This window comes from Phasianus colchicus, chromosome 19 (assembly GCF_987193195.1).
Source record: "Phasianus colchicus chromosome 19, bPhaCol1.hap1.1, whole genome shotgun sequence".
Taxonomy (NCBI): Eukaryota; Metazoa; Chordata; class Aves; order Galliformes; family Phasianidae; genus Phasianus; species Phasianus colchicus.
In genome coordinates this window covers 10,288,710-10,419,183 of record NC_143454.1, presented here as the reverse complement: position 1 = coordinate 10,419,183, position 130,474 = coordinate 10,288,710, and the positions used below count along the sequence as shown (strand labels likewise).

Below are 130,474 nucleotides of genomic sequence, written 5' to 3'. Positions count from 1 at the left end.
AAACGCCCTTAGGAGCCTGTTTTTCTATAAAGTATGCAGAGCTGAAAGGCCCCAGGGAACGCAGACACACGGGAGGGGGCTGCAACAGTCCCAGGTTTACTGGCACTGTGGTCTATGGCACTAACAGCTCCATCCTCTGAACAGGGACCACATCCTCACACCACATCACACGTGGCAGCACTACTGAGTATTCACACACCCATCCCCATTTTTACCCCTCTATCTGAACACGGCCTTTTTACTTCCTAAGGGGGAACTGCTCTCCAGGTCAGCTCTGCGTGGGCTCCATCAGCCACAGCCAACAGAAAATGCATCCTTCCCTCTCCAGGGCCTCATTTTGGGACATGTATTCTTGGGGTTCACTATAGACAGCCAACTGGAGATGTTTTTGTACGATTCCCGTGAAGATGTTTCACATTTCTGTAAAGAGAAATCGAAATAAAACAGCTGCATGCAGCAACAACAGAGACTGCTGTCTGCCTGGTGGCTGCAGTGTCCTGGGGTGGGCTCTGAGGGGGAGCACGGAGCTTCTGTCAGCTTCCAGTAAGGCTGGAGAAATTGCTTTGTTTTCCACGACAGCTTCACGCTGCGTTACACAGCCCCTGCTAACGCTGGTGCTCAGTGAGGGCTCAGGGCAGACTGCTCCCCATCACTGCACTGCTCCTGGGGCTGTGCTGCAAATTCAGTTTAAATAGTTAAATAAATAGTTAATACTGAATATTAGTTAATAGTTGAATAGTTAAATAAATCCCTCCTGCACTCTGGCAGCAGGAACGTGCGCTTGCTTTGCTCACAGGCATTGCACAAGGCAGGCAGCACAGAGGAAGGCAGGCACAGCCCCTGGGTTCACCATGGCATGGCATCTATTACTGGCATCGCTCATTTTTGCCACTGATTCTATTCAAACTTTGAGTCATTTCTGTCTGCACTCTGAATAACTGACGGTAACATTCGGAATGATGCATGAACTGAAAGAGCAGCATTTAAGTAAGAAATCCTTTCAGTTCATTTGACCTTCATCCAGGAGGGACACTCCATTTCCTTCATATGGAGAGCACACCTCCAAAAGCATCACTTCATTGGATGCCTTCATGCTATGGCCTGCAGATGACTATGTACAACAGAGCAGAAGACACATACATGCATTTGTTACTCCTTCACACCATCAGCTCAGTCACAGCCTTTCCTCTTTAAACTCCAATATACTGCCTGGAACAGAAGGGTGAAAGCACTCCTTGTGTGCCCAAACACACCTGCAAACAGGAAGCTCAGAACCACAACTGAGAGATTCCACTTGCACAGTTATCTGGTATCAGTAACACAGTCAAACCATAACCATTATTTTCTACTTTTTTTTCCATACTCTGAGTCACAGCCCAGTGTCTGCATGGTGACCTGGACTTCATCACAAACACTGAGCTATGGCACACCTGAGGTACTCACATTTCGTTCAGCTCTTCTTGCAGTCCACCAAAGCAGAGTCCCATTCTTCCCCAAGGTTCTGAGACCTCTTCTGGGCTTTGTCACATCTGTACTCCTTGGTTGCTGTGAGCGCAGAGCAACTGAAGCTGTGATCAGAACTGCCATCCACAGAAAATTTAGGGATGCTGTAATAAATGCGTAACAACAACTACAGAGGTCAACTGGACAGCCACACACCTCAAACTACTTCAAGCTGTCCTGAAGGACCTTATATAGCAGTTTTCACTATAGCACTTTACAGCTGGAAAGATGGTAACCCAGGGGAGGTGCTGCTGGCACGAAGCAGGATGGGTACAGGATCCCAATGGCACCAACTTCAGAGTGAAGACATAACTGAGTGTTGACACTGCTGTATCAACTTCGAAGACTTGTGGGGAAAACGACCAAAACCAAAGGAAAATTCAGGGTCTCGAGAACTCATTCATGTCTCTCTATCTTTCCTCTGTTCCCAAATCACTTGTCACAGTGACAGCTCCCAGAAGAGGCCTGTTTGCACACTGCTACCTCTCCCATGTAGCAAAGTCGCGTGGTTTTGTGCTCTCAGCCCTCCCACAAGTCCAACACACAGCTCTGAGCTGCACTCAGGTTTTCAGAATGCCTCAATGTGTTCAAACTCGGCTACTTCTTACCTGAACCACACAGCATGATGAAAATGAGACAAAGACACATTAACTACAAAAGCAAAACATTATGGGCAAACACACAACGTAGTGATGTATGAAAGCTTCAGAAACTGCACTTAAAAGCACTTTAAAGATGTACATTCTTGTATTTATTAAGAAACGAGTAAGAAATCGAGAGAGGTCAAAAGGGAGACCCACACCAATGCTGCCCTGTGTGCTAATAGCTGAGTGCAGCAGTGCAGCACACAACCTGCAGCCCATTGCCATCGGGCACCACCAGAGCCAATGCCTCCATGTGGCACAACAGGAACAGCTGCAGGCAGCCCTGGGGAAGGCTGAGCTCAACAGCCAGGCAGTACATTAATGGTACTGAACCTTTCAGTCCACTCCTTCCTGTGAGCAGCAAGATTTCAGCCTGTAGGAAATAATACGGAAAACTAAAAATAATGTTGAAAAGAGACATTAAAAAAAAACAACCAATCTCTACAAACAAGGACTATTTTGCACAACAAATCTATCAGTCAAAAATATTTCTAAGTTGGAAAAGTCTGCAGCTTTGAGATTTAAATGTTTTTGTGTTGCCAATAGAGGTGCATTATGAGGCCTCAACAGTCAATTTATATTTAAATTCCAGAGGTGGTTTGTCCTTACACATCACAAGCAAGCTAACACCCAGCAGTTCAGCAGAAAACATTCTATTGATGCTTCTGCCACTGTCTGAGCACTCAGATCCCAGAAAACTCACCAGCCAGATTCAGGAGTCTGAAGATTGATAAAATAAATCCTTTAGACAACTGTTAAATCACTTCCCAATTTTCTGAAAGCCTGCTGGTCAAATTCTAGCACATTTCAACCAAAGTCAGGAGAGTTAAGCTCTAGTCAAAGATATTACAGCTGCTGACAGATGAAGCTTTCTAGGAGCACAACTGAACAGAATAGCACATCTTTAAAGCATATTAGTTCTTTGACGGGATGAAGCATCACAACAACAAAAGGTACACATGAAATAAAAAGGAAATCAGTTAATGATTTTTATTAAATTTCAGTGCTTTCATAAAATAAATATGGTATATAATATCAAACAGTGAGAAATAAAGCACAAGCATGAAAAGCATGGTAACAAAAGTTACACTCATGACGGTGTTTAATACTTAGCACTTTAGAAACCATAAAGCCTTTAATTATTTACAAGCAGCAAACTATCTAACATCATTTACAAAGTTGCAGCAGCCTATCAAGAAGTACTGGAAGGGGAAAAAAAAGATGGAGAGATCACAATGGAAGACCTTCACTCCACTCTACCTAGTTAGCTCTTTATTACGTACCCTACTTTCCCCTTATGTACAAAACTTCTTGTGACTTCCATTATTCTCAGAGTTTAATAATTACACTGCATTCTATTGCAGAGCTCAGTTCATCTCTAGGATTGATGTAGTGCCTCCAGCACTTACAAGTGATGTTTTCAAGTAACACTCCAAAGAAAAAAGTAAACATGTGCAAACCAAAGTTACAAACCTAGGTGCCCCTTAGGCAGTCACCCCAGATGGAGCAGGTGCTGGTTAGCAGATGAAGTCATGTAAGGGCTACAGAAACCTACTGGGAGGTCCAGCCTGGGCAGGAATGGGAACACCTTAAAAACTGGAACGGAACTGCAAATACACCCTGTCACCACAGAGAAAAATGTAATCTGCTGAAACACAAAGATTTTTAAGGTCATGACTCAAGATTTAATATTTCAACATGAAAAGAAATCCAAGCCATTCGACTTATTTGGGCTTTTGAAACAAATGCAAACATCTCTGTTTAAAAATCGCTCTTAAATGAGAAAAACAAATCAATATATATTAATATATCACCCAAAATAAAAAACGTACACACTCTTCATTTTCGAGCATGCTGCTCATTCAGAAGAAAGACAGGACAGAGAAAGTAGAATTACATTTCATGATATAATAAAAACATTAAAATTTGTGATCGTTAAGTGCACCATCGTACAGAGTAGCGTGCTCAGAGTGGACATGTTCTATACCTACCAGGATCCATCTTTATTAAAGCAAACAAATCTTTAGGACACTACCTGAAACTGATAACAACTGTGCTCCATTCAGCCTGCTTGCCTCAAGTTTCAATCAGGCACATTCCAGCCAGCAGCACCTGTATGCCTCTTCATGATTGTATTCCAGAGATCTTTCAATTTGTGAACAATTTTTAGTCGTTTTTTGATGTTTTTAAAAAAGACTGGCTTTTGCAATGCTTATTCTAAACAGATACTGCAAGTAGAACTCTGTTCTGAGCAGCACAAGTTGGGACTTATTTCAGAAATCTGAGAGCTGGGCTCACGTTGGCAGTAGATACAGTACAGCTATTTGACGTATTAAACAGTTCCTCAAAAAAGTCTGAAAGGAAGATTTCCCTAAAGACTGTTTTAAAAAACCAAACCAAACCCAAAACACTTCACCCGAGATCTGTTCAATCTTCTACTGAAGTTCAGAGCTTGCCAGCTTTAAGAACGATAGGAAGGAGGCGGCAATGAGGCGGAGAGGAAACAAAACCAAATAATTCCCAATTTGTACCGATGGAAAGCTTCAAGTAAAAGGAAACCCACTTGTTAAAGATCTTGCTACATGCACAGTCCCTCGTCAGTTGAAAGCCACAGTAGTTAGCATTGGGTGTAACAGCAGATTTATCATTCATAAAAAACACTGATAATGTTCCTTCATTCTTAATAACTTGCATCCATGGTTTCTGTTTAGAAACTTCTTAAAAAATGTTTATGGTTCTGCACATTTCATACCAAACCAGAGGAAAACAGTAAACATGTCTTCATTTGATGCAATCCCGTTCAGCAATCTCCTCCCCAAGAACTCAGTGTCATTTACGAGTCTGAGTCTTCTTTGGCACTGCAGGTCGCTTGGCTTGCCACAAGTGGTTATGGATAGTAAGAGCATCCACACTAACAGACATGGTTTTGGCTGGAATCACATTGAACTGTTTTCTGTCTGAACTGTATTTGTAAAGTTTGTCAATCATTTTCTTGGTGATGCTCTTTGGCCCTGTTCCAGTCAGCTTGTAGATTTCTTCAGTGTCTGGATAGTAGCAGTAAAGTGCTCTGAACTGGCAGCCAGCATCACGGAACAAAATGATGTAGTGGTTGGCATCACATTTTTCAAGTTCCTGCATTAAAAATAAGCAAGTAAACATACATGGAGACTGCTCACAGTGAAAGCTCCCATATGATGTGCCCAGTTTTTAGCTTTCCCACATAGCTAAAACAGTGGATTCTTCTTGAATAGCATTCCTCATTTCACAGGTACATTTTAGGAAATGGTAATCACCACTATGGATGAGTAGGATTATGAAGCAAGCTCTACGAGTGAACTTGACTGTGAGTGCATTCATAATTTTATTGCTTACCTCTAATATTGAATTCTTATGTGGTTCATTCACTTTTCCAGCAAGACAGCAATGAGATATAGCATTGTGAATAATAGGTTTGTTTGATTTGCTGCTGGGCTCCTTAAATAATTTTGGACCTAAGGAAGAGAAGCAAGCAAACTTTAGTTGTCCAACGCTTAAGAACAGTAAGATTTTAATTCATCAGAAATGCTAGAAAAAAAAACAAACATTTTCTTCTATAACTTATTTGTAGATATTAAACAGAACAAAATAGGCTTGACGGGTCACACCAAATGTATCCGAGCTTTACATAGCCTGCTAATCACAGTAAATGCTCAAACTAAAATGAAAATGGTTACCTGTGTATTCTGCCACTGAAGCAATAGAAGATGCAGTTGAAGCATTCTCCCAGTCTCTTTCTGTGTTTCTGCTAGGATTTCTGCTCAGTATTGGTAATGACTCCATAGATTCAACTCTGTTGGGGAGGGACAGAGAAAATAAGCATTGTTTTCCCTTCAAATCTTCAATAAGTTCACCAGACACTAGCCCTGAAAAAAAAACTACTGACAGAATTACTGTCCCTCTTCCTCCTCAGAACTGTCAGATTCTTCCTACCACATTATTGAGGCAAACTTTCTATTGTTTTTCCCCAAACAAATAAAATTTCAAGTTTGTACAGATTAAACTTGGCACCCAAGTAAAACAGAAGATGAATTAGCTAATTATTGTTGTGCCTCTATTCCTGCAAACCAAAGCAAACAACACTGAATCCTAACGCTCTTGTAAGGTAAGATAAAAGTTTACTTATTTATTTTTAAATATCTCTACCTCTGAGATGGTGTGCCACCAGAGTGTACGCTTTCAGGTTCTGTTGTTGCTGCTGAGGCCAAAGAAAGACTGGAACCAGACTGAGCACTGCTCAAGTTATCAGCTACAAAAAAGAAGAGAAAACGTGAATATATTTATTAAAGCAGATTACCAGACTCATAGAGAACAAACAACTCAAAATTCTTACGAGTAGAAGAACACTTTGTCCCTGAATCACTGTAAGATTCCTCACGATGGACTGACTTGGGCCTGGGTTTCTTGGGCTTTGATTTGGGCTTTCCAAGCCCTTGCTCCTCCAAGATTTGTTGCTGTTTTTTCCTTAGATATTCTTGCTTGATAAGTTCCCTACGAGCCTTCTCCTCTTCTTTGCGTATTCTGTCCTCCTCAGCTTTGCGACTGAAAAGCAAATCACAACAACATTCAATATGTAACGATTTTCCTCATTTTAAAGATAAAAGGAGCCATCCTTTTCCACATGCTATTACCGAGCTTCATCTCTTTTTTGCTCAACTTCAGCCTCCAGCTGCTGTTTCCGAAGCCGAGCCTCCTCAGCTTTGCGCTGCTGTTTTAGAAGGAACGCCGCACGTTTTTTTGCCAACTCATCTTCTGCTTTCTGTTCATCCTGCAAGATTCACAGGGATAGAAAGTCGTAAAGACTACAGGAAAACACATCAAACTGAGTGTCAAGGATTGCTGAGGATTCCAGGAAGATTTTTAAGGAAAACATATGGCAGTACTTTTGGAAATCTTTAGATCATCAGAATTGAAGAGTGTAAGTCAGAGAACCATACTGAATTTTCTGGTGTTCTCCAAGAGAACTTTAACACCAAATTTTCCTTTAAGTCCATAAAAAGAAAACAATCCAGGGTCTCACCTTACTCCAATTTGTTTTAAGTAAACTTAAACAGCACAAAACCTTGTAAAACTGTAAAGTATCATGGAACTACAATGTTGTCTAGAGTGGAGAACACAGATAACCCCAGCATAATGATAGCCTTTACATCAATAAACATGCACCACAGTATATAGCATCAGAAGACAAATTTACTGAAGTCAAGACCTGGAGTTTTTTTTAAAACAGAAATGGATAAAGGAAGTATTGTCATGTCAGCATATAAAGTTGCCAGGAGATTGCCCTCTATCAGATGACCGCTTTCATACAATCTAAAGAACTTTTCTCCTGAGATGTGTTTTTTTTCAAATCCTGATTGCAACCAAAATGCATCCAGCTCCACCAGATGACTCAAGAATGAAGTGGCAAAAACAAGTTCTTAACACTAGACAAAAGTGTAACAACAACTAAACATATAACGGTAACATATTTACCTTGAAGAAAAATCCCACACCAGACTTCTGGTCACCTTCGCTAATTATATCCGCAGAGCTATCCTGGTTCTCAAGTTCTCCTTCATCTGGAGCTTTTAAGTCAGACAAATCTACTTCAATGAGATTAGCTTTGCTCCTCAGTGGCTCATCCACAGGGACATTTTCTTTTCCTGAGCCATCAGAAGAATTCAACCCTGTTTCTTTGAAGCTGTTATTCATCTCTTTGCTCATCTCAGAAATGATATTTGCATCTTTAGAGGTGGAGAGAACAAGTGCCCGTTGATTACTCTCATCATGAAGTCTATAGGTATCAAAGAAACACTTTTCTTGAGAACCACTTCCCAGATCAGGACTATTTTCAGAGCTTATTTCTGTTGGCGTCTTCGACAAGCTATTGGATGGAAACGGTCTTAAATGTGGCAAGGTTTCTAGACTTTGTGTTGGGGTTTTAACACGCGCTGAGTTTTGTTGTCTGTCTTTAGGGACTTTCAAATCAGCTGGTCTTCCTGATCGAGGACTCCTGCCCTGACCAAATCGAGGAGGTTTACGAAGACTGTTCATTCCAGTTGGGGACAGGGGCTCAACAAAATGGATCGATGGTTTTACCTTTTGGTCCTGAGAGTTGCTTCTGGTTCCTGGTGATGGCACTGATGGAGATTTCATTAGCAATTCCTGTTGCTGAGAAATCTTTAATATAGCCTGCTGAAGTGTGCTGATTGTTTCATTAAGCTTTTCAATAGAAAGATCACATTCATTAATATCTACTTCTGTAACGCTGTCTTCCAGAAGAGCAGCAGAAATAATTTTGCTTTTTTCCAATTCATGTATAGCAGCAGGATCTTTTGGTTTATGTTGCTCAACAAAAGCTATGCTTTCTTGCATTTTTACTTTTGTTACCTCTTGAGAATCATTAAGCACGTCTTCTCTTTCCTCCTCCTTCACAAAATACTCTTCGGACTTAGAACCTAAAGAAACTTCATCTAAGTCTTCACCATTCTGCCGAGGGTATTCTTTTGGAAAATGTTCTGGTTTAAGTGGTTGTGGAACATCGGGAGATTTCCCTTTCTTAACAACATGCAAGAAAGCTGCCTTGCCCAATTTTAGTCGCTGCCTTGCTGATAAGGCTTCCATCTTCTTCTTCTGAGCTTCTATCGCTCTTCGTTTCTCTTCCAACTGCATATGAAGCTGCACCAATTCAGAAGCTAGAAGATTAACATTATCTTTATTTGGTCTGCTGGGGCTTTGCTCTCGCTTCTGTTTCCACGTGGTCAGTGGTGCTGGGCAGCTTTCTGATCCATCTGGTGTGGTCTTTTGTGAACTACTTGTGCTGGACTTAGTTTCATAGCTATTAAGCCTCTGAAGCTTTCGTTCTGCAAAATTGGTCATTCGGACACTCCCACTGGCCATGGACACACTGCTCACCTGGGAAATCGTACTCAAACATGGGCTGGAACGCCCACTTGCATCATCTTTATCTTCGTGTTCTTTTACCTTCATATCTTCTTGCAGCTTTGCAGATTCTTCCTCACCTATGTATTTAGCAACTATTGGATGGTCATCTAAGACTACCAAGTCCTGTTCAGTGTCCTCTATGTCTAAGAGATCAGAATCAGAGTCCTGTCTCACCATAGTCCATGTAGTATCTGGAACATGTAAATTGAGACTTTTTACATAACTTACGTTGACTTTACTAGCCATGTCATCATCAGATTTAGCAGCATGAAGAAAAAATCCTCCAGCGGGTTGATCCTGAGCAGAAGGATCTAAACTGCCACTAGCTAACGGTCTGGAGGCTTCTAACCCTGCCTCCATCAGGGCTACTGAGTCTGCAGCACCGGACTCAGTAACTGGAGTGAAATCAGAACTAGAAATTGGAGTAAAAGTCCTACTGAGATCATGGTCACCATGACTGCTACTTGTTTTCTTGCGAATCAAAGGCAAGTGTCCCTCATTTAATCTCTTTGTTATAAAACTCCTTTGTTTCCCCTCCCCACATTCATCCTCTTTATTTATTATTTGTTTTTCCTTTGCTGGCTTTAGAACTGCAGGCATTAAAGGCTCCAAGTAGAAACTGTCTGGTTTGCTTTCTGAAGACTCGCTATTTACTTTTGGAGACCATGCAGTTGCAACTATGCTGGGTACTCTGGCTGCTGCATTCTGCAATTCCACGTCACCACGGTTTGGCCTTTCTTCAGATCTGATTATTGCGATAAGCTCTTCATCTTCATCTTCAATTTCAACATTGTTCAGCAAGCTCTTCCCATTAGTTTTCAATGATGGAGGATGGGGCTGGTTTTTTGGAGTTACATTAACGATGTTTGAAGCAAGACTGTCTTTGCTGATTGATCTAGCCAGACTAATGCTATCACCAGACCCCGGGTCCACATCAGTACTGGCAGAATGATGAAGAGCAAATGGTGTTGGCTGAGACAGAGGCCTAGAAAAGATAAGAACAGTCTACTGAAGAGAAAGTACAAAAAGTTATGATTTGCTGAATTAAGGACCATAATACACAAAGCCAACATTTCTGTGCTATTTGAAAAAGGTAGTCTGTAGAAAGAGTGACCACCAATAGTAAGATAGCAACCTCAGATACTTAAATTCTCAACAATGCTTATTGCAAATCATGTTTGAAGTATGTTCACCTGCAGCAATAAAATCAGTCATCCCTGAAAATGCTTTTTTTTTTTTTTTAATTAAAGAAAACAAAGTTAAGCAACTCTCAGTCCATTTCTAAGGAACTGATACCACATTACTACAAGGAGATTTGTCACAGTATGGACTATCCTTCCATTAAAAGTACCGTAAAACCTAAAAGCACACATTACCTGGGTTTCTTCTCTGGCCATGCAAGAACTGAACCTCGTGGCTGCCCATCAACACGGGTCAGAGAATTAGAACGATGTCGATGACCTACAATATTTTTTAAATTAATGTTTTAGAAACAATCTTTAAGCTAAGAGTATCACTGCCTTTAATAGCAAATATAATACATTATTTCACCAAGAGATGGCAGCAGAAAACAAATTTGCTAAAATATTAAAGAAAAGTAAACAAAAGCCTGGTAAAATACACTGACAAAATGGCACTGTATACATAAACATATATATAGACACATGTGCATACACATCTGCATACATTTATACACATATTTGAATTCTGCATTTCCAAGCATGGAAGTGCTCAATTTGCTTTCCTCATCCCTCAGCTCACTCCCCAGCCCCATCTTTTTTTTCTTTTTTTGTTTTGGTTTTAAACAGTCTTCATCGTGGCATGTTGTAAGAGCTCAGGCAGTTGAAATGAAGTTTGGTCAGTACTATTGCTGATAAAAGAAAATAAATTCTAAGTAACTCTGTGTAAGTATAAAATGCAAATTTTCAAAAAGTACCTTTAGATTAAATTTATTGCCTTTACTTAGCATGTGTATTTTTTGTTGTATTGACATTGATTGGCATTGCCTTTTGAAATGTAAATTCAAAGTAGACTTACCAGGGCTGTCTTCACCCTGTAAAGATTTTTGCTGTTTCTGTCTCAAAGGGAGCAGTGGATGGGAAGGGCTAAAGGCAGGGCTTCCTCCTTTGCCACTAATTCAGAAAATCAGAACAGTAAGAATTCATTAATAGAAGATTTTTTTTTTCCTATAATAACAGAAAAAAGTTATACAGCAGAGAAGTTACAGTAGTAATAATTGCCCCCATTCTCCCCTAAAAAACAAGATTACATCATCAGTATTAAAGAACTTAAAGAAAAATTAAGAGTTCATATGAAACAACAGAAAAGTAAACTACTATCTGAAATCAAAGTGCTTTATGTTGTTAAATACAGTGGCTTTAAAATGTAGCTTAGGTAACAGTACACTTGAGACAAAGTAAAGGCTGAATTAACTTTCTTACAGCTCTCACAATTGGTTCAGCTGAAAAACCTTGTCACTGACTTCCTTGTGCATTGAATCAGTTAAGTTTTTTCATACCAACATTTAAAGAACATGGCCAGCAAAGATCAGATGCTTGGACAGTTTTCACATTTCACACTACCTTCAAAATAGAAATTAGAAGAATTTATTCTATAACACAACAGTAACATTTGGTGTTGAGGCTCACTGGAATTTGCCAAAGATCAAACATAACAGTGCCAAGTATTTCTTTGAACTTCAGAATATTTTACATATTGAGTGAATTCAAGCTGCGTGCAGAAAATCTGTAGCAAAATCAGAACAGCTAGAAGCAGAATTTTCTGTGTGATCCAAATGGAAGCATAGAGTAGAAGATCAATCTAAACAACATGAAAACAGACTTACAGGTAGTCAGGTTCTTCAGGGTGCAGGTAGTACCTACTGCAAGCTTCAGAGCCTGCCTGAGCTGAGGGCTGCACGTCTGCTGGATTTGTGCTAGCAGGACTAGCCATGAAACTTCTCTTAGTTGCATTGGAAATAGGAACGGGTGGGCGGCTGCTCTTCTGCTGCAACACTGTTTTAACTGTGTATATATTAAAAATTGTGTTAATGTTACAAATAACCATTACAATAACAAAGCAGAAAAGAAAGTTTCAAATGCAGTACACTATAGTGGCAATTTTGTGACACAAAACTGAAATGCAGTAGAAGTAATAACCTGTATTAAAAAAAACATATATTCTGATGGCTTTATTGGAAAGGGAGTAAATGATGAGTGGGTTGGAGTAAAACAACAAAAAAAAATCTGCTTATCACATTCCAAAACTTAGAACCCAATCCATAAGTGGATTTAGGACTAACCTGCCTTCCATTTTTTCCATGCTTTCAAAGAACGCCGCAGCAAGCAGAAAGCTTGGGTAGAAAGCAAGCTCCAAAGCAAACAGCAACGTGTAACAGCTTTTCATTCTGATATAAATATTCTGAAATAACTCACTAATATTTATGAAACGTAAAAGACTTACCATCTTTTATTTCCTGAACATCTCTTGGTTGTACAAAGTCTGGTTTGACATTCTCAAACCACCAGAAGAGTTCCGCAATGAATACCATGACGTTAGGCTAGAAAAGAAAAAAGTGCTCCTCACAGTAACAAAATAACTGCTAATGATTTGCCTACATTTTGTTTAGAAACGTGTCCTTCATTATGTTTCTTACCTTTAAAACTAAAGGAGCATACAACATGTCCTCCAGTGTGAGATAAAAGCATTTGTTTAGATATTCATTTGAGAATTCTCTCAAGAGTTGAATATTATAAAGGCTGTCAGCGATTGATGTTACCTCCTTCAAACAAATATCTAGAAAGGTAAGAAAGACAAGTTATGGCAGTACTCCAATGAGTTAAACTTCCATCCACAGCTAACAGAAATACTATGCACAGGAACTTCAGAGTGCTTATAAAGCATCACTTCATATTTAATGGCTAACAGTGCATCTTTCTACCTCGTAAATACCAGAGGATCGGAAAAGAAGGAAGAGGAAAAGCACACACAACCAAGTATCAATTTGGTGCTTGTTTTACAAACCACATATGATTTTCATAGTCACAGAAAAGGTAAACAGGCACAAACTATACCCAGTGATAAAGTAAAAAAGCAAAGAAAACCAGGTTTGTATATAACACAGGGCTGGCAGTTCAAGTTGTATACATCTGCTGATCACCACAAGAACCATGAGCTAACAGTAATGTGTGTTTATTTCTTTTTAAGGTTTAATTAGACCAAGCTCAGTAATATTAAGAGACAACATCGTATCACCTAGATCTATTAAAAAAAAACAGACTACCTCCTGTTACATCTGCTGCTTTTTCATTTGATAATTCATTTCTAGTTCAACTTCCAAATACTTCAGAATACTCATCTAAGAAACTTTTCTACATACCATCTAGCTTCATTTGCTCTGGACAATAATAGTGTATCACAGCTAACAGAGCAGCACCATCGCTACCATCCTTCATCAAATCCTCCAGCAAAGGAAAGTAAGGTAATTGCCTGCTTGACAGATGGTCTCTTCGGTAACGCACCTGAAAAAAGAAAACTGGTGTTCATGTGATGCCAAGGAACACAGGAGCTGTAGTTAAGTACTGAAAGCTCTTTATGGTGGATCCTTCATAGCATTTTACTTTATCTAAGTCAAAAACAATGTATAAGGTTATACTCTCCTCTCCATAGAGGCCAATTCAGAAAAATACAGTGCTTCCTTTTTAAACATTCTCCTCATATCTGGAAGCAATCCATGCTGAATTCCTAGCTTCATAGACACGTTTTAACTTAATGCAAACTAATTTAAGTCAAAATCCTTCCACGCAGATGCACAAATGCAGCAGACTCAAAGAAAGAGAAACAGACAAATTACATGTATACATTTAAAGCTTCAGGGGAAAAAAAATTAAGATGAACTAGTGATTTCTCATGTGTTACCCACACGCAGACTTGCCACCATATCACCAGAGAGCAAAGGTTTCTTGGAGAGGTTCAGAGCATTGTATACAATAGTAACGTGCAAAGGAAAAGATGTGGCTTTTCTCAAAAACACTCTGTGAGAGGAGGGGGAAAGGCTGAAATCAATTGCACAATCCTCCTTGATTTCACTACACATCAACATACAACTCCTGCTACCCCTGGACCCTCACATAATTTTGAGCTTAGTTGATGAGTATCTAAAGAACAAGTCCAGCAATTTTTGCAAGAAAAGTTTCAGCTCTGATGTCTACTAACAATCCATGTGTTGGACTGGAGGGCTATATCCAAGTCCCAGCAGCAAAATGATCCAGCAAGCAAAAAATAATACACTACAGAGCCCATCAGAAGCATCTTACAGTGATGGAAAAGATTCCTTTTACACCAGTACATTAACAGCACTTAACATCTCATGAACTCTCTTGATACATGTGCTGGCCTAGCATACTGCTATACAGAGAACATCCTTAATGAGCATAAGAAAGTTTTGTTTTATCAGTAATACCATAAACTTTCCAAGATAACCCGGGCAAGCTCTCTGTGCACACACACACAGACACACACACTCACTCACTTGTGTCAATTTAGGATGGCACAGGCTGAGAAAAATTAAATTCAAAGGAAAGAAGGTCGCTCATATGCAATTTAATAATAAGAATTTAATAATAAGGAACAGTTCCATTTATTTTGAACAAATATAAATACAGCACGTTATGTTTCTCTGGCAAAGGTAAGTATGTCTAAAAGCAATGTCTACATGCTATTGCTATTTTCCCAGGTGCAAATGATCTTTTTTCCCCAGCCTGGAGCACTCCACAAATATGTAATGGAATGTGAATCATACTGTACCACACGAGCATATTCCACTGGTTCCAGCATGCAGTGCGATATGGCATGCATCAGATCAGGCTTACACAAAAAGAAATAGCAAGATATAGGATGGTGGTTATTCAAACACGGAACAAATCAAATGCATCAGCAACATCCATTATGCACTGGAAATGCGGTCATTAAGTCTGATAAAACAAGTGTGCACATAAGGTGATCTGGTTAGCTTAAAAGGTTCATCGTTTATCCACTTAGTTGAAGTAAACAAATTAAAAGAAACGTCAGGAATTTCGTTTTGTATTTCGGTTGCTTCTCTATTTAAAATAGGAACATATTTCTTTTCCAATGGGAAAGGAATTTAAATGGAATTTAAACCAACCACGGTCAATCTGTTTCTTCTACTCTCACTTCAGAGTCTCTAAACATAACGTAAACCTACGCAGCTTCTTAGCACTGCTATCAAATGTAGGCCTCCAACACAGATGAGACCTTTGAGCACACAGAACACAAGAGACAAACTGCAGGTCAATACTTCATTACGTTGTCACGAGTCATTAAACGAGGCTGGCAGCCAGGGCTCTGGCACAGATTTTATCAGCCTGCAGGTCCCTACTCCCATTCTCTTTATTTCAGATATTTAAAGTTTTCAGTGAGGTGCACTTGGTTGAAACAAACCCAAGATTATAGAATCATAGAACAGCTTGGGTTGGAAAGAACCTCAAGGATCATCAAGTTTCAACCCCACTGCCACAGGCAGAGCTGTCAACTGCTTCTTCAAGTATTAGGAGCAAGAAGGGAGAAGTGGAGCTCAGTGTGGAAAGGCAGAAATGGTCAGAGCACGCCTGCCTTCTCCAGCTGCACCACTCTTGGGAATTTGCAACTGAGACAACGGCTCTCATCCTCCCAAACAGAAAATGAGAAGCACCACATCCAGCAAAGTGGAGGACAAAGGGTACTGAGGCCAAGAGAAACTCAGGAACAAATGAGAACCTCTGCAAATTCAGATAAAACCAGGAAGCTCAACTAAAAGCAAGTAACATGAACTCCACTTTATATAAAGCCAAAACCTACATATTTTTATTCCCATTTTCACACTTCCCCTAAAATAAAAATACTGTCTTTCCTCCCATTATGCCAGCTTCAGTCTAATTCACCATATAGTTCCACTCTTCATAGCAATAGGTCCAAACTGGTTTGTCAAATCTTCTAACCTCATCTCAATGAATAATGGTGTTCTGGGTTGGATTTACCAACTATGGGAATGCAAGAGCACTATACAATGAACTAGTGCAGACATCTACTTATCTTAACAATGGATTCAAAGATTAAGCAACCATTTAAACTGACCAGCTTTTGTATCACCTTAGTGCTGCCATCAATTGCCTATTTACAACAGAAATAGTGAGTGTAACCGTTTCAACCACTGTTAATCTCCTAGCTTTTTGCTGCTACTCGGTATTCCTCACTCCTGCACTGTGGGAACAATTTTGAAGTGCTGTAAAGTGATTATGCTGTATGCTGTACAGTATGCAGAAATCATGTTATGAAAATTAAGCCTGATGACCGGAAAGCTTATGCAGAGGGTTTGTTGTTTTTTTTTTAAAGAATGCCTAAGAAGCATTGCAAATGGAAGCAAACAATCCCAAGAAATTTAAAAAGCCATGATTTTGTGGATGACAACTGGCGTAAAAGTAAATCACTTACAGGTACTAATTTCCAATACCATTTGGAAGGAGACTGCTCAGGAAGCAAGGAAAGGAATTAGGAATAGGAAAGGAACATCAGCAATGCAAGTTATAAGCAGTAATACTTAAATGCACTTCAGCAAGAAACACTTTCATATTCAGAGGATTTGTAGTCCAGAAATTTAAATTAAAAAAGAGGCCCCAAAGTCAGTAGGTCAAATTGGTAACATGGGATCCTTTGGACCTGATATCAACTTGTGAACTGAACAGCTCTCAGGTCCCTCATCATCAAAAGATATGATTTTACATAAAGCACACAAAACCTTTGCCACAACGTGGAAATCAAATAATAGTGCCTTGTTCATACATTATAATTTTATCCCCTTTGCACAGCAATGCCAACTAGAGGAAAGAGCATAGAGCTTTTCTAAAGGCTTTGTTAAGCCATTAATTGGGAGCACTGATAGCCTGGTGTGTGTTATGTTTGCAAAAAAAAAAAGTCTATTTTACATTCTCCAGCAATGAAAGTGTACTATGTTTTTGCAACATTAGTGCATTGTGATATATCTTCAGGGGAAAAGGTAGAAAAAAGTCACAAACATATAACATACCAGAAGTATGCTCACTAGACAGAACTGGAATAAGCTTCTAAATTGAAATTAGACAATAAATTCATGCAAAATGAATATGCCCCCAAAAGCTTTCAAAATATATAGTATATATTTTGTTCTGTGAAAGCTGAGTGAAGTCTACTGAAATTATTAAAGTAACACAAGTTATTTTAGTCCAACTAAAAGGAAAGTCAAAAGATCCTACACGGATTGAAAGGAAAGGAAGGGCACCAAGAAACACAAACAAATTGTATGCAAATCTCAGGAGTTTTGAGGACTGGATGCCTCACATTTATCCGACAAAGAAAACGTTGAGATGTTTATACCCAAAGCCATTGATCACTAATGCACAGAGTTATGCCTGAAGACAAAACTGTTTTACCTTCTGATGCCCTGGACTTTCCATTAACTGCTGTTTTAATTTGATCTCTTTCTCTGTTATCTCTCTCATTTTAAGGTTCACCTAAAAGGGCAAAGCACAGAAAGAATTAATATCAGGATAAATACATCCAAATACACGTTTACCTCAAGCAACAAAAAATAATCTTGTGGAATAAGTAACACGATAATCAAAAGCAGTTCTTTATGTAGAAGACGACAGAAAGGGGCAGAAAAGATGATGGGCAGAAAAGATGACAGAAAGTTACAAAGATGGACAGAATGCACTCATCAGAAGCTTTGTGAAAATTGCATAAGGAACAGACACTAGCCTTGAAGCAAATTTTACCTTGTTAATCCAGAAAACCATTGCATCCTCCAGATCATAGGGCAGCTCTTTTGAGGCACTGAATGTAGAGAAACGCTTGACACTAGCGACCACCTTCTCAATGCTGATCATTTCTACAGTGTAGGCCATCATAAGGGCGTCAATCATTGCCATATGAGAACTCTAAAAGAAGAACGCAATGAGTACCAAAACCCAAAATCCTTAAGGAAAAAAACCTTTGTATATTCTAACTGTATTTACAATGAAAAATTCCCGAGGTTAGCGGCCTAGAAATGAAAATCCCTTCCTTCCATGAACTATTTTAAATAGCGTTAAACAAAAAGATCATTAGGTGGATTTAATTAAGCTAACCATTTTGATTGGTGCGCAGCCCAGATCAGATTCAGACACAGGTGTGTCATCGCTCTCCATGACGTAAATCCCCTTTCGAGACAGTGCCTGGATCACCGACTGGTGGCCCTGCAGTGCTGCCACCTGGTCGCCCTTGAGGATGAGGCTGCAGACCCGGCAGTACAGCTCACTGGACAGCAGCAGCTTGATGACGGGAGGCTTGATGTGCTCCTGCTCATACTGGTCTATGTAGAACGGGTCCTTCAGCTCCTCGGGGACGTTATCTGGAACAAAGGTGTTTCAACAAGTGCATCACTAAGAGTGTAATTCGCAGGCAGTAGAGCAGAAGGGTTTGTGCTTGCACTGTGCTTCTCTCCCCCACCAGCTCCCAACCTCACCAAGACCTGCACATTTGCTGCTAATCAGCAGAACTACACAGCTGGCAGCAATTCTATCATTTCAAATCACGCACTGCTAGCTGAAGCACTGTCAGTGCTAACAGTTGCAATGCTACAGCTCCAGGCCAATTCCAACAGCCCAAAGTGGAAGGAAAAGTTCTTGTGAGCAATATCTCCTCGGTATTATTCTAAGGATGCAAAACAAGTTAAAATTAGATACATTCCAAACTAAATACTTGATTTAAGCTAAGCTAACCATTTTGATTGGTGCGCAGCCCAGATTCCCATATATATTATATATACCCATATTCAGCAATCAGACTGGAGCCCAGCAGTAAGAACAGGAGTCTCCACACCAGCAGTACTTGCCAGCCTCACCTGTTTTCCTACAAGAAGCCTGACATTGTATTGTGCTCAAACACAGAATTTGATCCCATGTCACTGTGAAGATCTCCCCCTGGAGTCACTTCAACTGTTCATGTTAATAAGCACATCTAAAGCTGAAAGAATCACTGACCTGGCAGCACGTTCACTTTCCTTCAGCTCATTTCTAGAATAAACACATTTCCCCATTCAAAAAAAACTCTGACCCACAGCATCTCTCAGAACTACAAAATAAGCCACACTATGTCCGTATGCTGCAGAGCTCTTCATGTTCATATGAAGAAGAGAAACTGAGACAGGATCTTATCAATTATAAGAGCTAGAAGTACATCTCACTTCAATAAAAATACGTAGTAAACCAGTATTGTAATAATATCCCTAACAGCCACTCACACTTTGTCACACAATATTGCCACCATTTGTCAAAATTGAAAGATTTTTTGAAGTTTTTGAGAATTAAGAAGATTATTTTCCTTTACATGGCATTGAGTGCTGTGTTACACAGGTATATGCAGTCAGTATATATGTAATACTGAAGACACTGGGAACAGGAACAATAAAACCTCACTGGCACCACATCAGAGGTATTGGTTAACAGAGTTGCCTATTTGTTAGTGAACAGATAGCAAGTTCAAATATTTCTAATCTCCTTAATATTAGTCAACCTGACCCAGAAATGCAAGGCTGCTGAAAGGTAATTCCATTTAACAGTCATTTAACACTGAACTAAAGCCTCCATTACTAACTATCAAAAACTCAGCCCTTCCCCACTGCAGCACTGCATTCCACTGCTCAGAAAGACCTGAGTGTGCTGCCTTTGTCATAATGCAAAACCCAGAGCACGTCAACCTACAAAGCCCGGCAGTGGCACACATATGCACATTGATTTACACACACATATGCATTACCTTCTCTTTTAGGGCCGACCAGATTCTAGTTTGATGCTGCGTTCAATCAAATTAGCTTAAGGACTCAAAAGTCCAAAACACAGAAAATAAAATGCAGAGTTAAAACAAAAACAAACAAACACAAAAGCAAAAATTTGCACGTGCACAAATCCAAAAGGGCTCCTTCAAGGTCTGATGAGAGCAGTTTGCTCTGGTCTACATCCAACTCCCATCACAACAACTGCTGCTGAGACCTCTCCCTCAACACCTGCAACTCCATGTTAAAATGCTGTTCTCCAATCTGCACCAGCCATGCAATCCCCAGATGTGTCCCAGCTCTCCCTGCCATCACTGATCAATGTGCCAAGGCCCTGCATGAACGAAACACCCATCTGTCCCAGCCCCAGTTTCTACAGGAGCCTTTTGCAATGCTTTGCTTTCGTGACCTATAATAGTACTCGGGTGTGAAGAAACCTACATTCATTAAAACTTGTATTTTTACATGTGTGCGCCATGGAATCCAGAAAATCAACATGAAAACATCACTTCAGAGCAACTACCAGCTAAGCTACAAAAAAAAAAAAAAAAAAAAAAAACAGCTGGAAATGAGTTTAACAAAACCCACCGAAACAAAACAGAAACAATCAGAAACAAAACAGAAACAGAAACCACGTCCTTTTTTTCTTTTTGCCTACTTTAAGGTCTTGAATACCACCTTGAATACAAAAGGAAGCCACTTCCATACCTACTACACGTTACCAGAGAGCCTGTGCACACCTTCTGTTTCTCCTAACCTGCTTTCTCAGCAGTCACCCCCAGGAAAACATCAGCATCAACTTCCACGCACGTTTTGCAGCCACCGGTTTTTGATGAACGTTTTGTCTTTTGACAGCTTTCAGCTGCTGGTGGTTTAACAGCACCTTCAGAATGATGGTACACAAGTGATGATCAGAGATGTCAGAAGCAAAGGGCATTCACAAAGCAGCTTGTCCTCAGCTTCCTATGAGGAATTGCCAGAGACTGACCAGAGCTGGCTGGATGCTGATTCCATGCTCATTTGACACTGTGCTGCTTAGCTGCATGCAGCTGACTTGCAGAGTAAAGATGCCCAGTTTTGCTATCTCCAGCACTTATGGAAGCAGAGCAGTATCACGCTTCCCAACTCTCAGCAGCACATAATCTGAAGTGCTCTCATCCAAGGGAGCCCAGCAGGGAGATATCTGTGCTGCCCGTTTTCATAAGAAACGAAGCATTCAAAAATAAATCTGCATAATTTCTCATGAAGCAATGGTTTTCGGTACCACATCAGTGAATTCTCATCTTTCCAAAAAAACCTGTCAGTTCCAAGTATAAATCATTTTGCATACAAGGTAGTTACAGGATTACAAAAATAACTTCACGTGTAGCAGCAGTGAGAACAGCAACAATTCTGCCCAGGCTCCCCTCCTCGTTTTAGGGTAGGGATCATTTCTTCACTGTCTCACTGACAAACACTGGCTCAGAGATGATTACCTGATTGCTGTGCTTTTCTTTATCAAGTTGTAGTCTGAACAAATTTGACTTATCCCTTGAACTGGAGAAATGGATACCAGCCAGATCTTATTTTACCTCTGGAAGAGCGAAGAACTGGTTTCGCATGGAAAGAGAGCCAAAGCATGGCAGTGCACAGAATGGGGCTCATTCAGATTCTGAGTAGGGTTTCATTGGTATCAGTATCCGCTCGCAGAATTATTTAGTGCTGCTTGGATGTCTGCTAAGCTGCAGAACACAAAGGAGAAGCTACACTTTCTCAGCTTCGCTGCAATAAAAACATCTACCGTTGGTTCTAATTATCAATCCATATTATAAACTCCAGAAGTCACCTCTAATATCACTCATGGAAATCAATGTAATGTGGGCACACACAAAAAAACCCCACACTAAAGATGAGGTGTAGTGCCATGGAGAGAGACTGCCCTTCTGTTATCCTATCTTTGGATCAAACAGAAAGCCATAAGTGTGGACAAAGCAGAAGAAAGGAAATAACTACAAAGGTTTTCAACCCTGTAAAGTTCACCTAGCTAATAGCCTGTGTTTATAAACAGGCCCTGTTAAAGAAACCAAATGCTTAACTACTTGAATGTTTGCCAAACACAACAGGTTTCTCAAAAATATTCTTATTACAGACCTCACTGAGATGAGGGAAGAGGAACAGGGAACACCAGGGTTTGCTTAGTTCAGCCCTGGAAACATTTTCACACTGCTGGTGTCAACTGGTAACTGCAGGCAGCTATTATGGTACTGCAAGACCTTCCTTAGCAGGTGAACATTAAGGACTTCAAAGACAAGAAAAGCCACAACCTGCCTTTCCTCTACAGTGCATTACAGCAGTGCTTTGCCTTCCTGCCTGTATCTGGTCAAACACCTCAGGCTCATGTTAGCACTGAGTGTGGAACCTACACAAAGTTCCCCACCCTAATAAGTAAGTTCAGCTCCATTTGAGCAACCTGAATTTTACAAACTGTATTTAAAAAGCATAGGAGTTTGTTATGGAGCGGGTTGGAAACGACACGTGCTCACAGAGGAACTCTCATTTAGTCCTTCCCTATCTAAATTTTAACATCAAAACCATGATGATGGCAAACAACTTCCACATATAAATGAATGCAGTCCTAAGTCCTGGAAGTTCTGCTGTTGCCCACCTTCACAAGTTGCACCATGCAGAAGCAGCACAGCAAGGACAGCACTGGTACAGGAGCACAGCTTGCCAAGCTGCTCTAAGCCTCCTACACTGCCTTCTGCAAGGCCAGGATGAAGCTCTCAAAGGGATTTAAGCGCCCTGTGAACTCAAGTTGCACAGAAACCTGGCAGCACCTTTGCTCCCAGACCTCCTGAGCATTACGAGCTGCGTTTTCACACTGCTACTAGAGCTCCTTAAAGTGCACGTTTGGTTTTAATCATTGTTTGCTGATGAAAAAGATAGATAACTCTGCTCTAACCCATTTTGATTCCTTCAAACTACCTCTAGCCAAACGGACTTCCAGTCCTTCAGATGTGCAGAAGGTTTCCTGATGTTTGTGCACAGATCTTTGTGTGGATCTGTGACAGCACACCCGGATTTACTCAGGGAGAGGGATGACAGCGAGTGGGGAAACACCTCCTGCACTGCTCCATCCCCTTCTCTCTTCTGCAGTGTGGACAACGGATGTACAACCTGCCTCTGGTGTCCATCTGTGACAAGCAGGCACAGAGATGTGCAGGAGGAGCCCCGTGCTGCCAGAAACAAACCAGTCAGCTCAATCCCTGTGCAAACAGCAAAAAGGGAGTTCTGCAGCAGCAGTTATTTGTGCTGAAGAGAGAGGGGAGCTGCGCTCAGCTGTTTGGTTCCCAAAACTCTTCTCATGGGCAGCAGAGAACAAAGGAAAGCATCATCAAATGAAACAAATCCCAAACTAGAGCTTCAGCTCCAAATGATGCCAGGTGGGGCCTCGCTGATTTGTCCTTGAGAATAACAACAAAGGATGGAGAATTTTTCCACTTAGATGCCAGCTTTGATATGGAAAATTCACATACAACAGTAAATAGGAAACTTTAGATTCAGGTAAAATCTACAGTGAAGAACGATTAATAGTTATAGTCTACACCAGAATCTAATTCCTGCTCTTGGCCATTCCCACACTTCTGCACAGGCTTAGTTTTACTCAGATGAAAATGAAATTCGGGATACACAGCAGCATCTGCAAGATTACAGCACAAAATGATGTCAATTCATAAATTCAATTTCAAATTGAACATTTCCTAACAACACTCTTTACTCAGCCACCTGAAGGCCATGCTGAAAACCCTATCTGATAGGAATTACCTTGGAACATAAGGCAGAACTTTCACATTCCAACAGAGAACTGCTGGGTTTTCTTCATCAGCTCGACCAGAACTAAGCCTAGAGAAAAACAACACAGCTCTCCCCAAAAAAACACCTTCACAGTGAGATTTTATACTGAAAAAAGAACTTCCTGGGAGCTGCCCACGACTCACCACGCATCCAGTATCTTAAAGCAAACCAAAGACATCCCACCAACACCACAGAGATGACAAGTAACAGGTTCAAATATTACACAAAATGATAATCATGTAGAAAGCCTCTTTAAGCTCATCTCTCTATGAATTAAAGAGGCTTATAAATTTCTAAGTATTTTGCAATGCTTTTCTCAAAGCAATGGTTACCACATGACAACTGCTGGAGCCTTTTCAAAATCAAACTACATTTCCACAGGCCTGAAAAGACGTATAAAAGCCTTACACACTGAAGCTAGCCAAGGATATACAACCCCAGAAGTCCCAGCAACATCTCTTGACGTTCATGGCATTTAACTCCCATTCACACACAACCTGAACAAGCTGAAACACAAGTGGGAAAATGGCAAGTGATGCTACAGCCTTCTCCACACTGGAGACCAAACCTGTGCCTGTGGTGGACACCTGCTGTGCCTGCAGAAGTGGGGGTTCCTCTCTGACCTTTTTAGCCAAGGGAAAGCCAAGCAGTGATTCCATGCAGGTCCTGAGGTGCACACAGACCTGTGGCAGCCAGCTGAGCCCAGAGCTACAGAAACAGCCCTGCAGCCTGCAGTCCCAGATGACACTATCAAGGCACGAGGGATCCTAAAGCTTTCTCCTAAAGCAGACCAGTCAACCCTAAGCAGAGCTGGCTTCCTTTTGAAACAAAGTCATAATAGAAACAGTGCGTCTTCAGGTCTGGAGGATCTGATTTACCTCTGACTACCAAAATACCTTCAGGAAACATTACAAACAGTTCCAGCAACTGAAAAATATTTACATGAAGAAGCATCCACTTATCTCTCTTGTGTTACCAACAGTTCGTCATCACTGTCCTAAAATTCCCACATTTTTCAACCTGACATAGGTATTTTTTTGTCTCCTGTTGCCTATAACAAAATTTACTAAGGAAACATTATAAAAATCCCAATTTTCCTCCTACTTCCCCCACAACCATCACTGTGATGAGACCACGCACAGAGCTGACAATATTAAAAGAAAAACAGTTTAGGAAATATTTCCACAAGGATAATTTTTTGCTGCAGGAACGGACTGCTTTTCTTCAGCCTTGTCACAAAGTAAGCTAGCACTAATCCATTAAGCACATTATGAGTTTGGCGAATTAGACTTAGATTAACAGGGCTACCTCATTTTCCAAAACAAGATTTTGTACATGTTTTAGTGTATGTTTTCTTTTTCATAAACAAAAACAAGGACTCCAGTGTATTTCTTAGTAATGAAGCTACTCAAGCTCAAGAAGCATCCTGCAGCAATAGTTCTGAATAGACAGGTAAATCTACCTCAAAACAAAGAAGTGATTCCAACAGATGCCAGGAAAATCCCATACAAATGCCTCTGCTGTACAACAACCTGAATTTGCCCACGTTGGCCTGTATTGGCCCATGGCAACATCTGGGAAAGGAGGACTTCTCCATCACCCACATCGTCCTGTCTGATGTCACACCACACCACCAAACTCATTTGTGCAACGTGGCTTTGACATAAAAGAATTGTACTGGTCAGCAATGGACTGTTTTTCAGTTTGCTTTAAAACCAATGACACGATCCAACAAAACAAAACATACCCAGAACTGCGGCATACCCTGAGCTGGGGATGCCAACAGAGCATACAAAGAGCATCAAGGCCCCAGCATCTCTTGGCCGAGACAACGGGATGGAGGAGCACACCGGGGCCTCGGGCCTGCAGGTGCTGGCAGCGTGCTTGTCTGAAGTGTGAGTTCACACCTTCGGAGACGTGCGTGCATCCTTTGTAACAATAACCCGCGAGCATTCACTGCTCCCTTTGCTGGTTCCCAGCGGCTCACATAGGTAGCTCCATTGTTCTGCCGAAGGTACCAGGATGCGCATCATGAATATTCCAACAGAACGGACCATCGCATCGCTGATGTCAAAGACAAAGGCGATTTATGCCGAATTTAACCACTCCTGGCAGGGGAGCGGAGCTGCCAAACGCAGAACAAAACCCGGCGCGGCTCCCCGCGGCCGCCACCTCACCTATTCCATAGGCTTTAGCGCAGATCCATTGTAGATTAGCGGCTATTTTCGCTCTGGCTGAATCATACAGCTCCAAGGGGACGATCTCCACCGCGCTATCACCCAGGGCATCCATCTTCCTTCTGCCGCTCTCTCCACCCGCACCGCCGTCAACATCCACCATCTAGGAGCAAAACAAAAGGCAGCGGTTCCGTCACACCGCCCAGCTCCCCCGGGCCGGGCCGGGCCGCGCCCCCCGACCCCGGCCGGCGTCCAGCCTGCCCGCAGCCTCACCCCCCGCCGGGCAGCACCTGCGGCCCCCGGCCCCGCCGCGCCCGCCCGCAGCAGCACAGCGCCCGCACGCCCATGCTCGGCCCTCGGCGCGGGGCGAGGAGAGGGAGGAGGAAGAGGAGGAGGAGGAGGAGGAGGAGGAGGAGGAAGGCAGCGGCGGCGGCGGCGCCCCCTCCCCTCGACGGGAGCAGGAGGAGGAGGAGGAAGGAGGAGGAAGGATCGGGGCGCTGCCCGCCGCCCCCCGCCGCGGCCTGCAGGCCCCGCGCCGCCTCACCTTGCCGCTACCGCCGCCTCATCCCCGAGCCGCGGCCGGCGGAGCCCCGCGTCCTCCGGAGCGGAGCGGAGGGGGGCGGCGAGCGGGCGGCGCTGAACGGGGCGGCGAGCGGGCGGCGCTGAGCGGGAGAGCGCCGTGAGGGGGAGAGGGGGAGACGAGGAGGAGGAGGAGGAGGAGGAGGAGGGAAGGCAGCCCGCCGCTGCCGGGCCGGGGCTGGCAACGCTCGGGACCGCGCGCGCGCGCATGCGCCCGCCTCGACGCGCGCTCCCGCCGCCCGCCTCCCGCCCGGACGCGGCGGCGCGCGCGGCGAGAAGAAAGGCGGGGTTTGGTGCCGGCCGGCGCCGCGCAGGCGCCGCGATGAGGGCCGGGCCGCCCGCGGGGCCTCGCTTGGCAACCGTTACCACGGCGACGGGGAGCGCGGCAATGCGGGATCCGCGGCCCGAGCGCGGCGAGGCCCGGGGCTGCCGCGGGGAACCGAGGCGTCGCTGCCGACGAAGGGCGGACGGAGCCGAGCCCGGCTCTGTGAGGGCGGCGAGGAAAGCGAGGGCGGCCTGCGCCCTCCGTGCGCCAACTGCTGCAGCGCTGCAGCCCGCTTCGCCCGTGAAGGACGCCCGCTCCTCACGGCCAGCTCGTGGGCACCGTCTGCGTTGGAGCTCCGCGATTTTATGAGGAACAGCGTCCCCGGGGCTCGACTGCCGCTGCCTGCTCCCGACCGAAGGGTGCCGGTTCCCAGGCTGAAGGCTGGCTTACGCAGCCCGTGCGTTCCATAGCAAATAATTTGTGTGTGATCAACAGCAAGAAATGTCTGACAGGTATAAAGCAATGATTTTGTGCTTTTTGGCTGTAGGTGAACCATCACAACCAGCATACAGCCCTTCTCCTGGCTGCCCTGCTGCCCACCAGCACCCTGTGAAAGCTCGCAGGTGCCTGCTGGAAGCAGCCAGCTCAGCCTGCGTGCTGATCCTGCGGAGGCACTGACCTGACGGCAGCGGGGCTCAGCTGAAAAGCGGAGTTCCATGATTAAGAGGTTTGAGTCTCTAACGCACACGCTGGATCGATGAATTATCTTAATAGCTATCTTGTGAAAATGTGATGATAAGCTCGGCCGCACACGGTGATAGCAGACTGACTTTTTCCTACCTAACTTTTTGTTATGAATCTCAGAACACGTCATCTTTTGCTATTTACGTGGAAGACACTCATTTTACATTCTTGATTAACTTGGATCAGTCTTAAGGTTCAGCATTCATTTCCCTGTGTCTTTTCAAAGCGCAAGGCAACCTATTTCATGGCATCAGGAAGTGTGATCTAGTGTCCAAAGGTTATCCCAGCCTACTTAACTGCAAGATTGTGTGCAATTAAAGTGGATGTCCCTTGCAAACAACTTGCTCGTTGTTTTATAATCTCTCTGAAGAGTTTGGTTTTCAATACAAATTTTTTTAAACCAGGCTGTCAATTTATGATGTTACCATTATAACAAGCTGCTCTTGTTTTCAGATTAAGTATTAAGGCCCAATCCAAATCCCCTTAAACTCAAGAAGAATGTTTTCATTTATGTAGTGGATCGGGCTGCAGAAACAGAACGGCCCTTTGACTCAGCAGGTGACCTGTATGTGAGGGTGAAGCCACACACTGGGAGAAAGCTGCCCTACTTTTTCCTCTGATATATTTTTGCTATAGATGAGGAATGGATCTAGTTGCTAAACCAGTCAGAAACACTTAAAAACAAATTATGGCTTAAGACAGTGGCAGATACTCCTGCAAAACAAGTATTACTAAGACACCCGAAACTCTGAATTAAAAAAAAAAAAAAGTGGAAATGTTTGGGTCAAGAAAATGAACACTGTGGGAAAAAAGCATGAAGGAAGCCCAGGGCTACAGAAAATGCCATCCTTTTACAGGCTACAGCTGAACTTAAAACCTTGACTTTATTACTACCTTTCTACCCCTTTCCTTTATACAGTGCTGTCCTTTGGATTTACATTTATGTATCACTGTCTTCCAGATATGAGAAGTATGCTGCGACTTCTTCCTTCATGGTAATACCTTGTATAACTGTGCTACTTTAGGGCATTTGTGTGTCCTTAAGCAAAAGCTGAATCTGACGTTTGGGGGAACTTTGTAGTTTAAGAAGTTTGGTCAGAACTCTAACATCAGCATCCTCAAAATTGTCCTGGAGATAAAAAGCCTACACTTAAAATGGGAGGATCCTCAGTAGATTGCTAAATAGGTTTGCTTTTTCCAAGTGAAAATAAATGACTCCCCAGTTCAATAGCAGAAAATTCATCTTTAATTTGCACACCACTTGTTTCTTTCCTGTCCTCCATATAAAAGATTCTTTAAGGCTTCCTGAAAATGTGAACACTTTGCTTTTCTATATGAAATAATTTTCCTATTAGAGCATTCTCCTGGATCCCTTCTCCATTCAGAGTGGGTGTACCTGTGAACCGACAAACACTGCACAGCCTGTCTTCCAGCAGAACTCTGAGATTAATTAGTAGGAGGTAATACCTTTGACAAATTACCATGCTCAAGCACAACACCTATTACATGTAACAAAGCTAACCCCGTGTGCTTGTTTTCTGCCTTACTGGAAGAATGCCTAGGATTTCAGTTTGTTCTACCATGTTTCATTTATCAGTATGAGAGATAAAAACATAGGATATCAGTCCCTTGTCATCCCAAGGACATCAGATTATATTGTAAAAAATAAATATGTATTGTTTGTAGAAACATAAATATGCTGTGCACTGCGATTGTATAGGTTAGGGATACTTCCTGGGGATGGAATCAAGAGCTGCACCTTCCAGTTAGAAAGGCCAACAGCGAATTGGAATTCTCCCTCAGCACTGCAAAAAGCACCTTCAGATGAAGGAAAGAGCACATCTGCAGGAGACTGCATGGAGATCCTATGCTTCACTGTCTCCCTGTAGCTATTTATGGAGAGAGGACACAGCACAATGTCTCTACCAGACAGATAATGCTCCCAGTTAAACCAGGGCAAAAAGAACCACAACTTGGGAATTTCGATACACTGGGAAGCTTGTTTGTATCACACACAGCTCGACTCCTGCTCAGTTTACTTTCCTCTGTTAGGACTCAGCACACTTTCCAAAGGTTAGTGATTTCCCGTATTTCACTTCCTTCCTTCTTTTCCCCAGGAAAAGCAGAAGAGAGAGACTTTCCCTCCACCAGCTCCTTAAAAATTGCCTGCAATCAAGCCAGGTTTACCATACCCTGAGTATAAACACCATAAAGCTTGGCTCGCTGCAGGCAGCGCAGCCACTGAGCAAACAGGGAGAAACCACGTTGGTCTGGTTTATGCAGTACACTCTCTTCCCTCCAGCTCGTTTATAACCCACATCCCACAGTGACCCAGCTGCCAGTGTGCTTGTTAGCATTGCTGTGGAGTGCTCACCATCCACCCAGCCACAGCACAGGAGTGGGTGGCTCTGCCGGAAGAGCTTCACCTCTCTCTTGCCTTTTGCTTGGCTCTTGCGTGTACTCCCAGAAGCAGCAAGAGAAGAAGGCTGAAGAAATTGACTCTCAGGTCCCAGCACGACACAGTTTTGTGGTTTAAAAAAGTTGCTTACTCTGAACTCACTAAGTAAACAAAGATGTGGTCAGAAACTGTCCCATGAATGAATGAAGCCAGGATAATGTAACCTGAGGATGAAATGAGGCAATGGGCAGAACCCTATTCAGCTGCTGCTCTAACAGTTTCAAAATGCCTTTTTCTCCCTGGTACAAAATAGATCCCCATGACAGTGCATCATGTATTCAACCTTTAGAAGAGGGAGCAGAATATTATTCTTAGCAAAAGAGCGGTCACTTCAGCATAATTACCAACGACACAGGAACAGTTTCTATGGCATAATGCAGTTATTCGTAATTACTTATATTCACTTCTGTAATCATAAAGAATGTGCAACACAACAGTTGTGTGCATTGGGGAACCACACGCAATATGTAATATTTTCCTTGTAAATAAGGAAAACCAATTAATTCCAGACCACAATACTGTATTCCATTCATTCAGCTTTTGAAGGTAACATGTATGAGCTGTTATGATGATGGGGTGCAGTGCCTATTCAGCTATTTTTCCTGGATGCAGCTCCCAGTTTACCAGGCTTGCAGGGCTCCTTCCTCACCTGGCAGCCCTGTCCTTCCCTCTGCTCCTGTCTCCAGACGTGCCAAAACAAACCTGAACTGCCTCCCGCCCTTGGGTCCCTGCCAGCTTGCACATGTTGCACTTTAATGCTCTTAAATCTGTAGCTAGAGAAATATGTTAATGTGAAAATTAGTCAGAGCAATTGAAACATCTCAATCCTGCTTATCCAGGCCCTACTCACAGCAAGAACTTTATGACCATAAAACTCCAACCTGAGCAGAAAGCAAAGCCACGGCGGCACCCGTGAGCACCCCTAGCATGGCACACAGCAACTGAGCAGGGGGGCAGCACTCCCCAGCAGGGATGAGGTGCCCAGGGATGTACAACACGTCCCCTCACTGCGGGGCTCACAGGGTTGTCAGCATGCCCTGGGATGCCCCGAGAAGGCAGCACCTTTAGTCACGTACAAAGGATTTGGCACATGCCAGGGGTTATAGAAACAAACTTCCTAACAGATGGGGACAGGTTGAAGCATGATGCTGCTGTTGCCACTATGCCTGACAGACACCACTGACATGGTCCCCATGCAGACCCCAACCCTGTGCCTCTCTGCTCTACGCTGGCTCCCCTTGCTCCTGGGACCGGCTGAGAGCATTGCTGGGAATTGGGGTCATGAGCCCCTGGGGCTGCCAGGAGCACACTGAGGGGGTCACACTGCAGAAGGCAACCTCAAGTGATGTCCCTAAGGTGTCCTTCCTGTCCTGCTGGTAGACAGCCTCTGTAGGACCCCGTCAATGTCCTACAGCCAGCACAACCCCCGGCAGCACTGACTTACCGCTGGCATCTGCTGGCATCCTGTCAGCCTCAGTGGTGGCAGAGGGTCCTGGGCAGCAGCTGGCAGTGTGGCAGCCCATGGCAGGGTGGGGGGCTCAGTGCTGGAGGGGAGCTCGGCCGCCTCTGCTCCCCAGGCAGGGCAGCAGCATCCCCACGCTCTCCAGTATCACTGCATCACCATGGCAACACAGGATGACTCACCAGCTACCAGTGACATCAGAGGAGGGGACTTTGGTTGGATGATCCCAGTTTGGTTTTGCTCATTAAAGCTGGAACGCTTTGTCCAAGGAAAGTGCTCCAATTCAGGCCAGCCAGAGAAGCAGCATATCAGCTGTATTGGCTGTGCTGCTGGTCCCACCATGCACCTGCCTGCAAGAGTGGTAGCTGGAACCTCTTATTTTATAGCCTTCATCTATTTTCTTGTAACGACTTAAGCAAGCACCAGATGAAATGGCTTTAAAGCCTGGGGTGCTGGGGGATACCCTGCTGCTAGCACCTGCATCACCAGTAACACTGCACCCCGCAGTGGCCCTGCTGTGGACCAGGCTGCGGCAGGAGCAGCAGGACATGACCAGCCACGGCTCTGATGCTTCATAGAACAGAGCTATTTCTGAAAAGCAATAAATTAAAGCACTTCCTTGCTTTGTGCTTGAGTGCAGTGCTCAGTGCTGAGACGTCCCCACTGAGCACTGACCCATCACTGCAAATGGGCGTCCGCAGCCGCACAGCACCTGACCCACTAAGAGAAGCCCTGAAGAGGCCTTGATTGGAAGCTGCTGAGAAAAAGAGTTATCTCAGCACAGATGTGGGCTTGTTTAGGAATCACCACCAGCAAACTCTCCACATCTGGACATTTGTTTGGCCCATTTTGGTAGTACCTGTGCTCTGCAGGGCTTCATTATGCAATACAGCACTGACACTTTGTTATCTCTCCCTTACTGCCTTCGTTAGATCTACCCTGATAGAACACAGAGAAATATTTCTAGTGAGATGAAAAGTCCTGCGTGAGCCCTACTGGGTGACCTACCCTGGCAATGGCACAGCTCTGGGAGCTTTCAGCAAGGAACCAACACCCCGAGGGGCAGCAGTGAGCCCCTGCCCCAGTGCTGCTTGGGGGGCTCAGCCTGTCCCGCTGGCACCAACCCAGTGCAGGGAATCAGACACCCTGTGGATATTTCCAGCACAGTGAGCTATAAATACATTGTAGGAGATCTCATGGGCTCGGGCAGTGATGGCACTGGGAACCCTGCAGCCACGAGTGCTGTCTGCGCAGGGCAGGGACACAGGAGGGTGGCACAGGGCATGGATCTCATGGAGCTTTCTGCTTTTTTCCCCTCTCCTCAGTGCGTGTTTGTGAGTGGGAGCATGGGAGGAAGGCGAGCGCTGCTGTGCATCGAGGTAAGTGCAGAAAGAAGGCCGTGATTCATCGCATGCAGCCTGGCAACGAGCTTGTCTAGAGGGGAAAACGCAGATAGAAAGGGTCTGCTGCAGTGGAGAGCCAGCTGCTCGGAAATACAGTGCCTGCTGGCCTTGTAAGGAGAATTTAGAAGGGCCCCAATGATTTTCCTTTAGCATGTTGCACAGAGGGGTGGCAGCCTGCATCTGCAGGTACTGCAAGGGAACAGAGCAATAATCAAGTCCTCAGTGCCGAGAGGCGCAGGGAGATGTCCCAAACCCTCACAGCTTCACGCAAGGAGACGGAGTGCAGAGGCTGCACACTGGAGCATGCAGCTGGCAGCTACAGCATGGCACCACGGGCTGTGCTATTCCTATGCACACAGCAAAAGGAGCTGAGTAATTCAGCCAAATCCTGGGTGCGTGGGAGCCGTGAGACTACCGGGCCCAGATTCCCTGTGGCGTGGCCCTTCCTCAGAGGGCACAGAAGCTCATCTGAACCTAAGTGCGGGTTATGCCCAAGCTCACAAAAGCCAAGTAACCACATCATGCATAAGCACTACACCTCATCCATGAATATTTTCAGGAGGTACCTGCGCAGCACACCCAGAACAACCCACAGCTCCGAGCTGTGCTTGCAGAGCACGAGGTCGGCACAGCCGCAGGGCTCTCGCACCCAATCAGCCCAACCAGCACATTGTGCAATGCCTGATGGCATCACACTGGCTGGGTTCCACAAAACCCATCTGAGGATTACAACTTCCCTATGGAAGTCATAGGAAACCCAGCAGGGTGCCCAGGCTACAGGACCCCACCCAGGGCTGAGCCAAGCACTCAGAGCCACTGCAGCCAGCCCTGTCACCTGGGCACAGGCTGCCCAGCTGCACACTGAGTGCACAGCCCAGGTCTGAGTGCTGGTCACCTCTCCAGGGTTATTTTGGTGCAGCTGATGTGGTCCAGCACAGCTCAAGTTACTGGATGTTCCTCCCCCCACAAGGGTCAGAATTCCTGGTGACATCGGATAGGGCTACAGCCAGCTCTGCTCAGGTCACCTCCCTGGCAGCTTACCACCACTGCTGTTCACACACACACGCCAGGGACCTGTCCTTTCCAAGCCATTTTCCAGGAGCAAATCCCAGAAGCTGCAGTTCAGCTCAAAAGTGCACGTCTTGGATCCTCTGCAGCTTCTGCTGCTTCTTTTGGCCAATTCCCCTCTTACAGAAAGATCACAAAGCAGCAAGATCAAGGCAGAACAAGTGACTGGGTTGCATCCTGTGCATCCCTCGTGTTGGGCTGCCAGGCCATCAGAGCTCACAGGGACAGCATCTGCCCTTCCTTCTGTTCCTGCTGGAGCCCAGCACAAGAGAGATGTTAGAGGAGGCAGCCATGTAGATTTACACTGTTCTGCTCTTTCTTAAGGATCAGCACTACTATCAACCATTTGGTCACGGGAGAAGAGAAAGTATGCGAAAGGAAAAAGTCAGAACACAGGAGCAGTTCTGCTGAACCACTCACTGAGAAAACTGGAACACCTCTTACCACACTGATTCTGTTGGTGATGGTGAGGTGAGATGTTACCAACAAAGATGAATTCCTACAGCTGAGCACAACCCGTACTTACCCATCCCATCCCCTGCAGCACAGATTTTGGCTCTGATGGCAGCAGGAGGTGACTTGGGGGGCAGGGCAGTGGTGAGTCCTTCCCTGCATCACTGCTGAAGAACGCCAGCAGCACCTCTGTGTGCTGAGCATGGCTTGTCTCCAGCACTTGACAAACACCGTGCCATTACCAGCCGTCCTGTCGCTGACATGGCAGGCACTTCTTCATTTTTTAAGGTGTGGATTTCTGCCTAGACCTGCTGTACCTGTTCAGGTGCTGAAGTACCATTATCTAATGATATACCGTGAGCTGTTTGCAGTGTTTTATTTGCTTTTGTTTTAATTTGAAGTTATGGAGAGCTGCCCTTTGAACTGTCCTCAGTCTCCAGCTGATTTGTGCACTGAAGGGAATTTCAGCTCTGGGCCACGTGGCACCAAGAGAACACCTGCAATTAATAACACTGCATTCAGAAACCTGCACAGAATAACAAGCACTTGGATGTCTCGTGTTTTAACCCCCCACCTTTCACAGGATGCAATGAAAATTACTCTGAATGCCTCACCAGTGGCTGCAAAATGTGCTAAACCAACCAGCTGCTGGCAGGTGCTCTTCTTTGCTCCGAACATTGTGTAAAAATGCTAATAACCCCACCTATTCTTTAGAGGAAAACCTCACACATTTACACTCTTACTCAATTGCCTCCAAGGCAACTGCACACAAGTGGGCACAGCTCACAGGCGCTTCCCAGTGCGGTGCCAGATAACCAGCAGCAGCACTGGCACAAGTGGGAGCATTTTGATTTAGCCATGTGCTGCATCCCACTACACCGACAGCTGCTATTTGCTCAAGCTGTTCTCCTTAATGAGGGTTCCCCTGTTGAAGATTGATGAATTGGAAGCCTATTCTTCGATGACATTCAAGGTAAATCCCTCTTAAGTAGCATCAGCCCATCACAGGGAAGTGCCAAATCCTGTCTCACACAGCTCTTACAGCGAAACCTACCAATGAAACTTTGTCCTGAGCAATGGAGAAACGGTTTCCAGATGCAAAAACAGCAATTGAATCACCATTTGCCACTCAAGTTTTGTTACAGGGTTACTGATCAGCTATCAAAGGGCCTTATTTCCTGAGAAACAACTCCAGCAGTCTGCAGGTACAGAGAAAACCATATCCAAAAAGTTCAGAAATGTTAGCTACTCCTAAAAATGATGTTTCAGAACTCCTTGTAATAAATCAAAAAACCTTTATTTTTAAGTTATATTATAAATTTACAGCACACATAACATCAGTGTCTTTAGTGTGTATGTGTGAGCAGGCTTAAAGACTCAGCATTCATTCTAGTCTTGCTCATGGGTATGACTTCTCCACATGCTAAAGGTACATAACTGTTCCAATCTGAACAGGTCTGGCTTAGCTAATGACCTCAATAACCTCTAGGAAAATATTTCAATGGACAACAGCAAACGTTTAGAAGAAAAACAAGTCAGTAGCACTTCTTACTTGCTGTCTGAAGGGCTCTGTATTGAAGCAAAGCCTGCTGCCGGGCTCCCCAGCGAGGGAGAAGTCAGTGACCCACATCAGTGTGTCCAGAATGAACCCTGAATTCCACAGGCTCAGTGATGTCCGCCCTAGTTAAGCTTCATAAAAGTAATGTTACATCTTAGAAACAGCTGTGCATGCCACACACCAGTGTCAGCTTCATATAAAAATTATCATATGCCATACCTCATGATTTTATACACAGGTGAAATGAAAAATGCCGAAGTCAGTACCTCGCAGTATAGGTTCACTGATGCTACTTTGTGGTAAGTGCTAAATGGCAAATCACATTCTTGTACAGGTTGCTAAATTACAATAAAAATTTGCAAATTAAAGATCTCTACAGGCCTCTGTTATCCACTGCAAAGACACTTTGTTTTGTGGGGCTTCATTTAAAACATGATTCAATTTCTTCCCTCTCCCCAGAACACGATACAAAACTATACCTAAATTCAGAAATAATTTAATGCATCTATACTTATTGAAGTTCACATGCTGCAAACAGGATCTGCATTGAAGATCTTTAAATCTAGGGAAAGAGGCCCTTCAACCCCCCTTTTGTTATCAGGATGCAGGTGAGAACAACTGCCATGAGAACGCATTCACATAGACGATGTACACTGCTTGCTCCCTCCTCTGCAGGAGCACTGGGGCTGCCATCCTGGCCAAGCTCACTGACTGTCCTAATTCTGACAGCAAAACAATTGTCCCAGAGGAGAGGACACAGTCAGTGGTCTGCTTATGCCTTAAAGCATAATGACTTACAACTGGATGGAAAGATCCAGCTCCAAGTGCTGCTATACTGCCAGTTAATAAAAATGCTACTTACTGCAGGTAGAAAAACGGGGGATAACTTTGGATGTAACACTCACTATACTTCAAGAAAATTGCTGCTGAAGTTACTGGGAACCTCCGTATCTCCCCTACAGGCAACATTTGCTGACAGTGTTACAATACATTCATTTGGTGCAATGCTTATTTAAACAACTTGCAAAATATATTCGAGGTCCTTAGTGTGCGAATCACAATGTCAAAAAACTAACAGTCTCAACTACAAAGGATTTCCATAAACACCCAAGTGTCTTGGATATGAACATCAATTTTCAAAAGACAAGTTGGTTCCAGGAGAGGGAGGAGAGAAATGGGGATCAAGGTTCCAGGACACATCTGGGACGGGCTGGGAGCAGCCCAAACCAAGCAATTAGCAGCAGCTTTCAGAGCTCTTGCAGGAGCGAACCTTGCACTTTCCCAGAAGAGCAAGAATGCAGTGATGACTACTTTGGAAACAGTGCAAGTTTATTTTCCAGCTGCATGGAGAACAGAGGTGTCCTTGAAATGGTGGTAAAGATCAGTGAAGTGTAAAAGGGATGGATAATCTGGTGTGGCCATTTCCATAGTGATGCAGCAATCTTAAAGGAAGACTCATGCCACTGCTCACACAATGAGAAAAGAATGGCATTTTCTTTGGACTGTACCTAGAGGTCTAACAGGAGCATTATGCTATCTCAGTCTCTCAGATCACAAGTAACCAAGATCCAAGCTGCAAAGTGGCCACTGGCATTTTTTCCAAACACATCCCTTTAAGTGCACCCCCCATCGAGTATAAACACGAAGCCCTGAGAACAAACTTCCATAATGTACATTTCTATTAAAAATATCAGTGTTTTGATGACAAAATTATAAATTATATCTATTTAAATAAATAGCTAACTAGCTTTCAAGAGTCATGTAATATCAAAAGGCAGAAGATTGTCTTGATCAATGAAAAGGGCAAAGCGCTACAAGAGTTGTAAGGAACAGACGCTGCATTGTAAGAACCACCTACTGTTCCATTTCCTTACTTCTTGATTTCACAGGCTTCCAAATGTTCCTTTGGCTATGTTATGTGACACTTACACACGGCATATCTTTACTAGTTACAACGTGAACACCAGAGATGCAAGCACAGGACCTGTAAATCCTTACTCCCACAAGTAGTTCTTCACAAAATTAACTTATTCATTAGAACAAAAACTTATATTGCAATACGCTTAGGGACTTCTCACTTGCTTATAGAGCAGATCCATCAGCCTTTTAACCTTTAGCCACAGAACAGGAAGGTTTGTGCCCAGGAAGCACTCAACACAGAGACTGCTCTGGCCTGGAGATCTGCCTACACACATTCTGACTAACAAGCAGTGATCAAGATTTTTTGCAGGTTTTGTAAAAATTGGGATAAATCAATGCTTCTGCAGACATAATGAACTTGCATCCATCCTCCCACTGGTAATTAATCAAGCAGCAATACACCCAGTTGTCACAGGGACACACAGCTCCATAAGTCTGCTACTCATTCATACCCACAGAACAATACTGGTGTCTTGATCAGCTCCTCAAAGGGTTTGTTCAGCCTTAAGGGCAGTTTTAGTTTCATTTAGTTCAACTCTTAAGCCTTGCTGCAAACACCACACCTCCTAAGTTCTGGCCTCTTTCAGAGACTGGCCACTGGAAACTTAACCCCTCCAACATTTCAGCTCCGAAATAAGCAAAGCCAGAAAGAACCACATAATCTCAAGCCTTTATGCATTTTAAAGATGCAGTATTCCTTTATCCACACAGTTTCTAACTGCTGCTACAGCACCAGGTTATGTTGAACCCTGGCATCCTTACCTTCACCTATTACACGTGCATACCTTGTTTTACTCATACGTTCATCCTTATAAGCCAGCAATGGCTCTGACTCTGTTCTGGCATACAAAGGAGGCAACTCTGATAACTTTTACCACTCTTACCAAACTGACACAGAGAACAAGTTCAGTAGCAGATCCTGGCAATACCACACTCTGCAGAAATGCTCCAGTAGCAGGATCTTCATGCTTAGGAGGAGCCACTCTGCTCCTGTGAAGGAGGTCAGACAGCATTCAGCTTCAACCACGTGAAAACTGGAGAGCCTGCTCAAATTCATCACCCACACTGCCTTGTCAGTGGCAGCAGACAGCCTAGGAGCAGCTGGGTGTTGGAACAACCAATCCAAACAAACATCTCTACAAACCCTGGAATTTCTAAACACAAAAGTAAATATTTCAGCAGTTGTGAACCGTAAAACTTAGCATGAAACTACAGATAACAAATAAAAAAAATCCTGGGATACTAAGTCAAGATAAAATCTCATGCTGTTTTGTTTCCCCACCCTTCATATTAATTATGAGAAATTGGCAACTTCAGTGCCTCAACTGCACAATAGCACAGACGAGGTGCCAAGTTCAGGCCAAAACTTGTCATAGGGTTTCAGGTTGCATCTTGTAGCATTTTCCTTCTTAAAACAAAAACATACACTTAGAAAGGAACTTGGCAGAGCTATCTGGGATCTATTTGACAGACACCTTTCAACAACAACAAAAAAAAAAGCTGCAGCAGGGATTGTGAGAGATGTCAGCTGTGTTTCACTACCTTGCAAACAAAAGCCTGCATGGCCCAATCACAAGAAATGAGCTCAATATTCACCAATGAGTTCTTTTCTTAAAAGCTCATGGCACCTGTCTGAAATCTCCAGTCTTCCAACAAAACTAGGAAAGACAGCCTGACTTTCATGATATTTCCAAAGAGAAAATGTCAAGGATAACCACTTCTATCCCAAAGTAATTAATTTTGAATGTGCTTTTAAATATGTTAAAAAAAAAAAAAAAAACCCGAAGTGTTTCTGCTTCCTTGCAGATCACCATTCAAGGAAAACCCATGCAAATGAGTTGCTTTTTTGTAAACAGTTTGTGTTTACAATACAAGTTCCCCTTTGCAAAACCATGCACATAAAAATGGAAAAAAAAACAACACATGAAAATACCTCCCTTGCACTAAGATATGGCATAGGATAACCTTATCAACTGCAGCCTACTGGAGAATCCAAGTGTTGGTGTAACAAGTTCTGCCATCAAAGAGATGCTGCATCTTTAACATAGCTGACAATCTCTGAGAAGTGTAACTACCATTGGACTGGAAGAACACTAACGCAGAAAATAAATAGGAAAAAGTAATGCTATTTATTAAATGAATTCCATCTATGAATTATTTTGTTTGGATTATAATGCAAGACGAACAAGTCTGGATAGAAATGTGCTTGCACTCCCAATATTTGGACTTTTAAAAAATATCTCCTAAGAATCAATTTTAAAAAGCACTTTATAATTTGATATAGCCATAAATTAATACTGCGTGGAGATGATTAATATCCTATGCTAGTGGTCAGTGACCTTTTGTAAACGCTAGCCAGATGCTAGTAAAACTGGCTAGAAAACTACTGTCACAGGCCTTTTTTTTTTAACAAGCAATATCGTATTTCTTTCTGACAAGCATATTCTTAATTGTTTTCACAAAACCTTTTCCTATTTTTTGATACACTTTATTTTTAACCTAACACCTGAAAACATATACAAGTCTTCAAACCTCTTCCACTAACACTAAATTCACAAGGCAATTAACTTCAGTTGGCCGTAACTACATAAGCTCTCATGTGAGACCCCTACTCAGACAGCATCCCTCCCCCCCTCCCCAAACAATCCATGCACCCTCCCCATTGAGAAGGTGACACAAGGGACAGCAGGAAGTGGCACAGTGGTCTGGCATTCCCCTCTACGTGCGATTCAGTGTTTGGAAGATTCGAGAGATCTGCAGCATGACAGGCCCAGTTTCTGGATCGTTCATCCACTGAGTGCTGTTCAAGGGGTTTTCAAGCATATCTTCAAAGGCTGCCAAGAGAAGGAAACCGCTGTACATTATTGGTCTTTTAGCAGCACACGCTTCAGTGTCTGGGATGCTTCAACAACAGGAAAGCTAGAAATACTTACAGCTTATCCAAGGCAGTGGGCAAGCAGCCCCTCAAAATGGTGAGAATCCATCACATGGTTACCATTTGTTCTCCTACATCTCCAGACTGGGGTGCTACATGCTGTTACGCTTTCCTCACCGCTCAGCATTAAATTTATCACAGGCAGAGGCTGATTAAATACTCAGTCTGGATTACAGTCCATCTTACATAACCTCAGTGACATGGGTTTGAAGAGCCAAATGCTTTGCAAAAGTCTACAGCCAGAACTCTTTCATTACACAGCAGTTTTGCACTCAATGTAATAACGTTCTTCAGATTGACACACCCCAGGAGAAACTGAGGTGCCTCAGTCACTCCTTAGGGATCGGGCTCTTCTGAGTTTGCAGAGTGGCTTCTTCTGGCCACTGATACTGAGGAGACTGAGTAGCCTCCAGTACCGTATTCACAGAGGACTGGAAAGGATTTCTCTGTTTACATCCACACTGGCAGCAGTAGCAGGTAACACACCACGTAATTGTGTTCTGAATGTCCATCTTAGAATGAGGACATTTTGGCAGCAGATTTTTTAAAAAATTTTCTTTCTATGCACAGCTGTCTTTACACTAAGTTAGTTTGGTTTTATTTTTTTTTTTTTTACACGATAGTTTCAATTTTTCTCTTTATTTTGAAGGAACTAGACATTTAGTGCAAGAGCTAAGTTACAAATTTGGCAAAAGAATGAATAATTTATAACCTTTTTGATGGATACTGTGCCAGACTAGTGGACATTCAGAGCAGTCATTACAGAACAGAAAAAAGCAGTTGCATATCTGACCTATTCAGAAGTCACCAAAAGGTCAGTGTTAGAAGAGTGTGGCAATCCAGCATCAGGGTGCCAGCCTGAACCTTTCCAGGAGTGTTAGTGTACAAAGCTCTAAGTGACCTTAGTGGGAGCCATAAGAACCCAGCACCTCCAAAAGGCCCATCATTAACACCTTGCTCAAGGTCATGCTGCAAGCCTGCTGCAAAGCCCAGAATAATGTACAGATCTCACCTTTCACCACTTCAAGTGTCTTCTTTTACATAGACTCAAGAGCTTAAAACTAAACATTTAGCAACATTCCTTAGGTATCTAATTAAACACAAACATTTATTGTTAAAATCTATGGCATAAGCAATTTGCTTATGTATCATTACGAATATATTCTCTGATGTTCATCCAAGCTTTACAAGCACATATAATGACATTTCATTTTCTATTTATATTCTGAGCTGCAGTGTGGAACCGTCTTTGGAAATAAGGAGACCATTTGTTCAGAAATGAGAGTGGGAAGGGAAGGTTCTGCTCTTGAATTATTTAAAGTCTTGCAAACATTCCTAATTACGTTTAAAGTAGCATATCTTAAAAAGCTCTCTTGAAAAAGCCATGTAAACACCCTTCATTTCAAAGCAGAGTTTTGAATAAAATTTGAAGCCAAACACTACATGCAAAGTTTTATATATATAACACAATTATTTCATTCTTCTGCATTGTCCTCCAGCACCAGAGAGGCCAATGCATAAGAGATCTGCAATTCACCATCGATTTTATCAGTTGAGTACTTGCTGTGCTCACAGCATTTTTGAACAAGAACACAGACTTTTATCACAGAGTTGATACTCAAGAAGAGGAAAACATATTTTCACAAGCACTATCTGAGTTACGATAGGCAAAGCCTTAGCACTAACTTCTTGTTTGGTTACACTAGTTATCTTCCATTTCAACGATCAGAGCACAAAACACAGTAAGCTGCACAGCAGGAGACAGCCTTGTTTTTTCTGTGAAATCATCAGGGTTCTAAATAGACATTCTTTTTTTTATTCTCCATGGCCAAAGAGAGCACACAAAAGCTCTCCTAAAACCACAAAAGCATTGCAGCCAGCAGCTATGAAAATTCTGAGTTCAGCAAGTGTAAATCAGTAGCCTAAGAAATTAGCATCATTTCAGGGACATCCCAAGCTCTGTTCAGGTTACAGCTGAGTTGCAAAATGAAGTAAGCTGCCAGTAGTCAGAAAAAAGGTACAGACCTGCACTCATTTCACAGTATGTGTTGTCATCATCCTGTCTCTGTTCTTATTTGCTAGGAACTGCAGAGATGGAATATATTTATCGGGAACCCAATCAAGACTTACCTAGTAGAGTTTTAGGGTTGGTTAACCCTAACTGTACCACTGGGTTTTCTAAGATGGCTTGGAAGAGAGGGCTGTTCGTGTCAATTCCCTTATCTAAGTCCTCTGGAGAAGGCTTTCTGTCTCCCAGCAGCCATTCACACTGAAAGAAATCATCAAGCACAACAGATTTCATGATTGGTCACTTCATCCCCAGTAACAAGATCAACCAATTCTACAGTGAAAACAACCAGCTGAACAGACTACAACAGGAACAAGGAAAAGAAATAACATTGTACTCACAGCTGCATTTTGCTGGTTGTTGTTTACTCTGAGTGCATCCACCACTTCTTTTTCATCAAATCCCATCTCCATTAGGGCAATGACAGCCTATAAGATTTGCATGGATTAATAAACATTTAAAACAAACGAGAACAAACAAATGCTTCACTTTCTGCATGGGAGCTTTTTGTGGGGTAAAAACTCAATTGTTTCCATTTGCAGACCACTAAGTAAACTTTGCTACAAGGCTTTCAAATACTGTACATCAAAAGTGTCTTTATTATGGGAAGTTGAATAAAGAGTAAAAGCAAGACTGAAGGTAGTTCCTATCCTCAGTAATGAAAGATGGATATGAGGCAAAGAGCAAGCACCTGTTGTGGGAAAGAGCAAGACTGAAATATTTTTAAACTTCTCACACATCACAAAGCTTCTGCTGATGTCTCACTGACAGATCGAGCTCCAGAAGCTCCAAGAGCCTGTCAAATTTGTAGCTTTATTCACTGGACTTAATTTCATTTCCTGGCTTTATTATGTTGCTAGTAGGCATTATATATTTTGACAAGTGTACCCAGATAATGCTATAAGAATGCTTCATCACTTAGAAATTGTGCCCAGGTCATTAAATACAATATTTGCAGCTTTTGACTTAAATCACAAAAAACACCTATTTATAAAAGCCAAGTGGTGGATTCTTAAGAGCACCTCCTGCTGAGTTTACAGCGCGATAACAGCACGTCTTCTCATTTCAGTTAATATAACACTATCAGAAAAGGATAATTTCTGCAGTTGATGCAGAATGTGAAGGGAGAATGAGACAAGCAGTACATACCCGTGGGTCTGGACGAAACTCTCTTTTCCTTCGTATCTTTTTAAATATTTCAGTCAGCTCATCTTTGGCTTCTTCCCCACCTGCTTCTGAACTTGGACCTGCAGTTGCTTCAGCAGAGGATGCACCAGCTTCAGCTGCAGCTTCGGATGGAGTCTGACCTGGCAGCGGAGCATCCACTGCAGGGTCATCTGCATGTTCTATCAACCACTCCATGGCCTGTGTCACTGACATACTGAAAAGAAAATCAAAACAAAGGGATGAGAACCACTCCAGATACACAGCAGCACCGCACACATGTTTTTGCTTTGTATTTCTATCCCATGGTATCTTGACTAGCTGGTCAATTATTATCTGCATAGTCATACAAAGTATTGGGGCAAATTTTGAAGCACCTCAATTCTACACGCACTCGAGGCCACACAATAATCTCTAAAGCCAGGATGACAGAGGAGTGAAGTCCAACCTGGACAGTCATAACTCAAGTTTTAAAGGCCACTTTGTGGGAAGTCATTCTCCACATCATCAGCTCTATTTCACAACAAACACACACTGACTATTCACAACTGCTGACAAAACTACAAAGCATGTTCCCAATGGAACCACATCTCTGAGAGAAGCTATTCTGTTGCATCTTAAGGAGATCTATCTCAGACATCTAGTGATAAAGGAATGCCGTTGACAGTGGCAGAAAGAGTGGGACAAACATTACACATGCACTACACATCTACAGCAAGAACAAAATTTAACACAGGCAATTGACTTCAAGTGCTCAAGCTAAGAGATCACGGGAGAGATCCAGCACATGCCTTCCCTATGAATTCATAGGAAGCAAAGATAACAGAGCAACTGAACGTGCAATTTCATTTGATCACATAGTAATTAGATGTTCTTAAAAAGGAAAGGGAAGCCCTTGCCTATTTGGCTTTTCAGTTACAACGTGAAAGATGGAGGATATTGAGGGAGAAAGTCCTTCGAAGACCAAAGAAGAGCTACTGAAAAAGAAGGACTATTATGTGGATTTGATATCATTAGACGTTTTTGTGAATAACATAAGAAACCCATCTCAGAAGTGAGGCAGCACAACTATTTCTTCTTATGGCACAAGAACTATATTACCTCCTATTTCTCTACAGTTGCTATCTGGGCTTTGTAATATTCTTGGAATGCTTTACGTAAAAGATCAGCATAAAGTATTTTGTTACAGTTGACAAACCAGTCTGGAAGGGCTTAGCTTGCTTTTTTTTCCTCTGTAAAATTTTAGAGCAGAAGATGCGAGTTTAATACTTGGAAACAGTGAGAGCTTGACAGCCTTGGGAACTGCAGACTGACTTCTTTCCAGAGCAAGTACAACATAGCTTCCCCTTTCCTCTGCCAGCTGCACCTGCAAGTTGCCTGAGGCAGCACTCTTCCTTAAGCCAATGCTTTTTGCTAGTTCTAGGTGACCCACATAAGGAGATTTCCCTAAAAAAATGTATTTTTTTTTAACCATACCAAGTAATTTACAGGCAGCATGCCAAGTACACTTACTGATTTAATCGAAGGGCTTTGACAGCTCTGCTCTCTGGAAACCCCATTTCTGTAAGTTGCCGCAGAGCTATCTCATCCACTCTGTCTTCCTCATCCTCATCCAGCATGGCTACACATACACAAACAGAACAATGTTGAGACTAACTTCAAGCTAAAATAAAACCCTTTCTCAATGGAATGGCATGTGTTAAGTTCAAACCCCATTCTTCTCTTCTATCCCTGCTTTTGTTTCTGGCCAGAATTTGCTATCTCATCGTTTAATTTGCTGTACTCAGCTTGATCAGGCTCAGACAGATTCTTCCAGGACAAAGACTTATTCCAGATACATTCAAGATCTCAAACAACAGACAGCAAACTCTCATATGACTACATGTCCACATAATTAAGTATTTGGGAGATTCACTGAAGTTTATCAATTATCCAGAAAGTAATTTGGATCCAGTCCTAGCAGATCTCAAGGGTATTTCCCCACAGACTGAACCAACAGCTCCAATTTCTCCCCATTTTACTGTTTCTCATGCATTTCCAACTGTTCTTTACCAACTCCTGCAAAGTTCTCTGGTTATTTCACCGCTGATGATTTTATTTTTAAATGGAACTTCTCATCTATCCCAAAGGGACGTTATAAATCCCCTAGTTTTATAAAACATACACCACAAGTTGAAATCTTTGCCACAAAGTCATTAGTATCTCTGCTGCTACATTGAAGTTTGGGCTTAATCCTTCAAGTCTACTCTTCTGCTGTGTAAGAAAACAAGTTCCTGGGATTGAACTAGTAACTGTAAAGATATGTTCATACCATTTGCCTTCTTAAATAGTTCAACTGCATCTGGGTTCAGTGCTAGCAATTTCTGTGCAACTTCAATGAGAGAAACTAAGATCTTCCGGAGCTCTGTCTGGAACTGCAAAAAAGGAAACTGTCAAAACATTTAGATCGGAGTTACCAGACATCACTAATATTAATAGAGAAGCTGTTAATATCAGAAGGGGAAAAGTAGCCCCCATGCTGTTGAAGACACAGCTGGAAGTATTGCAGACAGCAGTCAACTACTGAAGTCAAAATTTATGACTGATGTCTCTTCAAAGCCATGGAAGAGAAAACTTCGTGAAAACGTGAACTATTCAAGATTGAATTGCACGTTTGCCAGATCTTCAGAAAGTGAACTGAGGCTTTCCCAGAGAGAAATAAAACATTTTAAATCATAATTTAGTGCAGCGTTTCATAATCGCTAAATAACTTAGGGTTTACACACAGACTGTACTATCTACTTTTGTATACACTATGCACACTTCAATTTCTCCCACAGAGAAAGCCCAACCACATTCATATGGAAAAGAAAAGATTATATAAGATAAAAGTCTACTTGGATATTAGTGTGTGAGTTAAAGTCAAGTCTAATACTTACATCCCTCATGTTGTGCTGGGCCACAGTGCGATCTACATTGCGAGAGGGCAGATTTGCAGTTGCTTTGAGAATAGCATCCTTATCAGGAGCTTTCTGCTCTTGTTTCCTCTGAAGGATGGGAAACACGGTTAGGTTTCATAACCCATTATCCACAGAACAAAGAACACAGCATTGCTGAGAGCAGTTTCATATTCTTTACCAAGGCATCAAGCAGTGCTCTGTAACTTGCAACTAAGAAACAGCAGCCTAGCAATACAATGGATTAATAGCACTAACGTCATTTTGCAATTATAGAGCAAAACAGGACCTGTTGGGTTGCCCCACTTTCAGTCCTTGTATCTATTTCTGTTATTTAAACGTGGGGAAATTCCAGCATAAAGAGGAAAAGTGATGTGCCAAACGCGGAGAGAACTTGGAGGGCCTCAATTCCCAGGACCATACTCTATACTGTCTGCTCAGAGCACACTCTCTTCAAATCCAGGGTTTGCCAAGAGATATATCAATACTGTGAACAGACTAACACTTAATTGCTTCACACTGGAAGTGCTTTATTGCTTGCAAGTATCATGCAGAGATATATGGTGCCTCTGATATTTAATACATGCTAATAGTCCAGGACAAAACATAGCAGGGGTTCAAACAAACATTTCACAGTCTTATATCTTAGGCTCTTATGGTGACATTCTGCACAGCAAGACCATAATGGAGATAGAGACATACACCAATACCTACAGGAAGGGATACAGAGACATACACCAATACCTACAGGAAGCAAGAAAAAACAAAGCTGTGCAAGGAGAAGGCAGACAGACCCAGGAATTCACAGCGTTAGGCACAAGCATTGCTCAAAGTGTTTACACAGTAACACCCACTGCAGTACCACTTGTGTCTGAATGTCATCCTGCCTATCATTGACCCTCAGTAAAAATTACATTCTGAGGAAAAGAAAACAAACAAACAAGAATAGCATGGGGACAACACTCTGGACCTTGTTAGGGGATGATAAGCCAGACATTACTAAAGACAGAACACAGCCTCAAGCAAATTAACAAATTTCTGAGTTTTCACAAGAGATGCAGCAAGGCACTTGCTATACAGTCACTAAATATTTTTTTTTTGAAGATGAAATCTACACCACTTGCACAGAGTGTATCTGCATGCCTTACTCCACAGCACATGTTCTCACAATCAAGTTAATAAAAAAGGTAAAATAATTCTTCAAAGTTTGGAAGGAGGATGAAGTATTTACTTTACAGTTTCACTGGCTGTATTTGTCTCTACACAAAGAATACACTGTGACAATATTTCTGTAGCTCATTAATAAAGCAGTTAATCAAACTGGATAAGTCAAGATTCAAACTCACTTTCTCCTCTGCAGACACATCTGCCATTTTGGGGAGCGGAGGCGGCGCACGCTTCTTTATTAAGAGCAAGACATCTAAAAAGAGAACGATACTGATGATGTAAAACCAGCTTTTGCAAGATACGTCACGAACTCAAGTTTTCCTAGAGATGAATTTTCTATTAATTCCACTGTTGTAGTATCTCAGTTATTACCACAGAGGTTCTGAGGGTGGACACAAACATACAGCTTAGAGCCCAGAAAAGGCTGGGGCAGCATCTGCAGTCCTTCAGACAGACAGAGCCTGACATGCAGTCTATCACATTAAGAGGGTAAAAAGCAAACAAATCATGCTTTGTGCAACAAGTTTTGTTGGCACAGAACAGCCAAGAACAGCAGCTGGTGAAGGCTGTTAACCCTCACTTATCCAGCTGAGAAGAGCATGAAAAGATCCAGTCGCTGACTTTTGGCTGCCCTGCACAGCAGCAAGTGGAGCCAGCCAGTGGCAGTCAGCTGTTGGCTGCCATCCTGCCTCCCTGACAGCAGCCAGGCACTTAAAAGGTAGAGCACATTGCAGGGGAAGAAGGGGTAGAGAGGCATTCGCATGACAGCTTAATACTGCTTAGTGGCCGTAGACTGCAATTCAAAACTCTGTAGGAGCTGGTGCCTCACCTAGAAATAATACATCACCAATCAGCAAAAAAAAAAAAGCTGTGCCTTGCCAAAGATGACAGCCCTCAGCTCCTGCCCTGCTCTAAAGGTGACAATGCCTTGGAAGTGAAAGACAAAATTGCTGATGATCATAGCAACAGCTTTCCGACCTGCATGAACTCCTGCAAAAGTACAGGAACACTACTCCTGCAATTTCTGGTTCAGGCAATAGCCCATTCTACAGCAGTCCTGCTTCTCACACTTTATGGACTACTGTCTTTTATCTCTACAAGGGACCATTAGTTTAAGCTGTCCAGTAAAAAGTGTCTCCAGCTATCCTGTCAGCTCTCATCTTTAGGCCTTCTTCTTTTTCACATTAGTCCCTGACATCTGTAAAGTTCACACATGCTCACATGCTCTATTGTAGTCAGTAGCACTACAGCGTGGGGAATTCTGACCTACACTTGGAGAGGACTGAATGGGATGTAAACTGTGATGCTCAGGTGTACTTCAGCAAACAACATTCCACTTGACCTGAAGACCTCAAGAAAAGCCCCAAAGGTTTCAGGCTGTCTTTCTTGAAATGCTCAAACCATTTGTGGATCATTTTGAAGGATAACTGCTGCCTTGAAGGTTTAGACATTACTTTAAGGGAGAGAAAAGTAATTTAACATTTTGACTTAATGAACACTCTTTATATCCTGTGTAACTCTTAAAAGGAATGGTTAAGGAAAGAAAACCATTCACTGTGTATTCTCATGAAGTGGAGAAAAAGTCTCTTCATTTTTGCCACCTTGTTAGTTTCCCACGTCAAAGCAGAGTACTGCTAATAAAAAGTCACAAATTGGAACTCGAGCAGTTTCTCGTTTCCAGGCTGGTGGGATAAAAAGGACAATCTTACCTCTGTCTTGAATGTTTTCCTCCAACACTGTTTTTGTGTCTGTTAGCACCTTCTCAGAAGTAGCGTGTATCAACTTATGATGTGTCACAGTTTTTGGATCCTCCAAGCTTCCTGGTACACACTGCAGAAGACAAATACTGAAGATCAGAAGAAAGAAATAAACCTACTGCATGTATCATTGCACTTCACACTTAAGATTCTCCACCTGCAAACTGTGCCACCATTTACTACCTTTCCAATAGCTTCAGTAATGGCACAACACACCAGGGGTGTATATGTGAATATAATGTGTATGTATTATTAAAGAAACTGAGGGATGAATCGTGCTGAGATTGGTTTCTGCCTGCACATCCAAGCTCCTGGCTGGGAAGAATAACCAACTAAAGAAGGATTCTAGCTTTCCTTCCTCAATGCTGTTAAATCAATAGCTACATTGAAGTTCTAACTGATGATGACAGTCTACAAAACTTACTTAAAACTGTCAGTTTCAAAGACCTAATGTTACATCCCATTCATTCCAAAGGAGCCCTTCAAGAGCACACACAGCCCATCTAATGAGCAGATGGGAAGCTGCTGCAGAACGGTGCATCTCCATCACAACTCAAACTCCGAGTGCCTGGTCCTACACTCAGGCCCATGGAGACCACGAGTACAGTGAGGATGGAGCTGCAGTGTCAGTCCTGCAACAGATCACAAAGGTCACTCATTCTCAGTGAGAAGTTGAGGAGTAACAATTAGTATCATGAAGCTGAAGTGGAAATCCACTGTCAGTGTTTTTGCAGAGAGGAGACTACAATAATGCAGCACACTTCTCATTTGTAGCTAGTGTCAGAACAGGGAGACTCTGCTTCACCCAGTAATTATTATTTACACACACTGTCAGACTAAACAAGTGACTGGCAGCAGTGAGTTTGGAGTGCTTGACCTTAAATTGGGAAGGAGGCAGCAGTTTCTGCAGACTGAAGCCAAAGCCTTGGTGCTGGAGCCCTATCTGGGCTTCGTGCTGAAAGCACTGAACAGAAGTTAGTTTCACAACTTTTCTTCCCAACTATAAATAATCAGCATATCTTAATCTTCTCCGTATATTAACGCTGTGCTCTATTTTCTATTACATTTCTAAATCATGTATTATGTTTATTCACTAAAAATTTGAGTCTGAATCCCCAAAAGCTTACAATATGAGCATCATCAGAGATTTGTTTTATAACCTACATTAAGCAGCACGAGGTATATTTGTGCACCTAGGCACAAAAACTTGAATATAGGGAACTGTTCCCCACTACCAAATACACATTCTGCCTACAGCTGAGGAGTTTTGCTGGGACAAAGAGACTGATGGACCCATGTTATCCCACCAACAATGCAAGGGACCATTCTGATCTCTTAAGAAAACTACAAGCTGAAATGCCAGGCTGTTTATGTAATTAAGCACGAATCCCCCCAGCATTTGTGCCCCAGCTTTACTGAAGGGTTTAAATCTCCTGGTATTCCTGCAACAGAAAATTAAGAAAAACGCATGCAGAACTTGAATTGACTCATCTTCACACAAGAGTGGCTGCAGATCCGCTGCGAGAGATTTCAAGAACATTACATCAGTGCATCTAGAGACTTCTAATTTGTTTGGGTGAAAAAAACAAAGCATAATGGATGCAATTCCAGAAAGGCAGAATTAAAAATAACCACCTACCAAAACCATGAAATGGATGCTGCTGCTCTCACCACAAAATAGGACACTTAATGCTGACCTCACCTCCTCTGCTCACAGAAAACAGCTCTCAATGACACCTCTTTCAGAACACATTTCTATTGAGCCACTTCTACCATGTTGTAGAACAACATCCCCACCCTTCAGGTAAGGAAGCCATTTCCAGAAGCCCCACTGACATCAGTGCTTTGCTTCAAATGTAGCATCTAGTCACGATACAGCCTCCTTCAAAGGAATCCCTTTGGAGTCCATCATCGCTTTTTCTGCTCTGATTTCAGCTGCTGGAGAACTTGTTAGTTCCTTGTTTTTTTTTTTCCCCCAAAGGTTACACCTGTTCTCAACACAAACCTTCAGTTCTTCACCTGAACTTCCGTGAGTCTCTGATGCCTCAGCAGGATTAAGGTGAGAGCATTTGAGTCTTGCTTTGCATAACAGTAGTTTCTTACTAATCCTTCAGCATATTAACTGCTGAACAAAAGCCAAACAATGCATTAAAGCTTAGAAGTAACTGGGAGTAGTTCCTCTAATTGATCTGTTACATTCTACCTAGGAGTACATCAGTTGGACATCTCTCCAAACAAGCTCAAAATACTATTTTTACAGATCCTTAGAGTCAGAGCCCAAAGAGGAAGAACTGGGAGCTGGGAAGCACCCACATGGGGGGAGCAAAGGACCTAACAGCTGCTTCCTACCTGGCACACCAAGCTGTGCACACACTGTGTGTATGCAATCATAATATTTACTAGTGACATCAACGTCTAAGTGAAAGACTAGAGTCACTTAAACCCCATGAATTCACAATAAAACTGTTCTAAAAGAAAAGTCCTGCCTGTTCTCATTTCCCATTTCTCTGATCGCTGCTTGACAACCGTGTAGAACAGCAAGGCAGATGTAAACAGCACCTCCATCACAGGCAATGCTCTGTGAAATACTCAGCATATCTCTGCCTATTTTAACACACCCTGGAAACAGGAAGGCCATCTTCACAGCTGTGCCTGTGCGAGCTCTCAGCAAACCACCTGGAATGGGCACCTGGGGTGATCAGACCTGGCTGCACAGTCCTGCTTCCTGAGAACACCTGACAACACCCAGCATTCTTGTTTCACAGGCAAAGCTTTGAAGTCTGGCTGAAAACCACGTCCTGCCCAGAGAGCAGAGTGCTGCTAACCCACAGGAAGAGAATTCCCTGCTCAGAGGGAGGTGGTTGTGGCACCAGGGCTCACCTGGAGGCACCACGCAGAGGTGCAGCATGCTGGAAGATGAGCTCTCCTGCATCTTTTCATAAAGAAGGATCATAAGGAGAGGATTTGTTGTCTCATGGTTTTGCTTCCAGCATAAATATTTGCATTTCCCTTTAACACAGGAATTCACAGCAGGTTGCTCTACAGCACAGGTGAGAAACCTATTTTTACAGGTGCTTGAGCAACTGCTGAACTTACAAGCCCTGGTGATGCTAAATGCTATTTGCAGAGCTCGGAATTCTGATAAACCACAAAGCTTGTTGTTTATTTTTAGATTTTTATTTATTTATGTAGCTTTAAAAAAAAAAAAAAACCAGCACAGTACTGCCACTCTGTATTACTAAGCTTGGGTGGCTTAAACAATCCGCATCCCTGCAAGTATGCAAACCATACAGAGGGGCAGGAACCTCCCATGTCCTTATGCTCTGACAGCACCTCACACCCCCGTTCCTAGGACCTTTAACACACCTTAAAACCCACATGAAAACCACTGAGGCAGCTTAAGAGAAAGGAGAACAGAAGCAGAGGAGCATTAAAAGCTCACAGAGATCACATTCGTGCATCTCAAGTGCACGGCCACAATTTCTACCAGAAATACTACCAAGCCTCAGCAAGGAGCAGTTCTCACAGTTCTTCCCCAATTGAAGTGTTAGAACCAGGACTTCCCACAGCACCTTCAGCCAAAGCAGAGCTTGAAGTGTCAGCTTTGGGCACAGGAATTACAGATCACAAAAACACATACATAAGTTATGCTCGGGCTGCCATGGTTAAACCGAGCTTTCTCAATTCTGGCTCTGAAACAAACAGTGGATTTTAAAGGAAGCCACAGGGGAGCATGGGGCTCAATCCTGCCAGCTGCACTGCACAGCAACCTCAGCCTGGCACAGAGGAAAGGCACTGCTCCATGAGAACACTTGGGTTGTGAAATCTACATACAGAAATAACTAGGAAAGAAAACAACACTGTCAGGTGTTTACTCGCAGACTAGACAGTGTTATTGAAGGCAGCAGTTTCCTGGCATAGGACCACCACTACATTGTTACAGGTCAACAGATACAGCAAAAAAAAAAAAAAAAAAACCAACACCCAACCCTCCCATCAGTTATGAGAGAAAAAAACGCATCACAAGTGACACTAGAGAGATCTGTAAGCACTCAAATGCTAGAGGGACAGCACCCACCTTCCTAACCCAAAACTAGGCATTCTAATGAATATTACCTCCCTTCACCTCCTGAAAGAGTGGTTTCAAGGACTTCAGAGAATACACTAATCAGCATCTGAGGAGAGATGGCTGCATAAATTACCTCAAGGTGCTATCAAGATTCATCACAATGCACCCGTGATCAGGAGTCATGATTTTTCCATTTCTGTTTATCCCCTCCATAAAACTATATATTACCCATAATGGTTATGCAAATCCATACCATTAGCACAAAGCAGCCAGGAGAAGGAAATCAAACATCTTGCCAAGTTATCAATTGTCTTCCACTCTGACTTGCACTGCAATGCGAGCATCTATTCAATTATGTTTCCTGATAATTAAAGGCTTTTCAGCTCTGCACATATGCATGTAATCATTACCCCACCCTACATCTTTGTCTAATCCTTCAGCTGCACTGAACAGGGACAATACAGGAGCACTTCCTTTAGGACTGTCAACGTGGGGAGCACTGCATCTTCATTTTGCCTCAGAAAGGATCACACCTCCACCAAATAAAGCAAACCCATTTGCAGCCGTTCTCATCCCCAAATCAAGAAGCACTCACAAAGACCAAGGCTCTAGAGGAACAGTGTGCACCGTGAGCTGTAGATTCCAGGGCTTCTAGCTGGAAGCAAACAACCAGAAGGCACAAAGCAGAGGGCAACAGGGCTGCGGGCCACACTGACAGCCAACTCCCAGCCTTCACACAGCGCTCAGATTGCTGCTTGTCACAGCTCCTCACGCTGGTATTTTGCTTTACTCAGAACATTTCTTAACATTTTTGTAACCCTTTAAAGGCAAAAGCCACTGAAAGCAATCGATACAAATTGCTCGTCCGGAGCCCTTTGCTTTCCAGGCCAAAAGCTGCCCGACTCCCAGCTGCAGTTTTGACCCAAACTGCCCGACCTGCTGCTGAAGGCAGAGCCGATGTTGGCATCAGCAAAAACTCCACACAGCTTTCGAAATTCAGCCCAGTAGTTTTGTAACCACTCGTTTGCACCTTTAACACCCGCAGACATAAATGGGAACGGGCGAACCGCGCACCTTCCAGCCCAACCCTTGCAGACCCTCAGCGCGTTTTAAGCATTTTGTCTCGCAGCCAGCCAGCACCCATCTCCCCTCCGGCACATCCATGGGACCGCAGTGCTGTGAGCACAGGATGCCGTCAGCAACCGGCGGTGCCACAAAGGAACACAAACAGCCCGGCGGCTGCGGGCGCTTCTTCCAAAAGGGGAAATCCTCCCCACCGCTCCGCGTTTTCTGCTCGTTCCCCAGCGCCAACAGACACACCGGGCTCTGCTTTCAGTCGGCTCGCCCCCGGCAGCCGCTTTTCTCTCTGCTTTCTGTTTTCCGCCGTCCCTCGGGCCGTTCCCGTAACCCCGCACAACTCAGGCTCCGCCCGCCGCTCCCAGGCCGTGATTTTCGCCCCGATTTCGGCCCGAGCCGCGGGGCGGGGCGGCGGGCAGCGCTCCTTACGTGCTTCAGACAGCGCTCCTTCAGCTTCTCCACCGTGGTGTCCTCGGGAACCTCCTCCAGCCACTCGGCGCCCTCCATGGTGCACACCTGCAGCCGCAGCACCTTCCCCGCGAAGATCTTCTCCTCCTGCACGAACATCGCCGCCGGCCCCGCTCCTCCCCGCCCCGCCGACGCCTCAGCACGGCCCCCGGCCCCGCCGCGCTACCGCCGGCCCATGAAGGTGACCCCGGGAGGCCGAGAGCCCCGGAGGAGCCGCGAGGAACCGGCACCGCTGGGCCCGGCGCTGCGCTGAGGGGACGGGGGCGCACCAGGGCGGCCGGAAGCGGAAGGGCGCGGCGGCGCGCTGCCTGCTGGGAGTTGGAGTTTTCGGCGGCGGAAGTGAAAGCCGCGCTGCGGGGCGGGGCTGAAAGAGCCGCAGCGCTCTTCCCCCTCCTAGCACCCCCCCGCCGCGCTGCACGCCGGGAGCCGCAGTCCGCCCGCTATGGCGCCCCCTGCCGGCAGCGCCGAGCGCGGTTCCGCGTTCCGTCGGCAGGTGGCGCCGGGCGGCCGCCGTCTGTGAGCGCCACGTGCGGGTGCGGCGCTGGGGAGAAACGCGGGCGGGGGGAGCGGAGCCCCGAGCTGTGATGGACCGGAGCGCAGCGCTGTGGGGAGCGGCTGAGGGGTCTGGGCTGGGTCAGAGGGGCTGAAGGTCGGGTTGGGTGCAAGGCTGAACACCGAGCCGGTGACCCCGGCGCTGCTGGGTGCTGTCAGGATGTGTTCCATCACTGGTTTCCGCGCAGGTTGAGTTCAGCCTTGAGCTCGGATTTGCAGATGGAATTGAAACCGCTGCAGAAAAATTAAAAAAAAAAAAAAAAGAAAGAAAGAAAGAAAGAAAGAAAGAAAGAAAGATTTCTGCTGGGCAGCCACCTCCTGCATCAGAGCCTAACGCAAGTGGAGTGCTTTATTTTCGTGCTTTGAATGCAGCTCCCGTGTGCTTGATGAAATGCAGCCATAAAATTGCAAATACGAGGCAATTTGAGCACTGATGGCTAATGCATAACGGCCGAGGAAATGTGAGCGTTTAAAAATGTCCCATTTAAACGTGGGGCATTGCCTCCTGTACTTGCACCGCAGTAGAATAAATAAACAGGATATGTTTATTATGTTAATGTTGTCTAAAGCCAAAAGAATGAGCTCACAATGCGTTACTTGCTTCCCATGACTGATACTTTATGCCCCAAAAGACCAGCGTGTGAATGGGAAAAGGTGGAAACCAACGTATCTTTACCTCGGAGGAATGGCTTCCTTTGTTTTATGTCTGCAGATGAACGATTTTATGCAATCACATCAAGCATCAGACTCTCCCTCAGTACTGAGCACGACGCCAGCCCTGCAGGAGCCATACGGAGCTGCCCAGGCTGCCTGGGTTCTCTTTTGGTGTGAATTGGAGCAGTTTTGGAGCTGACCCCCAACGCTGGCAGCCCCTCTGGGGGGGATCCCACACGTGAGGACTCCTCCACGTGCCCTGTGCTCAGCCCCTCTTGGGGTCTGCTGATGGAGGGATCCCAAGGAGCTGCTTGAGGAGCAGGGAAGTCTCCATCAGGTCCATAATCTCTTTGAAATTGTCTGAGAGTGGGAGGAATAAAGAGAGTGAAATTATCCCTCTTCTTCCCTGCCCCCCCCCCCCCCCCCCCCCCCCGTGCCCCCCACCAGCATTTCTGGGCACTCTCAGAATTTATTGAGACAACTCCTGTGGGATGCTGCATCATGTCATCCAAGTCTTCCCTATTGACTCTCTTCTGCCGCTGCTGAGTGAAGAAATATGATAGCAGGAGGGATAATGAAGCCGATGTTTTCTTCAAGTCAAACTGATTCTCTCCTAAGATGGGATAAAAGGGTAAAGAACTTTCCCTTCGCAATATTTTTCTCAGTAATGTGTTTTGACAATTTAATTTAGAAGTCATAGAGTAGCGAAGACAAAGTCACCCAGTGGGTGGACATCGGAGAGTTCAGTTGCCTTTGTGATGAATTGGTGATAGTACAGAGATGACAAAACAACACAGGGGGACAAGAAGGAGGCTGGCAGCACTGTCGGCAACGTGCACAGGATAAATTGAACACTACACTTCATCCAGGATCTTCAATAGTCCCAGGCATCCCAATATAATTTATGAATTGCAATTAGCATTTGATTAGGCTCGTCTTTGAGCTACATGCCTGATACCACGTGTGCTCGGCTTTTGCAAAAGTTGCAGCAAGAAGTTTTTCTAAGTTTAAAGCAGCTATTTATTTAAATTAAAGCAATAAATATGCCGAGGCGGGCTGGTGTGTGGATTCCAAGCCTCATCCTGGCACTTTGAGGCTGATGAATCCTGGATATTTGTTTCCTGAGATGTAGAAATGCCGGTCTGTCACCCCTCAGCCACATCAGTGGGCAGACAGAGCAGCAATTGTTCCTTTTGGGTGCCCCCAAGGCTGCCCCATAGCAGCATCCACCCCCCCTGCCCTATCCCAGCTCTGTGCCGTGGCAGCAGCCCACATCTCCCATACCTGGTGCAGAGGAGCACAGCCCTGCTGCACAATTTACCTCCCGAATCGCTCCGAAAGGCCCCTGACTGCGCTCCAAACGACTCTGTGGGTTGTTATAAATATACAGAGCTGTTTGTGGGGATATTCATGAAATTCTATCACCGCTTACTCTGGCTGGTAATGGCCTTGTTTATGTATGGTCTCCATACCTGCCTTTGCAGGCTCTCCAAACACAATTCTATTACTGTGTGTAACTGCTCTATCAGCGTGGTGCTTTAGTGCTTGCTGCTCTCCAGCTCAGCTCCTTAATGGCCAGGGAAGGTATTAGGCACCGCTGTTTGTGAGCGTTCAGAAGAAAGTTCAAATCTCACAATGTCTTTATTTTAAAATTCATGGAATTTCTAAGTACCAACTTTTAAGCCGTGACCAAATACTCATCTCTTCCTTAAACAACCTTTTACTTCCCTCTGTTTCTCCCCACCGGTTACCTGGGCGCAGAGAGGCAGGCTGTGGTTTCCTTGCAGCTCGTGGGGAGCCTTTCCTGGGCTCCTCGCAGGCTTTGGCAGAATGTCACAATGTAATTGTTGGAAACAAGAGCAGGAAATATTAGCAGCGCCAGCGCAATAGGATTTTAATTTAGCTTCAGGGTAGAAATGGGTCTCTAGCAGAGTGCCAGCCTCCAGGATTGCCTTCAAGTGCGAGCAGCCTGGAGTTTGGCTAATAGTTTGCACAACTGGGGTAATTCTGCAGGGATGCAAGGGACTTAATTGGGCTTGTGCTTAAACATCCTCATAATGCGAGGCACACTGCGTGCTCTGAGCATTATTATTAAACAGCCCATTGCCCTTTTTAATGATCATCTTGGATCACCGTAACAGTGATCAGCAAATAATCCTGGACAAATAAACATCTGTCTTCTGCATCTGGAGCTATGCTGGGTGTGGGAGCAGCTGCACCCCGGCCCATGCAGCCCCATGGCAGCCTCCCCCCCCAGCCCCACAGCCCTACTGCCTTGCTGAGGGGCTGAGGTCTGTCCTTGTCATCATTATCCCCATAGGGTGCCCCCTCCAGCCCTAAACACCTCCATACTGCATGGAAAGGCGTCGCTGCCCGCCTCGACATGGAGGTAAAATATGGGGCAGCACTGAATTATTCAGCTGGTGAGAAGGGGCTCTCAGGATGGTGCGTTGCTCTTCTGCAGTGTAATTAATAGTCTTTAGATTAAATATGAAATCATTCCTCATCATTAATAATTTAGCTGCAGCGTGGCGATCTTAAGAGAGCGGCGCACTTCATATTCTCCTCAAGTACATTGCCTGAATCGCTTTGGGGGAAGCCGGACGCCTTTTCATCCATCTCAATTACAAGCCCTGGCTGCTCATTTCCTTCCTGAGCACTGTTTTGCAAAGGTGTAAAACTCTTCCACTCTGTCCTTTTTCTCTCTAACAGCCCGGGAAGTGAGAGGACGGTGTTCTGCATCGATGACCTTTTCCTTCCTGCAACACGCCGCTTCTATGAGACCTCCCAAACTCCTGAGCCTTGGGCTGTGCCCAGGAGACCCCAGGAGATGCTGCTGCTTTGGGGTTAGGGTTCATCCTGGATGCAGTCCCACCGCCCTGCCCGTGGGCTTTCCTCTGCTCCCTGCAGCCGTGCTGGGTCTGATCTGCTCGGAGCAGCTCCGATGCTGATGGTGAACAGCTGGGAGCCAGGAATCCCAATGCCACCTCTCCTGCACCACTTCCAGCACCATCAGTGAGGAAAAGGGGAAAACCAGCAGCTGCGCTCTGCTGTGACGCTCATCAGCTGCAGTGTGAGGGCAGGAAGGGGCCGTGGGACGCCAGGCTGCGAGGGGAGCAGCGCTTCGCCCCGCTGCAGTGTTCCTATTGCCAACAGCCAACAGCTGTCAGGCAGCTGCTGCACTGAAATGCCAAAGCCCCGCTGCGTGCCGGGTGCTGGGAGCAGGATGGGGCTGCAGGGCAGTGGCTTTCTGAGGTCCCAATGGATATTCAGGGAGTCCACAGAGGGAACATCCTCAGCAAAGGCATTCATCAAATGTCACATCTCCCCGGCAGCCCTAAATAACGCCGTAACCTTTCCGCAGCGCCCGTGATTCATGCGCTCGCTGCTACAATAGAATAAACTTGTTTGCACACCTGGCTGTGTTTTAAATAGCTTTAATCCCTCTGTGCCTCCCCCACCTCCTCCGACGGCTGCTGCCGAGCGCTGCCAACGCAACGCAGCCCTCCATCACCACATCCCTCTGCATGGAGACAGTGATGGGCAGAGCCCCATCCCCATCCTCATCCCCATCTCCACCCCCATCCCCATCCTCATCCTCATCCTTATCCCCATCCCCATCCCCATCCCCATCCCCATCCTCACCCACATCTCCATCCTCATTCTCATCCCCATCCCCATCCCCATCCTCACCCACATCTCCATCCTGATTCTCATCCCCATCCCCATCCCCATCCCCACTCCCATCCCCATCCTCATCCTCATTCTCATTCTCATCCTCATCCCCATCCCCATCCTCATCCCCATCCCCATCCCCATCCCCACCTCCATTCCCATCCCCATTCCCATCCCCATCCTCATTCTCATCCCCATCCCCATCTCCATCCCCATCCCCATCCCCATTCTCATCTTCATCCCCATCCCCATCCCCATCCCCATCCCCATCCCCATCCCCATCCCCATCCCCATCCCCATCCCCATCCCCATCCCCATTCTCATCTTCATCCCCATCCCCATCCCCATCCCCATCCCCATCCCCATCCCCATCCCCATCCCCATTCCCATCCCCATCCTCATTCTCATCCTCATCCCCATCCCCATCCCCACCTCCATTCCCAGCCCCAGCCCCATGTCCATCCCCAGCCCCAGGGCTGCCTGCTGGCTTCATTGCCAAGGAACTCAGTGCCAGGGCTCAGGAACTGGGACTCAGCATCAGCACGGTAACCCCACCAGCACTGTGGGATGGCTGAGCTGTGCTTTGCTGGGGGATCTGCTGGCCCAGCGCTCCCGCACGGCGCGGGTGTGAAAATAGGAACATAAGGGAATGCATTAATGAATATGGAAACCTTCTTTTCTGGTATTGCACGCTCATAAATGAATCCACTTTATAGAGCCATAGCGGAGAGGAAATGACTATTCGGAGCCTGATTTATCTGCTCAAATGCTTTGTAGTACTTCAGATTAATAAAAATATTTAATAAAGAATCAAGATGGTTTATCTGTAATGCAAAGAGAATCACATCCCCTGTATTTTTATTACTGAAAAATTGGAAGTGGGAAGGAATAATGATATAAGCTACTGTATAAATGACAAAAATACCCATTCTCGTTATACGCATTGCTGTACAATCTTTTTCTATCCTATAAACATAATATATTCTTATGCCTATTTCAGTGGATTCAGTACTCATATGCTGCATTGTGTGGTTTAATGCCATCCCATCCTCAACTGCTCCGGCAAGTGATTAAATAAGAAATAAATTTTGCTGTCATTGCATTTAAAATCAAATCAAGGATCATTTGTTACCCCAAACGAACCAGTTATCCTGCTCTGCTCGTAAGCAGGCTGCTGTTTGCTGAAGCATTTAGAAATGTATATATAGTAAACTCTTTGCATAATGGCTTGTACTGTAATATGATCTTTATGAGCCCGCCGCTCCGGAGGCACTGGCAAGAACCAATAAACAGCACATTGCTTTTTTAATTTAAAGTTATAGGGAGGAGGCATTTCCTATCGGATCCATCTGAGCTTCGTTGGCTGTGTGCACAGCTGGGGGCAGAGCTGTGCTGCTCCTCACACAACACCGGACCCCGTCACCCTTTGGGGCAGTGACAAACTGTGCTGCATCTCGTGTCACTGCCTCATTCGTGGCCTCTCGTGTTGTAACATCCAGCATAACCTTCGTCATTAATTGCAGTTCCTCAGCTGCTGGCAGAATGGAACCTTGCCAATAGCAGTCATTTTAAGGTCCATTCTTGGTTGGAGGTGGCAGTTCCCCCTTCCCCATCGCAGGCGTTGGGCTCTCCATGCCTTGTCTTTGGGTTCTACCAAAGGGCAGCCAGGATGGAATCATAGAATCATGCAATCACAGAACCTTTCAGGCTGGAAAAGCCCTCGGAGATCCCCAGGCCCACCCACACCCACCCCACCAACACCCCCCAGTGCAGCACTGGAATGCCCCTGGGGGTGGGCAGCCCATGCCAGTGCACCATTGCTCTTACAGAGCAGAAACTGTTCCTAATTTTGGTTCTATCCCTCATTGCCAGGTGGTCGTGCACAACCCGTCCTGCTATGGGAGCCCTTTTTTCTTAGAAAGCTTCAGGAAAGGCCCTGGTAAAAGCCCTGAGCCCTGCCAGGCCCAGCGGGTGAATTGTTTGCTGCAAATTATTTGCTCAGCTTTAATTATCAAGTTTTGGCACCCATTAGTTAAACCGGTTAATTTTATTACAGAGAAAACAACAAATCACAAGGCTGACAATAATGAGGATGAACAGGCATTTAATTATCCCCGTTCTAGACAGAACAATTATTAATTTTAAATTGCAAAAACTCATTTGAAAAGTTTGGAGCCTGGAGAATTGTCCGAAGGAGTGCAGCACTGCTGCAGGAGATGATGGTCGGATGGGTCCCAGGTCCATCAAGCAAATCAGGCAAAGTAATTCCTGCACTGGTCCCTTCCTCCCCATTGTAGAACACAAAGAGAAAACCAATAAACCCCATGGGAGAAGCATGGAGTGATGTTCCTATGCGCAGTTCCATAGGGGTGTGCAAGGAGTGGTGTCCCATGTGCAATATCCCATAGGGACGTGCAGGGAGCGGCGTCCCCATGTGGCCCTTGCTGTATGCAGGGTCCCTCTGGGCTGCCCACACCCCTTCCCCTCTGCCCCCACCCCACACACTGCAGGCTCTCAGCACCTCCTTGCCCACCCAAGCTGCGGCCAGAGGGAAGGAACAGCAATAAAAGGAAGAAGCTGGGAAGAAGAAGCTCGAGCTTGAAGAAACAAATGAAATCTCATCATTTATCCCCAGTGGTCAGTGGCACAGATAACATTTTTCAAAGTGTAATTGCAGTCAATTGTACTTTCCCCCCAGTGCCCGTCAGCTCATCTTAGCCGGCGTGATAAATGTTGGCTTTTAAGCAAGAATGGATTGATTATTAATAGCTTAGATACCAGTTACAGGAACTGCAATAAAACTAGATTTTAATTTCCCTCTCTATTAAGGAATCTCATGTTTCATTCAACATAGAGAGAAAATAGGGTGGTATTTCTGCAAAGGTATTAGATTTACTGCTGGGATGAAGACCCATTGATGCACCCAAGCACTGTCTCTATCAGATTGGGTTTAGGCAGCACTGGGTTGGTGGGATGTGTGGCCCTGTGCCCCCAAAGCACTGCAACCCCAAAGCGCCGGCGTCTGCTGCCCGAAATCCCTGCAGAGCATCACTCATGGGGCAGGGATGCTTCGGCTGTGATCTGTGTCTAAATCAGGGGAACAAGCATAAAAGCCGCCTTGACTGAAGAACAGAGCTGTGCATTTTAATCTCTTATAACTTACTTTTATGATGTAATTCTGAATTATGTTATTGCATTTGTATTTAGAGAGCACGCCAGATGGCGCATGCAGTAACACTTTAAATTAGGGTTTCCCAAATACACATTAAATTTAGATTTAATAAGACAGTTATCGCATGGGAATTAAATACCAATTGATTATTTGTAAAATAACCCAGTGCAGCGACGTGCAGCTCGGCCATGCGGGTGCTCAGCAGCTGCCATGAGGATGGGGAACCTTTGCCCCATGGATGGGCTCAGTCCCGTCGTGCCACGTCCCCACCTGTGCACCCTTTAGGGACAGCAGGATGTGACACAGCCATGCCCACAGCCGGAGCTGCCCACATGTCGTGCAAACCCAATGTCACAGATAACACTTCCAGCTCTGCGCTGCCTCAGATTTGTATTATTGTTATTCTCCAGCACCACAATATGCTGCTCGTATCGTCGGGGTAATTTACTTTTCTAATCAAATCGATTTCCATTCAAATGAATTCTCTTGTCCATCTCCCTTCCAGTAATGTTATTTTAAGCGTAAGCTGTGTCTTGGTATGAAGGTATAATCAGATGGTGGGATGCAGAGGGCATCATGGTGCTTTATGGCGAATCAAATAGAAGGGAAATTATAGAAGCTTTTAAGCACTGTAATTTACGTCCTGTAACTTCAGCTGGGGCCAATGTGTGAGATTACAGCCCCTCTGGGTTTCTCTCTCCTCCTATTCCATGTCTCAGCACTCCTTCCCTATTGGTAACTTCTGCCATTATGGGGACAGCTCACCCCACAGCCCCAACACAGCCCTCACGGGATGAGGGGCAGCAGCCACTCATTAATTACCCAACAGCTGCCAGTAATTTCATTACCTGACCCTCTTACTGCCCATTGCTGCCCCAATCCTGGTGCAGCCCAGCAGTGCCCATCCATGGCTCACCCCAACGCAGCCACCCGCACGGCCCGGGCATCACTGTGGTGGCATCACTGTGGGCTCCAGAGCCACCCAGCAGGGTCAGCACAGAGGCAGTGCAGCCGAGGGCCTGGCAGGCGAGGGGAGGCAACGCTGTGAGCAGCTGAATGATGCAGCTCCCACCCTTCACCCTTTATTTGTATTTTCTGTCCTGCACGATATATATCAGCCGTCGTCGGAGCTGGAGTGCTGCTCCACAGTCTATTATAAAATGGCTCAGTGCAAAAGATGCATATAAATAAGAAAAGCCGTGAAGTGTTCCTCAGCCAGCGGTGCAGGGAGCGCTCATGGCTGTGATTTATGGCCGCTGCTCGCTGCTCTTCTCCGACATAAATCTCACCCTTCATTCACACTCGGGGCTGCAGAGAGGCAGTGGGGCACCCCCAGCCCCAGCACTGCACACCCCCTGTGCCCTGGGCAGCAGCTCAGGGACGTGGGCACATCCAGCATTTCCCAGTGGTTTCACTGCTTGGCAGGGCGGGAGGGAAATCTCTGCATCCCCAAAAGCAGGCAGGGTGTTCCCAGGGCCGGCTCACCCCGCTGTGCTTCTGCTCAGGGTAGGTGCTGCTGTCAGGTTGGTGCGGTACTTACGTTGTGCTGCAATGCTGATAAATCAGGACTTCTCCTCTGCCAGGTTTATTGCTGCGGGGCTGTGCTCTGCTGGGTGCAGCTCTGCCTCGCTCCAAGGGCAGCAATGGTAACAGCCAACTGTGTTTGCAGTGACCAGTGCCATTTGCAATGACAGTGCCATTTGCAATAGTCAATGCCATTTGCAATGACCCAACACTGTTTGCAATGACCAGTGCCATTCGCAATAATCAGTGTTGCTTGGAGTGACCAGTAACATTTGTGATGACCGACACCGCTTGCAATAGCCAACGCCATTTGCACTGGCCAATGCCATCTGCAATGGTCAATGCCATTTGCACTACCAATGCTATTTGCACTACCAATGCTATTTGCACTACCAATGCCATCTGCACTGACCAATGCCATTTGCACTACCAATGCCATTTGCACTACCAATGCCATCTGCAATGGTCAATGCCATTTGCACTACCAACACCGTTTGCACTGACCAACGCCATTTGCAATGATCAGTGCCATTTGCACCATCCAATAACGTATGCAACGACCAATGCTGTTGCCAATGGTCAGTGCAACTTGCAGTGACCAATGCAGCTGATGCAGCGCAGCGCTTGAAAAGACAAACACTCATCTACAAAGGGCTCCAAGACAGCCAAAGCCTGCAATCCAGCGGGGACCACAGCCATGGAGCAGCTCCCCCTGGGTTTGCTCTGTGCAGGCAGAAGTCAGGGCAGTGGCAGGGACGCAGGATGTGGGGCACTCCGTGTGCCAAAAGGAGCACAGCAGCAGCGGGCACAGCAAGCTGCTCCCCTTCCCCTCACGTTTCTCTCTGCACATTCCTGCAGCAACGCCGTTTGCTTGGTTAAATAACTCATTTATCTTTTTATACTCTCTGCAGATCATAATACACCCACTCTGACAATGCTGCACACCAAAGACCTAATTTTAGAAATGGTGTTTATAAGTAATCAGTTTGAAATATTGGAGCGGTCGGATGATGGTTGGTTGGTGGGGCTTTTTGCTGAAATACTGACGTTTGCAAGAAAAGCCGCTCGTAAGGAAAATTCTGATGATAACAACTCATTTAGAATAAATCAGTTGGGAATGGTTTATGTAATGCTGTGCTGTGTGCTGTGCTGCCCTCCCAGCGGGTTCTGTGCAGATGTGGGGGCAGTGGGGTTGGGGAAAATAAGGGGGAAATGGGGAGAAGAAAAGGGGGGGAAATGGGAAAAAAGGGCAAAAAGGAGGAAAAAAGGGGGAAAGGGGAAAAAGAGGGGAAAAAGGGGGAAAAGAGGGAAAAGGGGGGGAAGAAGGGAAAAGGTTGAAAAAAGGTGAAAAATGAAAAAAAAAGGAAATAAAGAGGAAAGATGGGAAAAGGGGAAAAAAGGAGGGAGAGAGGGGATAAAGAGAAAAAGAAGGAAAAAAAGGGAAAAGAAGGGAAAAATAGAAAAAGGGGGAACAAGAAAAAAAAGGGGGGAAAAGCAGAAAGGAGAAAATGGGGAAAAAGGAAAAAAGGGGAGAAAAAGGGGGGGAAACGGGAATATGGAGAATAACAGGGAAAAAGCTGAAAGGAGGGAAAAGAGAAAAAAGGGAAATAAAGTGGAAAAAGGAGAAAAAGGAGGAACAAAGGAGGGAAGGGGAAAAGGGAAAAAGAGGAAAAAAGAGGGAAAAAGAGGGAAGAAAAGGGGAAAGGGGGGGGATAAAAGGGAAGAACAAAAAGAAGAAAAAAGGGGAATAAAGGGAAAAGAAGAAAAAAAGGGAAAGGGGGAAAAAGGGAAAAAAGGGGGGAAAGGAGAAAAAGGAAAAAAAGGTGAAAAAAAAGAGGAAAAGGAGAAAAAAAGAGGAAAATATGGGGAAAAACAGGGGAAAAAGGCGAAAAAAGGCGAAAGAAGAAAGAAGAAGAGGGAAGAAGAGGCAAGGACAAGGTGGGACGCCCAGCCGTGGCCTCGCGGTCGGTTCTGTTCCCTCCCAGCAGCAGCTCTCAGCCGTGGCACAGACGCACGCAGGGCTGCAATCATCATCTCCTTTATTATTCTGTAAATGTGAACTTTACAAAGCGTTGTACAATGAATGGTCGCACCGTCCGCGTCTTCCTTTCTCAGAAATGGATTTTCCGTCATCCGAAAACAGCTGTGAGCACAGTTCCAATGGGGGTAGGGGGAAAGTTGGGGAGGGAGATGGGGGGGGGGGGTGTCCTTAACCTTTTATTTCTCATTTTAGTTACCTCTATATGGCATCAGCCGTGGCTACAAAATAACAGTCGTAACTACACAGAGTAAAGAGCACATAAATACCAGTGAATAACGCACGATCAAAGTAAAAATGAAAACAAAAAAAAGAAAAAAAAAAAAAAAGAAAAAACAAAACAAAATGAAGCGAGCATCGTCCGTGGCTGAGAGACAGAGCTCAGTGGTGCTGCGGGGCTCTCCTACAGCACGCACAGGGATAACAGTCGTGGAGTCACAGTACTGCGCACAGCGCCGGGCCGCCCTCAAACAACGGCACCGCTCAGCCCTTCGCTTTGCCTTTACCCCAAAGCACCCGAAGGGTCAATGCTGCGTCCCAACCCGACGCCCTCCGCCCCGAAGGACGGCTCCGAACTTTTCCCTACGGCGTCGTTTTTCCATCCGCTCCATTCGTTTCTTTCGTTTCGGGTTTGTTCGTTTATTTCTTCTGTCTGTCTGCTAAAAATAGTATTGCGAGTTTTGGCTTTTTTTTTTTTCCTTTTAATATATATATATATTTTTTATTATCTATTATTTTTTCATTATTATTATTACTTTTTTTTTTTTTTTTTTTTTTTTTTAACTTCGACATAAAAACCAACCGTCGTGTGCAAAACGCTTCTATTAACAGTGGAAGAAACTCATGGCAGCGCCCGCTCGGTGCGCAGAGCTCCGACAGCCCCGGCTTTGGGGCAGCCCCGAGCTGACAACATCGATACAGCAGGAACACTTTGAAACAGCAGTTGGAGCCCCAGACGGCCGTGAGCTCACCGTGCCGCATTCAGGATTTACAGCCGGCGGAGGCTCTTGGTTTTCGGTTGGTTAATGGGCCATACACCTTTCTCCGCTCACAGCGAGTTATTTCTGTAAATATAAGCAATCCCAACAAAAGCTTAGCAGGAAAACGACCGGGAAAGGCATCGATCCCTGCTCAGGTGGCTCCGTGTGGCCACCAGCCCATGTGCACCTCACAGCAGGATGGGCACGGCACCCCACTGCTGCTGGGACACGGCGGGGAGGAGGAGGGTCCTACAGACCTCTGCTGCTGGGAGCTGAGAAATGGGGGTGTGGGGATAAGGAGATATGGAGATATGGGGATGTGGGGATATAGGGATGTCTGGATATAGGGATGCATGGATATGGGGATGTGGGGATATGGGGGCTGCACGGAGCACACGCTCTGATTTCTTTAAAGGTGCTTGGTATAACTTTAGATATATAATATACATGTAATATTGCTAATAGTCAAGCATAGGAATAAAGGTGCAGACATACCATAAATACTGATGCTCTGATTTTACACTATCAGACCTAGATGAATGCAGTTTCCTATTCACATTATAAAGCAGCCCCAAATTCTATAATTTAAAATAGTGTCGTAAACAAAGAGGAGGAAGGAGTTGGTTATGATCTGATTCTCTCCATCTGTTTTCCTTGGAAAAAAAAGAAGGAAAAAAAGAAAAAAAAGAAGAAGAAACAAAAAAGATCAAAAAATTCTAAGGCACTCAGGAAAGCCGCATACAATCGATGGACTGCTCTGTTCTCGCGTTACATTCAGTGTTTCAAAGGGGTAACTTGGTTGTGTTTGTCAGAAGAATACAATCATTATCCATATAACATTTTCAAACATATCATTAATCCTCCACACACAGGAAACATTAGTGCAAAATGCTTGCCCTCATCTACCAGATAAGGAGAAACCCAACGCCCTTCACATTTTAGAAGTTTGCCTTCCTAGTAATAAGAAGTAATAAAACGAACCCAAATCAAAGAAGAACAAAAAAAAAAAAAAAGAAAAAAAAAAAAAAGAAAAAAATAATAAAAGGAAAGAAAGAACCCCAAAAATATACAGGAAGTTGTGCTAGGTATAAAAATATATATTTTCACTGTGCAACTCGACTCTCTTCAGATTCTCTGCCCTAAGCCATTCAAGTACTGCTGCTGCTGTCCCTGGGCGCTGTCTGGGAGCGCTTTGCTCGGGGCTCCTCGAGCCAGCAGGGAGCCCACACAGCCCCATCCAAAGGGGTGAGGAGGAGGAGACCCCGCAGGGCTCCCCACGGGTACAGAGTGGGGATGCTCAGCCCCTCACCGGGCAGCCAGCATCGCTGGGGGCACCTCGGAGGGCAGCGGGGCAACGCTGGGCTGTGGGACCCTCAGCACCACGGGGAGGGGTGGGAGGGGAAGCCCGAATCACAGCGCTGTGCTGGGGCAGCACCACGCGTCGGGAGGAGCGGGTGTTGGTGGATGTGGGTAAAGTGCAAATGGGGCCGGGGCAGTGGCAGTCCTGTGCCCCCCGTGTCGCACCCACTGCCACTGGGGCTGGGGCAGGGGCTGCCCCGTGTGCTGTCCAGGGTGGGGGGGCAGGGAGGAGCCCGGCATTTCTTGGTCTCAGGGTAAAGAACAGCAGAACGCTCCAAGCGCCGGACAGCTTTGTATCACGGTGCCAAAAAACAGCTTCAAGTATCGAAGAAAACAAAACACGTGGCCAAAGGCTGGGCCAGCCTCTCGCCCCTCCACTTCCCGAATTTCAACACAGAGACGGAAGGAAACCCTGAGCAAAGTGCTGCCTGGATCCAGGAACCAAAGTGGGAAAGAAAGAAAGAGCCCCAGGAGCCCAAAGCGACCACCTGTGGTGCAACTCGTCCAGAGACCCGGACCTGTTGCACTCTAACACACCCTAAGTACCTTAACGCAGGCCCTTCCGTCACAGTAAAAATTAAAAACAAAAGCAAAAGCAGCCATCCTCAGCAACGCCAGGGCTGCCCCCCGGCCAGCACCGCTGCGCAGCACCGCACACCTCCATCCATCCCCAGCACTGAGCTGACCGCGTCCTGCTGAGCCGAACCCATCACTGTGCCCCGGGGACGGCAGCCTGGGATGGGCAGCAGGCAGTTGGGTGTGAGGGTTTCTTCCCAGCAGGATGAGCCAAAGGCCAAAAAGGGGTACAAAGCTCTTTGCTTTTAGTAAAAAAAAAAAAGAAGAAAAAAGAAAACAGCCTTTGCGCACCCATTTCAGACATAGGAGCGGGCGCAGGGGCGAGGAGAACCCAGCGCAGCGGAGCAGCTCAGAACAGGAGGGGGAGAGGAACCAACCCGGCAGCACCGAAAGGGGCACCGAAAGGAACAGCCACGTCCTGCATCCCGCATCACACATCCTGCATCCTACTGACCTTCCACCAACAGAAGCATGGAGCACTTTCCCCCACCCCGTGCCACGCAGCCCAGCAGCCCACGCCCCAGCGCTCCACGACGCACAACTCGCTGCCGAGGACAAGGTGAGCGATGGCTGTACTTCTGAGCTGAGGAATGGATGGGTGGTGATGGGGGGGGGGTATCGAGCATTTCTCCTCCCCTTCTTTAAAAAAAAAAAAAAAAAAAAAAAGGAAAAAATAAAAGGAAAAAAGAAAGGAAAAAAAAAAAGAAAAAAAAAAGCTACAATCGCATAGACTAACCTCAGGAATATCAAAAAAAGGAGCCCGATAGTTTTCTCTTTTTTTAAGTAGGTCGCCACAGACCTATCGTTTACAGTATAACGAATGCGATTATTTCCTTCATAAATTTTAAATACAAGCAGAATAAAAATCACATTTTTTTCAGGCAACAGTAGCAGTTCAGTAGGTAAGTGGCTTGATCACATTTTTGTTTTGTATTAGTAATGCATGCAAGCAGCTTTAGTATTACAGATCCCTTATAGGTCACAAAACGGTTGCTCTCTCTATAAAGTCCCTCCATAAGTGCCATCCTGTCTTCTCACCGGAGTTTCGGGCCGGCTGGAGGGGCCCGAGCCCTGCTCAAAAGGTTGGGGAGTGCTTTGGGTATCCGATGCCATGGCATCCGTGGCAGCCGCCTCCTGTATGACAGAGCCGGCGCCCTCGGCATCCTCGCTCTGTTCGAAGGACTGGCTGGATCCATTGCTCAGATCGACGCTCACTGTGTTAGTTCTCAATGCTACTATAGTTCCTGAATCGCTCCTCCTTTCTGCATAGATTTGCTGCTCAAAGACCTGAGCAGAGCTGGGCTGGAATTCGGGATCCAGAGGGACGCTGTTTGTGCTGGAGCCCATCACGGTGCGGTACATCTCCATCCCCTCGGGCAGCATGGATTTGATCTTCGGGAGCCAACGCTTGCGGACCCGGCGGGCGTTGGTGCACATATCAGCTGCTATGACATTCATCTCGCTTTCCTTAAAGCTTGGGGCAAAATTCTGACAATACACTGCAAAGACAGGGATACACAGCACTGAGGGAGGGCGGGCAGCAGCGCCAGGCCCCAATGCAGGGCTCAGTGCAGCCCAGTGCTTGGATGGGGGTCAGAGCTCCCTGCCACACTGAGAACAGCACTGCCAAGGGGTGGGCAGATGGGGGGCATGGGAGGGGGCTGGAGGAGGGGGCTGGAGAGGGACCGAGCCCTGGGACAGTGGGTTCCCAACCACCAGGCCCAGCTGCCAGCCGGGGAGGCACCCAGCAAAGGATCCACCAACAGCTCTGATGTTACAGAGCAAAACCTGTGATGAGCAATGAGCAACTATAGCTCGTGCACTGGATATTTCCCTGTGAAACGCCTGAAAAATCATCCGATGCCCTGATACACAACAGCAAAGTTCAGCTGGGGCACTGCTGGCCTGGCCAGAGCTGTGGGAGCACTGCACCCAGGCAGCAGTCCCTGCAGTGCTTCTGTCTCTGTGTACTGAACATTCGCCGCTCCATTCCTCTCTGCAGAGCTCAGTGTGATATTTACAGTCAGTAAATATGCCATACAGACTCCAGCGGGGTGACAGAACCCTTCCTCTCCACCATGCACCAAGAGCAGGTGGGATGGGCTGCATGGTGCCAAAGGCAGCTCCCTACTGAGGGTCAGCAGCCAAACCCCCCGGGCCTTGGCCTCAGACAGCCCAGGGCATGAAAGCCAGGGCAGTGAGACCCAGTCCAGCAGTATCCAGCACTGAGTGCTGCCAAAAGCCATCATTTTGATTTCCTTCTTAGAGCACCCCATAATTAACTGCGAAATTGATGTTTTAAAACACAGCGAAACAGTCAAGTAGCGATGACGCTTCCTATTAAGATGCTGCCAAACAAAAAATTAAATTCAGACCAAAAAACCGACATCATAAAATCAATTTCCCTGTCACCTAATTTCACCATAACATTTCCCCCTCTAGCACAACAGAGACGGCCTTCCCTGCTAAGGTTCTGGCTTTGCTCTCAGCATGCAGTCCCACCCCAGCAGCAGCAAACCCCTCTCCTTACGTTTCACGGCGTTCAGGACTCTGCTGTCCAGAGGTTTCCTGCTGGGGTCGCTTGTGGAGGAGCGGATTCCGGTTCCACAGCTGTTGGCAAGGGTGTTCCTGCAGGAGAGGCAGAGCAAGACCTTCACACCGGGCACCCACGGCCCTTTGGGGCACACAGTGCCTTCAGTGCAGGGAGGGGCACCGAGACGGAGGTCTTAAGGCAAGGAATTGGAAATTGTTCAGGTTCAGGCATTGCTGGGAAATGGCACAGAAGTGTGGCAGACCCAGAGGGTGACACATTCACGCATCATCTGCCGGCACGCTTAGAACACCAGCAAATGCTTTGGGTCCCTTGGGGAGCAGGACGTACCGATCGAAGAACGTGGCCAGGAGACGCCTCAGGAGGACTTTGTGTTTGACACCAGCACATAAGTGGCAATTCATCAGCTGCCCCCGCGTGATGTAAACACCTGAGCCTGGAAGAGAGGGAGAACTGGGGGTGAGGATGGGCCGTGCTGTGCTGCAGGGCAGGGCGAGAGCCCAGCAATGCCTGTCTGTGCAGGATGGTCTGCAGGAGCCAAACAAGAGCATTTTATTTTTCCACCCTGCAAAGACACACAGAACACGTGGTACTGTATATACAACTGGACTGTTTGTTCTCTCTGAAGGAAGAAAAGCCCAAAGTGATTGGCTTTTCCTGTCCTTGAGTGAAAGAGTGGAGAATATAACTAAAACGAGAGCAAAATCCCCATCTAGCACAGAAAGAAGGACACCCTTTGCTCTCAAGATATACAAACACCTACTGGAGAAACAGAATCCCTCCTAGGTTTGAAGGACAGTGCCCAGAGCCCAGATTTCATGGACAAAAGCAGTTGGAAATGTGTGAGTGCTGCTCTGGATGTCACAGCAGCTCTGCACACTGCGTCCGCCCATCGGATTTACTGCCACCGTCGCAAGGCCAGCTTAAGGCTGTGCAGACAGAGCTGCTGAAGTTTGCAGAATCCACGGTGGCAGGAAAGCCTGAGACAAAGGGAAAAGCTCGGGGGGGTTCCCAGAGGCGCGTGCTGAAGGATGCGGGGCAGCAATCAATGGGCTGCGGTGCGATGGCACGGGATGAACCAGCAGAGGGAATGCTGAGTGCTGCCACGGGCAGTTCTGCTTCAGCAGAGGGAAAACAGCCCAGGCAGCTGCTGCTGGGTACAGACATTCATCTTTTTTTCCAGATGGAAAAATGTAAATGAAGCCGAGGTGCCCCCAGCTCGCAGCGTGCACCGTGGAAATAACCGCACCGCTTCGTGTTTGTAAGAGGTCTCACTCAAAATGTAAACGGGCACAAAATGAATATTCCTGATCCCATGTAACTACGGCTCCTGCCTGCCAGCACAGACCTGACCAGTGCTACCAGCCCCTCTGCAAAGCACAGCCACAATCCTGCTCCGACCCAGAGACAATCAGGCTCAGATGAAGGAGCGCAGAGTGGGACGGCCACGTCCTTCAGCAGGGCACTGCATGGGTCACTTCACCCAAATGCAGTGACCCGGTGGGGGGAAGCAGCTCATGCTGTGTCATGGGGCACTGCAGCATGGAGGAAAGTGCAGCAGCCCACAGCTCGTGGGGCTGGAATCTGGGCACTGCAGCCATGCAATGGTCTCTGCAATACAGACCCATGGCAGCAGCTCAAGGGCTCCGTTCTGCACCCAGCAGGGCCATAACCCAGCACTGGGGGGCAGCCGGGTCCCCACTGACTGCTTGTTTCCAGCCACTCTGAAAATAAAGATGGGGGAAAGGTCCATGCAAACCCCATTCGTTCTCTTCCTCCCAACCTGGCAGCTTGAAACACCCCCAATTTTTGGATGGGTTTTTCAAAGCTTGCTCACCGGCACCAATTTCACTTCCGTTGCTTTATAAATCTTTCAGTCTGATGAATTATTATTATTTTTTTTATTTAAAAAAAAAAAAAAAGATCTGTGCATCTAAATCAAAATACAATTGCCATGCAAGCCCACACCAATCAGGAAGAACACAAGCTGCAGAATTCAATTAAAATGCTAAATTAATTCAATTGAATAAATCCTGTTAATGACACATTTTTCTATCAGCAAATTAAAGGAAACTCAGAATTTTTTTTTTTTTTTTTTTTTAAAGATGATTGGTGATGAATAATCCAGAAAGACAAAGCAAGGGCACGCGCGGCTCCCGCAGCGGCACAAGAGGAAGAACACAAGAGGAAGAGGACAGTAGCAGAGTTTTCCAGCAGTTCCCAAGCCAAGAGCTGCTGCCCCTCATTACCTGCGACGAGCTCCAGCTTCTCCCCAGGGTCCCCCTCGGAGTAGAGCTTCGGGTGGCAGCGGTAACCAATCTGGCTGATGAGACTGGCTGGGAGGGCAACCAGATCCCGGCGGATGAGGACACAGGAGCGGTTCTCCAGCGGGATCTGCTCCGGCTTTTCTTGTGCAACTTAAAAATTAAAAGGGAAAAAGATTAAGGCAGTGCACGGGGGAGGTGCGGTGTCACCAGGAGGATGCGTTGCAGCTTCTCCAGGAAGGCCCTGGATGGAAGCAGTGCAGCCCGCAGAGGGGCTTGGTGCCACGGAAGGCTCCTGCACCCAGCGATGCTCTGCCTGCCTCCAGCTCCTTGGTGTGGGCAGGCAGCTCTCCACACCTGCCCCACACCTGCAAATGGGATGTGCATGGAGAGGTGACTTCCCCTGGCATCCATAAAGTGGGCTGGCAACCCAACAGTGGGCTCCAAAACAGGCAACAGATCACCCAAATTCCATAATGCCTCCTTTGGTACCCGAACTGCTTCTCCTGCTGAAGTCACATTTCCCCTCTCCACGTACAACAGCCCCATCTGCAGACCCATTCAGAGGGCAGTGGCGCACCAAACAGCCCTGCAGTGCATGGGGCCGACTGGCTGCACCATCAACAGCACTTTGCTGCATGATTTGGGACCACCACAATGCTGCTTCCAGGTTTGCACCTTTCTCCAGCACAGCAGAGCTGTGCTCAGTGTGCAGGCAGGAACAGAAGGGACTGCCACAATTCTGCTGCACCCCAAAAATAGTGGGCAGCACACAGCTGGCTGAGCACAGTGCAAACACACCCAAAGCCAACATTCACCCACAGCTTTCTGTGCTCCCAACAGCCCCGAAGCAGCAGCTGGCAGGCAGGGGTGCAGCACAGAGCTGGTGCTCACTGTGCTACCTGTGCATGACGGGCTTTGTAGACCTCAGCCACCCCTTAACAAAGCTCTGCACATGCCGTGTCTGCCTGCAGCAATGCCTGGCCACGTCCTTGTGCAAGCAGTGCAGCAGCCAGCCCCTGCAGCAGGTGGGACAGACAGACACCCTTCTACCACTGCTCATACACTAATTTCCCATTGAAAAACACATCTGGGGCAATCCGCTAATACACTTCGGTCACATCTGTCTTGCTGTCTACCAACTCCTCCTTACACATGGGCACAGCTCATTTTTGGGATCAGCCTCGATCCGACACGAGCACAAACTCGGTGCCACCAACAAGCCCTGGGAGGTGCAGGACTGCACCCAGCAGACGGCCGGCACGGCACAGAACAGTTATGTAAAGATGCAGAGCACAAGGGACACTTTGCTCCCATGTTCTCAAAGAAAGCAACTCTGTTTGGCCACTGTGCTCGGAAGAACAGGACAGTATTCGCTGCTAATTAATGTGGATCTTCAGAGGGCAGCAGCTCCTTCCAACGCGAACAATGCCGGGCATTGTTTGGGGCAGCTCTGCCTGGACCGAGCCCACCCCGGCCAGGGGAGCAGGAAGCACTGCAGAGGAAGCAGAGAGAGCTGCACGCCAGGCACGGATTTCATTTTGCATCTGCAACTTGTGAGGATGCAGCAGAGAGCACTGCAGTGGGAAGCGCCCGGGCGCAGAGCTGCAATGGGAAGCCACAAGTCACGAGCCCACGGCTACAAAATCACCTCCATCTGCTCTGTGCCAACGCACGGATCATTTTCACCTTCTCTCCTGAGAAGTTCCTTTCCAAACAGCTTTATCCCATTAGCTTACATCCTGCAGGCCGTGGGCTCACCCCACCGCAGCATCCCCTGGCACAGCACAGCACAGCCCTGCCTGTGCTGGTTTACATTGCACAAACGGGACATGTATAACAACGTGCTGGAATGCAGAGATTTGATTTGTGACCTATTTATACAGGGAGGTAATCTGGAATTAGTATAGGAAAAATATTACCGCTTTATAAATACCCCTATCTTGCCTCGCTGCAGACCTCAGCCAGGAGTGAAACATCTGCCAGCCTAAAATTAAACATCTGTGCTTTACGGGAGGGAAACCGCCATGAGTTTAATGCCTAAAAAGGGCAGCAGTGCCTGACCCAGGGCACGGGGTGTGTGCACACACAGCCCCCATGGAAAACCAGGGGGAACTAAGGCCTTACAGTCCTAAAAGACATCCCGATCCCTCGCAGGTGACATCCTCCTGCCCAGCCCCACTGCTTGCTCCACTCCTGCTGGCTGCGGATGGCAGCAGGTCAGGGCTGCTCACTGCAGATCCCGGGCTGCTCCGTGCCCTCCTTCCTCACTGTCAGGAATCAGAGGCCAGGAGAGAAAACTATTCTCTCAGCTAATTACCACAACTCTTCCATAATGGCTATTTTAGATGAATTTTTAATGACAGGCGCTCCTGTCAGTGCGGGATTTCATAACTTCCAAGCCCAGCCTTTTGCCATCCTGGAGCTCGGCTGCATCCAGATCTCCCCCACCCCTAAAAAAAAAAAAAAAAAAAGCAATGACAGGCAGAGGGGTCGGAGCCTCACCTCACACAACCCCACTGCTTCCCATCAGCATCAGCGTGCTGCAGGTGCAAGCAGTGAGCCGGGAGCAGCGCGCAGAGCAGCGCATCTGCACGTCCTGCTGCAGCCCACTTCAGAGCGGGCCCACGGCGCTGTAATTAGGGATAAAAATACTTTGGCTTTTGTTGAACATCTCCTCGAGTTGAGCGTTTCTCCGATCAGATGTTAGGAACCTCATTGAGCCTCAGCAGCTCCACATCCGGAGCAATGGATGGAATCGGGCACTTCGCTGCGGCGCTGCCACCGCGGTGCTCCAGGTGTGCACCTGTCCTCGAGCTCCTCTGCAGCTCCTTCCCCGCATCCCAGGGATTTTCCTCAGGTTCACACTGCAGATTCTCAGCGCTAAGCAAGGCTGCGTCCCGCTCCTCTCCTCCCAGCAAAGCCCTTTTTGCCAAGGTCACAGTGCACATCTCACAGCCCGGGTGCTGGGATCGCTTCCGAACGTAGGATAGGGCTGGATGTGGGCAAACAAGCACGAATTCGGGGCTCAGCACTAAGCTCTGGGCAACGCTGCCATTGGGGCCAACCCAGCACTGCCGGGTGGGGGCAAAGCATAGAAAAATGGGGGGAGGAAAAAAAAGAAATGCCTGAAATCCAGGGCTCGATGTGCCGCGCTCTCCTTCGCTTTGTTTTTGTTTTTGCAAACGGGGCTCCTGGAAACCCTGGCAATCTGTTTGAAGCGGCTGCCCCATCCCCCCAACCTTTGTGAGGCTGCAGGAGCTCCATGCCAGCAGTGGGATTAGCCGGCTCGCTCTCTTCCATCTCACAGTTTTATTATTCTGCACCTTTTGAGGGTACGGTTTATCCTGAGTAATTAAAACACACTTAGCTCTACAAGTCCCGACTATAATGGAATAGCTTAGGTTTTATTTTTTTTAATCTCTTTTTTTGTGTGCCCCGTTTTCCAGGAAGCCCGGTACCAGAGCTGGCTTCATTAAAACAGGAAACTCCCTCAAAACGTGCGGCTGCGGAACAGAGATTTTAGCAAAAATTGAGGGCAATGCAGCCCTGCATGGGGCACAGCTTCATCCTAACAGCTCCCATAGAGAGCAGCACAGCCTCCCTCTCCCGTGACACCCCGCTGCACACACACCAAAGGGCTCAGGGATGCCCAGGGATGCTCCCAGGCCTCGGAGCATCGCTCAGAGCTGCTTGGCACAGCATTCACCCTGCCCCAGGCTCCCAGCAGCCTGCAGGATGGGTTTTGTTCTGCTGCTCTCTATGCACTGGCCCCACGACGGCGAAAGGCAAACACGGCACACAAGGCTATAATCCCATTTCTCTGAAGAATAATGCTCCAAGCGCTCAGCGCTGAGGACAAGCCCATATTACTCGCTGCGTGCTCTACAGTGAGAAAACACAAAACAAAATAAAAACAAACCCGGCGTGGAGGAAAGCAGCCTGAATTCAGCTCAGCTTGAGGGCAGGCTGCTGGCACAGCCCTGTGCACGCACAGAGCCTGCCCCGACCCCTGGCACTGCAGCGGGGACACAGCGGAGAGGTTAGAGGGTCCTTCACTAGGCAAACATTTCTGACAGCAGGTGGAACAGCATCACCGCTGCGAGGAGTCATGGATGTGGATGCTTCCATACAGTAATAAAATGGTACCAGTGGGACTCGAAGCGCTTTTCCCTGCTTGACTCCAGTGCACCAGGCGGGCCTGGCAGAGGAGTGGCTGTCAGTGCAGGTAGGTGGATAGCAGTCCTCCTGTGCTCCTTCCCACAGCTGTTCCCATCGAACATCTATGGGGGTGATTTACGTGATGACGTTTGGAAAAAGGGACACAAGCATGTTGCACCGCATGTTTCAAAAGGCTGGGATGAGGGGAAGGAGCCTCACACCTCACAGAGCCCAGAAGGTGACCCACGGCACCGCAGGACACGTGACACACTTGGAGGTGGCCACTGCCCTCGGGATGTCCCAGCGCCAGACTGTCTGCAAACCAGCAAAGCCACAGAGCCACCAGCTCACCAACCAGCCCCAACCCAGCGCAGAAGGACCGAGCAAAGCCTCATGGAGAGGGGAGAACCAAAGGACAGAGCGCGCTCCTTACCAGAATAGCCTCCCGAGGACTTGATGTACATCTGCCCGTACTGCTCCTCCACCATGGTGTCGTACGCCTCGTCGTCCTCCTCATCCTCCTCGTTGTGGTAGGACGTGGGGCTGTCAGTGGTGGGGATGCTGCTGGCGCCGGGGCTGGTGCGCTCCCCCTGCGAGTACTGCACCTGCTGCACGGTGGGCAGGAGGGAGGCCAGGTTGGGCACCCCATAGTAGGAGACACGTGACAGCTTCAGCGGGCCGGCAGCAGGACCTGCTCCTGCAGGGCCATCACGTGCGCCCGGCTCCAGGGGCCGCTTGGCAGGCAGGCCCGGCACGGCGGCCGGCGGCAGCTCCAGGCTCTCGTGCTTGACCCGGGTGAGGAGCGGGATGGGCATGGAGGGGGACATGACGTAGGGTGCAGAGGCTGACTGCAGCTGGTTGCAGGGGCTCTGCGGCTCTGAGGAGGGGTCTTCGATCATGGCGGTCTGAGAGTCACAGTGGGGCGAGCTCACCTTGAACATCAAGTCTGTCCCCTTCTCCACGATGTGCTGGATCTGCAGGAAGCCCGCCGTGTACATCACCACCAGCTGCTCGCTGGCTGCCATGGTGAGCTTGCCGGTGTAGCAAAACGAGAGGATCTGCTGGAAGCAAGCGGGGGGCACCGTCCCTGGCAGCTCAAAGGCATTTTTGCTGTTCCCGCTGAACAAGTCTCGGAAGTAGAGGCTGCTGGCAGCCAGCACGGCACGGTGTGCCTTGAAGGCCTGGCCCTTCACCACGATGGAGACATCGCAGTACAGCCCCAGCAGGCGCTGCTCGTTCAGGCAGCCCAGCACGGTGTTCCCAAAGTTGGGAATCTCTATGTGCAACATCTGCGACATGGCTCAGGATCCGCCGGAGCTCCTCAGGCATTCAATGCAGGGGTATCCAAAGTAGGGCACATCTGAAAAAGGGAGAAGGCAGGGAGAGAAGAACAGTGTTTTCAGACAGCTCGGAGGCACACGGTAACGCCGAAGGCTCCAAGCCGTGGTTGGAGCCAACGCAGCAAAGCAGTGCCTTATAAAATCGCTTATCGACGCTCTTAAACAACGCTCATGGAGGATAGCGAGGGATGTTTGAGTTTTGGAACATTTCCTTAAAGTTGCGGTCTGTTTAAATAAACCCCACTGATTTATTCCCCCGGGGGTTTACTTTATACAGCAAAATGTGACCCATAATGGGAGAAGAGAGCACAGCAAAGCGCACAGAGAGCAGACAGACCTTGGGCAGCGTTATATAAGGAGCACCACCACCACCGCCGGCTACACTGAAACTATAGAAAAGACATTTAGAAAGCAAAGTGCCATTTCGCCCGAGATAAAGGCAGGATTCCGTCAGTGCTCCCATCTCAAAGCACTTTCTAAAGCAACCTTCATGTCTGCACCAGAAAGAGGAAGCATTTCAACAGTTAAACCCTTTCTCAACAGAATGAGCCCCGAACAAAACACTGCTTATCATCTCACACACTGCGGCACGCTGGGTGCTGCCAGGGCGCAGACCCCACAGCACAGCCCAGGGTGGGGGGCCCGGCCCGGCCCAGCCCAGGGCAGCCCCCACCTGCAGCACCTCGGGGCTGCTCACATCCTCAATAAATGTGATGGGAGCGTGGAGCCGGTGCGCAAAGCTGAGATGGTCAGCATCAGTGCCTCCTGTGCACCACAACTCCGGCAAAGCAAAGCACTGCGCATTCAGCAGCTCACAGCCAGAGCCCAGGACCCCCCCCCACCCCCCCAGGGCTCCATGCAGCAGTCCGGCAGATAAAAAACAACTGAAAATCCCAATTGCCATCAATGCTGCTGAGTACAGACTGTGGTTAAGGAGGACTGAAAGCTCCGGAGAACATCACTTTAAACAACAACAACAAAAAAACCCCAAACTGAAGTTAATCTGAGAAAGACTGAGGAAAAAAAAAAAAAAAAATCTGCTCTGAAAAGAAAATAACCCACAAAGAGCTGCTCTGTTCCCAGTGCTGGGGGGAAAAAAAAAAAAAAAAAAAACAACAACAAAAAAAAAACCAAGCCAACAAAAAGTCCTATCCGCAAGGCCACGGGGTAACAGGAAGAAAAGGGAACGCTCGGAGCCAATTTCATCCTATCTGCACGGTTCAATAAAACCCTTCCGAGCGAGGAAGTTGGCGGCCCCCCCGCCAGCAGGGCACGTACCTTCCAGCCGGGTCCGGGGGTCCCCTGCCCTCCTCTCACCCCGCACTGCGCGGGGACGCCGAGCGCTCGGGGGAGGAAAGCAGTGCGGAGCCCTTCGCTTCTATCTGCTGGAGCTCAAGCTCTTACCAAGTCAAATCTCCACGGCAGTGCATAGCATCTAAATGAATAGGCCGGATGCAGATTAACATTCAGGCTGCTCTCTGCGATGAATAGAGCCCTTTGATTAGGGACCTGAAGTAAATGCCAGTTTCAAACCGAAGCTTTAAAAACAGAGAAATATCAGTGCCAGAGGAATGCTCTCAGTGTTGGTACAAGACAGACTTTTGATGAGTCACTGCAATGCAAACAAAGATGGCAGAAATACTGTACTGTATGCTGATGAAATGCTTAGTGGTGCCACGGCAACTGAGACAGGTTTTAAATTTATAGTGCAGTTTTGCATATGAATTACGCTGTAAACTGCCTCCCCTGCCATCTAGTACATCCAGAGTGTCAAAGCATTTAAACTATTCCAAACAGTCTGCAGCGCTGGCACTGCTGCTGGTGACTCCTCAGGCTGGGGAAGGGGCGGTGAGCCCAGCATCCCACAGCCAGCATTCCCACACTGAGCCCAGCATCCTGCATCCCTATATCCTGTACCTCAGCATCCCCACGCTGAGCCCCATACTGAGCCCAGCATCCCCACGCTGAGCCCCATACTGAACCACAGCAATCTGCACCCCAGCATCTCCACACTGAGCCCAGCATCCTGCAGCCAGCATCCCCACACTCAGCCACAGCAACCTGCACCCCAACAACCCCACCCCAGCACCCTACCATCCCCACACTGAGCCCCCAGCATCCCACATCCCAGTATCCCCACTCTCAGCCCCACACTGAGCCCCAGCACCCCACACCCCAGCATCCCTACAACGAGCCCCAGCATCCTGCAGCCCAATGCCCCACATGGCAGCACCCCGAGCCCATTATCCCACACCGAGTCCCTGCACCCAGGCACCCCACACCACCCCAGTGCCACCACCCCAAAAGGACAGGCTGGAGTGCCCGGGCCAGTGTGAAATAAAGGTGCTCTGTGGGCAACCACAGGCATGATCCACCTCCCTCCCACCCCCCCTCCCATAACATACAAGAAAGCCTTTCAAATGCAGGAAAAATGTTTACCCCTTGGGGAAAGCTTCTTTCAGTCTGTGGCTGAATCCACTAAAAGCAAATCCATTTGCTTAAGTAATGAAATCCTAGTCACATTGTCTCCTGGATTCAGATTTTAAATTACCTTCGCGTTTATTGAGCATGTTTGGTGCTATTTTCTGGGAAAGAGGGTGGGGCCTTACTTTGCTTACTTATCTCTCTACCCAGAGCGTTTTTATTTCGATTACTGCTCTAGGATTTGTTTCCATGGCCCTGCTCAGATGGTCGCAGGCAGGGAAAAAGTAGGAGATTAAAGGCCACGGCACTCTTAGACAAGGATGGGAAGGGGAGAATGGACACGGGCTGCAGAGCTCCTGCTCAACACCTGCCCATTTATGCACACACGACTCCACTTCTCCTGCCCTGCTGCCCATTTGGTGCATTAAGTTCTGCCCCAGCGTCTGCATGGGGCGTTAAGTTGCACTCTGGGGAACAGCGGGGTCAGAACTGGTAGAACAGACAGGAATTGTTCACACTGCTTAGAATTCGCTCTACAAACAACCACGTCCCAAAAAGTCACCAAAACCGAGCCGGTTTCTGGATATGCTACCCAAGAATGCAGGCAAATCCCAGCGAGCTTTTGAAAGCCCAAATGACCCCGAGAGGAGCCCAGGGCTGCTGTTTTGTTTCCTCCTCTTTTCCATCATCTCCCTGTGGCAGGACTATTGGTAGCCAAATAAATAGGGCCAAGGCAGTCCTAAAGCCAAGCAGAACCTGTTCCCCATCGGACCTCCCATCCCCACAGCCAACAGCCACAAGTCAGCACCATGACCAGGCAGTGGATGCAACACGAGAGATAATGTCTAACTTCAAAAACTCCTCTTTTTTTTCCCCTCCTTTTTTGGGGGGGCAAAACAGCACCAAACTGACTGGGAGCACCACTCCCACCAAACAAGCCAACACGAAACCTCAGGCAAAACCCAATTCAATCCAAACACCCCCTGAGTGTTTAAGAATTATGCAAGGTATGTGACAACCGAAGCAAGACATCGCTTTGTTTTCCAATGGAAGCCTCTTATCTGAGCTCTGACACAGGCCAGGAGAAACGGTCCATCTCTGCACCGTCCTGTGAAGTCACAGCCTTTGTCACAAGGAGCTCATCAACATTTCAGCTGCCGCACGGTGCAGTGCTGTGAGCTCCCAGGTTCTGTGCAGGATCGCTCGGTCCTGAAGAATTTCTCTTCTCTAAGGCCTGAGAGGTCGGGGTGAGCCAACGGCAAAGAGAAAGGCATCGATCCGGAATCTGATGCCGGCATCAGAGCTCCCATAGGAGTAATCAGAAATAATTAGATAATTCATTTAAATAGTCTTTTCCTTAGCCAGCCTACAATGAGATCTGGAGATTTCACCACCACCACCAACAAAAAAAGCTCAAAGAGCCCACAAAAGGCAGAAGAGCCCTACAAAGGGTCCCTGCCCTATGTCCCCATAGGCCACAGGGCACTCGTGGCACAATAGAGTGGTGAAGCTGTGTCCCTGGGGGCCCGGCAGTAACAGGAACCCCTCTTCTCTTCTGCAGAGGTGAAGAGGGAGGGAAAAAACAAAAAAATTAAAAAAAATTAAAAAAATATCCCATCCTTGGGCTTCAGGCTGTGGGGCCGGAGCTGGGAGGTGCTGTAGCACCAGGATTCCCCATGGGGATCCTTAGCGCCAGCCTGGCTGCAGCTGCAGGGCTGGGGCTGCGTCCCCCCTTGTAACAACAGGATGGAAAGGGAACGGGTCAGACAAAGTGCCTGCGCTGGGCAGGGGCTGCCAGCCAAGGGCCGGGTGGGGAGCAGCTGTGCTGCAGCACCGCAATCGCAGCCCTGCAGTGAGAGCAGCGAGCAGCGCTGAGCCCCGACCCCTGCGGCAGCGAGCGGCTCCTGGCTTAGCGAGGCAAAACGCACGGCTTGGCGAGGAGCACCGCGCACAGAGCGGGCTGGAAGGCAGCACGGGAAGCAGAGCAGTGAGGGGCAGCGCGGCGCTGCTGTCAGCGGCGGCACACAGCTCTCAATGCCCGCAGCTCCGCGCTGCTGCAAGGTGAGTGGCAGCGCCGGGTCACCCCTCCGGGCAGCTCCCACCTCCCTGTGCCACCGCCGGCATCGTCCATTCCTTTGTGTTTTTTTGTTTTTTTTTTTCTTTTTTCCCCATCGCTGCTCTCAAGCAAGGACATGCAAGAATAGAAAAGGCAACAAGGAATTATTTTTTTTCTTTTCTTTTCTTTTTTTTTTTTTTTGCAGCTTGCCACAGGGAAAGGGGTAAAGGAAAAGCAGGGATGAGAAATCAAACTATCCTGCAGAATTTGGGGCTGTTCCAACCTAACAAAGCAGCCGGGTGACCCCGAGGAGCAGCAGAAAGCACCCGGAGCCCCTCCGCCACCGCTGCAGCACGCGCCTCCTGCATCCATCCCAAGGCAGCCCGCAGTAACGCAGCAGAAAGACAAGTGTCATGCTGAATTGCATTCTCCTCGCACACAACAGCCGAGCGGCAGCACCTAACATGCATGGCTCAGCCCTGCCGCCACGCCACGCCGGAATGGAGAGCCTTAAAATAAGGTAAATATCTTAAAAGGTCAATTAGAAGAGCTTACAGCACAGCAGCGCCGCTCCTTGCGAGAGCTCATTACCTAGTATGGTGGAGCTGCTGCCTGCTGGTTTTTTTTTTTTTTTCTTGTGCAAGTTAGTCTGTGAGTCAGCATTAACACACATGAGGACATCAGGAATACTGCCGAGTTCTGATGCAATGGAGGTTGTAAAAAAAAAAAAAAGAAGAAGAAGAAGTCGTGCTCCGTTTGGACAGGAGCCGATAATTCCATTGCTTTACTTTTCAATTACTGCATAGCCTACCGCCACCAAACTGCAGAGGGGAGGGAAACTTTGCTTCCATTTCTGCCTCCAATTAATGACTTTCGCCTGCAGATTTTTTCTCCTTGCTTTAAAAAGGAAAAGCAGTCGGGATGATGTCATTAACCCTTTGAGGGCAGTGCCTCCTTGCAGCTCCGGAGCGCTGCGCTTCTGGAGGAATTTTAGCACCAGGGAACGACGCTGCCAAAAAGTTCTGGCGAAGGAAAATGTTTCTACATTAAACTTTTAGTGCTCTCTGAAGTGAAGCTAGGATTGCATCTGAGCTTGATCCTTAATGGAAAGATCAGCTTGCAGATAAGGAAGGTGCACTCTGCGGGGCTGGAGGTGCCTGTAGGGCGGTCCCAGCCCCTTGCCCCACTGCAGCCCCACAGCACTGTGTGCACCCACAGCCCCAGAGCAGACACATGAAGTTTGCACAGCAGAGCTAACGCCAGCCTTCCATAGAATCACAGAGTCACTGAGGTCAGAAAATCCCCCGTGGATCCCCAAGCCCACTCCCAACCCACCACACCACCCCGGTCAGCCTATGCCAGTGCTGAGCATCCCTCTGAGGAGCATTGTTCCCCAACACCCAACCTGACCCCCCCTGGCACAACATGGGCCATCACCTCTCGTTCCATCGCTGTCACCTGGGAGCAGAGGCCAGGCCCAGCTCACCACGACCTCCTTCCAGGAGCTGTAGGATAGATGAGGTCTCCCCTGAGCCCCTCTCCTCCACACTGACCCAGCCCAGATCCCTCAGCCGCTCCCCACAGCGCTGTGCTCCGACCCATCACATCCCCTGCTCATCTCTGGACACGTTTGGGGCCCCAGCGTGTTTCTGGCAGCGAGGGGCCCAGCACTGCACACAGCACTGCAGGTGCACAGCAGTGATGACCTGCTCCTGTCTGCACTTCTTCTGACACAAGGCGGGATGCTGCTGGCTCCTCGGCCCCCCTGGCTCACTGCTGGCTCATGTTCATGTGACGCTGCAGATGGAACTGAGCCTAATGCCAACGAGCACACGTCAGCCCATCAACAGGATGCACGATTAATGATTACAGATAAATAATCCAGTTGATCACAAAGTCGATTCCAAATCCCTACTTGGTTTGTTGGTTGGTTTTTCTATGCGTGGCCACAAGGACCAACAAATCCTCCTTTTCTTTAACACGCAAGCACAAAGCTATCTGTGGCTGTTACAGGAGGACCCCCGGCCCCACAGGCCAGCAGCCTCACATGCTGAGCCCAGCGCTGCACTGGGCAGTGCAGGATGCTGCATACTGATGAACTGAGTTTTAAAGGACAAAAAGCCCTGGCAGCAGCTCCTGGGCCAAATTCTCACGTGCCAAACTTCCCAACTGCTGCAGCGCAGCTCGACGGCATTTCAAAAGAATTCCTGCTCTGTTTTGAATACTGCTGACAATCTTCTCTGTCAAAATTTGTAATTTAAATCCCTCGGAGGCGAGAAGCACACTGCTCCTCGGGGCATTCCCTGCTCCCCATATACAACACACTGCATCCCACAGCCCATCCCCTGCACCCCCAGTGCGTCCCGCTGCACACGCAGCCCCATTGGAAGCCACACAGCCCCGCTGCCCAGCCCCACACTGCCCAGAATGCAAGACCGCTCTCCACGTGACTTCAGATGTGTCAACAAACCCAAAATAATGCTATGTAAATAGGTCTGAGCGGTGAGAACAGCAAGATCCCTTCCCTCGGGCTCGCAGTCACAGGAAGCCGCTCCATTTTGGCATGTGAGACACATCGAAGATTCCCTCCTGGTGCTGCAGAGCACCTTGAAAGGTCGATGATGGCACTGCAGAGGCGACGTGGACTGACCTACAGAGAAGGGAACGCGGCCTGCGCCCGTCCCCAACTCCTTCAAGGCAGTGGTACTTTGTAACATGCTCTGATCTTTAATATTCATAGCTTGCTCCATTTGCATATCATGCCATAAATAGTTGAAGCAGAGGTAAAACACAAAGCGCTCTACTTGCATTTCTAATTATGCCTAAAATCAAATGTAAATCACAACACAGCCAAGACAGAAGATATTAAATTTGCTGCCTCTCCATTAAAACATAAAAAAAAAAAGAATAAAAATCAATCCCAAAGCAATTATTTTTTTAAAAAGAACATCCAAAAGGCTTCCTAAGCAGATGCAGCTGGACGACCCTATTCTAGGAGCAGGGTCCCCACCAGCATCCTGCACCCAAACCTGCACCAACGCCACAGCCGTGTGCTCAACTACAGGCTTTGGAAAACAAAAGCAGCTCTCTGGGAAACCTGAACCACAAAGGGGTGAGCCTGAAGGATGGGCTCAGCTGTCACAGTGCCCAGCTGGGACCTCCCCAGCACACCCAGCTCCGTGCACAGCAGAGATGCTGGAGGTGATTCCCACACCACCGCCTATAGGGCCATCCCATTCAGATCTTCCCAGCTCCCAGAACCACACACTGCATGTATGCAGCACTGCTGTGCTCCGCCCCACCCCTGCCCTGCACCACCATCCCATTGCTGGAGGGCTCCGAGCCCATTGCCAGCCCAGCAACCAGCACTGCTCCCTCCTGCTGCCATGCTGCCAGCTCAACACAAACACTGCGTGTGTTCCATTACCCAGCAAATGCATCTTTTCTGCAGTATCTACCTCCAAAGAATTCCAGAGAGGTAATTACATTTAACCCCAAAAGGTGAGCGTTTACTCCCTTATCCCAGTTAATGCAGCTGGCATTGAGGGAGAAGTGAAAGTGAGCTGCTCAGCGTGCAGAGCTTTCCTTTTGCTGTTCATATGTACCCTGGCATTTTGCCCGGACCTATTTTTAAGCCCATTTACTAGAAATCCCACAAATTAAAGGAAATACGGATAATGTTGTAAGAATCCTTTGGGCCAAATAAAAGCTACACATAATTTTCCTTGTGCATCAGACTAAGATCCTTAACCACAAAAACCAGATTTCCCCAAAGCTCTTTTGCAACAGCGAGAGAATCTTGTTTTGTAAAAAGTTGCTTTGATTCACGGCGGGATTACATGACAGCAGCACTAAACTTCCCCCTGCTGCTCCCCCTGTCCTGTCCCTGCATGGAGTGCACCATGGAAAGATGGCACTGGGTCAGGGCACGGGGACAGGTGTGGGGATGGGGCTCAGATGTGCCACTGGGATGCCCCAGGTCCCCTCTGCCAGCATCCATCCCATCCTGCCTTTGGGATGCAGGAGCAGCTCGGGGCTGAGCAGGAAAGGTGCTGATGGGAGTATGGGAGATGGTCAGGTCTGTGGTTTCCAGGATATAAGGGCACTTCAAAAATAGTCATCTTATGCAAAAAACAACAACAAATCCTATGCCCTGTGTGCGTGTATACATGTAATTCTGCTGTTATCTTGGGGTCTCCCATAAGGTGAGCAGAAGGAGCAATGCAGAGACAAGGAAGGGATCCTTCTGCAGGCAGTCCCAGTGCTGCAGGGTGGTGCTGTTGGGGCTGGGGGTCCCTCCTTGCCTCTCCTTATCCCCCCTCCCATGCACACAAACAGAACTGCTATGGCAAAGGCACTGCCCATGCCTTCAGCAGGCAGCAGTGAGGCAAGAAGCAATAAGCAAGTTTCCCAGCCTGGGGTTGGGACAGAGGCAGTCAGATTTGTGCTGGCTCCAGGGAGGGACTTCAGCTGGAGAGAAGCACAGGTGTAACAAGCAAACAAACAACACAGGAGATTAAAAGAGAAACCAGGCAGGTTTCAATACAAGTCCTAACACAAGCACTGGCATGAGGTGCCCAGAGAGGTGACGGTTCCCCATCCCTGAGGATGACACCTGAGGTGAGGGGACAGGGCTCTGAGCACCTGGTGGAGCTGAGGGTGTCCCTGTGCATTGCAGAGAGTGGGTCCAGATGGCCTCTAAGGGTCCCTACCAACTCAAATGACTCTATGGATCTAAGCAGAAGAAGCCCCCAGCCATACCAACCCTATGTCATGGGGAGGTGAAGCTGTCCCTTCTACTCCTGCCTCTCTCTTTGCTCTTGGTCATCCCCAGCACTGGAAACGTCCCTCTTGCAAACACTTCAACCTCCTTTTAAAGAGAAAAATACAAATAATGCACGGGAATAAACACTCTCCTTCCACAGACGCGCCGAACTGAGCAGTTAAACACGCAACTTTGGGAACTTTTCCAAGATTTATGTGTTTTGCACGAAAAGCAAATGTTTTTTTCCTGCTTGGGAAAATATTGAAGAGCTATGTTCAGGAAGCCAAACGCATGCACTGGTGCCTGGTGCTGCACCTCGGATGGAGCCCCAGGGCTGGGCTGACCCCTCTGGCCTTGCTCCCTGCCTCGCCAGCTAGCTGAGCACTTGGCACCTTCTGCTTTTTGCAGCAACATGGTGAGTGATTTCTCTCTATTTTTTTATTTTTTTTCCATTTCTTTCTATATTTTTTAAATCTTTCTGACCAGTTAGACCAGAACCATCCCAATTGCAAAATCCAGGAAATTTGCCGCAACGCTCTGCAATACTTGCGAGGCAATTAGCCAGAAACCTCAAACAAATAAGTTGGGTTTTTTTTTTTTTTTTTTTTTGCTACACCATGCTAACCACCACGTATTAACCCATCGCTCAGGGAACAACATCTGCAGCAATCACTTCCTAAATTAGGAGCAGGGAGATTTGCTGCAGCATCTCCTACCCATGGCTACAACACAGCCAAGGCCACTCCATGGGCAGAGCGCATGGCTCTATGGACCTGGAGCATTGAAACTGGGATTACTGCAGTTTGGCTTCTGTGAGACCCTGCTGCCTCAGAAATAAATCACAGCACGGGGCAGGACAGCTCCTGGGCTGGGAAGAAGAAAGAAGCCTCTGAGCAATAAACCAGCAAGCTCGGTTCGGTTTCAAACATCTGCATTCACACACAGGTTTTTTTTGTTTTTTGTTTTCTCTTTTTTTTTTTTTTTTCCAAGATGTCAAAATACAAGAAAAATATAAGAAAAAATAAGGTTTGTGATTCACTATAGGAAACAGCCATCACCTGCAGATACACCAAGGCAAAGCACCGTGACAACAGCACCGCACAGCCCGCGCCCATCGGCAGCAACGCGCTGCAACACCTTTCCTTATTGCAGACTGAAACAGCAAGCAGAGCTCCGTGTTATTTATTATAACTCATTCCCTCTCCCTTTCCCCCATCCTAAAAAGCCAATAAAATAAAACAAAGTGCTTCCTTTGGGGAGCGTGGCGGCAGCAACACCGCTCCCATCTGTTGCTGAGTGCTGGGGAGGAAGCGGAGTGCAGGGCTGAGAGTCAAAGGTCTGCGTGGCTCTATTGAGCCCAGCATCAGACCCAGCAATGGGAGACGATTCTGAACCACCTCCTGAATTTTTTAACGAGCTCTGGAGGTAAATATGTTAATTTGACTTCAATCATGGTTCAGGGGAAAAAAAAAAAAAAAAAAAAAAAGCACAGTGTATGAGTTGAGGGGATCGAGTCTTAAAACTATTCATGCATTGCTACATATTTGATGCTCAGCAAATAAAGTTCCAAGGTTCTATAAGGAGAAATTATTCTGAGTAAGCAATAATGAGGCACGTGTTATATCGGGTGGATACTAATGGTAATCTATTATTAAAATGGAAGAGTTGCAGCAGCTCCATCTCGAGCACCTCGCTGTCCCCCCTCCCATTGCAGGCATCAAAGAACAGCGAGGTGCCCAGCTGGCACCTGGTGACCCTGCTGAGCCCCAACGTGCCACGTGCTTTCCTCCCAGTGCCACCACCCAGCCTGCAGCCCAGCAGTGCCCAGGCCTCATCCCTCTGCCTGCCGTGTCGGTGTGTTGCTGCTCCAACACTGCTGACCCAAACTGCCACTGGGGCGCTGGGACAGGCAGCCAGGCAGGACCAGCACCTGCTCTGCCTCGGGTCCTGCTGGGGTTGGGGGGTTCTGGGGACCCCCACACAGTGTGTGGGGATGCAAGGTCCTTTGCGGGTTTTGGCTCGTTTTTCTCTTTCCTACATCCTGCAGACACCTATCAGGAGGTGCCTTTGGGGGCTGCCACTCCGACCCCCTCATCCAGCAGTGGTGGCACTGCAGCCACTGTGCCCTCATGTGCTGTACCCAACCCCACGTGGGCACGGGGCACGCAGACCCTCGGAGGGAAACAATCCCATTGCTTCCCATGCAATGCAAGATTACATTCTGGCTGTGTTTCAGAGAATATTACTACTGTGCAGCAAAGTTATTTTTTAATGGAATTTTTAAGTAAGTTTAGCCCTGAAAGGCAACGCTCTGCACAAACCCAAGGATAAAGGAGCGTGCCGCTGCTCTGCACCCTGGAATCCTCCCATGGAGCTCAGCCCCAGCAGCAGAGCCCTCCTGCACTGCCCATCCGTGCACCCAGCCTGTGGTGTTTGCTCCCAGAAGGAAAAGCAGGAGATGCTCTCCATAAGCAGACGATTTCAGCGGCTAATTTTACCATCGCTTATGGTCGGCTTTATGACTAAGATTTCATGCTGACTATATTAATCCTGTCAAATCTCAGAGTGAGAGAGGAATGATACTGTATATTTTATGGCTGCAATAACTTCTGAGCCATTAGACATGCATGCTGACATGAAAGTAATCAAATTGATTTTTTCCCCTATTACAATGAAGAACTTTGTGTGAGCAAATAGTCTCTCTGGCAGAGGAAGGAGAGCCCAAAAACCCTGTGCTCACTCAGGAAATTAAGAAATTGTCACAAAACGTTGTCCAAAAATGTGGCTACCCTGCACTGCTGTCACCAAAGCAGTGTGGCACATGCCTGTATTGAGCAACCAACCAACCAACAAAAACAACACGGGGAATAACGCAAAGGTTTTCAAGCATCGCAAATGTTACAGCAATTGCAATTAATTGCTTTCCTGACATCAAAGGCTCCATACCCCCTGCAGCCCCATGCAGCAACAGCACCCTGAGCCCAGCTGGTTGGAGGGAGCTCCTCGGGGAGCCCCATGGTGTGGGGTATTGCTCGGCCACGGTGAGGTCCAGCATTTAAAAATCATGGACTTTTTTAATGTAGATAAGTCTTTGGTTTGAAATTCCACTTGCTCCGTGGTCGTTTTTTTAACCCAGCTCCTAATTACACTTGGAACCTTCCCTTAACTACAGCAATTACCCAACGTTATAATGTGAAACCTTCCAGCCCTGCAGAACGCTGTGCCACCCGCAGTGCCATGCAGGTGGATTGGAGCGACAGCCCCCAGCTGGGGACAGCATCTCTGTGCCTTCAGGGACAGCAAAGCCCACCTATGGGTCAGCTGTAGGGGTGAGCCTGGCCCTGCATTTCCAGTGGCTGCAGCACAGATGTGCAACGAACACCCAACCTACACAGCCTCAGACAGGCGCTCGCTTTTGTCCCATGGCCAGCAGTCATTTCTTTGACTTTCAGTGTGGATCTTAAACTCTCAGACCTGGCTACCTGCACACTGCCACCTGCACAAGCACGTGCAAGGCCTGCATTACGGCCCCAGAGAAGAGGTGTATGAATTTATTTAACTCTTAATTGCAAAACAAAACGCTATAGAAGCTCTCTGCCCATAAGATACAGTTCTGGTTTTGTTATTATTTTTTTTATTGTTTTTTTTTTTGCTTCTCTGTTTGTTTTCTAAAGCAAAGAGATGCAACTCTGCGCATCACTGAAGCCAACTCCAGCTCCGTGCACCTGCACTGAGCTCTCCCTGCTGCCTGCAGCGCTGTGCCCCTCCTGCACTGCTGCCATGCACGCACACAAAAGGCTTTCATACACACACACAGACCACGCTCTGGATAACTTCTTAACTCTAATTTCACACACAGTGCCTTTCCCCAGCGCGAGCTGCCAGCAGCACAGACCCCCACACACGCACCCACCTGAACGCGCTTCGTTACCAGCTCCTCTAATTCTCACCTTCCCAAAACAAAGTGAGGGCAGCCCTGCCTGCTGTCCCACACCCGGTGCCACCTGAGCGCTCGCAGCCGCCCGGCACAGAACGGGATTATTTGTGCATTCTGCAACGCACAGAATGGGGCCCCGCGGCCAAAACGCTGTAACTGTATTCCCCAGCGCCCAACCGGTCTGGCCACAGCCTCCCCTCTCAGAACACAAGTGTGCTATTCACCACAGGGCCCCCTCGGCCCAATTGTGCCCAAATGATGCTTTAAAGTTATCAGACAAAACACCCCAACCCATCGCTCGGCCAAGGTAGACGAGGTCTCCCGGGAGAGAAGACGAACAATATCAATGAGTTTCTCATGACCTTACACAGATTGCCATGACAACACAGTTTCAATCCTCCAAACATGGATATATTCATTTGCACCAGTGTGATTGAGAGTAATTAGAGCGAGGTTCTGCACGCTGGGGGGACGGGGAGGCACGGAGCGGCCGTGCCCGTGCACGGGAAGAGCTCACATTGAAATGGAAAGGAGGAAACCCGCAACGCTCTTTAGAGCCGGGTGACCTAATTCATTATAAGGAATGTCAGTTAGCAAACCTCTTAAATAAAACATTAAGCTGGAGGTAATTTGAAGCCTTGTGGATTTTGTTTTACTCAATTATTTTCTAATGCTTCATGTTGAAGAATAAATATGCAGAAATATTAAAAAATAAAAGAAAATACCCACTGTTTCATTTAATTCTTTTGCAAAAGAAATGAAGACGTTCCCTCTAAAACAAAACCACGCCAGGTTTTATTTAAAACTTTTAAGACCTACAGGACTCCTCAAGGTTGCAATGCCTGCTTGCCTTTTGCTGGGCTCTGCCACCCCAATCCAAGGAGCTCTTCTGCCAGCAGTGCCAGGACAAGGCAGGGTGCTGCCCAGCCTCCATTCACAGCCTTTGCCCAAAGAGAAGGAAAAGCAGCCATTTGTATGCAGGAGTGCTGTTCCATTCTCAAGCTGCTGCAGTTCGGGGGAGCAAACTTCTCTCTGCCCTCTATGGACATAAGGCTGTGGGTACAGGCATGGCACAGCCCTGGCAGTTGCTTGGTGGCCAACAGCAGCACAGCTGCGATTTGGGAAGATGGACAGCTCTTACACCAGTCTAAAAGCACCAAGGGAATGCTGGAAAGCAGAAACAAATGGCCTGGTGTGCCAGGTTGGCCTGCTGGCCCTGCAAACACCCAGCTCATGCACGATGGCTGAGGGTGTGCAGAAAATTCCTGCAGCTCCCATCATTTCTCAGCCCGCACCCCGAGCTGAGTGAGCACGTGCAGCCATCCCAGCTGGGAGCAAGGAAGGGGGAAGGCTGGATGCTCTTTGACTCGCATTTGGCAGCAATACCGTTTTTTTTGCAAGAGGACAGCAGGAAGAGGTTTGCAGGAACGCGCTCAGCAGAGCTCCTCCACCAAAGGGAAACCTCCAGGAAAGAAAAACCCAGAAATCACACACAGCTTCCTGCCGCCGCGGTTACAGCGCAACACCTCGCTGCTCCGATTCACCATCACAAACAGCAGCTCTGAAAGCACGCCATCCTTCCTCCATAACCCACCATGTGGGCAGCAGCACCCAGCAGGGCCATGGCACAGCACGGGGCCATGGGGCCGTCCCAGCCAGCAGCACGTCCTGCTCGGGTCCCATGCACTGCAACACAGCATCACCAAGGATTCGCATCCGTTACCAGAAGGGAAAGCCTGCAGCTAGAGGTGGAGCCAGCCGGTGCCCCAGCGCCCAGTCGAAGTTGCCTGATGAATGCTAACTACAGCTTGCAGCTGATTTATCTCATTTGGTTTGATTTTAAAATATTGAGTTATCTAACCAGATGCAAAAAAAAAAAAATAGTCTGAACGTTCTGCACGCCGCTGAACGCTCGCTCTGCCATTTCACAAGGCTATAATTCAATCTGTACCTCCGAACGGGACCGACCTTTCTCAATCCCATTTGTATTGAGAAATACCTACATTTGAGGACAAAGGATACAGTTTTTCAAAATGACCAGAAGTGTCCCCAAAAAGTGGGGTTCTGCAGGGAACGACCCTCTTCCAAACTCACTGCTATCCGCAGCCTGTGAGTATTTCAGTCGTTTAAGCTGGTTACAATATTTATTAGGGTCTATTCTGGTCAATCCATCTGTAAGAGCAGAATGTCTGACACCAGCGGGGTCTGCGTTCTGTATCAGGAGGAGCAGTTTTGATACCATCAGTTTTTAACCAAAAAAAAAAAAAAAGGAGGAGGAGGGATGGAGTCGGTGTAAATTCCTCATGACTTCAGCAGGGCTGGGATGTCCTGCAGGAATGTGCTGATGCTCAGGAACACAGAGTGGGCAGGGCTGGTGCAGCAAGGGGCAGGACGGGACGCATCCCAGTGCCATCCCCTGGTGCCAGCACCCGGGATCCTCACACTGCCACAGCAACGTGAGCTGGTTATGGTGCCACGAACGTGGCACGCTGGAATTTTGGGAGGTCAGAGCTGCGTAGCACTGGGTGCAGGACTGATGCCCACCTGTAACCCCTGGGCAATGGGCCGCCAATCGCCGCCACGCTGACCACAAAATCTGCCCTCCTCTACTCCTGCACCCAGGAGGTACGAGGTGCCCCCCGAAAACAGCCCAGCCCTGATTTTAAAATTCATCTTTTATCAGCTTGAGTCGAGAAAACCCAGCAGAAAGGCACAAATGGATTGCGCTAGTAAGCAGAAAAACTGTTACATCTTCTGAATGTAATTTTGCCAAAAGCTTCTGCACGATTTTTTTTTGTCACGCTTTGCATTATGAAGGAAATTTCTTTTTAGAAGAACAGGAGAGCGATTTGCATAATATTCTTTGCAAGTTAATATCAGCCTCTGATAATGATCTCTGCATAATGCAAAAACGTTTGAGAAGACTGTTACAACACTAAGTAATCATATTTTAAATTATGTTTCCCTTTATAGAAAGGTGTTGCAAAAACACACAGACATGAAATCTGTCTGTTGAAGTCCTAAGAACCACCTGACCATCTTCCCACTATTCTACTGTTACATATTGCAACACCGCCTTTCAAAATCTTACAAAACAAATTACGCTGCAACAGTCTGGCTTCACAGAAGGCAGAGCTTTTTCCTGCGCCGATGCTACAGCACATTAGATTTCACAAGAGCTTCTGATGTACTGCGCGAGCAGAGCAAGGCTCTGTAAATTGAGCTGTAACACAATTAGGCACGGCACATCACTTCAGTGCTCCTCGCGCTGTGCCAACGCGGGGCTGGGGATGGCCACCAGGCTGGGGCAGCCAGCCGGCTATAGGGCACGCTGCTGGTGGCAATGGGTGCAAGGAGGATGGGGCTGAGAGGGAGCTGTGCACGCCGTGCGCCCAGCAGCAGCTCCTGGATGTGGCCGTGGAGCATTTCCCTCCGCCGGCATCTGACGGGGGATGTGGGTGGGAGATAATGCACTCTGTATTAAATGCTTAATATGCTGCTCAGCCTTACCAACCGCATCGCAGCGGTTTGAACCCGAGCTAACCTTCCCCAAACTCAAAGGAAGAGGCAGAGTTCAAGTTGGTTCTTGGGACGGGCCTTACACAAGGCAGTGAAACCAGAGGTGGGATGCACGGCACTGAAAGCTGCCACGCTACGCCAACACTGCTGCGTCCCTGAAGGAGCCCCAGGCGCTGCCCATAGCAACCCTGGGAGCGCAGCAGGCAGTGCCAGCACAGCCCGTGTCCCCAGCACCGTGCTGGGCACTGAGGGTTTGCTGGTTTTCTTATTTTGCTACCCACAAAACAAGAGCCCAGCAGGTGAACACAGACCTGTATCAGCATGGTGCAGAGAGATTATTCCCCTTGGGTGAGCAGAGCAGGCTCCCCCAGCAGCTGTGTGCCCTGGCCTCAGTACAGACCTCCCAGTGGGGACCTGTGGGGACCCCATGGCTTTGGAACATTGAAAGGCACACCAAGGCTGCAGCTGAGCACCCCATGCTCGTCCCCACAGCTCTGCCCTGGGCTGCCCAGCAACCCTCAAGAGTACAGCACTACAAATCCCTCCGCATGGATCTACAAGCAGCACACGTGCCAAAATCAGCACAGTGGTCTGGGGATGAGAGCCACCACCGCCATGAGCCTGGAGTGCAACACAGCAGAGAGGCCTTCCTTTCAGTGCCAGCAGTGCACATTGGGGGAAATGGGGGGCAGCTCTGTTCTGCTTCCTCTCCTGGGCCCAGGACTGCCCACACATCATCACAGTGAGCTTCCAACAGTGCTGCCTTTGTTCCCAGCCTGCATACACCGGTGCTGCTCCAAGGTGGGAGAGAGCACAGGAAACCCACAGAGCAAGGGGCCGCACCGTGTCAGCCACGGACATCGGCCACCCCCATGGATGTCACCATGGGCACTGCGAGGGGAAGGCAGGGACAGGGATCAGACACATCCCAGGTTCTTAAGCTCTGAATTCAGGCTACGTCTAAACACTTGGCACAATCCAGCAATGTTATACATTTTGGTATTTACCCACTTGAAAAGGAAATACAACACTGAAGATCTAGGCTTCGCTTTGCTGCATGTGAGCGGTGAGCTCAGATCTGAAGACAGCGCCAACTCAGCCCCAAAGAGCTGCCGCCATTCCTCCGAGCCCCGCAGAAGTCTCAGCTTCCAAACTCCTGTTTAGCCTTCCTGCGTTCCTGCTGGCAGCACAAGCACGAGCTGGGCTGCTGCTCCACTCCCCTCGGCCGCCCGCCAGCTCCCGCATCAGGATGTGCTCATCCTCTGACTTCAGAGCTGCATTACTGCCTCATTAAGCAGCACACCCATCCCATTACCAAGCCAATACCCCCGTCCCACACCAAGAACCACAATTTTCACTGAAGGACTGGCGCTCCCAAACTTCTGCAGCATCCCACAGAAGATGTGGGAGAAAACATACAGAATCCTTCAGAAGGAGGCATCCAGAAACCCAGCACGGCTCGGGCTGAGCAGCACAGAGTGTTCTAGATGGTCTGAAAGCTTGGCAGGGCTCGAGCAGCCCCGCACAGCCCACAGTCCTGCAGAAGTCATGGCACGGTTCCTAGGAGCTGTCTGATGAGTCAAGAAGTCCTGTTGTTCCACTCGCTGCACAGCCTGTGAATTAGCCAACCCTTCTCTTTAGCCTGCCCTGGAGCTGGGGGGTGCTCTGGGCCCCATCCAAATGTTGTGTAAGCTGCTGAAAATCTATCTAAAAAAAAAAAAAATAATCACTTGATCTCCAGAAACACTATTTTGGAGGAAGGAAAGGAGGAAAGATGAGGCTGTGACAGCAAATATTATCTGCTCTTCTCCTGTACCCTTTGTGCACATGCAGCAGCTTCATCTCCATAGACACCCCCCAGAGCAAAGCCAGCTTTCCAGCTTCTACTTTCCAAACTGCTTCTCCCTCTCCCTTCTTTCCTTCCCCCTCTCTTTCTAAATTCAATTATAGCACAGCTCTCTCAGCAGGGGTCAGTGTGGAATAAGAATCGCCAGTTAATGGACATAAGACCAAAAAAAAAGATTAATGCCTAAATGGTTTCAAAAGTTGTATGATGCAGATTTCATTAACATTTTAATTGTAATGTATCTTTTTAATCTTCTTTCGCACTAATGGTTTTATAGGCTTCAAAAAAGAACAAAACTGCTGACAACAAAAATATCAACACACCAAAATTAACAGACGGGACTTAGAGCTGTAAAGGGAGATGAATGAAAGGCAGAAAACTGTGCTAATGATGCATTAAGAGTAGAAATTGTACTTAGACAAGTGTCAAAAATTCCGCCCTATCATCGCACGGTGCAGCACATGGCTCCCATGGGGCTGAGCTCCAGCAGAGAGCGGGGCAGCACTACCAGTGCATGCACAGATTTATTAGGAAGGCGTGCTTTGCACGTGGCAATTCATCTCATTTCTTCCTGGCGATGTACTGGAGCCCAGGGCTCAGAGAACAGCAGCAGAATCTCTTCTCTCACCCCACCTCGCTGGCTTTATCTCTGCTTTGCACGCTCAGGTGCTGCGGCCACAGCAACCTTCACACATGGCAAAAATGCAGTTGTAATACCATGCAACGTTTGTTCTTAAGCAGAAGACAGTTAAAGCCAGGTGATGATGTTTCATTAAGCACAGGCATGTGTCCGTGTGCCAGGAGGGGCATGCACAAAGGAGGAGGTGGCTGCAGAGCAGTGAGATGAAGTTCCCCACAACTTTTCTTTGCACAGAGCAGTGACCAAATGACACAATGCAAAACCTACAGCTGTACTTTGCAGCCTGTTCCTTGGGAGCTCCCCAAAGCCTGTGAGAAGGGATGAGATTAACCAGAGAGACGTAACCAACAGCAAATCACAATAAGACTGAGTTTGTAATGAGAGCAACAAAAGCTAACCCCACAGCACTCCTTGTTGCTCAGGCTTGCCGCTATGCAGGCTGCTCCAGCTGCTGCAGACTTGAGAAGCACCCCAGGGGGATGCAGGGCAGGGAGAGCCCCTCTCTGTGGGTGCTTTGCACGGCTCAAACCACCAGCCTGCAACATCAGGGCAAAGCCCCTGACTGCCTCCCATGGTGCAAATGCTGCCTCCTCACCTTCCCCCAGCACCTGGCCATTGCCTTCCACGTGGGGTGCCTTGAAATGCCAGCGGTGTATTTATACAACCTAAACCTCTTCAAAGCGTAATCCCCGCAAAGCTTAGCACCCTGAAAGCACAACGGATGGAAACATTATCACCCCTGAATTTTGCCCTTGCCATATCACCACTAAACAGCGCCTTTTACGACATCCCCGCGAGGAATTATAGCATTTCCAACCCCTGCTCTTGTTTTTCTAATGCCTCATATAATCGGAGCGTAAATGTTTGTCCTATGACAGCGAGAACTGGCATGTAAAATATGTGCCCCCACACAATATATATAACTGAGGCTGCCATATGCTTCCCCAGTGGATATCATGATACAAACGCGCTCGTGGAGCCGCGCCAGCGCTGGCACCGGCACACAGGACCCTTTCCACACAAGTGTGCTGCCACCCAGCCCAGGAGCCTGACGAAGCACCAGCACTGCTATCCTTAACTCACAATTCTTTGCACACAACTTCCCACAACCGGCCGCCGAAATTCTGTCTGCAGGCACAAAGGGATGGCAAACATCTGGCTCTGCTCCCCGGATCAATAGATCCCAAAGAGCCCTGATTGCTACAGATTGGATGCTGCAAAGAAAGAGGATTTTCCTCCTCTGGCTTTTGCACATGATTAATAGGTCCTGATACCAGCTGGATTGCCATGGGGTCGGCAGTGAGCTGAAGAGATCTCACCCCAGAGCCTTTATAGGTGTGCCCCACAGAATCACAGAATGACTCGGGTTGGAAGTGACCTGAAGGGTCATGAATCTCCAACCCCCTCGTCACAAGCAGGGCCACCAACCTCCCCATTTAATACTAGAGCAGGCTGCCCATCCAAACTGGCCTTGAACACCTCCAGGGATGGACCTCAAGATGGGCAGCCCCTCACATTGGCATTGAGCACACAGCCATCAGCTTCCCGCACCACTGACTTGGAGCACCCTGACAGCATGGGAGCAGCACCCCATAGCAAACCATTGCATGGGGAAGAACAGCCTGCCCAGCACTGATCGCCATCACTTAGAAGTTTAGAAATACATACATACATACATACATATTTTCTTCTGGAAAGTACTTCCATTCGTGTAGCCCCCGCATGCTGGTTTGGTGTTGGAGGGGAGTTAGAGGCTGCTGAAGCAGCAGCAGTGATTTCTCCCCCATCCACCCACCTACAGCAAAAAAAATGCACTGAAATATTTGCCTCCATCCACGGGAAAGGAAACATAAAAATGTCCCCGAGATGCAATTTTTTTTTTTTTTTTTGGTATTATTTTTTAAAATCTGATTTGGGAAACTCTAAAACACCCAGAGCAGGAGCACAGTGAGCGCTGGGACCCTCGGGTGCCATTCTGCCCAGCTCACCCCAGCCCTGCCCAGCGTCCCTCCATCTGTCCATCTGTCTGCCCGTCCGTCCCGCTGCCCTGAAGCCTCCACGTGGCGCAGGCGGTCCCGCAGGATGAGCATTATTACCTCTGTCCCCATTTAGGAGCAATCACATGACAAAAATGAGTGCAACACCGCGCAGCTGAGCAGTCCCAGGGGCTGCTTGGCCCTGCCCAGGACCGGGCCGTTCTAACAAGTTTTCCCTTCACAGCAGCATTTGTGGGTAGAAACACTGCACGATTTAAAGGGTTTTTTTGTTATCTGTGTGGTTGTTTTTTTTGTTTTTTTTTTTTAATTTTCTGTTCTGCCTCCAAACATTTGCTTTAAAAACAAGTCGAACTTAAAAAAAAAAAATCGCTAATGAATCACAGTTCCTAGCAAATGAGCAATTGCAGTTGACACAATGAATTATGCCTGAAGCAAGCTGGGAAGCATATTTTGCAAATGATCTCATCCACAGGCAAACCTGGCATGACACTTGATTTGCTAAAAAAGACACAAAGGCTGTCAAAATTCCTGTCACTTCACAAATAAAGTCAGGTAGAGAAAACCAGCAGCCTCACCCTCCTTAGCATGCTTAACCTATTTCTCAGTTTCTGCGCTGGCTTGATTAAAAAAAGCCCTGCACGGCACACACCCTGTAGGTGTTTCCATCCCGAGGAGCAGCAGCTGAGCCCCAGTGGCAGTGAAGCTGTGGGGTCCGGGTGCTGGCAAAGCCGTGCTGGCTGCAGCAGGACGCAGCGCTCTGTGCCCATTTGGGGCTGTAGGGAACTCGCCGTTCAGTTTAATTTCCTCCATGCTGAATGCTTGAATGAAATGAAAGAAAATGCAACTAGAACCAAAGAAATGCAGGAAGGAGGAAAGAAAAAAAAGAAATAGCAATGACAGCACAGCTCTCTTTTCAGTTCTCTGCCCTTCAGCATCACCGGACCCATTCCTCCCAGCCCACTGCTACAAAGCTGCCCGGCTCCAAAAACCTGGGCTAAATCCAAACGTGTGGCTGAAGCCTCATCCTAACCCCATTTTGTCAGGCCCGGGTATTTTTAAACACAGGCATTGTACCAAGCAAAGCAGCAGCACGGTCGCATCGCCGCTTCACGGGGCTGTTTTGCTATGTTTATCCACAACCCAGTGGTTCCACACAATCCTTTACAAAGCGTGCTCCTATCGCATCCGAGCGCCGTGCACCGATTTAAGTGCTATTATGTCAATAAAGGCTTTCAAATAAAGTCTGTATCTGCAGAGCATGCAGCCCCGCGCCGGCCCTCCCGAAGGCCTGGCAGGGAAATCTGACTTTATAATAAGGAGCTCTAAAATAAATATTTCCATTCCAGAACCAGAGGGTTTGCATCCTGACTCGGATGAGCACAGCCGGGTCCGGAGGCTTCTCTGCAGCAATTCCTCTGCAGTGCTGCAAACAGAGCATCCATGGGGGAGCACAGGGCAGAGCCAGCCCTGATGGGGTGCACTGGAACTCTGCAGGGTTTCAACATGTGAGGATTTTTCCTGCCAGGATCGCCTTAAGCGGCCTCTGCAAAGCTCAAGGAAACCCCTTCAAGGTTATGGGGCCAGTGGTGATTTTGGGGCAGCTATGTTGGGCCATTCTGCAGCCCATCTGAATGTGAAGTGTGCGTTGTGCCACACTGCCTGCCCTTAACAGGATCACAGAATGGCCCGGGTTGGAAGAAACCTCAAGGATCATGAATCTCCAACGCCCCCCGCCACAGCAGGGCCACCAACTTCCACATTTAATACCAGACCAGGCTGCCCAGGGCCCCATCCAACCTGGCCTTGAACCTTGACCTCCAGGAAGGGGGCATCCACAGCCTTTCTGGGCAGCCTCTTCCAGCTCCTTGACGCCACATGCAGAGCACCTGGTTCTGCATTTTACTGCAATCTGCTTTCTCTCCACCTAGCCAAAATACTTAGCAAGCGTTGGAAGTTTCCTTCCAGAGATTTCAGCCTGAGAAACCCCTTTAACATCCACGTATCTCCACTTTACTCCTACAGAGCCTTAATTCTAAGACCTCTACAGGAGAATAAAGGAACACACGGTGCCCAGAGCTCCTTCAGTGGACGTTGGAAGGACATCCACTCTCAGGAGGAGGAGGTCAGGATCCCTCGTTATTTCATACGTGCTCCTTGCTGCAGACCAAACTGCTAATACCTGCAGTGCCCACACCTTGAGGTTATGTATGTACTGTCCCATAAGTGACACACATCCAGCTAATAAGCAGCTCTCAGCTTACTTTCTTCCTTCCATCTGCAGGGATGGGGGGGGGTGAGGGGTTCTCCTGCAGGAACCCCGGGGGCACACAGCTCTGAGAGCCCCCATGACACAGCCCTGCACTCCCTGGGAAGGCAGCAGGAATTCAGCTTTGTTTACTGCTTTCAGCTCCTACTACTGTTTAATATTTCAGCCGGGGAAGGTGCAGCAGTGTGCCAGCGCGTCAATAACGCAGGACACGAGGCAAACACTTGGCAGGCACGGAGCACATCAAGCCGCCCGCAATCTCACAAATGCCTCCTGAAAGGAGGAAACACACAAGTGAATATTCAAATTAATGACCCAGCATGTAATGGAGACTTCGCTTTAAGTGATTCTGTACTTTGCCGCTAATACGTATGGGCGAGCCCGGCGCGGCGGAGCACACAATGTACCGCTGTCATTTTCTTTCCCTACAGCAGGGAAGATGTTTAGAGAAGTCCTTGACACAGCGAACGCACTTTTAACTACCGCCTGCCGCAGACCGCCGCGCACCCCCCGGCCCAGCACCGGGCACGGCTCCGGCTCGGACCCCCAGCCGGGGGGAGCCGCGTGTGCCCGCCGACCGCCCCCTCCCTCCCCCCCGCTTCCCCTCGTCCCCTCTCTCCCCAGGCCTCCGGTACCGTATCCCGGCCACAAGGATGGGGAGAGGACACCGGGGAGGAGACACCGGAGGGGGACGCATCGCCCTCCCCTCGCCGAGGGGGCAGCGCGGGGCGGAGGAGCAGCCGGCTTAGCGCACGCCGCGTCCCGCAGAGTCCCCCGCAGCCCCGCTTCCAGCTCTCAGCCCCGGTTCCCACCCCGCAGCCCCCCGGGCACAGCGGCGCCCACCTGCGGGGCTCCGGCCCCATGGACGCGCGGCGCGGCGCTGCTCGGCCTAGCGGCGGTGCCGGCTGTGGCGGCGGTCCCGGCGGCGGCAGCAGGAAGTGATTCCAGCGGCTCCTCACATGGACTTTCCCTGACCTCGCCCAGCAGCGCCGGGCGCCGCAGACAGGCGGCCCCACCGGGCCGGCCCCGCCGCGGGGGGGGGAGGAGGAGGAGGAGGAGAAGGAGGGGGAGGAAGAGGAGGAGAGGGGCGGGGGAGGAGGAGGGACCACGGGCGGTCCGGCCGGGGGGCAGCGGGCGGCGGGCACGGAGCGGCTCCGAGCTCGGAACGGGGCCGGGGGGCACTTCTGGGTGGGAGAGAGCGGCATTACCGCCCCGCTGCTGCCGAGGCTCCGTTCGGAACGTTGATGTAAAGGCAGAAACAGAAGGAGATAGATAGAAAAAATAAAAATCACCGAGGGAGGTGGAAACGGTCAGACTCCAAGCACGCTGTGTCGGTGGCACGGAGCTGCTATGCAGAACGCCGCTGCCATGCGGAACCTGCCGGGTGTCGGAAAGGACAGAACGCAGCGCAGCAGCTCCGGCTCACGGGGGGGGGGGGGGGGGGGGGGGGCGGCGGGACCCGCCGAGCTCCGCGTCCTGGAGCCGCGCTCCCGAGCCCCGACCTTCGCCCAGCCGCAGCCCGCAGTGCCGCCCCGGCGCCCCAGAGGAGACCCTGCGGGGTTCGGGGCTGCGGGAAGGGCACCGCGTTCCCCCCGATCCTCTGCACCATTCCCCCGCCGTCAGAAACCTGTGGAGCATCACACACAAAAGCGGGATTACCCGATGCGGCACTTGGGGAGGAGGGCGAATTTTCATTCCGAATGTTAGTCCCCAGCCTCAAAAGCCTCGTTTTGCTTTCTCGTGTCTCCAAGCCCCAAATATTAAGATCGGTGAACCTATTTGCACGATCAAAGCGAGCAGCGTTAGCCCCGTGTCTTCTAAATAAATTTCAAAGGGATAACAAAAGCCCCTTTAAAGTATGAGCCTCTTTCTGTCTGCTTTGCATGCAGGATTGTGTCAGAACTTCTTTGGATCTGGAAGTTTCTCTCCTCTCACGCATTCATCATTTTGAGGCTGCCTTAAAATCTGCAGAAAAATGTCCCCATATCTTAAAAACCAGCATTGGATGCTCAGAGCTGCTCAAGGCTGAGGAATTTCATTAGCACTCGACACTTTAAAAAACAGTGTCAGGTCAGGACAAACACATTTCCTCTGCTGCAAAAGATAAAATCTCCTTTTTTTTCTTTTTTGAAGTGATGTACGAGAAATATGTCCCAAACTGCATTTGGACATAAAGCAATCATGCCCTTATGAAGATGTGACACCCCCTGCTCCTCTCCCTGCGTCTCGCTGAGGACCATCAGCCCTCCTGCACCTCCTCCATGCTCCAGCATGTTCCATCATGTTCCATCGTGTTCCAGCATGTTCCAGCACATTCCATGGGTGCAGTGGGGCTGCAGGGGCTGTCAGCCATGGGATGTGTGCAGGGCATCCCATTGGAAGCACCACGTGTTTCCAGAAAGCACCCTGCTCCCCTCAGCCATGGACTTTTAAAGCATGATCTGTGATGGAGAAAGGAACATTTCTTAAGCACCATTTGATGGCTCGCTATAGCTGCAGGGCCTGAGAAAACGTGTTTATTTACTGCTGTGCTGAATTTAATGCAAAAGATTGGTTCGGAGAGCAGAGGAGACAAAATAGGCAGCATTTTCCATAATGTCTGCAAAGTGATTTCGGGCTGACGAAAATGTTTTCTTTCTTTCTCTTCCCTGAGCTTCTTCTTTTTTTTTTTTTTTTTTAATCAAGCACTTCAAATTGAAGAACGGCTTGAGGGCTGAAAAAATCACTTGATAAAACACCCAGCATTTCCATTCGTGCAGGAGATGTGCTAAGTGAGAGCAGTGTGGCAAAGCAGCAGAGGCAGAACTGCAGGACATGGCAGGACCACACCAGGAGCCACAGACTGCATGCCACTGAACCCCACTCCTCAGGCATGGTGAGGTAACATCACACCCATGCTCTGAACAAACCAGGGAAGGTGGATGCACTTCATGGACACGTGGCTTCCTGGCAAACCCCACAAAGAAATGATCCACCAATGTGTCCGGTCCTCATCCCTCGCTGTGTGCTGCAGGGCCATCTCTGCACAGTGGAGCTGTGCCAGCTCAGGAAGGGACCCTGGAAGTAATGCACAAGTTTGGAATTCTGTAGGAGAGCTGCTTTGTTAGACCTTCAGAGGGCTCTGAGAGCAGAAAGGCTGCCTCGTTCAGACACCTTGTTGCAGCTGGAGCACACGTTTTGTTTGGAGGCAGAAGAAGTGTTACCTGCCTGTACCAATACACAGAACCAGTTCTTGTGTTGTGCTGTGAACTGTGATGCAGGCTGGAAAGGAGAGAAAATCACCTGCTGCCAGGAACCTTCCCTGCATGGCACACGTAGCTGACACTCTAGCATAACTGGTGCTCATATGAGAGGGCACAACAGCTGTATTACTGCCATACGGAGTCCATTGGCATGAACACACCATCAGCAAGCTGCAAAGCAAAATGCATCCCAAACCCTCAATGACATGTTCTATTCATTCATGGCAGAGTGATGTGCCTGACAGGGAGCTGGGGTTTGCTCCAAAGGCATCAGCACAGCCAGCACAGGGCCGTCCTCCAACACTGCCCTGCATGGGGACAGCCCTTGTGCAACAGCCAGCCGAGGTGGCACAACCAGATTGCAATAGCTGCTGACTTCTCTAAGCACAGCTGCTTACATCAGGCAGGCAGGCTCAGCACAGGCAGCTCACTGTGACACACGGTTGGCACCGTGAGAGCAGCGCTTCTTATGACTACAGCCACGCTCATTGTTTTACATGAAGATGATTGGGAATAAGTTAAAACAAACACAAATGGGAGTGTCTCCAAGGGGTTTGCATTGTCCTCGCTGAGCTGGTGGAAGGTTGCATGTAAAAAGGCTTTGCTGATTTGTAAATACAGAAATCCTTGAGTTCCCATCATGAGAATTGCTCCAGAAGTGCCCGGTGCTGCTTCTTTCCTTTCAAGGCCTCTGGAGAGAGGAGGGGACGGCAATAACAAAAATAATGCAGCATTGGCCTTTTCAAACAGGCACTCCTTCTGTAATGGTTCGGTGACTGCCGAGCGGTCCCAGGAGGCGTTTTCCCCTTGGTAAACTCCCATCCCAAGAGCTGATGCCTGCTGTGCTGCTTTCCTGGACCCTGTGCTGGAAGGAAGCCCCGCAGCTCCGGCTGCTGCATGCAGGCTGCAGGCACCTCTCCCAGGAGCAGCATTAAAATAAATTTTTCAGAAAAAAGATCTCCTTTCATCTTGAAGATGCAAAGTGTTGGTGGATAGACACTTCTTCTTGTAAATGATCCTGATGGTTAATTGCTTTGACTGCTCAGAAATTGTGTTTAATTTGACTTGGCACCATCCGCAAGATTAAAATACCTTTGCTTTCAGATACTCCTTCCGCACGCAGGGACCCAGCTGCTCGACTTTCTCTGAGCTGAGTGGAAGGATGCAGCCCTCAGCCTGCTGCCCAGCCCCAGTGCTGCTGAGCCCCCCAGCGCCCTGAGCCCCAGCAGCAGCTCTCTCCTGTCCCAGGCACTCACCACTGCTATAAGAGGTCTTTACAATCTCTTCCCTGGAATGCTAGAGCTACCTTAGAAAATACACTTAGCTACAATCAACCCAACTTCTCCCCAGGATAAATGTTCCGCACCATTTGTTCTGTGGAGCTGATAGAGGGCTTTTAAATGGCAGCTCAGGCACAAAGCAGATCGCAGAGATGACCTCTCCTACCATCCAGGTGCACTGCACACAAAAGATTTCCAAAATGACTGCTGCTGAAGCCAAGCCAAAGCTCTCACTATTTTCCGCACAAACAGTGTGATCTTATCATGGGAGCCATGTCGGGGCCCACGCATTGGCACAGATCCTTCACTGTTGTTGGGAAAATCTCAATTTGAGGGATTGCACAGTAATAATGATAACTCCCAAAAGTGAGTTGCTGCTTTCTCAGCACGGAGCCCAACCCAAGCACAGTCAGCACTCGATGCATAGGGCAACCTAAGCGATGGCACCACAGGGCTGCCTGGCCAATGCTATAAGCAGTGAGAAAGCTCCACCAGCCTGAGATCTATGGGAAAGTAGACTTCAGCCTATCCATTTTCAAGAAGATTTCCCACAATAGCATTGAGAGCTTTTGTTTCCCATTGTCAGAAGACTAATTTCTGACAAGATCCTCATTAGCAGCTCGGCAGCAACACGACATCCCACTCATCCATCGCCGCAGCCCAGAGCTCCTTTGGGTGCTGGCAGGACAGGCTCACCACAGCCCCCCAAAGGAATCAGAGAGAGAGCTTTAGCACAGAAAGCATGGAAAAACCCTACCGTGATTTACCCACACCCAGTTCAATAAACATTAGATCTGGTGGCATTTGTCGTTTTTTTCATCGCATGCTCGATTACGGCTTCAGTTATTGCTCAAATGACATCACTCCTGGCACAGGGATTGATTGATTTTTTAATGAATATTCATATGGCATTTCAGCCAGGAGTAGGCATTAATATTCCAAGAAAGAAGAATGAAACGTACATCCTAATTTAATGAATGATTGTAAATATGTATCTGATGGATAATGTGACGATAAACATTTTAAAAGGCATCCATAGTCACCTCTGGGCCTTCCTTGGGAACAAAGGATGCAGGCAGGGCAAGCAGGGTGAGGCCAAGGTCTGACTGGGCAACTCCAGAGGGATGCTTTCAGCCCTGGGGTTCTGCACCCGTGCCTTCAATGACTGAGCCATGGAATTATTGCTATTACGTTATATATATGGACAACACTTCCTGACCGAGGGTGGTGGGGGCTGCAACTGATGGGAGCGAGCTGCTGCCTCCAAAGCTCTCCAGTGAGGAAGCAAGAGTCAAAGAATGGAGAAAGCAGGGAACTCTGTGTCCCCACATCCCCATGCCACAGCTCCTCTGCAGAGCCCTGTCGTGTTCGAGACGCCTCACCATGTCACGAGCGGTCCCCACACATACATATATTTGTCAGACACTCTTCGGTAGTGTCCCTGCTCCGAGTGCTGATGCTTTGTGAAGGCAACAGTTGTAGTGCTCAGAGACACGCAGCAGGCTCAGCTCACACTGCTCCCAGCCCAGCAAAGCGCTACGGCACAGGCTTGGCACATGGCTGCCCAGAGCCCACGGCCATGCATTTAATTTAACTACACGCCTGGTCCCGTGGGGATGGCACACACCTAAAGCATCTCCTGGAAGAGAGGCTTAAATCAGGGCATTGCCATCAAAGTCGCCGAGGTGACAGGCATGAAGGCTATTTATACCCGGCGGCTCTCTGTTGTGCAAGGCAGAGAACAGCCCCTTCTGCTGACACAGCACAAACGCCTCATCCCCACGTGAGATGGAAAAAAGCAATACCCGAAATTTGCTGCAACCTTTCCAGCACTGCAGCTACATCTGTGCTGAAATCCCCCCTGGATTGAGGAGGAGGGGCCGGGACCCCAGTGGTGCTGAAGTTGTTTTTCCTCCCCTCTTCAATCAAACCAACCACTTGCTATTCCTCTCAGTAGCTGGCAGGGAAGAAAGGTACCTTTGCAGGCCAGCTCTGCAGAATGTAAGCTAAGAGAGCAGCCAAGGAAAATGGCTCTGTTCTCCCCAGCTCTCTGGATTGCAGCCCTGCAGCCAGGGCCCTTGTTTGCACATCACAACGCGTGGGACTGAGTTTGCCGATAAAAATATATACAAAGTTATGCTTGGTATGGAACAAGCAGGCAGTAGCTGCTGAAGACTTCACAACATCCTGCTGCTGGCTCGCCTCCAAAATACCAAAACAAAACAAAATTCAGTTGGCATCTCAGCAGATTGAAGCAAGTTTTCTTTTTGCAGCAACTGCTGAACAAACGTTTCGGTGCTGTGCCACCTCCCCCGCCCCTGCCTTCTCCCCCGAATCATGTGCTGGGAGGATGCAGAAGATGCTCAAGGTCGCGGGCGGCAGTGCTGAGCTCTCTGCTGACAGCCCTCACAGGGCCCCACGGACCCACAAACACTGGGATCCTAAGAGCTCAGCCCAGGGATGTGGGGCACAGGGAGCCCACCAAGGAAGTGCAGCAAGCACAGATCAGCATGTGAGCCCTTGTGCTCAGCTTTCACACTAAACAAGCAACCCCTTCCTCCTGCTGCTACCCCAAACCCGCTGCTCAAAGCCAGGCTGGGAAAATCCTGCAGCCGCAGCTGGAAATGAGGGACTCAAGGATTTGACCTCATATTTCTTGTGCCACACACTGACTCAAGTCGGTGTACATCTTCTCAAGTCGGTGTACATCTTCGGTATGAGCACGCATTGCAATTTGACCTTAAGGGCATCGCTTTCAAATGTTTTATTTATTTCCCCAAGAAGAGTTTTGTTGGAGAAGAACACAAAGTGAAATTCTGACCTTGCTGGAAGCACTGCCTCCAGCAGAACCAGTGTTTATCCAAAGCTATAATCAGGTTACAGGTCTTGGTTCAGCTTCTAGCTGATGCTCCACGCTTTAGAGGAAGGCACCACAAACCCTATAGCTCTTTTGTGCACGCCCAGCGTTCCCAAAGAAGGAAAAAAGCAGCATCTGTCCCTCCCTGCCCTCTCTGAGAAGCAGTTACGGGCCTTGAGGCGTGAGATTTGTTTGCCCTCATTGTAGCACATTGCTAACAAGTTGTTACCGATCATAAAAATTATCCTGTTTTCTCAAAACCAAACTGCATTCATCCTTTTCTGAAGGCGTTCACAGTGTGTGAATATAGGCATCGTTTAAAAAATCTCTGTGGAAACAGAGCCCTGCTATTGCAGAGCAATGCACAGCCCTGCTTTGGGACAACCCTACATCAGGGGTGCAGCTGAGTGTGGCCTGGCTGTGCTCAGCCCTGGGCAGCAGCCCCCCAGCGCTGCCATGGCTGCTCTGCAGCCTTCACAGACTTCACACTCTCTTAGTACAGTGTCTTAATCAGTACACTGAATGCTCTCAGCGAAATGCTGCCTTCTTCTGTTTATTTGTCACAATTGATGCTCTGGTGAACAGTAAATGGGAAATGCGTTGGCAAATCAGTGCTATCAGCTTGGTTTCTTAGGAAGGGCTGCAGCACAGGAGAACTGCTGGACCCTCAGTCCTAGAAGCTCAGCGAGCTCCCCAAATCCTGAAGACATGTGAATCTCCCCTAAGCTGCACCTAGCTTAAGCAAGGAATTTCCATGGGTTTTGCTAAGATCTCACCTCTACAATGGTGCCAGTGTGACCATGCAGGCTGCTCCCCTCGCCCCAACACATTGCACAACGCCAGCTTCACATGGAGGAGAAGGAAGTAACAGCGCCCGTGTTGCACACAACTGTAAGCAAACACATTTCCAAGAAACTATTAGGCAGCTTTCATTTGAAATTTACATGAAAAAAAAAAAAAAAAAGAAGAAAAAAAAGAGAAGAAAAGAAGAATTTTTCTTGGCATGGAGCAGCATTCTATGAAATTTGGATTCCAAGTGAAATGCTTCCAGGCAGGGACAGAACAGAGCTCTGTGCCCTGGGCCCTACCAACACCTGGGATGTGACCGAGTGCTGCTCCTTCCCTTGAGCTCCTTCCTGCAGAGAACAGGCACGAGTGGATCCAGGGCTGCAGCAAAGCAATGGCAGCTTTCCTGATATACAACACTGCAATTTATGCTGTAAACCATTGCTCAGTTTTGGAGGCAAAAGGAGATAACAGTCTTCTGGAAAAAAAAAATATCTTTGCCCATCTAAATTTTCCCCATTACTGAGCAAATGGTTTGCAACAGCAAATTTATTCCTCCGCGTCTCCGGTGCTCTTTTTTGTTTGAAGCAGCCCCAAACAGATTGCGATTTTCTCTAACGGATTCACCATCTGGGAGATTTTTCATGCAGCTCCTTTCCTCAGGGGGAGCAAGCAGCTCAGAGGGGAATTCCCAGCGGAGAGCAGGATGCAGAGGGATGGGTGGTTCATTTAATTAGCATGCATAATCCCCACGTCCTTACTCAGGCAGAACTCTCAGCAGGGCCAAGGGGAGGCTGATTTTGTTCTCACAGAGGAACCAGCTAAGGACTTTGGTATTTGTCTCTGGGTGTTACACACAGCATTTTCCACGTGAGGGAACGTTGGCCCTTGCAGGCATTGGGGGCTGATTTACTGCAGCCCCCACAGCTCCATCCCACAGCACTGCAGCGCAATGGGGGACGTGGGGCCCTGAAGACCCTCAGCTCAGAGCAGCACTCAGCACAGCACTGAGAACTGCCCAGCATCTTAAACCAAACACTTTTCACCGACTCATTAGTGGACAGAACTTTGCTTTGAAGTGACATTTTCTGGGCACGATGAGTGCTTTGAAGCGGGAAGACAAAATTAGCGCAGAGAGTTGGCAGGTGAAGAAATGAGAGGGTTTTTTTTTTCTTTTTTTTTTTTTTTTTTTCCCCAGGCAGCAGAGCTGTCCAGGAGCTATGGAAACCTTGTTTGGCTAAATACAATCATGGAAAGTTAACAAGGCTTCATATTTTCCAGCAACTCTTCCCCAGAACAGCGTGCTATCTGCGTGTGCTAGAGCCTCCAGAACAGACAAACCATTCCTGGAAGTAAACGTGCCACGCTTCTCTCTGTGCCTGGTAATAGATGCTGTCTCCTACAGCCCCAGAGGGAAAGAAACAACACCAGCAACTAATGAGAGCCCTGGGAGGAATCACAGTGAGCTGCTAGTTGGGCAAGGCCTTACGGCAAAAGCTCAGTGCCTTTTTGAGAGAGGAGGACCCAGGCTGCCCCCACATCAGAATGAAACCAGCATCACGGGACTGAATTGCTGCTTTTTCTTCATAAACAATCAATGCATCAACATGGTATAAAAAAGATACGTTTAATGTAGGTGGCACATTTCATACAGGATTTAGCAGCGCCCCAAACACCAGCTGTTGGCAAGTTCTGAAGAGTTAACGAGGTGAAACTCCAGCACTTCAGTGGGCTAACAGGTCAAGCCACCTTGCCACTGCAAACCACTATCAGCCCACACAGTGCAGATGGACAGCTGGCACCTGGTGGCTCCGGGTGGGCAGGGGTGTCCAGGGGGCTGCAAAGGGGCAGGGCAAAGCTGGCACATGTCTGGGGGACGTGCTCCCCCTAATCCATGTTTCTAGGTTTTTTCCTCATTACTCTTAACCCCATTTTTAGCAACATTTAAAGCCCAAACGTGGCAAGAAAACAAACAAACCCAACCACATGAAAGGGAACAAACTAGCTGCTCTCATCATCCAGGATGGAATCAGTGTGAAGGAATGCCAAAAGGAACATTTCAGAAGATTTTAAAGTTACAGCCAGACAGCAAGACAGGAAGGCAACGTACTTCAGAGCCGGATCTGCCCCTTCCAGCATCGACTTTTGGAAAGAGCAAAAAAATTCCCAAACATAAAGGTTCCCAGTGGGGCACAGTTTGCAGGTCCCCACTTCACAGGATGTTTCTGGCAAGTGACAGTATTGGCCACTTGTTGGGCTCTTGAAAAACAAAAAGCCAACCTCCTGCCCCTGTTTCCTTATTTGTTGTATTCCAGCAAGTTGTTCCCGCCTCCCTTATTAAAAATGCCAAGTTTTTCAGTCGAAATAAATGGGGAAAATAATTTAAAAAAACAATTAAAAAAATGATACTCCATAGCAACCATCCAGTGCTGCCAGCAGCCACATCTCTGGCCTCTGCTTACCGTTACTCGCACGTGCTTAGCACTCCTCCTGCCCTGCTGCACTTTGTGCTGGTAAGCAACTCACAGAATCTCAACTGCTTCAGAAAATATATTTTGGCAATGTAGTCCTGAAAGCTTAAAAAAAAAAAAAAAACACAACCCTCAAAAACACCAAATTTAAATTCTGAATCATTACCAAGATCTTACTTATTCTGCGATCTCCTGGGGATGCTGTGAGGTTTAATTAGCTCTAGTTGGAAAATGCTCTGAAGAAGTGCAGTAAAGGTGCCAAATGCTGCTCCACTCACAGAGATCTAAAATGTTCAAATTATTGCATCGTAAAACAAATCATTTGAAAATTAATTCCTCTTCCTTGCCAGCATGACTTCAAAGGGACCTCACTTCCCCCACCAGGCCGGGAGCATCCAACTGCCCGAGCACTGCTTGGTGTCTGACCACTGCTAACAGCCAAGACTGAGAGTATTTCCAACTTCACACTGCCTCCGAGGTCTCCTCAATTATTTAATCTTCAAGTTGTCTACTTTCGTGGGCAATTGCACTCGTGATTTGGGGCAATCTGACTAGACATTAGGCTATGCTTGTAAAGAAAGAATGGGGAAATCCTCTGTCTTGTAGGCAACCTATCCCCAAGCTCTCTTGGCAAACATCTGGAGAGTTGGCAAACACTACTTTGTGGTGAGTTGATGAGAATACCTACTTTTTCCTTCGTGTGTACTGTAGAAACTGAACACAGAGGGCAGATGGGCAGGCTGCACAACAAAGCACTGAGGTGCAACAGAGCCTGTTGGTTGGACACTGCTGCAGGAGCAGGCAGCAGCCAGAACAGGCTGGGTGAGGAGCACTGCAGCACAAATCCTCCTTTCACCCATTCAAGTCACTCGAGGTAGAACAAGGTCCTACCACCACACCTTCAGCCTGTGTCTGTGCTGCTCCATCTACCAAGTGCACAGGATCTGGCACCAGGGGGCTGCTGGGTGCCTCTTAGCACACAGCAGGCTGTTTGCTGGCAGCTGCAACTCACGTTTCCTGCAGAAATTCTCCAGCACAAAGCTGCACAGTCCACACAACCTGAACTGCAGCACCCCAGACAGACAGCTGTACTGGGCTGGGAATTACTGGGAACTGCCCCTACCTGCAGGCAGGCTGCAGCTGGGACCTGCAGGACATCAAGGCCCCGTGGACCACAGTATGCTCCCAGAACAGAGCTCTGGGGAGCTCCACAGTTACGAGAAAACTACCAGAAACTGCAGTCTGTGGCATACATTATACCAAGCCTTTCTTGCAGAAATAGCCTTTGGTTCCCACAAGGCTAATCTAAAGTCCACAACCACCATTGTCCATTATTTATTCAGCTCTATGTGTCCAGTTTGCATTATATTACATCATTATTGTAATGGTTGATAATGAGATAATTTCTGGTTTTGCTTTAGCTTCAGACAGAAGCTTTCCTATTTTGCATCAGTACAGCTACAAATCAGAGTATGTGAGTGAAAGGCTTCAATATGCACACAAATACTCACAGGCTGAAGCACTGAGTGTTCTCTCCTCTGTGCTCACTGACTTTGCTCTCAATTCTCTCGCATCTCAAACTAAAGACAACCAGGGAATGGCCACATGTTTCCAATCTTGCTTATTTCATTGCCTCCAGTGATTTCAGTGGAGAGAGGGGAAAGGATCAAAATAAAACTTAGGCCAAGATCTGGTCTGCTTAACTGCCTGCAAAGGAACAATCCAAGATCTTCACAACAGACCAGTAAAACTAAGCTTAGTGCTTAATTTTCTTCTTCAGCTGTGAGGAAAGTTGCCCAGTGACACCACTCACATTGCAGCAAAGATAGGAGAGAGGGCTCTCTGTAACTGTGGGGAACAACCACTGCCCCTTCAGATTGTGCCCTCAAGTTCTCCCAGGTCTGACAGCCTCATCTCCTCGCTGTCCATAAGACAGAAGTGCTTCCATGAGAAAACTGGATCTAATCAATTCAGGGAAGAGTGGAACCAAACACCAACATCTAAACCATTGCAATGGGTTTCCATAATCACTGCAAAAAATGGTAACAATATTGCTATGACTGGGAATCCTCAAGAGCACATGACACTGAACACTGCTCCCATCACTCCAGTGAGTTTGTTCTACTGGGGTAAGACTCAATTACTTGGCATTAATTGCCTGAAAAGGACAAAACCATTCAAAGCTATATAATCACATTAAAGTGAATAACACGATACAGGGGGTTGAATGCAAGCCTTGCATAATCTAAAAAATAATAATAAAAAAAAAAACACAACAAAACCAAAAGCACAACAGTCTGTTGAATTTGGCCCCATATTCTTAGTTGGGAATATGCAAAATGCAAACTACATAGAGAAAGGATAGCACTGGTCTGGTAGAATACATATTACATGCCTGAGATATGAAGGAATGTTTTCAGAAAAAGGATAAAAGACTTTTTTCTCAGAACGTGGGGCACAAGGTTTTCTGGATTCTGTGCTCCAGAAAATGCGCTGCCTTTTCCATGCCCACAGGAATACCAGAACAGCAGCAAGGCAGGCTCCTATGGACTAAAAGAAATTGATATTAACTTGCACTATGCAAAGAATGAACACCCAATCAAGTGTTGCACTTTGATCATCAAGATGGCACCTTAACCCTTACAAAAAAAAATAATACAAATTCCAGAGACAAGTACATTAATTTATCAATAAGAAGTAGCACTGATAAATAAATTAATTTATATAAAAAAAAAGAAAAGGGGATATTGACAAATTCAGGGGTGGAAGAAAAGTCACCTTCTTAGCCCACATGCGCTTGTTTTTATTTACATATCCACAAATACCATGAAGCACCATCCCAGCCCCCCCACTAGCAGCATGGTCACATGAATTCCATAGATGAGCAGTTCATTCATGAGGCTGAAGTCCACTCGCCTTCGCCCCAGTAAGAGGAGGATGATGGAGAGTTTGTACTGGAAACGCAGAAAGATCCGGATGCCAAGGTACTGAAGGCAAAACAAGATAGAGAGTGCCACCCAGAGGATGGAGGTAAACAGGCTGCAGCTGAAGTACAGCAGGAAACGAATGAATCCGTACATCCATCGGGATTTGAGATAGATGTCAAAGTTGTTGTACTTGGTACGCACCAAGTGCGTGGTCCGCACCGGGCCGCAGGCTGAGTGCAGGCAGGTCGTGTGGGGGCCGTGGAACGAACGGACCCGGCGGGGGATGGGGATTACAGGCATCAGGCACCCCACCGGTCACCGAGTCCCAGTGCAGGACTTACAGGGCACATATCAAATGTCATCCATTAACATGGAACAGCTCCAGCAGCCTGGGAACGCTAAGTGTTTGCTGAGTTGCCAGGATGGAAGAGACCTGCAGGAAGGCAGAGAAGGAAGACACGTTTAAGCAGCCCCAGCAGGAGGACACGCAGCAGGGCAGGCACTCCCCAGCTTGGCAGTTAGATACAACTCTGCCTACAGTTTACCCAGGCCAACGTGCAGAAATACAATCGTTTCCACCATCAGCAAGTCAGATCCCCAGAAGCAATGCAATGAGTAGCGGGCAGCACAAGTTACAACTTGTTACAAGTTTTACAGTGCTAGTAAAGGAAAGAGGAAAGCTTCATTCAGGGATTATCGTGGCTAATTCACAGGCTGTTAATCAACAATTAGCAACCCCGCAACAATCCACCCATGCAAAAAGTCATATTAATGCATGTGTTTGGATCTTTGCAGTTGTTTTGCCTTAACAAAGAGCTCTCCAAATGCTTTTTCAAGTGAATTTTACAGCCCAGGCACAGTGCTGATCACAGATCTCTGCTCACGTCAGAACCTGGCAAAGCTTCATCAAATAAACTGAAAATAATGGAAGGTCTCACAAGAACAATGAAGCAATCATGTTTTTCACACTCCACAGGATGTACCTCCCCCTGCTTAGATGAGCCCTGTGGTCTCACTGTCATTGCATCCAATGGCAAGGCAGCATTTCAAAGATAGCAAACAGTTTATTTCTCCTTTTGTGACCTGCAGAGATAAATATCTCAATCTTGTGGAGTGTTTAGGATTTATAATCTCAACATCCTTCACGCACTGCTGTTATCAGAGTGATGAGCAGCAGCCCATTAGCTGCTCTCTGCTTCACCCCAGGCTCACGGTGTTCCAAATTCCGGGAATTATGAAATAACAATGCATGCATCAGATCATACTAGAAAACAACAGGGACTTCCCAGCCTCCTCACACGCCCAGGCATTCAGACTCTTGTTGAACATGAGATCCTATGACTGTTAAAATTAAAATCAGAGTAACTTCGAAGTTACTTCAGTAATATTTACTGGCCCCAGGTTCCAATTCCTTTCCCTTTGATGCAGAAATCTGTTGACTCTGTATGAATTGCACTGATAAAGAAGAAAGTGAATCAGTGTATGAATAAAGAATTTTGGAAATTAAGGTTTGTTCTCAAATATCAAAGATATTCTTGTAGTTTTAAGTGCCTCTCTGCTATAATTTCCTGCCTGTAAAAAGGAAATGCTGAATAGCTCAGAAGTGCGTTACAAGAAGGTATTTTGCAAGGCACATGAAGTGGATAGATGCTAATCTGACATTGCTTCAAAAAACAAAAGGTTTTTGTGCCTGGAGCATGGAACTGAACAGCACAAACACAAGAAGAGCTCTCAGCAAGACCACACCTGTGTAACAGAGAACTAACCTCCCTTGCATAAGCAACAGTTTGCTCTGGGGCTGAGCACACTGACTCCATGTCTGGTTTCTGTTTTAGAAGAGGAGTTTTGGTTATCTCTGATAAAACCTTTCAACAGGTGAATCCAAGAGACCTCAAACAGCTCAGCTGCAGCCACTCAGGCCTTCCGAACAGCAGCAACTCACTCTCATTTACTGTGCCCACCACATAAACAAACAAACAAACTCCATCAGGTTCGTGTCCTCAGATAAATACCAAATACTAACACTGTCACAGCCAAAAGCAGAGGGACGTTGCACAAAGAAGAAACTTTCAGAAACATTACATTGTAAATGATGCTGTCATCCACCCAGCAGAAGGTCGGAAGTTCGCTGCCGTTTCTGGGTGCCACTTAATTCTTGTAACAAAAGAGTGAAGTTCTCCTGTGACACCTGGCCTCCTAGGAAGAGTAAAAGAAATCGCTAAGGTGCTTCACAGACTCACAACATTCTACACATTGATTGATCTAAAAGATAAAAGGAGAGATTAGTTTTCAGTGTGCTCATTTTGAGCGTTAGGAAGCTCAGAACTACGAGGCTTCTCCCCAGATATGTTTAAACCCATTAAGATTTTAAGAAGGCTCACATGCTCAGTAAACCACGCAGCACAGCTCACTGATACATGCTGAAAGAATCACCTAATTGTACGCAGAGCCAGAAGCACAGACAGGGATGGGAGAATTAGGGCAGCATTACAGGTAACGAGCTCTGGCCTGTCACTTCCTTTGTCACAGAAGCTGCTCTGGTATGAAACAACACAGTGCACACACACTGCCAGCATACAGAAGCAGGATACACAGAAGCAGGCCCAATCCATGCGGAAGCGATGCATCCAGACGGCTCGGCACCCGTCTCCCAGGCCTGCTGAAGGCACAGCACCGCGAGGCCGGGCACGCAGCTCTCGGCCCAGCCGTGCCGCCGCCACCCCGACAACGCAGGATGCCGAAGCGCCGCCGCCCGGTGGGCTTCAGCTTCAGCCCGCCTCCCTCCGAGGGCTCCCAGCAAGGTGAGGGCCAATGACAAATAAAGGTGAGCGCCGACCGAGGAGCGCCAGAAGGAGGAGAAACCCAAACTCCTCCTCCATCGCGCCCAGCCCGCGCCGCTCGGGAAGGGGCCGCGCTCCGAGCCCCCAGCCCGCCGCACCGGGGCACGGGCCGCCGCCCGGGCCTCCCTCGGCCCCCGGGCCCGGCCTCAGAGCGCGGCGAGGCCTCGGCGGACGGCAGCGGCCGCAGCGGCGGAGCGAGGCCCGGAGCGAGGCCCTGCCCGCCGCCTCCCCCGCCCCGGGGCGCCGCCCCGCGCTCACCGTCCTGCCCATGGTCTTTCGGCGGGCGGCAGCCGCCGAGGCCTGGCGTCCCGGGCCCGGGCTGAAGGAAGGCCCGGGCCTACGGACGGGCGCCGCACCGCGCATGTGCGGGGAGCGGCGGCGCTCCGGTTCCGGCCGGTGGCGGCGGCGACGGCGGCGGGAAGGGAGCGGCCGGGACGGCGCGCGGCGATTGCGTCATCACACCGCGCCACGGCCGCCGGAAGCGGGAGGGCGCCGCGTTGCCCGGGCAACGTGAGGGCGGTGGAGGGGGGGGGCCTCAGGGCGCGGGGCGGCACCGCCGGGCCTCGGGGCGGGGAGAGCGCGGCGGGTCCGGCTGCCCGTGTCGGTACGGAGCTGCCAGCCCCGTCCTGCCGTCCGTAGGGCCCGCGGCGCCTCGTGGAGCCGCTCGGAGGCGGCGGGCCCGCCTTGCTGAGCGAGGCGAAGTGACAAAAGCCGCTCGTCAAGGCGAAGCCGGCCTTCAGCGCTCGCCGGGCGGTGCTTCGCAGGGCAGCTCGGCCCGGACCGCTCACGTATCGCGGCTCACCCGGCTGTGGGCTGGGCTGAGTCCACGAGGTGCAGGAACAGCCGCGCTACGGAAATCTCGGGATTGCACATCGGTGATAATAAATAACCTGCAACAAGAACGGGGACGAGGTTTCTCAAAGTCACCTTTCAGGGCCCAGAGCGAGGCTTTGTGGCTTGGCTCACGCGTGAGATCCCAGCGCGCAATGTGCACCACAACAAGGGCTTCTGGGCGGCCGAAAAGGCACCGAAAGGTCCTTAAACACAAACAGGAGGAGCCCGTTTCAGCACCAACACAACGAGACAGAAGCGTTCTCCCTGGTGTTTCCTCTTAGATTTAATTAGGGATTACTTTCTGTAATGGAAAGAATACAAAACTTTTGTTTTATTGGCCCCCTGCCCCGCTTGCTCTCTAGGCATTACCACAGTGGAAAAACATTAAATAATAATAACTCAAGCCATCTGCCAATAACAAGACATGCTGCACGGCTCAGGCGGTTGAAGGCACCCGGCCAAATCCCTCCTTGCACACCAACTGCCTGCAATGTGCTCCCCCTGCTCCCCCAGAGCATTTTTGTTCTGCAAACACAATGAGAGGCCCGGAGGCACGGGATGAACATCAAGGGAGAATTACATCCTAACAAATTGCCCTTTCTGCTCTCCCACATACCTTCTGGTGGGAGGGAGAAGGGGAGGTGCGAAGCTGATGCGTTTTCCCAATAGCATGAAATGGGAACATCTGTTTGGTGACTGAGATTAGCGTGAGAGCCACGTTTCATTTATTTTTCTCCATCATCGCCTGTAACAGGGAGCCAGAGATGGGAATTACAGCCCAGGCAACAGCACTATGAGGGTACTTTGGTCTTACTGGCTTGGAGAAAGATGGGGATGAGGAAGAGAACGCTGCTGAATGCAAGTACTGCAAACAGGGGGCCTTGGCATCCTGCAGGAATCCCCCCAGGCAGACAAAGTCTTCCATGGCCTCCAGCAGCACTCAGACACCTGCACAGCACAACCCCAGCATATGTGCACAGGGGGTGACACCACAGCGTCAGTGCCAAGACCACCCCTTTTCATTTCTTAGGTCAGGATGACAAAAAGCAAGGCAGCAGTACTCAGTTTTCAGCCTGAAATACGTTGACCTGCTTAAATGAATACATGTCTTCATAAAAAATACGCAGTCCTTGGGGCAGGCATGAATTGAAGCTTTGACATTCAAAGAGGTAAAAGTCTGTGCTTCAGCCCAAAGAGAACCCGCCCCCAGCACTCCAGCAGGGCTCTGGGTTGTATTTCTTTCCTGTGCTAATTTTACTAAAGACACAACTCATATTCCTGTTGATTGAACAGTTTTGTGTTGACAGCACTGAAGATTTGTGATGAAACTTATCATCAGCGCCGAGAGCGGGCCATTAGTACCAGTCACAGTGGCTAGCTGCTGCTGATATATTTTATGGCACGCTCCAAAGACAAACATACACATTTATATGTCACTTGTTGCAATATAAATGCTAACTTGTACTTCTTTCAAAACTTTTAATGAATTGTATACATTTCATGAGATTTATAGCGTGAACCAAACTGCTCAAAACATTGCTTTAAACATATTTGTCACTTTGGCAACAGAACAACAAAAATCTGGAAGGTATTGCGTTCAGAAATAAATCACAAATACATGCATCCTAAAAGAGTTTATTTTGGTCATTAATAGTTGATGCTCCCTCCCCCCTCCCCCAGCTCAGGATTTAAAGTTAAATTATGCAAAATCAAAAACAAACCTTATAATACTTAATCAAACATGCATAAAACTGTCAGGACCAAATAAATTCTCTCAATTAACTTGCTTCAGATTGTGATTGCATTTACTAATTTAATCAACACTAGAATAATTTGGAGAGCGGGTAATGATAAATTGCCATGGTGCTGCACATGAAGAGCCGCCACTGCAGCGTGTGCTGAGACAAGAGTGCAAGAAGTGCTTGCTAGGCTGGGGGCAAGGTGTAGTAGCAGCTGAGTTGTCGCAGTTATTTTGCAATGGAAATGTCTTACTCCCATTTTTCTGGGGTGGATTTTTTTTTTTTTTACCAGTAAAAAGAAAAAACACGTCTCATAGATGGCTCTTTTCTGAACAAATCAGTGTTCGCCCATGGAGTCATTCTCCTTCCAATCTGGGATGAATTTAGAAGTGAAACATTTCAATGCAGGCATTTGCTCCACTTTTTCTGCTCAGTTTGTGAATGAGACCTTTAGCTCTTTTTAGCTCTGAACACAGGGCCGAGGCTGCAGCTTCCCGTCCTGCTCTTCAGCTCCAATGCACTCCTGGAGCTGGAGTAACAGCCTCGTCGTGCTGAGATGTCCTTTAGCTCCGTCCTTTTGCACCTAGAATGAAGCTGCTCTTACAATAAAATGGATCCGACCTCTGTCTAGGAAAAGCTTTCAATACTATTACTTGTGGAGGGCTAAACATCTGATTTTTGCAAGCATAAGCAAGGTTTTATGGAGAGGTTCTTTTACAGGTTAACATGAAGGAGGCTGTGAAGTATTCAACCCTGTGAAGTACCTGGATCTCCAAAAATCAAATCCAAAAATCCCTATCTGGTCCATTACCTTTCTACATCTGTTTTACAAAACATAACAACGTCCATATAGTGACTGTGGGAATAAACTCATTGCAATGCTCTTTCTCTCCCTCTTCCCCCACCCCTTCTCTGCAAAATGTACTTCACAGAGGACAGCTTATTTTTGTCACCTTTTATTTGAAACAGAGGTTGTGCTGTATGAAAGTACAGCTCTTATACCATTTGGTCAGCAGCAGAAATAAGTGGATACTAACCTGTGTGTGCTGAAAATAGATCCAGTATACAGCTCACAGTTTTCCTTCAGCGACCCAGAAACAACTGCTTGCACGTGACTCTGCAGCCTTAGGAAGGTCTTGTAGCCAGAATTCCAGATCTTAAAGACAATAACATGTTGATGTGAGATTTCACAAGCTACCATTCATTGCTGGTTACCTCTCATATCTAAAATCACCATTCCAAACCAGCAGCACCTGTACAAACTCCTGTAGGTTTTGCTGAAGCACTCTGTAGAGCTGAAATATAACAAATTGAGGAATTAATTCTTTCCTTTTCCTTGAAGGAGATTTAGGGTCAAGTCTCAACCTTAAATTTTAAATGTAATCGATCTCCCAACAAATCTACGCTGCAAAAGCTTGCAAAACAATTTTTCCTTATTACTCCTTTCCAGTTCTCATCTCTTAGCTTAAATGTCAGCTTTAATCAGTTTGAAGAGGTTTGCATGTGGTAAATAATAATGCAAGAGATTAGACTAATCAAATAAAATTCCACGTAGCAGAAAGCAGAACTAATTCCCACTCCTGCAGCGGTGCTGTATCAGCTCCAGGGCCCTGCAAGTCAGTGGGGCTGTGCCCACATTGGCTCATGGGGCTCTTTGAGCTCCAGCAGCTGTGAGCAGAGGGATGGAGCACTGCCCTGCACCTCAGGAGGTGAAGCAGTGGTTGTTTGAGATGCCGGAGTCACAGCAGGAGCCAGCTGCTCACATATGGAGGGGGAGAAGCTGTCTCTAAAACAAATGAAAATGGAGCTAGCTGCTTTGCTGTGGACAGGACTCCTGCCAGCGCTTGTTGCTGCATCACACCGGGTAGCTCTGAGCTGGCTGATGTCAGAAACAGCCCAGCATGCATAAAGCTCTCATGGAGAAGCATCCTTACTGTCTCCTGTTCATTTCTGGGAAAGAGCAGGCATGTGGGACAGGTGAAGAGAGATTGAGCAGGGACAGATTTCCATTTGCCCAAGCTGTGTTTCCCCAAGCTCCCCCCACACCCTCAGCCCTCTGCTGGGAATCAGTGCCACCATCCACTGCACATCAGCTAAGTGCCAAGTTTAGAGACAGCATTCATTTTTCTGAGATTCACAAAAAGCAGCTTTGCTACCATTTCTTCTGCCCACTTCCAGAGCATCACTCAGTGCCCAAAGCCACCATAGCATCAACCTCAGCACCAAGGGGTTCGCTATGTCAGAATTCCTCCTTTGCACTGGGGTGCGTGGAAGGCATCGATGCAAATTTTCCTCTCCATCTTTCCTCTTTCCCTTATTGCATTTCTCAGACCAGCAGGTTAAGCCTCCAGCTCGCCTCTCATCCCGCATCCCCGCCGTCCCAGGGTTTGGCACTGCGCTGCGGTCGCGCCCCGCCAGGCGGAGCTGCTGGCCCGGCGTTGCGGCGGCTCTGAGCTCCTTTCCCCCCTCCCACGATCACAGGGATCGGGACCAACTTTGTGTCCGCTGAGGATTCGGCACCGTCCGTCCCAGGGAGAATGTGTGCTCAGTGCGGAGCAGCGCCTTGCTGGTGGGTGGGAGAAGCTCCTGGAGCTTCGTGCCTTGTAGGAGTCTGTTGGACATCGCTTCTGTTTGGGCTGTGTGCTGTGAAGGAGGTAAGGGCTTTCCAGAATCATTACACTAGCAAGCCTGGTGTAATTTGTATCAGCCTTACAAATAATAATAAAGAGTAATAAAGAGTAATAAAGGATTTATCAGATCATCTTCAAACAAACCCACATTTAAAAGCAGCGTCTTTTCAAACACAAAAACCACTGCAATGGTCTAAGGCAGATTCCTCTGTATGTCAGAGCACAGCTCTCTCCTTTTATTTACCCCCAGACCGGGGAAACGTGGATCTCCGTGACAAGTTGCACTTACCTCCAAAGGGAAAATCATTTTATCAATGCAGAGAGTACAGAAATAAGAGCTGTAAGCATTGTTTCCAAAAAATGCAACAGTAACAGACACTCAATGGGCACATTTGGCCATTTTTCAGCCTTGCTTTTTTCAAGAGCGTTGGCACCAGCGAGCCAAGCGACCCCATCAGCAGCCACTGCCAGGAGGCAGCACTCTGCCCAAGGCTGCTGCCAGCTCTGTGGGGCTGGGAAGGGACCCATGATTCACCTCTGTTCTCCCCAGCAGCCCCAAGTTCATCACAGGCAGAGCAGCCCTCAACTTCACAGTGCAATGTTTTGCCAGCGAGAACATGGAGGAGACAAAAACCCAAAGCCCTCATCAATCACAGCCCAGCTCCCGGTACAATTAGCAACTTCTATTATCTTAAGAATGACACTTGTAGCACAGAGCAGAGCATGGTGCACCTTGTATTATAATACAGCTTGCAAAAAAGGGAAGGCTTGAATTGCATTAACATTGCATTAGATTCCCATGACTTTTTATATCAGCACTTGTGAGTTATTTATGAATTCATTTATTTACAAGGACAGCCCTTTCTGCATTCAGTTGCCATGGTTCCTTTAACTCCTGTATCTTATTAATTCTGGATGTTATGAAATAAATATAGAACAGAAAATCACCTGGTGCCATTTCTTTCTCCATTTTTTTTCTTTTTTTCTTTTTTCCAGTTTGATTCCCTGTGTCCTGGGCAGAAATGCCTCAGCACCTCCCTGCAGCCCAGGGATGCTGGGGCTGTCCGGGATGGAGGATGGTCTTACAGCCAGGATCCCAAAGCCAGCATGCTGGAAGTGTGTTGTAATAGAATTCCACAAGAAAATTAAATCAATTACCGAGTCTAATAAAGCTCTCAAGGTTTTTAATTAAACTAAGTTTTAATTAAAGCAGTATGAGCCCATGCTCCTTTGATATTCTGCCTCAGACCCCAGAGGATTGCGACTCCTTTTGGTAATTTACATGGGCTGGATCAATCACGAGAGGCACACAAATGTGAGAACTTTGTCAATTCCATGGGATAGAATACTGAATGCTGGGAAGCAGGGAGGCAGATGAGGTGGGAGAAAACAGCAGTCTGAGCCAACCCCATAGCAGGAGATGCCATCACCCAAAAAGGGAGCAGGGACAGACAAGAGCCAGGTCACCCAACTTGCACATCTGGTAAGTGGCCCCAGGATGTTCTGCCTCTATTTTAGTCTTATTTTGTACACAATATGCCCCAAACATGCTTTGTTTCTTAAGGAGATAAGGATCTTTACGTAACCCATTTTTCCTTAACGTTAAGTCCTTTGTCAGGATTAAAGGATCCTAAAACATCTGTATGGGCTTGGGTGACAGATGTGCAAAGAAAGCAGCCTGAAATAACATGGAATATTAACCAACTAAATGAGGTATTTAAAAAGTAAAAAGACCCTTTTGCATTCTTACTTACAGCTGATTCCTGGCCCTGGCTGCACAATGCAGGTGGTAAGAACAGTGCTGCCATCCTCTGTGACTTCCATCCCAGCATTTGTGCCTGATATCTCAGATGTTACCCCTCTTTTTAGTGGGGACAGCATCAATTTCTCTGCCCCAATCTATACCACCTTGCTCAGGGACACCTCATACATCCCCTCTTAGCACCCTAAAAAGAAGCACATGCAGTTCCCCCAGAGTTGCTTTTGTAAGCTCTGCATCACTTTTGCCCAGCTGCTGCTCCCACCCACCCCACCCATTTAATGGGCATCTGCTGGGCAAGGCAACTGCCCTCCTTCTGCCCCCCCCCAAATGTTGCTGCACACCTGGGCAGCATGCTTGGAAAGGAAGGGCAAGATGGATGGATGGATGGATGGATGGATGGATGGATGGATGGATGGATGGATGGATGGATGGATGGATGGGAGCGCCCAGCAGCTGCCATCCCAAGGCCTTTGCCAGTAACTGAGATCAAACCTAATTCAGATGTGACCCCACAGATCAGGTCAGAAGCACCCCAGAGTGTTGAGCAGGCTGCCAGCAGCCCCCACCATTCCCACTTCCCGGCCCATTTCCAGCAATCCATACTGGCCCATCCGTCCTGGCCGTGGCCAGCTCCCAGCCATTACTGTGATTACTGGGGGTCGTGAAGTTCAAACAAAAATGTCAATTTTCATCTGGAAGAATGGTCCCATTTTAGGAGCAAAGGGATTTCTTTTCTCTCTCTCAGAGCCCCCGACTGTGAAATCATTGCTCCCTGAAGGCTTGCAAATTTCTGGCCAGCGAAAGGTGCCAATAGCTCCTGAGCCAATAAAAAGATTAACAAGGGTCACTGGTGCTTCCCTCCCTGGCTGCATTCGAAGGCTCTGGGGCCTATTTTGAAGATATTAACCGTTGCCTTTACCTCCTGCACGTTTATCACAGGGTTCAGGTCTGTATGGATTTATCGATGAGATGTTGCCATCAATCTCCCCAGCAGAGTGCCAGCCCTGGAATCACCTGGGTGACATCACCCGAGAGGGGGCACTGAGCAGGGACAGGAGAAGGAAGATTGAAATCACACAAAGCAGCTGCTGGGAGGGATGCAGGCAGGGGCAGGAAATGCTTCACACAAAAGGCTTGGGGTACAGTCTGCCCCACATGCATTGATTTGGGTTCAGGACGCAGCCCCCATATTGAATATTTCCTGTTCTGGAGAAATTTGAGATAGGTCCCTATAGCCTGGCTGCAGCCTGGTGGCACTGTGGGGTGGCACAGCAGTGCTGGTGACAAATGGCAGTGCTGGGGGTTGCGTGGCAATGTAAGGGGATACTGGCTGTGGTGAATGATGGTGGCACCCGACAGAGCAGGGACACACATGGCCATGGTGGGTGGCACTGTGCCCATGGAATACCCCAAGGTACACTGTGCCCACAGCCCCGGGGATGCTCAGCCTACCTTGGATATGTCATGGATTTCAGGTGGGTTTTTTCTCTCTTGTCATTGTGTAAAATAATTAAGTCTGTTCCATCTTTGCCTACTGACAATGTGGCCCTTAATTAAGTGGTTTAATTAGATGCTGGCAGCTTTAATTAAGTTTAGGATGCTGGAGGTGACTGGGAGCCTTTGGCTGAGTTGTGAAGCCTTTCCCTGGGGATGCAATGTGGGAGAACCCTTTGCTTCATGCTTTGGTCTCTGGGCAGGGACCCAACGCAGTGCCCATCCCCTTTGTCCCCTCTGTGTCCCCTCATGGCTGCTTGGGGCATCGTTGGCTCAGAGGTGTCAGGGAGACAAGCTCTGCCCTGGGACCATGGCTCAGGTATGTAGGGGCTGTGCTGGGGTCCTCTGGTGCCCGCTGAGCATGAGCTGGGATACAGAAACAGGACAGGACCCACCAGGGCTGCGTCGGGTGAAGGAGCAGCATCTGCAATTCTACACCATGCGTGGGGCTGTCTAAAAGATGTATTGCTTTTTAATAATGTAAATATGTAAATATTACTAAGGTGCCATTAATCCTCCTTGCCTCAACTTGATACCACTCTTAAGAACAAATGTAATAAGATATTATTAATATGCAAAGCAAACGCATGTTCACCTGATGAACGTCGATGCATTGCAGAGCTGAGCAGCAGCGAGGAGCACTGGGGAGAAACCTGTCGTCCCCCCCGGCCCATGGGATGGCTGTGCCACTCTGAGCACTGCAGGCAGAGCCCACTGCTGCCTCTCTGCAGTCATACCATCATTGCTGAGGTTGCTGCAAAGTCTCGTGCATTTTCCTGAAAGATTTCGTGGCCCTTCTCTTCAGTTTTGTGCAAGAAGAGGAGAAGCCTGGCTGGTCCCAGGGCTTGGATGTGCAGGAATTGAAAAGGAAATTATTCTGTGCAAATGGTGCTTCGGTTCACGTCAGCCCTGCCCTGTAAATCTGCTCATCCTTCTTGCAGGGGAAGCTCAGGGAGATAACCAATATTTCAGCAGCACAGACTGGTGGAGACCTTCACCTCTTGCTGTCCCCCTGGGCACAAGAACGGAGAGCAGCTCAGGCATGAGCACGGCTATGGTTAATGCAAAAATTAACCTGTTGTCCTCGCTTGGGTCAAAGTAATTTCATTTAATTTGGTAATCTGGGCCCTTTATCGTTAATGAGTCCTTGGGGAGTGGGGGTCAGAGCCTCTTTTTGGCTGAAGAAAGCAGCAGAGATTATTTTTAATACTCAGGCCACTCAATAAAGCAGAAATACTTTTTCTATTGACTGCGCCGTTGGTTTTCACTTTGCTGGTGAATGGAAATTGCCAAATTAATCTCTAATTAAATCTGAAATTAATCCTCAATTTCATGATTAATGAACCCCAGAACCACAGACTTACCTGTGTAAAATGTACTGAGAAATTGCATACAGCAGATGTCTGCAAATAACCAGAACTGTATCAGAGAAAATGAATAAAAAACAATTATTCTTTATTTCTCTCTATACAAGAACTAAGCAGGAAGCAGGAAAACTACCAGGCTGCCATTGAGCGCTGATGGACTGATCTCCCTGCAGGGATGTTGGTTAAACCACCCCAAGCACAGCTACAGACCAAGCAGATTTTGACTGCTTGAGCTCTCCTGTGCTGCCATTCCTGCTGTACCTCTGCCACAGCCCTGGATCCTTTTCTCCTCCCCAGGCTGCATAGGGCAGCTGTGTGCAAACTGCCCGACCTCTCCAGGCGTGACCCTTCCCTTTCCTCCCAGGTTTCTTTATGCATCATCACTTTAGCAGGGTCTATTGTCCTGGAAATCTGTTTGCCACATGTTAGCTGGAGCT

The 130,474-nt window shown here is 47.7% G+C and overlaps 5 protein-coding genes, 1 long non-coding RNA gene and 1 pseudogene across 25 annotated transcripts; 1 reads left to right on the top strand and 6 right to left on the bottom strand.

The window, feature by feature from the left end:
• Positions 1-3,123: 3,123 nt before the first annotated feature.
• CAMSAP1 (calmodulin regulated spectrin associated protein 1) lies at positions 3,124-31,664 on the bottom strand. Of its 4 annotated transcripts, none has more exons than XM_090121631.1 (19): positions 31,452-31,664; positions 25,962-26,124; positions 18,266-18,528; positions 17,915-18,076; positions 17,570-17,650; positions 16,596-16,628; positions 13,486-13,627; positions 12,763-12,902; positions 12,570-12,666; positions 11,953-12,130; positions 11,145-11,239; positions 10,484-10,568; positions 7,656-10,092; positions 6,815-6,951; positions 6,517-6,725; positions 6,330-6,432; positions 5,861-5,976; positions 5,520-5,638; positions 3,124-5,279 (listed from the first exon to the last, which is right to left on the bottom strand). In XM_090121631.1, the coding sequence occupies exons 1-19, from the start codon at positions 31,458-31,460 to the stop codon at positions 4,977-4,979; spliced, it is 4,872 nt and encodes a 1,623-aa protein (XP_089977757.1). In that variant the 5' UTR covers positions 31,461-31,664; the 3' UTR covers positions 3,124-4,976. The 4 variants fall into 4 exon arrangements, with proteins under 4 accessions (XP_089977757.1, XP_089977758.1, XP_089977759.1 ...); XM_090121632.1 differs by lacking the exon at positions 31,452-31,664 and adding an exon at positions 26,506-26,747; XM_090121633.1 differs by lacking the exon at positions 31,452-31,664 and adding an exon at positions 26,252-26,463.
• On the top strand, positions 26,749-27,923 carry LOC149915466 (uncharacterized). Its single transcript, XM_090121369.1, has 3 exons — positions 26,749-26,766; positions 26,820-27,262; positions 27,353-27,923. Exons 1-3 carry the CDS (start codon positions 26,749-26,751, stop codon positions 27,354-27,356), a joined length of 465 nt encoding a protein of 154 aa, XP_089977495.1. The 3' UTR covers positions 27,357-27,923.
• A 4,011-nt stretch (positions 31,665-35,675) lies between the features above and the next one.
• Positions 35,676-55,812, bottom strand: UBAC1 (UBA domain containing 1). 4 transcript variants are annotated; one of them, XM_090121220.1, is made up of 10 exons: positions 55,042-55,242; positions 49,851-49,971; positions 48,321-48,394; positions 46,957-47,064; positions 46,350-46,467; positions 45,551-45,659; positions 44,024-44,255; positions 43,216-43,302; positions 42,937-43,075; positions 35,676-40,705 (listed from the first exon to the last, which is right to left on the bottom strand). In XM_090121220.1, the coding sequence occupies exons 1-10, from the start codon at positions 55,129-55,131 to the stop codon at positions 40,590-40,592; spliced, it is 1,194 nt and encodes a 397-aa protein (XP_089977346.1). In that variant the 5' UTR covers positions 55,132-55,242; the 3' UTR covers positions 35,676-40,589. The 4 variants fall into 4 exon arrangements, with proteins under 4 accessions (XP_089977346.1, XP_089977345.1, XP_031457741.1 ...); XM_090121219.1 differs by lacking the exon at positions 55,042-55,242 and adding an exon at positions 55,474-55,812 and having other exon boundaries at positions 35,679-40,705; XM_031601881.2 differs by lacking the exon at positions 55,042-55,242 and adding an exon at positions 55,474-55,811 and having other exon boundaries at positions 35,680-40,705; positions 46,350-46,452.
• Positions 55,813-67,018: 11,206 nt separating this feature from the next.
• On the bottom strand, positions 67,019-68,684 carry LOC116234344 (uncharacterized; annotated as a pseudogene).
• A 2,103-nt stretch (positions 68,685-70,787) lies between these two features.
• Positions 70,788-112,065, bottom strand: NACC2 (NACC family member 2). 6 transcript variants are annotated; one of them, XM_090121027.1, is made up of 7 exons: positions 83,802-83,952; positions 81,637-81,793; positions 79,452-80,378; positions 74,843-75,010; positions 72,924-73,029; positions 72,573-72,670; positions 70,789-71,541 (listed from the first exon to the last, which is right to left on the bottom strand). In XM_090121027.1, the coding sequence occupies exons 3-7, from the start codon at positions 80,314-80,316 to the stop codon at positions 71,042-71,044; spliced, it is 1,737 nt and encodes a 578-aa protein (XP_089977153.1). In that variant the 5' UTR covers positions 80,317-80,378; positions 81,637-81,793; positions 83,802-83,952; the 3' UTR covers positions 70,789-71,041. The 6 variants fall into 6 exon arrangements, with proteins under 6 accessions (XP_089977154.1, XP_089977157.1, XP_089977156.1 ...); XM_090121028.1 differs by lacking the exons at positions 81,637-81,793; positions 83,802-83,952 and adding an exon at positions 111,964-112,065 and having other exon boundaries at positions 70,788-71,541; XM_090121031.1 differs by lacking the exons at positions 81,637-81,793; positions 83,802-83,952 and adding an exon at positions 105,101-105,122 and having other exon boundaries at positions 70,788-71,541.
• Positions 112,066-115,530: 3,465 nt separating this feature from the next.
• Positions 115,531-120,642, bottom strand: TMEM250 (transmembrane protein 250). 9 transcript variants are annotated; one of them, XM_090121033.1, is made up of 4 exons: positions 120,470-120,642; positions 119,454-119,567; positions 118,310-118,454; positions 115,531-117,804 (listed from the first exon to the last, which is right to left on the bottom strand). In XM_090121033.1, the coding sequence occupies exon 4, from the start codon at positions 117,669-117,671 to the stop codon at positions 117,252-117,254; it is 420 nt and encodes a 139-aa protein (XP_089977159.1). In that variant the 5' UTR covers positions 117,672-117,804; positions 118,310-118,454; positions 119,454-119,567; positions 120,470-120,642; the 3' UTR covers positions 115,531-117,251. The 9 variants fall into 9 exon arrangements, with proteins under 9 accessions (XP_089977159.1, XP_031457738.1, XP_031457733.1 ...); XM_090121032.1 differs by having other exon boundaries at positions 115,532-117,804; positions 118,355-118,454; XM_031601871.2 differs by lacking the exon at positions 118,310-118,454 and having other exon boundaries at positions 115,532-117,804.
• Positions 120,643-122,271: 1,629 nt separating this feature from the next.
• On the bottom strand, positions 122,272-127,400 carry LOC116234340 (uncharacterized). Its single transcript, XR_004168112.2, has 3 exons — positions 127,169-127,400; positions 123,822-123,940; positions 122,272-123,367 (listed from the first exon to the last, which is right to left on the bottom strand). It is a non-coding gene; the product is annotated as an uncharacterized LOC116234340 (long non-coding RNA).
• Positions 127,401-130,474: the final 3,074 nt, after the last annotated feature.

What these genes read in the sequence shown, in the direction of transcription:
- CAMSAP1 (XM_090121633.1), bottom strand. Translation starts at nt 26,308, where the DNA reads ATGGGCGTGCGGGCGCTGTGCTGCTGCGGGCGGGCGCGGCGGGGCCGG. An exon ending in TGGTTTTCTGGATTAACAAG is followed by an intron (nt 17,651 to 17,914) that starts GTAAAATTTGCT and finishes TTGCCCTTTTAG; the next exon opens with GTGAACCTTAAAATGAGAGA. An exon ending in TGGCCAGAGAAGAAACCCAG is followed by an intron (nt 10,093 to 10,483) that starts GTAATGTGTGCT and finishes TATCTTTTCTAG; the next exon opens with GCCTCTGTCTCAGCCAACAC.
- UBAC1 (XM_090121219.1), bottom strand. Translation starts at nt 55,611, where the DNA reads ATGTTCGTGCAGGAGGAGAAGATCTTCGCGGGGAAGGTGCTGCGGCTG. An exon ending in CCCAGCACAACATGAGGGAT is followed by an intron (nt 46,468 to 46,956) that starts GTAAGTATTAGA and finishes ATGTTTTGACAG; the next exon opens with TTTCCTTTTTTGCAGTTCCA. An exon ending in AAAGCCCTTCGATTAAATCA is followed by an intron (nt 44,256 to 45,550) that starts GTAAGTGTACTT and finishes TTTTCTTTTCAG; the next exon opens with TATGTCAGTGACACAGGCCA.
- NACC2 (XM_090121028.1), bottom strand. Translation starts at nt 80,316, where the DNA reads ATGTCGCAGATGTTGCACATAGAGATTCCCAACTTTGGGAACACCGTG. An exon ending in CTGGCCACGTTCTTCGATCG is followed by an intron (nt 72,671 to 72,923) that starts GTACGTCCTGCT and finishes CCTCTCCTGCAG; the next exon opens with GAACACCCTTGCCAACAGCT. An exon ending in AGTCCTGAACGCCGTGAAAC is followed by an intron (nt 71,542 to 72,572) that starts GTAAGGAGAGGG and finishes CTGTCTTTGCAG; the next exon opens with TGTATTGTCAGAATTTTGCC.
- TMEM250 (XM_090121033.1), bottom strand. Translation starts at nt 117,671, where the DNA reads ATGCCTGTAATCCCCATCCCCCGCCGGGTCCGTTCGTTCCACGGCCCC.